The following is a 118,802-nucleotide window of genomic DNA, read 5'->3' as shown; positions in this document are numbered from 1 at the left end:
CTCCAATGTCCTCCCCTGACTACTGGTGAAGATGTCGCACCCCGTACAGTGAGATGGACAATCAGCTGATGGACGGGGGTCCCGAGCTGGGCACGCACGTCCATCCACTACTGATGACCTGTCTGGGGGATAAGTCATCGGTTAAAAAATACCCCTTTAAAACCACCTACCTAATACAGGGTTATTACAAATGATCCTCCAGATGTGAACTCTCATAAGTCGTTTAATGGCACTCAGATATCAATGTTTGGTATAAAGGGAAAGAGAAACTCAAAAAGTTTTATTGCAGAACATCAAAAATGTTCTCCCCATCAGAGGTGGTCAGTGCGGCCCCCTCCGTCACTGGACACACATGGAGCCTGCAGGTAGGTTCCTCCCATACATGTCGTAGGCATCACGACTGACTGATGCAATGGCTTCTGTGATGCCGCAGATCATACATGGCGGGTGGTGAGGGGGGCTTGTAGACTCTAACACTCCTCCCCCCACCCCCAAGAGAAAAACATCACAAGGCGTAAGGTCTGGAGAATATGGAGGCCAAGAAGGAAGGTCAGTATCACCACCACCGGCACGGCCAATCCATCTGTTTGGTGGTGCAATTTAAAGCATGTGGATGTGACTTTTTTCCTGGTGTGCAGATCGCATGCGCGGGAAGAAATTGCAGCATGCTCCGTTTTTCTGTGGATCCCGCGGGACAGCTTCTGTTGAAGTCAATGGAAGCCGTCCTATCCGCGGCACACCCGCAGCTGTTACTGCATCCATGCCACGTATCTGCAGGAAAGCAGGAGATTTAAAAATAAATTAAAAATGCACTGCGCATGCGTCCGGCACGTCGCTGGAGCGTACGGACGCATCCGCCATGCTGAAGAAGGGAGAGATAAGAAAATGTATTTTCCTGTCCGTCTCCGCAGGCGCAGCTGGATTCCACTGTGGGACTGCAAGTGGACATTGGGCCTTAAGACTCCATGAAACATTGCTTTCCATTACAGTTTGCATACTCTCAAAGGAAGAATGGCGCCGTGATTTGTTGTCCGGTTTCAGGGCCGGTAATAATTGCTGTTGGTGGGGATAACATTACAAACATTTGCGCAGAATCTACCGCACAGTCGGCTGCGGGACATCCAATTCTTGCTCACTTTGACGGTGGATATCGGAGGGCTTTGTGTGAAATGTACACGGACGCCTGCCGGGTGGAACTGTGTTCAAAGTTGATGTTGCACGCTAATAACAGACTGGTAGACGTGAAAATCAAGGACACAAAATTATCTTGTTACATGTGCTGCTGGGAAGTTTCCTAGCAGCACAGCCCTCACAGGGTTAATTGATTGAGCTGGCTGGGTGTGGTACTTCCTGCTAGCCAATCTCCTGGGTCTGTGCTTACATATAAACCCAGCTTCTGGTCAGTCTTTGTATGGTGGTCAGGGTGAGCAGTCATGAATCCTTGGCTGTTGAAGTTTGCTGTGTGACCTGCTATCTGTGTTTTGTTGCAGCTTGCTGTGTGATCTGTGCCTTGTGGTTCATGTCTGTTTGTATGTTTATTTTGTGTCAGTTTGGTCTGCTAAGTTTGTTTGCTATGTCTGTGCTTGGTTGGGCTCTAGGGCCCTCTAGTAGATGTGTCTTGCTAGTGTAGGGACTGCAGGATACGAGGGGCCTTGCCGGGGCTTGCAGCTTAAGTTCCTTGGCCAATGTATGAACTAACACCTCGCTTTTATATTCAGCTTATCATCTGTTACTAGTGTTTGCATTGTGGCTGCTGTATGCTGTGTATTCTGGCTCTGTGTGTCCTGTGGTTCAGTCTCTGTCATGTGGCATGTGAATGCATCCTGGTGCGTGGCTCCTAGGATCAGCTACGGCCCAAAGCCGAAGACCACTGGGCTGCCCTTATTGGCGCAATGTCCCCGCTCAGGTAGGGCCATGCCACCTCCTCGTGTAGAACAAGGTCAGTTGCTTGAAATCCGTGTGCATACTCAGTCCTCATTGGTCGTGATCGCGTGGGTCCCGCGCTTAGTTTGCCCACACGATCGTAACAGATCTCCTGTCTTTGTTGGCAGCCATTTTATCTCATATCCTCCTGGCAACGACTACAGCAGAATAAAACTATTTGGGCCTCAATTAGGAAAACTGACTACCAGTAAGATGTCCTTGTTGCCCGTAGCAGCCAATCATAGTGCAGCTTTCATTTTACCTCAGCAGTATGAGAAATGAAAGCTGCGCTGTGATTGGTTGCTCTGGGCAGCAAGGACCATCTTCCTGGTAGGCAGTTTTGCTAAATGAAAATGTTTTGAGTTTGTTTCCATTGATATCAAATTTTTGTATCTGAGGGTCATTAAACGAGTTATGAGGGTTTCCAATCGTGAAGATGATCTGTAATAACCCTGTATTATGTAGGTCACTTGTATGCAACTAAATCAGCTCTGACTATTGGAGTCATGAGCTCCACCAGATCTCGGAAGTTGTCCTATGGTGTCTGCCATTAGCAGCAGATCTATTAATCCCGTAAGGACTTGGCCTATTTTGGCCATAAGGATGGAACAATTTTGGTGGGATTTTCATCTCCACTTTTCAAAATCCATGACTTTTTTATTTTTCCGTCGACGCGGCCGTATGAGGGCTTGTTTCTTGTGTGGCGAGCTGTAGGTTTTATTAGTGCCATTTTTGGGTAGATAAGACTATATTGTAAAAGTTTCATTAATTTTTTTTATGATAGGGAGGCAAAATGAAAAAAATAGACATTTTGCCTGAGTTTTTTTTTTTAAAACACATTTTTTATACTAATAGGCATAAAAGAACAAAAGAGTTTTTCTTACAATTTGTTGACACTATATTTATCTTTTTTTTACACTTTTTATATCCCTGTAGGGACTTGTACCATAACAGCTATGATAAAGCATTGCAGGACTTCTGTCCTGCAATGCCTTATCGCTTGTAATAGCGATCATAGGCAATAGCAAAGTAGGAGACTTGTATATAGTGTCCTGTTGTCATAGCAACCCAATGGCCCGATCGCGGAGGCCCGATGACGTTTACATGCTGCATTCTGCATAGATCACAGCATGTAAGAGGTTAACAGTGGGCGTCGCTGCCCTTATGCACCCCTGCTGCTGCAGTGGGAGGCTGGCTATTGCGGGATTACTTCTGATCTTGCGCTATCCACAGGGCGTATGTTTACGCCCCGTTGCGTTAAGTGTCCCGCAGCCAGGATGTACACTTACGCCCTGTGGCGTTAAGAGGTTAACGGAGTTAAACAACCTTTAAGCCAAGTATGCTCCTTGGGCTGTGCTCTAGTAATAAAGAACAGCTAGAGAATGTGCTCAAGAGATGCTCCTGGCAGAGCCTGTTTCCTGTGCTCTGAGCATGCTCAAAATGTAAAAATGAACATGCATCTTGTCTGTAGCCAGGATCCTACCTGCAATCAGAACAGGTTCCTGTGTGTCCCAGGACGGGAATGAAACTACATACAGTATTTACAAAAAGTTTTGAAGGGGGATATTTAACAGGTTCTTCAAATTAATCCAGTAACAGCTAACTTTTATGACTCGCCCTGAAATATGTACTCTAGGATCAACCCAGCTTCTTGACAGCTGCAGTGAAATGCGGAGTCTAAGCTTCCGCTAAGAATGTTGTCTCATACTCATAAATCCTTTACTAGAAGACATGCCGTTACCAAGTATCACACAGAGGAGACATCTAGTGGTTAGAGAATAGTCTAAAAAAATATTACCGCATTGTGGAAGAATAAAAAATATGTTTCCATGGAGACTACCATTCTTGTTATTACGGTAGTATTGTTACTACTCTATTATGGTTAAATCAAACTTTAGTGTAGCACATACAAGGGGAAAGGGACTTGTTATTTGTATAGCGCCAACTTATTCCGCAGCGCTTTCAGTTAATTTATTTATTACCCTCTAGCAAGCTGGGCACTCATTTTACCGACCTCAGAAAGAGGTCAACCTTGAGCCGGCTACCTAAACCATGCGGGGATTGAACCTTCAGGTCGTGAGCCAGAGCTTAGGACTGCTGCCTTCACACTCTGCGCCACAAACACACAATAAATGATCAGCATTAGAGATGAGTGAACGTACTCGTTTAGGGCGATTTTGCAATTGATTAACTGACTACTCGGGCGAAAAGATTCGGGGGGCGCCGGGGGTGAGCGGGGGGTTGCAGAGGGGAGTGAGGGGGGAGGAGAGAGAGCCCCCACTGCTACCCCCTGCTCCATCACGCCACCCCCGGCGCCCCCCGAATCTTTTCGCCCGAGTAGTCAGTTACTCGAAAAAAGCAGTGCTCGATTGCGAAATCGCCCTAAACGAGTACGTTCGCTCATCTCTAATCAGCATGTCAGACCTTGATGGATATACCTAATCACATTTCGAGACATTGTATCAAATACTATGATAAATATAAGCGCCTATTTTGGTATATTGATAAATTGGTATAAACATCATATAGTATGAAAAATGACAAAATGAAAATAAAAATAAACTAATAGAAAACATGGGGAGAACATACACAGACAAGGACAGGTTTCATTTCTCCTTAAAGGGGTTGTCCCGCGGCAGCAAGTGGGTCTATACACTTCTGTATGGCCATATTAATGCACTTTGTAATGTACATTGTGCATTAATTATGAGCCATACAGAAGTTATAAAAAGTTTTATACTTACCTGCTCCGTTGCTGGCGTCCTCGTTCCCATGGAGCCGACTAATTTTCGCCCTCCGATGGCCAAATTAGCCGCGCTTGCGCAGTCCGGGTCTTCTTCTTTTCTGAATGGGGCTCCGTGTAGCTCCGCCCCGTCACGTGCCGATTCCAGCCAATCAGGAGGCTGGAATCGGCAATGGACCGCACAGAAGCCCTGCGGTCCATGGAGACAGAGGATCCCGGCGGCCATCTTCAGCAGGTGAGTATGAAGACGCCGGACCGCCGGGATTCAGGTAAGCGCTATGCGGGTTGTTTTTTTAACCCCTGCATCGGGGTTGTCTCGGGCCGAACGGGGGGGGGGGGGTTAAAAAAAAAAAAAAAACCCGTTTCGGCGCGGGACAACCCCTTTAAGGAGACCATGTAAAAGGTGTGTGAGGAGACTTATAAGGCTATCCATGCTCCTCTTGGAAATATGCAATGGATGAAATAGTACCTCTGCAATGCCACCTATTGGAAAGCAGCATTTCTGCAAGTCAATGTTAGAGGTTTTTTTTAAAGCCTTGTAACAATGACTGGGGATTGTGAGCCAAAAGCAGAATAACCATACACTAACAGCTGTATCAGGGTGATCACCCCTCATCAGTGTACAGCAGGTTTCTGGCTTGGTTAGTGAGAGGTCTATAGATATGTGTCAGGAAGGGTATCGTCTGTTCTAGCTTGGAAGAAATAGAAGGTGTCATTTGCCTGACCCTCCCTGAGAGGCTGGCTATAAGATGGGTCTATATGCAACCTCCAATTATTTAAATGTTGGGAACCAAAGATTTCACTTTATCACTGCCTATTGGCCTGTTCGAAATACATAGGCTTATTTTATAATTAAATAAATATATAATTCAAATATTAAGAACTCATGTTTTCATCACCTAACATCCAGTTCCTAGTACTGCCTCCAACGCTATACCGATATATAAAACATTATGATATCCCCAAGGAAACCCTCAGAATACTGCATGTTGTGGCGGCTGCAGCCTAAAAAGTTATTTTACAGGTTTGGAACTAACCGCTTCCACCCTCTCTTAAACTATTTTTAGACAAATTATCATTCATAATGAAGATGGATTGGGTGGAGGCAGCTCAACACAAGAAACAGGGTGAGGTGCTTCTTTTCAGTGTGGGGCAGGTCCATGGAGTTACTCCTGCTCACCTGTGTCACGGCTCACCTATCATGTTGAATCAGGACCAGAATGACATTAGGTCGTCAGCCCCTGCCCACGTAATCCACACACTGGAGTATGCTCGGTGGCATTCCAGCGTTGAACGCTGACATGAACACTTCTCTACTGGTGTATGGATAGATAGGCCGGCTGGGATACACACCTCCCAACCGACCAATCAAATTTATTCCGGCTCCTCCTCAGTGAGGACACTGGTTATACTTCTAGTCTGAAGGTATGCCTGGCCCTTTTTGCCTTCTTCTCTTGTTTGCACATGAAAGCTCGATTGGGGAGGGGGAATCCTCGTCAAAACCTGAAGGAAAAGGAGACCAGACGGCTTTTATTTATTTGAGTTTTGTTACATGTATCCTTAGTAATAAATGTTAACAAGACAATTTCTGGACACCCTCAGCACATCATAGCTTTGTCTACTCTCTAAATATACATATATTCCCTCTATACGTAAGTATTGACAAAAGCAATTTTTGGACATGATCATCGTGCTGATTGTATGCGTATTCTCTGAAGATGCTCATATTCCTTATTTTCACTGAACTACATGTTTCTGATAATTGTATTGCCTAGAAATTGTTGAAAATTCAACAAAAACAGTTTTAAAAATGTGTTTTCTTGGATTCAGCTTTAGTGAGATTTGGAACGCTCTATCCCAACATAATGTGGAATAAGAAGTGCTCGATTCCTTTTCCCAAGCTGATATGAATGAGGGGGAATGGTCGTCATTTCTTCCAACAACAGTCCATAAATCACAGAAAATAACTGAGAAGGAATGTTGGAAGCTACACTGAGATGCTCAACCGGTGTTAACTCCCAATGAACAGTATTCAAGGTTGCGATGAAATTAACAAAACTTTGAAGCTGATCATAATTGTACCACGCACCCCAGGAAGGACGATTGTTCCCACTCAAATCTACCAGAGATTTAAGGGAGGCTGTGAACAAAAGTTGAACTAGAGGGATTCCATTATTTCCCTCAAGTCCTAAAAACTACTGAGATCGGACATCTTGGTGGAAGTGAGGGGTCATAAAATGTGAAGCCATATGACCTATGGTTAGTTGTCACAGAATTTAAAGGGTTTTCACAGGCAAACACTATTGATGACCTATCCTCAGGATACGTCATCTGTAGTTAATTGCCAGGGACTTGCCACTCAATATCACCAGCAATCAGCTGATCACCTGGCCCACTGTGAGTGCAGCAGGGCCGGACGTTGTCATCGGTGTCGGAGACAGAAGCTCCAGAGAGAGCTTCACTTCCGTTGAAATCAATATGAGCTGAAGCGTTCCATTACATTTCCGGCACTTCTGCCTCCGACATTGAGGTTGTATACAGAAGGCAGCACTCCCAGCAGGACAAAATACATATAAACTGGCTCAGAAATGTTGACGGGGCCCCAGAGCCACTTGTTGCAAAGCTCTAGGGCCGTGTTCACGGGGCCCCTGAGCCACATTGCTGCAGAACTCTACACTAGATATATGTCACTAAATATATGCCACTTTATGACATTACATTGCTCAGTAAAGTACAAGGCACTAGATAATTATTATGACGTCATTTTATGATGTCATTATTAGACATGAGTAATACATTTTGCGTACTACAAGATTTGCAGTGAAAAGATGTTTTTTGCTGCATTTGGCTAATATAGAACATTTTAGATTCCAGAAACTGAACAGCCAAAAAGTAGTGTTGTATCATATCCGGTGATGCATGCTGTCTCGCTTCTTGGAAATTAAAGCTGCTAGCTCTGTTTTGACTGTGTTGACTTACTTAGGCAACATGACAAGCACAAACAATCCCTCATTCCCATACAAAATTTGGCATTCACCTACTGTAACCCTCCAACATTTTCTCCATCAAATCCAACATGTCTGAACGGGGTCGTAAGAGACGTATTTCCAAAATCGGCATTTATCACCAATCCACAAGATCAATGATGAACACTTGCTCACTGCAGGTACCACCAACCATGAGAACTGGAGTCCCTTGTCCATGTTTTCTCTCCCCACAGTGAGGACGTTGAATGGAACAGTGTTCAAGATGCATGTGGCTGCTTGATTCAATTTATATGGAATATAAGAAGATAAGTAGAACACTCAACTACCTCTGAAAGTCCCAAAGAGATTAATGAAGTGGCATCCTCACTACACGGGGGTTGCACTAAGGTGGAAAGGGGGACACAGGAGCTCACAACATCTAAGTAGGTTGTATGGACCATCATTAGAACATGCTGTTGTTTCCAGAAAAGTTACCTAGAAACTCAAACAGTGAAATGCTCCTCGACAGGGAAGACACTCCCCAGTACATGATGAGGCGCGCACGTCTCTCAAGAATCATAAATATACCAGGATGGAATCAATTGCGAATTCTCCTCTGTAGATCAAGACAGTTACAGAAAGTTACAGATGTGTGAGCACACTTCTAACTCCCTTCTTCCATTCTATACATAGTTAGTTGTGTTGTGTCGAACCAAAACAGTCAAACCCTGTTTCGGGTAATACTTTGCTAAAGGTTTGATGAGGACCAAACCCACTAAAATGTCTTCTCTTTCTTTCTATCTCTATTCTTACTTCCCTCCTTGTCTTACTTCTTACTCTTCTTCTTTCTCTTCTTCCGCTGTTATACAGGGTGTTTATGGCTCTTAGTGTTACATACCAGTTTTAGGAGTATTGGTGAAGTTGGGGTTCAGTTCAAACTAACTCAGACCAAACTGAACTTGTTGCTGAAATTCCTCAAACTGGCTGAACATTTGAAAACTTTGCTCATCACTAATACTGAATGGCTCTCTGCTCTGATTGATCAAGTTGGAGTCAGCCATTTAAGACATTATTATACCTTAATATGGACAGGGGTTGATTTACTTACAACCTTTTCAATGCTGTCTACACACATGTATACAAGGGATTATTCCTATATGTTCTTTGTTGCTGCTTCAGTTGGATTTCCGGATTATATAGCTCACATGCTCTTTGATCCTTTGTATGGCACTTAACGTGTTTATTGCACGATCTCAGCCTAGCTGTCCTTTGAACCCTTTGCTTTTCTGAATAGTTTCTTATCTACCGAGGTCACACGAATGTTACATGTGACAAATGTTCATCTAGGGGTCAGAAACACTCTTTTCTCCTTAGGGAGAGCAACTATATACTATAAATAAGTGAGGAGACTCAAATGGCCACGCACGCTCCTCTGGAGGAAATGTTCATCTAGGAATGCTAAATTAAAAATCCTACAGCAAAAGCCTATGGTAATGCAAACGTTCTCAGTATGTTACTACATGTACTGTCCAGATAGAACAATTCATCCTATGTTGATCAATAGCATTTCCAGGGTTACATGAGACACAGAGTACAAACTGTGGCAAAAGAGCAATAAATAAAATAAATCTTGTTAATTGTATAGCACCAACTTATTCCACAGTGTTTTCAGGTAATTTATTTATTACCACCCCCCCTCCCCACCAACAAACTGGGTACTCATTCTACCTACCTCAGAAGGATGGCAGCCTATGTCAACCTTGAGTCGGCTACCTGAACCATGCGGGGATTGAACTTGCAACCTTCAGGTCATGAGCAAGAGTTTAGGATTTCATTTTTGCTGCCTTAACACTCTGCACCACATAAAGCAATGGGGTCAGTTATATAACAACAAGGGTACAATTAGCAATTGCAACCAGCCCCCTACAGTATAAGGCTGCATTCCCACGAACGTATATCGGCTCGGTTTTTACGCCGAGCCGATATACATCGTCCTCATCTGCAGGGGGGGAGGATGGAAGAGCCAGGAGCAGGAACTGAGCTCCCGCCCCCTCTCTGCCTCCTCTCTGCCCCTCTGCACTATTTGCAATGAGGAGAGGCGGAACAAGGGTGGGGCTAATTCTCAGACCTTAGCCCCGCCCCCATCCCACCTCCTTTCATTGCAAATAGTGCAGAGGGGCAGAGAGGAGGCAGAGAGGGGGCGGGAGCTCAGTTCCTGCTCCTGGCTCTTCCATCCTACACCCCCCCCCTCCTGCAGATGTGGACGACGTATATCGGCTCGGCATGAAAACCGAGCCGATATACGCTCGTGGGAATGCAGACTAAGGGCTATTTCCCAACCAAGCTTCATCATCTCTTTCTAACCTGCAATTGACACATTTGCCATGCAACTGTTCCCAAAGCTGTCTATTCAAATGGGCCAGCTGACCTCACTGCTCAGCCAACCACATTTAGATAGTGTCATTAAAAAATACAATACAAGCTGTTGTATGGCGATATCAATGGAAAATTATAAAAAATGATGTCTCTTGTAACGTGAAAATGTAAAATTGAAAAGCAAAAAATTAAAATTGGTTGAATCTCCAAAAGGTTAATGTATAATGCTCCTTTTATACGGACGACAGTCGTCTAAACGACTGAATGAGTGCTGACGTCACTAAGGTCGTTAGCGTTCGTGCAGAGTGTTTAGACAGAAAGACTTATCACTGGATCGCGGGCTTATTGCTCGGCGCTTCATCTTTTATGTGAAGCACTGAGCGGTGAGCGTTTACACATAACTGGAAGCCAGCGATCCAGCGTTACTTTTTTTTTAACAACAAGGGAATGAATAGTGAAGGATTTTTTTGGCATTTTCACTGCACAAGTATCGCACAAATTTGTTTGTTTGAACGAATTTTGAATGATAATTGTTACGTGTAAATGGCCTATAAGCTGTATGCCATAAGCTTCCATTACTAGTAGATACAAATAGCTAATGTCGGAGGGGGCTGTCTAGAGGAATGGGTGCGGATAGACCCGAGACTCAGGGGAGCTTGCCGTGACGCTCAGATGACTCAAAACAGGTGATTTAACATATAAGGTGTGAAAACAAAGTAAGATTTTGGAGCTTAAGACTTGCTCATTTGTTTTGAACATAAGACATATCAGTAAAGCATCCAGCACATGGGAGGACACTGTGGTAATGGTTTAATACCCAAAAACGTGAGGACTAGAGATGCGTGAGCATACTCGTTAAGGCGATTTACTCGAGAGAGCATCGCCTTTTTCGAGTACCTGCTGGCTCGTCCCTGAAGATTCGGGGGGGGGGGGCACGGGAATGAGCGGGATCGGAAGGGAGAGGGAGATCTCTCTCTCTTCACCCCGCTCCCCTCTGCCGCCCCGCGCCGGCCCCCGCAGCCTCCCCGAATCTTCAGGGACGAGCCAGCAGGTAATTGAAAAAGACGAGTAAATTGCCTTAACGAGTATGCTCGCTCATCTCTAGTGAGGACCGATTTCCATCAAATGCTGGGACTTGGAGCTCGGTATCACAAAAACAGCTTCCACCACAATAACTATATTAAAACATGAATCCATACAGAATTTGCAGCCTATGAAAGAACAAGATGATGGTATAACGATGTAGGGGATTGGAGCTCTGTGACAAAAACCAGTGCTGCATAAACTCTTAGGCTTAAAACTAAGATGGTGCTAAAAGGTGCAGATTCACTTTAAAGTTTTCCTCAATGTTCTGTAATCCGCTGGCCCCGGTACTTTATAATACTTGCAGTCATCATGACGTTCACTGCTTGTCACCCATAGAGGGCGTATGCACAGACGTCCAATCATAAGACAATGTCGATGTCACTGCCGAGGGCTGAAGTCCCTGTTTGCCCAAGATATATGGGATCCTGCTGTAAGCAATGCATATCCGCTAGCAACAAAATATCAAATGTGGCACATCCTGAATTATTTGTCTCAGCATGATGTACTCCTCCATAAATGTTCTAATCTTGTATATGTAGGACGACGAAAGAAAAATAGGGGTGCACATACCGTAAACGATGCTGGAGGTGATGTAAATTTCACCCTGCCAAGGACACGTTTTAATAGGTATATCAAAAGTGGACAATACTTTTTTGCTCAAAGGGTTCCCCAATGATAAAATGATCACAGAGTTTTTCTATCCGCACCACCAGCGCTCAACTGTGATCTGTGGGGGATACCGGCAGCAAGTGTCCTGTTCTTCTGCAGCGCCCCCACAGGAAGAATCAGAATCTGTCTTCAAAGAATGTGAACTCCAGTGATCTTGTTGTAGGCTGTGCCCAGGCACTTGGGTTTATTTTTGGGGACATGTTTTGACTTTCAGGTTATGCAAGGATTCGCTCAGAGTGTGCTGAGCCAGGAGCAGTAGGCAGTGTGATAGACATGATGATTAGTCAGTGTAAAATGTCTATTGATTTGTACTAAACTAGATGTATTACGCAGCTGTAGTGACTTTAACTCTTAGAGGCTAATGACTGCATAATTTCATTATAGTAATTGCTGGACAATGGTGAAAAGATGTGTGTTTTGTGACTTCAGCCTAATGTGGAACTCTGCTGCATAAGGAAAGAGTTAAATCACAGTGTTATATGTTATTGCTTGTGTTCATCTTGAGTGTTTTCCCAGTCCTTCCCTATCCCCCCCCACAGAATCTTCTTCAACAAAGAGATATTTACTTTTAGTTTCAGGTTTGGCCACGTTGTTAAGACAAAGGCTCCTACTTGAGAGAGGTGGGGAGAGGGGGAGGCGGGGAATTCTATATAACCCAGCGAATAAGAATATATATATGTTACTGATGTAATCTGTTGCACGCCCATTAAAGGGCGGTTATCATGTGTTATAATAAAAGCCTGAGACTCTACACATTTGGGTAGAGACTCTCCCAGTTTTAGACCAGCATTTGTGTCTGATCTGTTCGATGATGTGTGCACACTATACAATTTGGAAGCTACAGAAATACCCCGAAGCCTGCTGGAGAAAATATGATCTAGCACAGGCAGCAGGGGTGTGCCCTACCATGAGGTGACCTGAGCCTGCCGTATGAGCTGGCAATCTGCAGGACCTCAGAGGGACAGTGCTAGGGTTGCCAGCTGGCTGGTAATTAAGGTCAATATATATTTTTTACTGGTCATATTAAAGGCCAGTAAAAAATAATTGCCAGCTATGTGGCGGCCGGGCAGCACCCTCAGTCATTTAACTTACTCTTTCCGTAGCACTAGTCTAGCAGCGCTGCTGTAATCAGTCTATGACCCCTGATCTCTCTCCCCGGCACCTGCGTTATACAGCATAGATTCCAGGGGGAGAGGTCAGGGGTTACAGCCTGATTACAGCAGTAGCCACCAGACTGGTATTACAGACGGAGTGAGTTAAATGACTGAAGTTGTCAGGTTGCCCTCCCCGAATGGAAGTCCATTACGGTAGAAACTGTAAATACAGGGTTAATATTCCTTCAGGGGCCACTAATGGGGTCACTATTACTACAGGGCTCACTATTACTACTGGACCCACTAACATAGGCACTATTACTATTGGGGCCACTAACAGGGTCAGTGTTATTATTGTGGGCACCAACAGGTTTACTATTACTACTGGGGCCAGTATGGGGGTCACTATTACTAATGGGACCTCTAACAGTGTCAGTATTACTATTGGGGCCACTAACAAGGTCAATATTAATTCTGGGGTCACTATTACTACTGGGGCCATTAAGGAGTCACTATTACTATTGGGACCACTAAGGGGGACACCTACTATTGGGGCCACTACTGGGAGAACTATTACCTTGTCACTTCTGACAAGTCTTAGTGATTCAAATATGCATTGGGTATCTTCTGTGTTGGCTCCTTCAATGCCTGTAAAATGAGTGGTGTGTTTTGCTGGGGTGGGGGGTATTTCACATTTCGCCTCAGGCAGCAGAAAGGGTTAAGGTATACCTGGTAGGCAGAGAGGCTCAACAGCGACACTGAGACCTGAGGAAGTAAAGTCAAGATACCGCCACTAATGAGCGCAGCAAAAACGCACAGTCAGAACAGAGGTGTGGCAAAGAATATGTGTGCAAGAAAGTCCAATACAAGGAAAACAGGAAACCACCACAGTCCATAAGTTGGCCATCTGTGTTTACCATACTGACGTGTTGTTGCAACCTTTAAGAATTGTACCCCCTTGTACGGACATTGAAAATTAAAATTTCTAATTTCTGAGAAGCTAGCATCAACCTTGCCGGAGTGAAAACAACAAACTGTTCCATTTTACATGTACAAATGTGACGAGATGATACATTTTTAGCAAAGTAGCAAAACATTAAATCATCTTTAATAGGTTGTTATGATTCATGACATTCACCTACCCCCGCTAAGGCCATGCTGCATTATCTGTATGCGGCAGACACCATGCACTGGCGTTCTGTCAGTCTCTCTCTGCTGCATAAAGGACATGCGTGAACACATGCCCGAGTGTCTTAAGGGCCAGCGTGCACCCTGTAATTCTGTTCCCCTCCAATCCTGAAGCACGTCTGGTCATATCTGTCATCTTTACCCTAGAAAACTTGCCTAAGCTGTTGGTCTTTTCGTCCAGTTGAAGGTGATTCTCGTTTGTACCGACTTCCTGGTTACTGATTCTGGGTGTACCCTGACTATACTGCATATACCACTCCTGACCTCGACTTATTCTCCTGTCTGCTGCCTGCCCCGATTCCTGACCTGTTTGTACTATGCTAAACCTACTTTGTGTGCCCTGATCTCTAGGATGTCTCTCCCCATGTTGAAGTTTACAATGCCTGCCTCAATCCTGGACTCCCCTGGCTATGTCTGTATTCACACGTTCCGGTACCGCACCTTGGACTGTTGTAACACCAGCTGCCACATAACTGGGATCACTTCTAATGTAACCGTCTGAGGACCCAGCAACGAAGCTCAGATCCTGACTGGTGTGGAGAAAGGGTATAGATCTGGGTTCCTCAGATGTCACCTCTAGATTTCGGGATCGGCAGTACCTTCACAAGGCATGATGACTGGTCAAAAGAATGTTCCAAGAGATGTTCTTCCCTGATCATAGACCTGTGTAAAAGGCCCTTTGGGAGTCTTTTTTATTGGTTCCATAGTAAACCCCTCTCCATGTTCTTTGCGGTGCCGTCAAGAAGGCCTTCAACACATACAGCTCTTTATCACAACTGTCTTATTCCTTTCTTTGGGACATGGTTTTGACCCCCTTTGAATGATTTTGCACAAGAGTAAGTACACTCCCTATAACCCCCTTTTATGCTATACTATTTCTTCAAACAACTGGAAACAATTACAAGCTACTGTCTCATTAGTATATGACACCATCAGCTCTATAGGGTCTGTATCCTGGATGCTCATAGATATGTTGGAGATGTAGGGAGGAGGAGGGCACTTTGTTCCCTATCTGCTGGAGAAGTGTTTTACACCTTTCTTGAAGGTTGTTAAAGACCTATACAATATTATCACTATGATGTTATCAGAAAGTATACGACTGACCACACCCTGACCTGATTGCCCTTTCTATGCATCATAATTGCTTTTCCTCTCTCAAAAAGGTCTCTTTAGGTTCTTTACGTGACTCATGAGGTCATATATAGAGAATGGAAATACATCTACACCTACTATTTCTCAATGGCATAGTCAATTTTCCTGGATATGTAGGATAGAGGAACTAGTTGCTGGCAATGCCGGTTTGGGTGATATGTATCTTATGGCTTCTATACAAGAAGTCCCCAGAATTTTTAATTTGGTTATCTGAGACTGTCACTTTAGGAGCATCATAGCATGTTGATCCAGACTCAGGCCATCCCTCTGTTTTTTATCTCACCCATCTTAACCTCCTTTTTCCATTATGTCCTTATCCTTGTCAATAAATCATTATAGCATTAGCGCCAATTTTCTTCAAATCGTTTAATAATTGCTTTGAAAGCTCAGCTACAGTACAGTGAGCTCATTTTCTATTCTCTCGAGTCATATAATGACATTACTGTGATTGTAGAGGGGGAAAGCCTCTTCTTCCCCAAGTGTTTTAAAGCTTTCTATTTCTGTGCCTGTGACTTTAAGAACATGTGATTGCAATGGGCGGTTCGATGAGGGTCGGAAGCATTTTCTGGTGCCAATGAGAGGTGCATTGTGGGTGGTCTCCAGCTACAGAATAGGCCTAAGTGCCAAAAAAGAAAGACATCATTGCCGGTATCCGAATCCTTCTTTGTCTTATTATTAAAGCCGTTCTGGCTTGGATATAAAAGATGCGGATACTTCGTGCAACTACCGCCTCACCCAGAATCGTCAACGCAACTTGTGTCAAACCAAGCAAAATGTCAAAATGTGATATTCACTCTTGCCTGCTGTTTTTATTGGAAGAAACAGTAAATAGTTGTACATTAAAATCTGGTTCTTAGCATTATTAGTTATTTGAATTTGCAGAGACCAAAAATGGTAAGTTTAGACTAGAGTTTCACACAGCAATAGTACCTAGTACTACAATGAGATGGGTAACACCATTCAATGCTTCCAATGCAGATAGCTTCTGCAAGATACTCAATCCGGACTAAGTGTTCCAAGACTCTCCCGATGGCAGGTGAGATTTCCGCCCAAACCCCCTCTATTAGCTTGAGCCCTGGAAATCCCTACTCTTTACTCCGGCCTCACTACATGATAAACATGGAATTCTCTTTGTTGTATTGAATGAACCATACAGAATGTATGAACTAACAGTGACATTCATACCTTTTTTGGCAATAATGGAGAGAATTTGATATCAATGATGCTCTGCAATAAGCATAACGTACTTCATTTATAGTGTGGGAAGTCTTTGAGGAGCAGCAAATGAGTTTGTAGCTGTTTTAGGCATTAGGTTGGAGTCTCAGGTGTAGCAGCCGCAGGTCTGGAGAGTAGTCAGGGAAGAGCGAGGGGGCAGCAATGAGAGGTTTCGTGATGCAGTACAAATGAAAAAGGCAGGTAGCGTTGTCAGAAGAGAAGCCAGAAGTCGGTATCAGGAGGTATCGTGTTGCGGTACAAATGGAGGAAGTGGCGGGTAGTATTATCAGAAGGGAAGACAGAAGTCGTTTTAGGAGGTCTTGTGTTACAATACAAATGGAAGAGGTGGGTAGTGTTGTCAGAAGGGAAACCAGAAATTGGTATCAGGCGGTCTCAGTTTAGATAGCAGAGGAGCAGGCAGCAGTGGAGCTTGATCAAGGCTTGCAGAGCACAATAATCACGCAAGAAAGGAGGGAACAGGACCAGGTTTATATAGGAGGCTTAATCAGGAACAGGGTGGAGCCAACACAGGGAAACGGAAGAGCATGGCTAGGTTTCAGCAGAGGAGCTGTCCAAGTCCTGGATGGCCTAGTGAGTGGGACAAATGTTGCCATAAGCAGACAGGGGAGGAAGTGATGGCGCCAGCTTCACTCACATTGAAATCAATGAGGGAGCTGGGCTACTACGGCACTTCCTGCTTCTCTGCTGGTCAGGATGTTACATCCATTCCAACCTTATAACAACCTTATGCCGTCACCACTAGTTGCCAGCTTTATGGAAATAGCCAAACTGGCTGTTCTACTCTATTTCTGTACCTCCCATAAAAGTGAATCGGAGTTATGTAAATGGCAAAGCTCACTGCACTGCCCTGTTTCTGTAACTCCCCTGCATTTCTATTTGGGTTATGAAAACAGTGAAGAATAACCAGATCTGCTGTTTCCATAATCTCAGGTACCTGGGCAGGAGGAAGTGAGCCCGGACGGAGTTGGGGGGAAGGTTACTTTTTTGACATAACTGTGATTAACTAGGGGTCGGACCTGCTGCTTCTATTAGACATTTATGGCATATCCTGTAGAAATGTTATAAGCATCCAAGATGGGAATACTGCTTTAATGCATTTTATTAAGAAGGTACATTTATGACTAGCAGTCATTGAAGCATCAAAGACTCAACCTGCTCAGCAGGTTTTAGATTATAGAGGAGAACACTGGAAAAACTATTGAAAGTAGACATGTAGCACAGCGTGCTTCCCTGAAAGACACTGGACCTTGTCATACGGTTTCCATTTATGTTTATCTATATATATATAAAAATGAATGTATGTCTGTCTGTTTGTCCTTTATGCGCTACTACACCATTCATCCGATCGCCATGAAACTTTGGGAAGTTGTTGAGTACACTTCTGGGGAGATTACTGGCATAGTAGATCTATTCTATGATAAATGGCGCGCGTGCGAGCGTCGTCGACAGTTACGCCCCCCACGTAGATCGTTCGATTTCCATCATTGCCACTAATTCTCTCACGTCCCGATGTCATAGAAACATGAAATTTGGCACGAGCATTGATTATGTCATAAATAGGAAAAGTTAATGGGTCCCAACTCGATTATTCAATTCTAAGCGCAAAAGAATTAGCGTCCAAATTTTATGTACGTAATCTAATTCTCTCACTTCCCGATGTCATAGAAACATGGAATTTGGCACGAGCATTGATTAATAATAATAATAATAATCTTTATTTGTATAGCGCCAACTTGTTTATGTCATAAATAGGAAAAGTTAATGGGTCCCAGCTCGATTATTCAATTCTAAGCGCAAAAGAATTAGCGTCCAAATTTTACGTACGGAATCTAATTCTCTCACTTCCAAATGTAATAGAAACTTAAAATTTGGCATGAGCATTGATTATGTCATAAATAGGAAAAGTAAATGGATCCCAACTCGATTATTCAATTCTAAGCGCAAAAGAATTAGCGTCCAAATTTTATGTATGTAATCTAATTCTCTCACTTCCCGATGTCATAGAAACATGGAATTTGGCACGAGCATTGATTATGTCATAAATAGGAAAAGTTAATGGGTCCCAACTCGATTATTCAATTCTAAGTGCAAAAGAATTAGCGTCCAAATTTTACGTACGGAATCTAATTCTCTCACTTCCTGATATATGTAAATGAATGTATGTCTGTCTGTCTCTCCTTTATGCATTACTACACCATTCATCCAATCGCCATGAAACTTTGGGAAGTTGTTGAGTACACTCCTGGGAAGATTACTGGCATAGTACATCTATCCTACTATAGGTGGCGCGTGTGCAAGCATCGTCGACAGTTATGCCCCCCAGACAAAGATCGTTTGATTTCCATCTCAAGCACGAAAGCAAAAGGCATTACAAGCAAGCGTGTTCAACTACAAAATGATGCATCCGCCGAACGTTTCGCAAGACAATTGCTGGATATTGAGAATGCTGAGGTAAAATGAAAGCTGTGCTGTGATTGGTTGCTATTCCTTATACTGCTGAGGTAACATGAAAGCTGCGCTGTGATTGGTTGCTACTTCTTATACTACTGAGGTTTCATGAAAGCTGTGCTGTGATTGGTTGCTTATATATTATACCGCTGAGGTAAAATGAATGCTGCGCTGTGATTGGTTGCTATTTTTTATATTGCTGAGGCAGAATAAAAGTTGCGCTGTGATTGGTTGTTATTTCTCTTACTGCTGAGGTAACATGAAAGCTGCGCTGTGATTGGGTGTTATATATTATAAAGCTGAGGTAACATGTAAGCTGCGCTGCGATTGGTTGTTATATATTATACCACTGAGGTAACATGAAAGCTGCGCTGTGATTGGTTGTTATTTATATATATAAAAACGAATGTATGTATGTCTGTCTTCCCATCAACGCGCGACGGGTAAGCTAGTTTATTATAAACTTTGATTTGACCTAGTACTGTGCAAACTTTGAGGAAACCCTTATAATGTTTCATTAAAAAAGGAATTTGTGTATCAAATGATCCTCTTGATTTGTATTTTTGCTGCTGTGAAAAACTTGTCAATAAAGTTTGCACAAAACGAATACAGTACTAGGTCGAATGTAAGTTAATAGCAAATACATTTAAATGGAAACCTTGTGACAAGGTCCAGTGTCTCTCAGGGAAGTACATTGTGCTACATGTCTACTTTAATACTTTTTCCATTTGTCACATTTGACAGCTGCTGAGCAGGTTAGGGTGGTATCATATCTGCGTTGGAACCTCTGATCGGAGGATGAACAAATGCAATGGCTGTGTTTGCACCTGGTCTCTAGAGAGGGGCTTAGTGCATCAGGTGTACACCACTATATGTCACAACCGAATGCACTGAGTCCCTGACAGTGCAATTGAATTCAACACGGAGTGAGTGCTGTGAGGGGAGAAGCCGTTTGCAGAATAGAACAGCTTCTTCTTCACAGCTTCCAGGGACGGAGGCACATGACTAGGACGAGAGAGCAGTAAAATACACGGGGAGTGGTAGGACAGATTGGCGGTACAGGGCTCTTGAAAATAAATTCTATATAATAGAGACACTTATTAATAAACTATTTTTATGGCAACAGAACAGTTTTGGCTGCAGCTGTTTAACAAAGGAGCGGTGCAAACACATCTGGAGCGACCTCTATTGTTATGCAGCTAGGTAAAGATGGATTTCACCAAAGCAGGTGAAATTGATTCACAATCACTTCTGCTTCCTAATTGAATTGATTGATATCCCTGAAGTTTTAAGTGATTTGGGGTTATACTGTGATGCTTAAATCGACCCTCCAGTTTCGGGACAAAATTCTGTCCCAGGACTGGGGTGTGGAGGGGGTACAGTATTTATAGTTGATTGTGACGGCCGTCCTTCATTTCTGCCAGTTCTTGGTGTTGTTTTTCGGGTGGCCAAGATGGCAGCCTCTCTTTTTTAATTATATTATGCTGTGCTCTCTGACTGATCACGTGATCAGTCTTTGTCAATCACAGAGCAGGTATGGTGCACTGGAAGTCCTAACATTACCAATACACTATGGACCTTTCACACATGCGGAATATTTCCGGAAGACGCACCTAAAGACACAGCTTAATCTGCTGCTACAGATTTCTACTCCATACCTCCCAGCTACACACAGACATTTTGGTGCAGAATTTTCTGTGTCTTTACGTGTGTTTTGTAGAAATACTCTGCACATGTGAAAGCTTCTTAAAGATGGAGGTGACCATCTTAGCCACCTGAAAACGGGACCCTGAAGCGGCGGAGCTGAATGATGGTCAACAAAATCAACCACAGGTAATGTGCCCCCTCCACCAGGGGCGTAAGGGGCCTGCGTGCAAAACTTCAGCTGGCTCCCCTCCATCTGTACCCATACCCAAAGGCCTAACTTGAAGATTTGGGGCCCCAAAACTTTATAAAAGTAATAACTGTGAAAACCCAATGCAAAACCTGTAACAGGGCCCTCCAACTATAAGGCTGGGTTCACACAGGGCAGCATTTCCGTGCAGACCTTCTGCATGGAAAATCCGCCTACGATTTTAATCCCGTGCGGATTAAGTAGCAAAGTGAATGATATTTGCAAAAATCTCATCCACACGCTGCGCCCGATCCGTTGCGGCCAAACTGCACTAAAACTGACACGCAGCGCAGAATTCAAAGCAACGGCATGTCAATTGTATCGCCGTTTCTGCTGCCGACTCTCTCCTCTCTATGGGGAGAGATGGCTGCAGCGGAATACAGGTGGCAGAGCCGCTTCAAAACCCGCGCTGGGTTGCAGAATTTCCGTGTGGTCCCGCTGCGGTCATTCTGCGAGATTTCCGCGGGAATGCCGTCCCCTGTAAACCCAGCCTTATGCTTTATTCCTAATACTGGGCTTACTATATGGAGAAGACAGGCCTTATGAGCCCCCTAAGGGCCCTGGTGCGACCACATCCCCTATAGTTACGCCCCTGCCTTCCACCCTCCAGTCCCAGGACAGAATGTTGGCCTGAACCTGGAGCGTCACTTGAAGGTTTTGCATGGGAGAATGCAGTTGAGAACCGTGAAAAATAAGACAGTTTTTCAAACGCTTTTGCTTTTTTCATGCCCGAGTGTCCTCCGAGCGACTTTCGCTTTTTGCAAAGGTGGCCCTTTTCTATGGTCTCCATAGTTACATTCATTAGAAACGGATTGCACTAGTATCACGCACCCATTGTCATCTGAGAATCGGTCCAAGATAGGACACGCTGCGTTTCCTTTTACTCGGACCATGTAAAAAAGCGCTCACGTAAGTAGAACAACTGAGATAAAAACGTTTCTGTGAATAAGCCCTAAGGGCTCATGTCCACGGGCAAAATGTGATTTAAAATCCGCAGCGGATCTCCCGCGCGCGGATCCGCACCCCATAGGGATGCATTGACCACCCGCGGGTACATAAATACCCGCGGATCGTCAATAAAAGTGATTTAAAAAAAAATGGAGCATGAAAAAATCTGGACCATGCTCCATTTTCATGCGGGTCTCCCGCGGGGACGGCTCTCGCGGGCTTCTATTGAAGCCTATGGAAGCCGTCCGGATCCGCGGGAGACCTAAAATAGGAATTTAAAGCATTTACTCACCCGCAGCGGGCCGCGAAGCTCTGCTCTTTCTCACGGCTGCATCTCCCTTGCTTCGGCTCGGCGGATGTGCCCGGCGCATGCGCGCGGCACGTCGACGACGTGCCGGCGATGTGCCGCCGGCGTCAGGAATTCATCCGCCGGCCGAAAATGAAGATCCGGCCGTGAGGAACAGCTGATCTTCGCCGTCCGCTACGGAAAGGTAAATGCTTTTAAATTGCTATTTTCAGCGCTCATGTCCGCGGGGCAGGAGGGACCCGCTGCAGATTCTCCATGTAGAATCTGCAGCGGATCTGATTTTCCCCGTGGACATGAGGCCTAAGGGCTCATGTCCACGGGCAAAATATGATTTAAGATCCGCAGCGGATCTCCCGCGCGCGGATCCGCACCCCATAGGGATGCATTGACCACCCGCGGGTAGATAAATACCCGCGGATCGTCAATAAAAGGGATTTTTAAAAAAATGGAGCATGAAAAAATCCGGACCATGCTCCATTTTCGTGCGGGTCTCCCGCGGGGACGGCTCCCGCGGGCTTCTATTGAAGCCTATGGAAGCCGTCCGGATCCGCGGGAGACCTAAAATAGGAATTTAAAGTATTTACCATCCGTAGCGGACCGGGAAGGTCTCCTCTTCCTCACGGCCGCATCTTCCTTGCTTCGGCTCGGCGGATGTGCCCGGCGCATGCGCGCGGCACGTCGACGTGCCGCCGGCGTCAGGAATTCATCCGCCGGCCGAAAATGAAGATCCGGCCGTGAGGAACAGCTGACCTTCGCCGCCCGCTACGGATAGGTAAATGCTTTTAAATTTCTATTTTCAGCGCTCATGTCCGCGGGGCAGGAGGGACCCGCTGCAGATTCTACATGTAGAATCTGCAGCGGATCTGATTTTCCCCGTGGACATGAGGCCTAAGGCCGGATTCACACAGGCATATTTGCGCACGCAAAACCTGTTGATTTCAATGAGTTCGTTCACATGGGTATCTTTCCTGCGTATTCCAGTCACAAAAGAAAAAGGCAGCACGCTGTATTTGCCTGCACATTTGCGCACCATAAGTCCCCCCAGAAGTCAATGGGGATGCACAGCTGCACGTTAAAAATGCGCTAGGAAATGTGTGAAACACTGCATAATTGCGCAGGAAAACGAACACATCTGGAACTCATTAATTAGCTATTTCAATCAGTGCGTATTTTTTACACAAATGCACATGCCCTGTGGTTGTAAAAAGTACAGTAAAATACGCTGATGCTTGCGCAAAAAAAGCATTGTTTGCTCCCCAAAAATGTTGTGCTCATGCGCGGGAGTTCAGTCTAAGCGGTTCCTTAATTTTTTTGTGCAGTACATGTTACATGTAGAAAAAGAAATGTTTTTTGACCAAGTGAGGGAAAATATGGACATTTTCAAGGACAAGAATAGCCAGAAACAAAACTTTACAACCCAGATAAATAAGTCCTCAAGCCTCTCCTCAGAAAAGTTAGTTGTTTGTCTGTCATTGTTAATAAAGCTTTCTTTTCTTGAATAAAAAACCCAAAGGCGTAAGGAGGCGTGGTCATGTACGTAACACTGCAGGGGCGGGGAAATAGACGTAATAGTCGTCAGGCCGTGTAGTTCTGCTCTCTGGCCGCGCCCTCCAGCTCTCCCTGCCATTCGTCGGGCGGGAGCCGGACGGAGCGGACGGCAGAGGCTGCATTCTGCAAGCCAAGGTAAGCTGGGCCTGCAATGCAGGGGTCATTAGTAGAGGCACCCATACAGGCAGGGAGCCCGAGACAACATGACGTCAGTGGCGGGGATTCGGGCGACCGCTTCATCAAACTCCCCGGCCGGTGTTATTCAGGTTTTGGAGCCAATGGAAAGAACCGTTACGGCCGGGGTGTAGTGACAGCGTCAGCCATTGGTTGGTAGAAAGGCCTGTGGGATGGGCTTGTACTGCAGAAGAGTAGAGATTGTGTGTCCAAGGCTGCAGCGAGGTCAAGTTAGGTGGGCCCGTGCAAGCATGCTTTTTAATAGGTCGTTACTTTATAGGCACTTTGTCCCTTAGTGAAGCTTCGGAAGTCGCTGGGCGTCTTGGAGGTGACTTCCTAGAAGGGCTTGCTTTTCTTGTAAGGCAAACTGGAACTTCCAGCCACTCGTGGTAGTTTCATAAGAAGCATCTACCCCTCCCAGATGGCTCTACTTTGGGTACATGGTGCCTTCTGATGGGCAGTGACATGTGACAGTGATGTCATGTGAGCGTTCCCTTATCATCAAATCTGGGGATGGTATAGCCTGGGTCTATAGGGGAGGACATGACACTATATGGATCCAACCTTAAAGGGGTTGTCTGGTTAGAACTAACTTTTTTGGAAATTGAAGCCAAAAGGGTTAAAAATAAAAATTTTAAAATTTCTCTGTGTATTTGCTGCGGTTTTACGTGATCCTATAGACTTCAGTGGGCAACTTTGGTCTGTAGATATAGACAAAAAGAGAACTGTTTTTTTGGGGGGGGGGGGGGCGGTCGGCAGGCGGAAGAAAATGGGAATACACCAATGCCAATCAATGAAAAACCTGTAAATACACCCGTGTGAATGGGCACTAATGACCTGTATTGGCTTCATGCCAAAAAGTCGTCCCATGAGTCCTTGAGGTCACATAAAGCCTATACACTAAGGGGATCCCCATACATTCGGGGAGTGCTTGGAGATGATGGGAACTACTTGACCACATGTAAAGGGGGGGGGGGGGTGTGACAAAAACTAGTGTGATGGAAGAGTAGATTGATTGTCCATACAGTCAGATTTAGGGCGTGTTCACACGTGGCGGGTTCTGACACTGGTCCGCAGCGGATTTCACACATTTAATGGAAGGAATGACGCATGGCGCGGGTTTTGGCGGTGGCAGTTCCGCCACGTGAGCACGCAGCCTTAAAGGGGTTTTCCCAGTTATTACTTTTATAAAGTTTTGGATACCCAAAACTATATAAAAGTAATACACCCCCACCATGGCACGGAGTGCAGCAGAATTTGCGAATCGACTGCATGGTGACGTCCCGTGGGCATCTAATGAGCAAGCCATGAGGTTGGTTTTGTCGTCCCTGCCTGCCTCCCATTGGCTGCAGTGGTCACCGCCGCAGCCGATGTGAACAGAAGGCTGGAGCAGCCGGAGGGGAGTATTTTTGAGTCTCACTAGAAAGGTTACGATGGCTTAGGTGACACACAAGGCCGGGCTCACACGACCATGCTGGTATAGCGTATTCCGCACGTGAAATATGCTGTACCAGACTCGTAGGTGGACATGTTGCCGCATTGCGCGAAGTGCGCGCACAAGTAAAATTGCAGCATGTCCTATCTGGACTCGCCTAAACGCTGGTATGTGGGGATTGCGGCACGCAGCAAGTATGCAATGTCAGGCGGCTATAATGGGCCTGTGTCCGGTGTTGAAATACACAGGCAGGATATACGCCTGAATGAATGAGCCTTAGGTCGCTTTCACACGGGTAATAAAATCACGTGACTTTTCTCGCGATGCAACATCGCTACAAATCACGTGTTTTTGTGCGATGCAACTTCTACAGTAGGAAGTCCTACAGTTTGTCCCTAAAATAAGCCCTAGCTGCATGAAAAAAAAATACATTACCTAACGGGCGCTATCGCCTCCGCTGCACTTCTCCTCCAGAAGCTCCACCACACTTGCCTGCAGTCTTCAGCCAGCGCTTCCTGGTCAGGGGGTTCAAAATTCCTGCCTCCGGGAAGTGCTTGCTCTGATTGGGTGAGCTGCGGCGCTCGAGAACCAATCACTGCAGCGCTTGATAAACCAATCACAGCCATTCAATGTGATGGCTGTGAGTGGTTCATCAAGCACTGCAATGATTGGTTCTTGAGCGCCACAGCTCAGCCAATCAGAGCCAGTGTTTCCTGAAAGCAGGATTTTTGAGCCTCCTGACCAGGAAGCGCCGGCTGAAGGCTGCAGACAAGTGCGGGGGAAATGCTGAGAAGTGTGGTGGAGCGGACAGTGTCTGTTAGGTAATGTATTGTTTTTTTTTTTATGTAGCTAGGGCTTATTTTCAGGGTAGGTGTAGATTTTGACACATTTTTTTAGTGTGCGGTTCACCTGCTCATTGAGAACAGGTGGATTTTGTCGTGTAAACGGCGATGGAAGTTACCTGCTGCAGACTTAAGTTCCGCGCCGCATGGGAATTTCCACACAGGTTTTGAACAGATTTTTTTTCCGCTGCATGCGGAGGAAATTTTGAAAATCGCATCCACTTTGCTGCTGCTGTAAATGCAGAGGATTTTCCGTGCGCAGGCTGCGCCCAGAGAATCTGCAGCAAGATGGAACCTTGAATGCAGAACCTGCAAGTGGAATCTATTGTTGCAGAATGTCACCGCTGCCACCAAAGTCCAGTCCCCTCCTCAGACGTGAGGCCATGTCACCGCTCGGCTGGTCCCCGTACAAATCCAATTAGAAGTTCTGTCCTTGGCTGGCACTACATGTGATATTCCCCTAATCCCTCCGCGTGCCAGTTCAGTAAGGACTACTGCCATAAAGGCAAAATCGTACAAAAGCGGCCATACTAAATATCCTGTGGACCGGAGGATGTTCCCTGGAGAGCGTTGCCTTAAGGCGCCTTCACACTGCAAGTGAAAACGCAGAATTATGAAATCAATGATTTTCAATGGTTTCCTGTACATTTGCAATGTTCTCACTAATTGTAGATATGCTGTAGCAGCAATAATGATGCAGAAGTTATGCCAAAATTGTCTTTATTCCTCTGTGCAACGTTTCGATCATTCAGTGATCTTTGTCAAGCTTGACAAAGATCACTGAATGATCGAAACGTTGCACAGAGGAATAAAGACAATTTTGGCATAACTTCTGCATCATTATTGCTGCTACAGCATATCTACAATTTGGATGACACTTTTGTGGAGTCTATTGATCCAGACTCCTGCTGTAGCTGGCAGCTCTGTATCTATGGGTCCTACCTTATTGGTTCTGTGGAGGAGTGCTGTTCCCATATTACTTGTATGCAATGTTCTCACTCATGCAATGTTGCGAGAGAGGAAAAAAACGTAGCATGCCTTATCTTTAAGCGTTTTGCACATAAGATCAGCGATCAGTTATCAGGAATTCACAGCGGGATACAGCTGATACTATTGTTTCAGCTGTATCCCGCTCCCTGATGGCAGCTGGGTATGAAGAACAGGGCGGTCCAGCTCTGTTCTCCATACCTGGCACGGAGCGCTCGGCTGTATAACAGCCAGGTGCTCGGAGCGGGGAACAGCAGGATGCAGAAGACAAGCGGGAATACCGTGCTTGTCATTTGCATCCTCCGTTCAAAGCGGCCAGCTGTATGATAGCCAGGCGCTCCGAGCAGCGAACTGCTGGATGCAGAGAACAAGCGGCCCCCTGCTTGTCTTCTGTGATCACCTTGCGCTGTAAGTGACACAATGATTGTCGCTCAAAAGACATCTTTGAGCGATAATCGTTGTTTCTAAGTGGACTTTAAGACGTTAGGCCACATGTAAAGTACTCTATTACTTCACCAGCTGACAGGATCCATATATCAGAATAGACCATACCAAAAAACTCTTTGCAGTAATAGAGTAAGGGCTGAGGGGTCTCAAGACATGCTGGAAGTTGTAGTTCCTCAGCAGTGCGCTGGATCTGGTGTAATGGTATTCCATGTACATATAGCATCATTGCTCCAAACTCTACGACTGAAGCGATTACTGTATCTCCTGCGTAGGTCCAACTGTGCAGCATATTGGCACAGCTGTCACTTTGTCTTTGGTGTCCTGCCATTGCGGAAGGTGGCAGCGCGCCCCTTGTAAGGTCTGGGTAGGGCAGGACGTGACCGGTTTGCACAGGCAGGTCTGGGATGTTCGGTTACAATGACTAATTGTTCTTCACCTTAGGATTTAGGTTTCTCATATGTATCATTAGACGTGTTACTTTATATAGATATAATGAATAGGGGCTGTGGTGTGTCAATATATGAGGATGGTGATAAGGGTGTGTTCACACGGGCGGGGGTGACGTAGGTCCCCTCACAGAGTAGACGTAGCTAAAACCTATATTTTCATTAATACAATTTAAAATTATTATGTAGATAGGGCTCAAGACACACAAGAAATCGTCACATTACCACAAAGATTGTTACTGGAGGTGTGGCGATAATTGGGAAAGAGAAGGGAATTACTGAGACTTCAAATGACCCCTGAGATGTGGGAGGTATGGTACCCCTACATTTAGTTTCCCAATGATTTTATAATAAGACTTTAGAATAAATGTAACGAGCACCACAATGAGCGCAAAAGAAGAAAGAATGCGTCTTCCTAATATTAGCTGTGTGTGTGATTTTTTTTATATATATATATATATATATATCTCCCCTTTACTAGGAGACTGATATTGATAATGGTACCCCGTAGAGATGGCTCAATTGGTATTTCAGTGCATGCAGAGAAGAGATGCTATAATCTGCTATGCAAAAAGCAACAGGAGAGCCAAAGTAGTTATCCCAAACAGAACTCTGACTCCTAACATAGGGAATCTCTATAACCACCTCTATGTAAAGTCAAAGGTACAAGACAAGATAATAAAGATAGTCTAGCTGTGTAACCTTGATGGTAGGTCACCAGCATTAAGGAGTCTGCAGTCAGAGCCCCCCTGACATAGTGGCTCAAATACTGCCCTAAGGGCGGTACTCTCTAATGCTGGTGACCTACCATCCAGGTTACACGGCTAGACTCTATCTTTATTATTTTGTTTATTATCTTGTCTTGTACTTTGGATAGGGAATCTCTATAGTCGCCTCTATCGAACCACGAACCAAGTATCCCCTAACTGTGACTCAAAAACACCATAGGAAGACGCATTCTTTCTTCTTTTGCGCTCATTGGGGTGCTTGTTAAAGTTATTCTAAAGTCTTTTTATTATAAAATCATTGGGAAACTAAATGTAGGGGTACCATACCTCCCACATCTTAGGGGCCATTTGAAGTCTCGGGGAGCACTGATTACATAGTCTCAGCTGTCAGCCCTGCGGCAGAACAAAGGAAACGTATTCAGAGAACAGCCGGTGGTGTGTTCCCTGAAAACAGCCCCTGGCGGCTCACACGCCACTAATTGGTACTAACAGGCATTAGTACCAAGTAGTAGTTTATGCTAAATGATCGCTCAAAAGCATCTTTTGATTGACCATTTTTGTGCCTAAATGCACCTTTAGGGTGCATTCAGATGACCGTATATCGGCCGGGTATTCACGCCGGCCGATATACTGCGTCTCTCTCTGCAGGGAGAGGAGGCTGGAAGAGCCAGGAGCAGTGCTCTGAGCTCCAGCGCCATCTCTGCCTCCTCTCACCCCTCTGCACTATTTGCAATGAGAGGAGGCAGGATGGGGGTGAAGCTCAGTGCCAGGAATTAGCAGTGAATCCTCCCACAATCCTCCTTAGGAGTCCTATAAAGGCATTCATTGGCTGCTGGTCTGCCTCTATATCCTCAGAGCAGACACCCCGCTGCAGCTCCACCAGTGCAGGTAAGTACAAACAAACATAATATATTTTACTCAGAACATTTGCCTTAGCTGTAGTATATGGTTCCCAGGAAAAGAAAGGGATAGATCAAGCATTAGGTGGCCAGCCGAATGAGAAGAGCAAAGAAGCATTCCCACCCATTCACACAAAAGTGTTGTATAAGTAAAGGAACGCATCCATCACAACTAAGGTTATATTGTACATGTAATGCTAATGACAAAACAAGGAAACCTTATACATCTTCACAAATAAGCTTTATTATAAAGTTATGTGTAAATAATGTTTTGAGAAATCCCGCGATTTCATAAGAGTTCTGGGTAGCACCTCAAGAGTTCTGAAGAAAGCTCTTAATGCTCGAAGCTCTAGAACCCATGTTTACAAAGTTCTCGCTGATTTAGTAATATCATTTTTGGAAGTTAGCACCCCAGTGATAAACTTATTTATTTTTTTTTTTTGCTTAATTCGCTATAACTATTTTTTAAAATTAATAGGGAACTCTAGAACTCTGTGGGGTGCATCCAGAACTTATGATAAAATTAACTTTTTCGAAAGATGGGGTGCTGACTTCACAGAGGTCGCTATACAAGTTACTGACCATTGATATGCACAGTGATCTGCAGTCACACAATGGGCCTCATACAATCTGCCCTAACAAAAAGTTTCTTTGTCGTCCATTGTAAACAATCAAAGACAGTAGGAGATGCCTCCATTGTGTGTGGATGAAGCTGAAGCACCACGGCACAGAAAACCCGCAGATCTCTATTCTTTACATGGAAGATGCAGAATGTCATAAGGATCCACTGTGGATTACACCCCATTAAAAAGGGCCAATTCCACTGTGAAAATCCACATTATAAACTGACATCTTACGGGTAGGGTCACACCGTGGAAAAATGCCACACGAATGCCACCTCTAACGTCTGTGTCTTTTTGATGCATGTCTTCACTTGGATCTGCGTGTGGAATATGCCCTGTTAATGGGCAGAATCTACCTGCGGAATTCTGATGTGGAAAATCTGCACCACAGGTCAATTTTGGGGCGGAATTGTAGATGACATTTCGTAAAACCTCTTCCACCATTGTAATTAATTGTAGATTTTACCTGTTCAAATCTGCATTGTTTGCGTCCCTTGTTGGCCGGCCTGAATGTTGTAGTGCCAAAGACTCATTGAGCATAGAGGGCGCCGCAGAAGGCTTGGACTACTGGCACATCTGAGTCAGTGGCTTCACAAAATTTACTGCGCTATTTCGTCTGAGGTGCCAAAAGCCAGACGGATCTCATTATAGTCAGTGGGGTGTTTTGTTTCCTCTACCCCCAAGAATGGAACCAAACAACAGTAATAGCCCGGAGGCCGTGGGTGCAGGTGTGAATGTGCCCTGACATAGCGGGCAGGTCTCTCACCTACCTTTATAAGGGATCTTTCACACTGGCGGACTTTGGCCACAGGACACACCGCAATATATGGAAAATTCTTCACACCGTTGTGCAGATCTTGATGTGAAATTGGACATGGCTTAATTCTGCAACAATATCCACATGTAGCCATGCGGATTGTTGGGGCAGATTTCCGCAGTGGCAGCTTTAGTTGCATGTCGTGGTGCATCCTGCAGCCGAATTCCGGCCCGTGTGACCTGTCCGGCGCCCGAGGACAGGACACGGACATGTTGTGGCTAGCACACCAGGAGAATGTTCATTATTACAGATTAGTAGGCCCCCTGTCCACGGGTGTTGCAGTATCCTGCAGCGGATCTCCGCCGTGGGAGCAGGAGCCGCAGACAAATCTCCGCCGGTCAGCCTATCTAATAGGCTGACCGGCCACATGCTGCAAATTGCCCACCGCAATGCTATGGGAAGCTTCAGACCGCGTGATTTGCCGGCGGTTTATCACTGGCGAAATCATGCCCGTGGACAGGCACCCGTAGGCTGCAGTGGTGGAGGTGACAGGAGCTCAGCAGTTTAGTGGCCACACTAGTGCCCAGGTGGAGGATAAATGTCATTGGGGCCTGGTCAGGTCACTAGAGGCAGGCGGCTGCACCGCGGCACCCAATGTCTCATCAGAACCTTGTATGCCGAGCTCTGATGTGGCAGGGGACCCGTGGACCTACTAGACTTTGGGGTCTGACACTGATGCAGGTCGTCCCACAAAAAGCTCCATCCCCACAAACTCCCTTTTACAGCCCACTTCACAGTTTTACTGTGTTTCGCTTGTGTCCTATATTACCATCACAACCAGACTGTAGTGAATACAACGTGGCACTACGGACACCAGCGTGTGAGCCGGGCCTTATACAGGAGGGCCACGGAAAAGTAGCCGGCACCACACTCTTATGAAAGCTGTGTAACAGAATAGCAACCAATCACAGCGCAGCTTTCATTTCTTATACTGTCGAGGTAATATGAAAGCTGCGCTGTGATTGGTTGCTATGGGCAACAAAGAGATTTTATTCTAACAGCTTCTATAAGTGTGGGGTTATCGCGCTGCGTTTTACGTCCGTCTGTCCTTCACCGTATTGAGGGCAGTCACTAAAACATCATCATGCCTGTTATGGTGTGCGCCACCCGCAACCCTTTATTTCTTGAAGCCTTGCATATGAGTTTTGAAGCAGCCATTGCCCCCCCCCCCCCCTTCCCCTCCCCCACGTCCCGCACACCTCCTATAGCAGGTATAGTTCCAGTTCCGGCCTGGTTTATGTCCTTCAGACTAATGTGTGTCCTTTCCTCAAGGTCGGACTATGTTCCTGTCCCAGCACAGTCCTGCCCAGCAAACAGGTTGTCGACTTGTTCAGCTTCCAGACACAATTACTGCTCATTAGGACGATGTTATAGAAATATATTAGGCAGCCTGGTGTAAACCTATTATGTACATGGGGGCCACAGAAAAGTATCCCGGGACCGCATGAGAGCTGTCTAAAAGACAATCTGCCTGTGTTGCCCATAGCAACCAATCACAGCGCAGCTTTCATTTTACCTCGGCAGGATAAGAAATGAAAGCTGCGCTGTGATTGGTTGCTATGGGCAACAGACAATTTCACTGTCCTCAAAGCAGTGGCATCCGCGTTGTTATTAAACCTGCCATTCATGATGGTAAAAACATACATATGGCCTAGGAGGAGCGCAACGTGACGACGGCGAGCGATAACTTAGGAATGTTCATTGGTTTGTTTTTTAAGGCAGTCGTAATTCGCAAAGAGCACAGATAAAATGTGCTGACGGAGGTCTGGGATGTGGCAAACCCAATGGAAATGAGACAGCAATCGTCCGGTCTCTCTCATTCACTTAGTCTGGGCTTACACGACCTGCGATCATTCACGGAAAGTAATTGCGAATGGTCGCAGAAGATGGCGGATGTGATTGTTTTTCTGCACGGATGTACGCAATGCACAGTGTATCGTGCAGAAGAAAGATCTCTCCTCACCTCCAACCGGCATTCCAACTTTTCGGTCTTATCTTCCTTTGAAGTTGCAAACTTGTCCGCCATTCATCCGCAATGTTAATTGCGTATGGGTTGCAGATCGCTCACATCCATAGACGTCTATTGAGGCTGTCCGCACGGAATCCGCACAAAAATACAACATGCGATTTTTATTTTTTTTTTTAAACTTTTTTGTCCTTTTAATTCCGTTCCCGCAAATCTCAATTCATATCCGCACGTGTGAGCGAAGCTGCGGAAGGTCATGCCTTCCAATGAGTGAGTACTACCGTGTATCATCTGCGCGGGTGACAATCGCAGATTCCGCACTTTAAATCCGCCTGTGTGAGACCGGCCTTATACAGGAACTGAACGAGCAACGATGCATTTGCCTGTCTAACCCGGCCGCACAAGTGCGAATGAGTTAGCGGTGACGTCACTCGCTCATTCAAACAAGCATTGGCTCGTCTAAAAGGACCCGCCATCCAACTTTTTTTCCCAATTGCAACAGGCATACTTGTTTATGGGGTGACATAAACATCCTGCGGCATATGCAAATTAGATTGAAATGCTCCAGACCATTCCAGCTATCCACAATATTCTGCTTGTCAATGATATGAATGACATTGGATATAGTCACGCTGCTAAACTCCCTCTGGCCATTCTCATGGGCTCCCAGAGGAGCCCATGCAGCGGCCGACGTATTCCGGCCCAAAAGATAGTTACAGAATTTTTTTGGGGCCCGTCGTAAAAACACCCGGTGCTATATATTGGCCGGCCGGGCGCTTTTACGTCACGAGAATACAGCCATGTGATCTGATGCATTGGAATCCAATGCATCAGATCACGGCGTATATCGGCCGGGCGTGAAAACAGCGGGTCGTTATACGCTCGTAGGAAAGCCTTAGGCTGCGTTTACGGGGGCGATGTGAGTTGCGACAGACATTCTCTGACATTCCGTCTGTGTGCGAGACGCCGTACATTACATTTCCCATTCTCTTGCAAGTCTTGGGTTAATAATTTCCAATGCTTCTGTCCGTGTCGCACACGGACAGAAGTCACGTGAGATTATCGCCCATGTGATATGGAGCATTAATCGCTCAATCATGTCAAGTTTGGTTGTAAAACACACCTTATAAACAGCATCGATCACACTGATTGGTTAGGTGAGCTGTGCCGGTCCGATGGATCTTATGGGCATGTGTGCAGAAAAGGACTACAGGTTTGACCTTCCACTAACATTTGTTGAGTTCATCACATCCTTAGTATAAAATGATGTATCCGCACAACACAGGATGTCTGATATCCTGCATCCTCAGGCCGTACCTCGCTGATATCCTCCTTCCTAAGGGCATTGCTATGGCCTTGTGATGGATAGTTCTCAGTACACGATTCGCTTACAATATGGTGACCATTGGTGCATAAATAGCAAATCCTTAATATGCTATAATTTGATTAGCAGAAAACTTTTATAATGAGATGTCTGGAAACGCCAAGTCTTCAAGTCGGTCCATTAACACTTCCTATTAGCTGATGATTTTGTGGACCGTCTGGGGTGTCTGTGATCATATAATACATGTGTATTAGGGAATTGCTGTTTGGGTCATTGCACAATAAGAGAAGAAGCAGCACTTGTGAATCTCTTCTTGGATGAATGCCGCCTCCTTGGGATTCAGAGATCTGCGGTTTATTACCTCTTATCTAGGGAAATGGTGATCTCTGTGGACTTACTGTTTGTTCAGCTCTAGTGCAAATTTCAGCGGGGTATAATATTACAGATGTGATGCTGCCTGTAGATAGACCCGGTACTTTGCATCGATGGCCGCCTTACAGTGACTTTACCTTGAATGGGGATCCTGTTCCTCTGTTACAGAAGATTAATTGATGCGTACAGAAGTTTCACAGCTGATGCAATTTGTACTCATTAGTGTTTCAGAAATGTTATTTAAATTTCTATACTTCATATACAATACGCAATGAAGTTTCATTTGATGTTTCTGTCAATTCAGGACCTTCATCAGATAATCTGTTAGTCAAGTGTGCTTATCTAACTGATATATGGGAGAATAGCAAATGAGCAATTATGGGCATCCCATGTAAACACAGGACCCAATAGGGCAAGTGAGTGAAAATGGCTCACTTGTTAGAATAGCTCGGTTTTCACCTAAAAACTGAGTGACTATTGAGCCATGTAAACAGGCAGTCGTTCATCTGTGATGACTGCCTGTTTACTCTGAATGGAGGAGGGCAGCCGAAAGAGATCTCTGCCATGCTCCACATCTGTTTAGTGAGCGATCATTGCTTCTACGTGAAAGCACAAGAGCGATAAATGCTGGGATGGCTGTCGGGCCCCTAAGCGTCCCACAGTCGTCCCGTGTAAAAGCACCCGAAGACTGATTAACTCTGGCTGTTTGGTTGGAGAAATATGCCATGTTGATGAATCTGCCAATCTTTGAGGTTCCATGGCGGTAGACTTTTACTGTGCTGAGTAAAAATGGTCAAGGATATGAAACTGAGGGTGGCCAACCCAACTTCAGTAGCTGTCGGTTGACTGCTATATTTCACAACTTAGCCAAACCGAGCAGTCATGTATATGGGGGAGTGTTCTCATTGGGCAGAGGAGGGTTAAGGCTGCTTTAGACACAACAATTATCCCTCAAAAAATCTTTTGAGCGAAAGTCATTGTGTTCTTTTTACAGCACAAGGCGATCACCTTGCACTCCGAGCGGAGGATGCAGAAGGTAAGTGGGGTGTCCCATGATGTCTTCAGCATCCAGCTGTTCTCCGCTCGGAGCGCCCGGCTCTTATACAGCCGAGCGCTCCGAGTTGGGTATGGAGAACACAGCTGGACCGCTGTGTTCTTCATACCCCGCCTGTTTTCAGGGAGCGGGATACAGCTGAAACAATAGTATCAGCTGTATCCTGCTGTGAATTCCTGATCGCTGATCTTTCAGCATGCTGAAAGATCAGCAATCAGCGACGCCGTAATGAAAACTACACAATGTCAGTGCAGTTAGAAACAACGATTATCGCTTAAAGGATGGCTTTCAGCGATTTTTGAGTGAAAAGGGCCTTAAACTGCTCTGGCAGGGCCTTATCTCCACAGAGAACAAAAGAATCTGATGTTAAATTCATTGTGCTCCATCCTCCCTTCACTGAACATTATCTGTTGGAGAAGCTCAGAAATAAGCAGGTTTGGGTGACTTTTCACTATAAATAAAGAGTATGGGAGGCCTAATTGCTATTGAGAGTTGCAATGAATAGCCTTATTCTCTAGAACAACGTTTCTCAACTCCAGACCTCAAGTAACTCATGTTTTATAGAGATAACATGTGAGGCAATTTATGAGGCACTGACAAATAATTATAATTACATTACCAGTGTTTTACTAAGGAAATCCTGAAAACGTTACCTGTTTGAGGTAGGTGCTTGCGGACTGGAGTTGAAAAAAGGGTGCCTTCACATGGGACTTAAATGCTGCAGGAAATCCGCAGCATTTACAGTATAAGCTATATGGATAGGATTTTTAAAAAATCTCAACCACATGGAATGGAAAAACTCAATGCGGAGTCCGCAGTGTATTCTAAATTCTAAGTCCCCCAGCATGTCAGTTTGTGCTGCACTTTTGAACCTTTGAAATGCAGGAGCCAGGTGGGACTTTCATAGACACCAGTAGAAGGCACCCCTGAAATATTAGTCACTGGCGTCCACCTGGAATGTATCCAGACTGGCATGTGATTCTTCTCTTACGTCCATATTGTTCTTCTCTGGCACCTTGTGGACTGCATTTCTATAATGTGGAGTGTAGCTACTGACCAATAGCAGTCCAGCTAGTCCGACATGTCGGAAGCTGAGCCCCTCATGAAGTAGGATCTTACTTTAGCACGACATATATATGATGTGTCAGCACGGACTTTCTTACATGTTCTATCCGTTGATGCTGAAGTTTTTCAGTTTCATCCAGTACTTTTAGCACCTTTTGTATCGTAAACCAGCAATCTAGTACATCCTGCTTTGTGGCCATTGTTCATACCCGGTTTCATTGCTTTTGTATAAAGTGCTGTGCACACTGTTGGCGAGCATCACGGCTTGAGAACAGCGAACATACAACGGTGCCCAGGATAACTTTACTGGTAAAGTAATTAGGATTTGTGATTTTAACCGTATGATACAACACTAACGCGTTTCTCCTCTTCTCCCAGGTTCTGGTCATCGGTCTCCCACAAGGACACAACCATGTATAGCTTAAGGACTTGTGCTGCTAAACTAAGGCCTTTGACGGCCTCTCAGACTGTTCGATCTCTGAAACACAGTCGGCCTGCGGCCCCAAGGACGTTTCAGCCATTAAGGTGCCTTAGTACACCTGGGGCCGCAGAGCCTTTTCTTAGTGGGACTAGTTCTAATTATGTGGAGGAAATGTACTATGCGTGGCTGGAGAACCCTAAGAGCGTCCACAAGGTAAGGACGGAGCCGGGTGGTCTTTGGATCGCTCCTCTGCATACGGCAATAACCTTGGGCTGCTGATGGAATATGTTCATAAGGAGTGACCAACCGGCAATAAGACGCCGGAGGAGGAGAATGTGTTTTCTGCACTGATGGGAGGTCATCGCCACTTGGAATATGGAATACCACCGCCTTTAATATCCTCATTCCTGGCATGTGATATGCATAATGAATTTATAGAAAGGTCTCCAAGGCTAGTCATCCCAGAGATTACATAAGAGGATGGCACTTCAAGGACGGAAGTCACAAGATGTAAAGTCTTCTCTGTACGTTACGTGTTTTTCTATGTCACCGTTGGTGACCGTAGGGATGTCTCCGTGGGACCATTGCTGATCATCAACCTTCTCCTGTTGTATCTCAAGTGAAAACAAATACTTAAACCAAATCCCTGTTGATATTGCTAAGACTGCTGCACACTGTACTTTGAGTTGCAAGAAAAAGTAAGTGAACCTCTTAGAATGATCTGGATTTTTGCATTGATTATTACTAATAAAATGTGGACTGGTTGTTTAATAAAAAACACAATCCAATAACACGCAGTTATACCGTTCGTGTCTTTTATTGGGCACATTGAGTAATCATCCACATTGTAGGATTGTAGGGAGAACTAGTAAGTGAACCCTTGAATTTAATAAGCTTTAGAGTCCCCTTTAACAGCAATCTTATCCACAAAATGTTTCCTGAACCTGCAAGTAAGATTTGGACCATTCCTCTCTGCAAATGTGTTTCAGTTCATTAATATTTCTAGGATGCCTTGCGTGCAAAGCTCTATTCTCATCATACCAAAGCTTTTCGATAGGGTTAAGGTCATTAATATGACTTGGACATTCCAAAACACAATCTTTTTCATCTATTGTTTAGTTGATTTACTTGTTTCTAGATAAGCAGGGATTCCAGGTGTCGGACCCCAACCAATTATTTTCTATCTTGGGGATGCGAGTAACTTGCTGTGGTGGGTATATGCCTTTAACAGGACGCCCACTACAAGTCAGAGTAGTAAAAGTACTGGATTTTTTTCTATTTGTAGATATGTCTAACTGTGGATTGATATACACCCAGGTCTTTAGTGATGCTTTTGCATCCTTTTCCACCTTCGTGTGTTCTTCTAGCGTCATGAGGCAGGGTTCATAAGTTCTTAGGACGTTGAGATGAACAGATTTGTCAGTGACCAGGCTTTGCATGCCTTTATTTAATGGGCAAAGCACATATGAAACATGCACTTTCATCTCATTTTCTTAAGTGCATCACCTTCTGCCAATTAGCTCTTGGAGAAATCATTAACACAGAGGTTCACTTACCTTTTTCTGCATTGTGGATGTTTACTGTAAGTGTTCGCAATGAAAGACATGAGTGGTACAACTGTTTGGGTGTAACAAGTTAGTTTATATTTGTCTATAACTGTGACTCCAGGCAACAATCTGACCACATTTTATTAGTAATTAATGCTGAAATTCGGGTAATTCCTAAGGGTTCATTTTTTTTTTTTTTTTTTGCAACTGTAGTATACAGCGGGTCTTGTCATCTCTGCTCTGCATTATTTTTCTGTAATCAGGTGGGCGGTCTTTGGAGATCATTGACCTCTATGTTCAGCATATGTCAATGAAAGGATCCGTTGAGTTGGACATCTAAGGTATGTTCACACGGCAGGATCTGTGCCGGATTTGTAATGCGTATTCCGCCTCTAAAACTGCGGCAGAAATCCGTGGCTAAAGCCGGATTTCCACTGGTGATCGCGATATTGGCCCGGGAAACTTGGCCTGATATTGTGCTTGCCAACGTGCGTTTTTCACGCCGGTGTGAGGTGTTTATCTTTCAAAAACGCCTGTTTAATGCTCGTCAGAGAATCAGAAGTGTTTCCTATTGATTTCAATGGGAAACATCACATCGCACTCGCATGTGCATCTCGTGGCATGCAACGTCTTTTAAGGTCCCATTGAAAATAATGGGCGAGGCGTTCTGAAGGAACGCCAAAAAATAGAACATGGTGCGTTTCGATCTTATTTTTTTCTCTCGTATCATCACTGTGAGGGTAAACTTTGCTCCTGTGAATAAGTCCATTTAAAAGAATGGAGTTCGTGCAAAACTTGCTTGAGATTTTCACTTGTGTGAATGTAATTTAGGTCGTGGATTTGTGCCACAGATTCACATTTTGCTTTTGTCTAGGGGCAAAATCAGAAATTTCTGTAGCAAATCCGTGTTAAGAAGGGACATGTCACTTTTTTTTTTCTGTGACGCATATTTTTCATCCGTGGTGTGAAGACGGCAACGAGGCATCTTATTCAAATGAATGGGAAGCCAATTGTAAGCGAATTGTCGCACAACTTCCGGGCCAAAATCTGCCGTGTGAACGCAGCCTTAGGCCCGATGTCCATGGGGAAAATAGATTTATTAAATTGCGAGTGCGATCCGCGCCCATAGGCAATCATTGGGTCCCGGTCCATGACATGGATGTCATTTTTCCCAGGCGTGTGGATGGCACGGGCTGGAAAACAACCACAGCATGCTCCAATTGTTGTGCGGTTTTCCCGCGTGGACGGCTCCCGCGTTTCCATTGAAGCCAATGGCATCCACCCGGGTCTGCGGCACAGGCACAGCTTTCCCTGCATCCGTGTCGTGGACGACGGGAAAGCATGAACTATTCGGCACAGTACATGCACCTGGCACACTGCCGGCGTCTCGAGTGCATTCGCCATGCAGAAGAAAGAAGATCTGGCCTGCACGGAGGAGAGCCCCGCAGCGTCCGGACAGGTGAGTATAATGTATTTTCTGGCCTCATGTCTGCGGGCCGGGTGGAGTCTGCTGAAGGATTCTACATGGGGAAGCCATGGATATGAGGCTTTAGGACAGAGTCCATCACGGAAACTTCCTCATGGAATCTGCCTGTAAAACCGTGGCAGAAATCTGCGACTATGCCACAAGTTTCTGCTGTGGATTTTTGCCACAAATTTAGCCCAGTCAGTTGGCAAAATCCACTGTGGAATTCCCATGGGGATCACATTCAAGAAGTCGGCTAAATTCGCATGCGGATCTACGGCAAGAACGGTGACAGAATAGCTCTGGATTTCTGGTGCCATATTGTCGGCGGGTTCTGTGCGGAACATTGCGCTGGGTGAACATGCCCTTACTGCTGCACATGCCTACATCACGTATATTCACGTCTAGTTGAGGTCACTTCTGGCGCCATGACCGGAGCCGACCCTTACCAGACTAACCCTTATTAGAGCAGTAATTGCTGGTTTTACAGGCACAGCTGGAGCAGATGCTTCATGGATGAATAACCCGGTGTGATATTATAAACTGGGAAGGGTTTCCTGCAGTTTTGTGCACGGATGGGATTTTCTGCATGAACTAGCACTCACTGCGCCCGATCGCCCTTCCTGGCCAGCAACCTTGGAACAAGTGTCAGTAACTAAAAACACAAATGCAGGAAAGGCGCCCCTCGCCGACCTCCTGGAAAAGGAAAGCTCCGTGTCTGCGCCGTAGCGTTCTGCGCATGGAGTCAGGTTGTCGCTCCTTGCTGGCAGCAGCTGGCATTCATTGGTTCCTGCTGATGCGCTAATGTATCCGTAAACGCCGTGGCGCTTTCTGATGTTAACCATTGGACAACAGAAGTGCGCTCCATCAGACAGCCCAGACGACATACTGTAGTGATATAGTTTTCAATTATTTATGCTATTTTAGCTTTTTTTGGGCAAAAATGCTTTTTATAATTCGCCAATACATTGTAATTAACATAGCAAATCCATTTGGTTGTTCTGACCTTACATTGGCATTATTTTGGTTTCCAAATGGCGCACAGGCTACTGCAGGAATGTCTCCATCGTTCTCTCCACTTTCTCTCATGCCATTCTTATGGAATTCCGTGAAGTGAATCTCGCTGCAAAGGGAAAAAATAACTCCAATATATACCTATATACTAATGTAAAGATATAGAAGCACTCCCCAGCAGAATGCAGACTGCTATATGGAGGAGCATTGCGCAAGTGCAAGATACTGATGAACAACCCGTCACACACCGACCACATATAGGGGGTAGCAGCTGCTTGGTATTATACTTGCATGTAGATCAGGCATACAAAGGGTGCCAGTCCCGCTGATACATGTAGTGCACCAGCTATTAGTGACGCCGTATACAATTTCAGCCAGGTGGGTTGCCCTGCATCTCAAAGTGAGCCACACAGGACCGACACCCCAGGTCCCCATATCATCTAACGCCAGACTGCTCACCGCACAAATCAATAAATACAAGGTATTAGTTAATGTTTTTGATATTATTCCTTGAAGGGAATCTGTCAGCTCCTATCAGCCTCATAAATATTGGCGTTCCTCCGCTGTCTGCTTGCAAAGCTGCAGCTGCATGTACGTATGCACGCACTACATAAGCACATGCTCAAAATGAAAGGACTAATTATTAGAGGACTACTTCTCTCATCATGTGTGCACGCACAAGTAGTCAACAGGATGCATGCAGCCGCAGCTTTGCAAGTGGGGGGTGGGGGTGATGGGAACGCCATGGAAGGCAAGTATGATAGTCACATCCGCTGATTCAGCTCCTATGAGAGCATCCTATATGAATAAGCCTCCATGCTTTTTCGTGCACCACACTTTGACCCCTTTGCTGTGACTTTGGTGGATGATGTTGGTGTCATTAGATGACACAGATGCTCACCGGTGCCGTAAAATCATCAAATGTGAGTTTAATACATTAAGGGACCTGTCAGACGGGTTTAAAGTTACAATGTTAAGTCTATGGGCGTGTGCTGCTGTGCTGGAATGAGTGAAGCGTTGCTAAGCAACACAGCATACACTGCCCAATCAAGAGCGATAGAGAGACAGAGAGAGAGAAACCGAGTCAGTGAGAGAAAGAGAGACAGAGTGAGAGGGATAGAGCGGACGGGAGAGAAAGCAATACAGAGACTGATAGCAATAGAGAGACACAGTGAGAGAGAGCAATAGACAGAGCGATAGACAGTGATAGACAGTGATAGAGAGAGTAATAGAGAGACAGAGCAATAGTGGGAGAAAGAGTGATAGAAAGAGAGAGATAGACAGACAGTGATAGAGAGACACAGAGCGCAATAGAGACAGACAAAAAGAGAGCAATAGAGACGGAGAACGATAGACAGAGATCACAATAGACAGAGCTAGTGATGGAGCGAAACAGAGCGAGCGATAGAGAGACAAAGGGAAGCAGAGAGAGAGAGAGTGATAGACAGACCGAGAGAGATAGAGACCCATAGAAAGCGATAGAGAGACAGAGAGCGAGCAAGAGACAGAGGGACAGAAAGAGAACCAGAGAGAGATAGACAGACAACAAAAGAGACAGACAAACAGAGAGAGACCTGTAGACTTTTCTATATTAGATATCTGCTCCAAATACAAAGTAACACTAAATAATCACCTAACCAAGTAGATGTAGGGGTTCACGACCACCACTTTCATGTTCGCATAGCGCACACCGGGTCAGTCTAGTAACTTTAATTTATGGAGATCTGCCTTTTTTCCGAGTCCTATATGTGTCCCATTCATGTCTATGGCGAGGGTGTGCATGGGACTCCGAAGAGTCAGATTTCTGTGCGGACCATAATTTTTGGTAGAAACTACGGAGCGGGCGAGTATTAAAAAAAAACCATCAGCCGTCTTCCTGTCAACTCCACTACTAGACAATAACTTATGGCGCGGTCGGGACGTGACGGGTTCCCTTATACCGTTATATGTCGCTGCTTCCCCAAGCATGTTTGTTAGATGTTGCGGTCGGCCATGTTGGTCGTTGCTAGAAGTTCCATCATTCTAACACTTCGTATTTTCTGGAGGTTGTTTTTCATATACCATGAGGCGACTTTGCCTTGTTTAGCTGAACATGTGACCCTATAGACCTTTGTCACTATATAGCGTGTTGGCGTGTGTATGGGTGACGGAGTTAGCAGTCATGAGGTAGGAGAGCAATTACTGATCAATAGTCCAAGGTTACACGTCGTCAGTGTGATATATGGAGTTAGAGCGCCTTGATCCGCAGTTGGTTCCTTAGGGGCGGATCTGCTGCGGGATCTCTTGTCGTGGACAATCCGCAGCTGAAAGTCTGAAACAAATGCTGCAGATTTTTACGGGGTTTTTAATGTGAATTTTGGTGCAGAACTCTCCCCCTCATTGAGAAGAGGTGGAAGCGGCGATAAAATTGACACGCTGTGGATATAAATGCGGCGCCGCGTGTCAGTTTCAACATGGATTTTGTGCAGGATTTTTTTTTCCGCAAGTGTGTGGACAAGATTTAGAAACTCTTGTACTCGGCTGCTACTGTAAATGACGCAGCTTTCTCATGTGGAAAATCTGCCCCGTGTGAACATGGTTTTATTGTTCTATGAATGTCCTTCTGTAGCGCTCTCTGGTGGAGAGGGATGAAGGTGTACATACTATCTGTCAGATGTGTTCACATTGAAATCTGTGTACTGTGAGTGATACCTCGGGATGCGAGTGCCTTGGATTGCGAGCAAGCTCTCTCCCGAATTTCTGCTCTGATTTAGGCCGCCTGCAGACGAGCGGGTCGGATCCGGCGGCGAGAATTCTCGCCGCGAGACCCGACCCGAGCGCCTGCAGAGACGAGCGCGTACTCACCCGCGCCCGGCGGCCCCGGCTCTTTCATGTGCCGGCTGCTGGGCAGCCGGCGCATGCGCATGCGCAGACCGGAGCCGGCGGCCGGGTGAGTGACGTTTCCGCACAAAAATAGGACATGCCGCGGTTTGTTTGCCGCGCGAGATTTCGCGCGGCCAAACCGCGGCCGTCTGCATAGGAGTGCGTATTGTAATGCACTCCTATGCAGGCTTTGAGCGGCGGAAATCCCGCCGCGGGATTTCCGCCCGTGTGCAGGCGGCCTTAGTAGGAATGTTTTCCCCATCGTGTGATGAGGTTTTAAAGGGAATCTTTCACCCTCCTACAGTTAGTGCTGTTAAGGGAGCTGGGTGTGAAGTATCTTATATACTCGCCCGCTGCCCACGGTGCCCACCCCTGAGTCCGTGTTTGGCACTGAACATGTATGGGAGAACACGCACATGAGCTGTAAACGGGGTTGGATGTTCAAATCTCATTCTCTTTGCCGTTAGTGCAAATGCTGGGTTTTTTGTTTTTTTGACATGGACCCCTGTGAACGTGGTCTAACAGCTTGCTAGTAACTACCGCATAAGGGCTCCTTCATGACTGCGTTTTTGCACGCGACTTCGATTAGCGCTGTGAGCGAGTTGTCTTTTGCGTGCATATTGGCATGTTTTACTGTACTTTTCTTGCACTTGTAGGGCATATTCATTTGCGCGCACAAGGCGATCACACCCCGATTTAAATGGGTATTTAGCCTGCTGGGTTCTAGATGCGTTCATTTTCCATCGGAATTGCGCTTCTCGTTGCCTATTTTGCGTGCGCATTCGCACACTCCCTGTAGAGTTCTATGGGGACCTTTGGTCCTCAGAAGTAGAATGTTCTGTTTGTGTATCAGCCTTTACTAGCGGGCTGAACTCTGGTACACACCAATATACTAACAAGAGACCCACGCTACTTTGTCATACATATACCGCCCAACCGTGCTGCGATCGGGGAACCAAACTATAAATTGACACCCAGTTTGGCAAAAGATCAGTTCTTCCTAGTAACCGGCACCAAGTGGTTGTATTGGCCCATCGCAACCCATGGCTGCAATCTTGCTTTTCACCAACACAAAGCTGCCGGCGGCACTTGTAATAAGGTCTAGTATGAAGTACACGGCGGCCCTACAGCTCCGGACGTTGTAGGCTCTCTACTGCTGTATTACACCTCTCTACGGCTATGGTGTAATACGCCATCCTATATTATCTACAGTTACATATGAATCAGTAAAGGCCTCTGTATGACAGTGAGACATTCCGTGATTTCCTCCACTAGTCCTCTTTACTAATGGCGGACATGCTGGACTCCGGACTTTGTTTTTGGGCCTTTTGTCCTCCGTACTATACATTAGCTTCATCTGTTGGTGCAGAGAGCTAGAAGTCACCCTGTTGCCGTGCAGGCCGGTTCTTGCCGGGATGAAGACCGCGTCATCCTCACTGGCGAGGCACCAGCATGCAGAGGGAACGCCACTTAAAAAGGGGTTGGGTCCGTTCATTGATATGCAGACGTTAACTCTTTGTTTTCCATGACTTCTGCTATGAGTTATTCCCCTCTTTATAGCTAATTTTCAGTGCTGTCACGTATCTCAGCGCCGGTCTCGGAGCTCCTAGTTGTTGTTTGATAAAGTTGATATTTTCAGCACTTAAGGTTTTTTTTTTTTTTATGTGGAGCAATTAATCATTTAATCGTTAATTTTGGCATGATGCAACCATTTACTCGCCCATGTGAAACCGGCCTTATACTTCCCTTTCCTCACGGTTCTCCCTCTGTTAGCTGTCAAACCCGCCGCTGCAGTGCCTGCTGTGGACTACATTGGCGCAGTGTGTAGTCAGTCCTCTCATTCTACGTACGCGACTGCGCAGCGTTCAACAGCGGGGTTGGCAGCTGACACCGAGGGAACGTTGGGTAAGGTAAGTATTACACTTACATCCCCGGACTCAGCATGTCGGCTACCGTGACCCCATAAACTTAGCTCATGGGGCCCAAAGTAGCTGGCAGATTTCTTTGGATGCCCACTTACACAGGACCATAATCTGCACCTAACTAGCCCCAAGTCGTTACAGCATGGCGATCGCTGCTCGTTAAACTCCCATTTGCATGTGGCACTGATCAGTACTATGATTGTTCGTCCCCATGTATTTTGCATAATGGGCGACAATAGAGGCGGGATGCGCTGCCCGCAAACAATGGTCCTCACGCTCGTATGAAAGATGGGATCTGGTAACAAACAAGAGTTTCCTGGTTTGCCGGCTGATCGCTGCATGCCTACAGGGGACAGGAATCGGGAATGGACGTTCATAGGGACATTTGTTTGACCGATCAACATCCCGGGTTAATTGGCCTTAACAGTGGCGCTTGTAAGATGTTAAGGTGTCCGTTTTTTTAATAGGAAAACATAGCACAGCACGATGCGCTATTTTCCTTGCCAAATATATGGAGGGTCACAGAGAAGTAGCCCAGCACCACACTCTTATGAAAGCAGTTTTAAAGAAAATCAGTCTTTGTTGCCCATAGCAACCAATCACAGCGCAGCTTTCATTTACCTCAGCAGTATAACAACAAATCACAGCGCAGCTTTTATTTACCTCAGCAGTATAAGACATGAAAGCTGCGCTGTGATTGGTTGCTATGGGCAACACAGCTTGGCTCTCATTCCTCATTGCGCTGAGGTAAAACAAAAGCTGCGCTGTGATTGGTTACTGTGGGCAACAGAGACAGATTTTCTTTTAGACAGCTTTCATAAGTGTGGTGCCGAGTCATTTTTCCGTGGCCCTTCATGTATTAGAGAGTTGGCCATTGAGCTTATGACACCGATATGAACGGAGCTTAAGGCTGGGTTCACACAGGGCGGATTTGCCGCGAAAATTCTGTCTGGAATTTCGCCGCGACAAATCTGCCTGCGGCCGCTAATCCCGTATTTGGCTAGCCAGCCAGTCGACAGATTCGCCCACATGGGACGGCAAATCCGTCGCGGCAAAGCCATTTTTCTTCCCCCCAGAAAAGTGTGCGGCCAAGCCGCTCCAAGACCTGAGGTTAAGTGCCGCGGGTTTTGAAGCAGTGCTTTCCCGGCGGAAATCTCGTGGTTTTTCGCTACGGCCAAACCGTGAGATTTCCGCGGGGAATACACCGTGTGGGATCCCAGCCTCAGAGTCCTGAACATGGGAAGCTTGTCGGCCGCAGCTGCGCCCAGCAGTCGTCCCATTGATGATCGCTCCGGTGCTTTTACACAGGAGCGCTCTTCGTTCAGTGAATAGAGACTAAGCGGGCCGGGGATTGATCCCTCCAATTCTTGGATAATCTTGCAGAAATGTCTCTCTATAAAGCTGCGTTCACACCTCGCTGGATTTCTGCTGTTCTTGTTACGGTTTTGGTGCAGATCTGCAAGTTATTTCACCCCTTCAGTTTTAATTCACAGGGCGAAATATGCTGCATATCTGCCCCAGAATCCATAGAGAATGGGCTAGGAGCGAACGCAGCCTAAGGAGTGCATCATGTAGCTTATTCTATAGTACCTTCAGGTTACTCCGGGTCATCAGTGACGTGAGGGAAAGTCAGTAACAAGGGTGGAGGAATTCACGCAGTAGGTGGAGGACACAATGTCCCCGAGACTTAACCCCTTAGAGGCTGCAGGACGCCTTTCTACTGACCTCACTAATGGGACTTAAAGCTGCACTTACATCTTTATAAGGGCTCCCACACATTTTAACGTGAATGTCAATGGGACTTTCTAATCTTTAAAACGCATCCCCAGTTTGTGCGATCCGTTTTTAGCATTAGAAAGTCCCATTGAGATTTGCGTTAAAAAAACGCAAGTGTGTGGGAACCCTAAGGGCTCCTTTCCACTGGCGATAGCGATATCGCTGCGAGGAAATCGCAATGTTAAAATCGCAACGCTGCAAAATCGCAAGGTTTTGTGTTGCGATGCGAGAATCTGTTTTGCCATCGCACTATATGGGCGACAGAAAAATGTAAAACGCTGAAACAATCCCCCTGCTGCGATTTTTAATCCTCGCATCGCAGCTTGCCCTTAAACATCGCAAGTGGAAAGGCTGTCATAGAACAACATGGGGGGGACTTTCCTGCGAGAGCTCGCACTCTTGCATCGCACTGAAAACGTGCGATTTCCTCGCCAGTGGAAAGGAGCCCTGAGGGTGCGCTCAAACAACAATTTTTGTGTTCAGTTTTTGTGAGCCAAAACCAGGAGTGGGTCCAAAATACGGAAGAACTGCGAATCTTTCCATTATACTTTCTCTCCACTCCTGGTTTTGGCTCACAAAAAACTGAACACAAAAACTGTCGCATGAAAGCGACAGCCAGGTTCCTGATCTAATAGTCATTAGTGAAGAAACATCAGATCATGGCAGTTTAACCTCTTACATGCCACAATCAATAGCAACTGAAGCATGTAAGCAGGAGGGGGGGGGGGGGGGGGGAGGGGCTCCTTTTGTCACCCATCGGCACCCCACAATGCAATCGCAAAGTGCCAGTGGGTTCTTATGGCAGATTCCTGACCATGTCTGCCATGTAACTTAGCCTATTAGGACCTGTCTTCTGCAGAGTTTAATAGGCTGCTGTCATAGGCCTAGTAAAATGCGCTACATAAGTAATGCAGTGTACTTATTGTAGCAATGACATCTTCAAGTCCCCTTTAGGGCTCCTGCACACTTGCGTTTTTCTTGCAGGTTTTTTCTCACGCAATTGTCAATGGCACTTTCTAGTGTTAAAAACGCTTTGCAATTTTTGTGCGATGCGTTTTTAACGTTAGCAAGTCCCATTGACAGTCTCGTGAAAAAAAAGTGCAAGAAAAAGGCAAGTGTGCAGGAGCCCTTAGGGACTAAAAAAAATGTGTCCAAAAATTCAATGAAGCTTCATTTAAAGAAAAAAATCCAGTTTAAAAAAAAAAAAATATATGCATTTTTTTTCCCACAAGAAAAAAACTTTAAATGGATAAAACACCCCCCAAAGTTTTAAAAAGCAACACCTAAGACTGCCTGTTCACAGGCCTAGCGATATTCCGCGGCTGGTCTCCGCCACAAGAGCCGCCCCTGGGGAGCAGGAGACAGCTGACGGTTCTCCGCACTGAGCCTATCTGACAGATGGGCTCACCGCAGAGAATCGTGGCAAATCGCAGCATGCTGCGATTTGAATCCCGCGAGCGAAGCATCACTATGATTCTCTGCTCGTGGAGATCGGGCTGAACCTTCCATAGGAACGCTATGGAAAGCTTCAGACAGCGTGATTCGCCGGCGGAATCATGCCGGTGGACATGCAGCCTAATAGGTATTACCGCGCTCGTAACGACCCAGACAATGAAAATATTTAGTTATTGATTGAGTTCCGGCATGTCTCTTGATGATGAAAATCACTCAGTCCCTATGGCACAAATTGGGCTTGTCTCTAAGGGGTTAATGCCACGGAATAGTTCCACAATACAAGCGGAAGTCTTTATTTAACCCTTGCTAGCTCACAGCCTAGGACAGCGTCCACATATCCAGCAGCACTTTGCTACATGGCATGTAGTAGAAGGATTTGCATGGGACTGCTTTGCATTGCAGTTTATACCTGTGAGTGAAGCGCTTTAATTACTCTCGCTGTATGTCTGCCTCGTCCAACGCTCAGCGCCGCCTCCTCCTCGCTTTCTCGTGACTTACCCAGAGTCTTAAAATAGTGCCAACAACGCAGGGTGGGGACGAGGGAATTCACCCTTTACTCGACCTCTGCTCTTGTGCCTGACTTTGTGTTCAGAGTTTAACTATTATTTATCGACCGTCCGTAATAAAACCTAACGATCCCCGTCCCACCGGAGACCCGTTTGTCTTTGTATTCGGCCAGGGTCACTCAACCGTACGGTAGGTAATACGCTGCATAAATATCGCAGCGTATTACCTGCGTATGTGATCTCGCCGGCACACAACATGCAGGCTGTCCTAAAACTGTTCTCTTCTGTATGGAAACTGACGGCTGGCTGAGGATTCCTATATACCGCTATATTAGTTTAGTTCCCTAATATACAACGCCGGGTTTACGTATAAATCGCCATATCGGAGCCCGAAGAGATGGCGGTAACAGGTATATACAAATGACATGAGGCAATATTTGCACACTAGACTAGTCCGTAGTAAAGAGCTGTTTTGGATTAGCTGGTACTTGGCGCTGGTTTCCCTTTAACCGGCTCCCCGGGGAGGTTACCTCATGGATGCACTAGGACATTTTGTTCCCAAAGAGCAGGAAATGGTATTTTGCTGACAGATTCGTCTGCAGACAAAGTCCTATCTTAAGGTCTCCGTGCTGAATGTACAGAAAACAAGGGAGTTGCTATTTATTACTGGCGGTAGTGCGGTGTATTATAGCCATGTGCAGCAGGTAGCCACGAAGAAGCACTGAGCTGTCATCAGTCCCTGGAAGGACTAGCGGCCCTTCTCGGCTACACGAGTTGTACGGGGAAACATCCGTCACTTTCCACTGAACCATAAAACGTGGTGATGATTCAGTAGGTCGCTATAAAACGGCCGAGTATTCCCTGCACTTTGATATCTGAATCCCATTTGTCATAAAACAATTAGTGAGGTTGCCGGTCACGTGAGGATGAAGGTCAACTCCAACTTGTAGCCACCTACAAAGATTAGATTAAAGGAGATGTCAAACTTAGAAAACACACTTTTTTTTATGTACCCCTATTAAATAGGGTTCTCCTAGGATTGACTTTTATTACCCGTCCATAGGCTGATCAGTGGGGTCTCACAATCCCAAGAATGAGGGTCCCATATGCCCCTCTTCTCCTCACTGCCACCTCCGTAGTGAGGAGGAGATGGAATAGAGCATTGTTTGATCACCGCATGGTGCCGCTCAGTTGGAGATAGCTGAGTGCTTGTTCTTGACTATTTCTGTCAGCCCTATTGAATCGAATGGCGCGGCACCCCATAAACTCAGCCACTGCTCTGTTCGATCTCCATGTCACTGCGAGGAGTGCAATAAGCCTGCAGTGAGGAGAAGAGGGGGACACTGGACCCTGAATCTCACGATTGGAGGGGATCTCAGCTGTAAGATTTTATCACTTCTCTTATGGATTGATGATAAAAGTCAACTTTGGGAATACCTCTTTAGGGAACGGTGAGGTAATAGAAGGAGAACCTCTATTGTTATTGGTCAAAGTGGAGAGGGGTTGCAAACAACCTCTCACTCTGGAGGACCCGTTCTGTATTACACAGACATCATATTAATTTAAATGGGCTCTGTGTAATACTTTATTTTCCCTGCGGAGGCGCTGCAAGGAAATTAAACACTTAACTAACCAGGTTTCCTCATGGATCACAGCTGAAGTCCGAGCAGGGGAACACTCTGTAATTACCTTATTGTAGAAGGACCTTGTAAAGGCCCATTTAGACAGAACGATTACCTCTCAAAATTCGCTTAAAAGCCATCATTTTGTGTCTAAATGTGCCCATCTTTCAGTTTTCTGCCAAACGACGGTTTTCAGTTCTGCTTGAAAACCATCGTTCAGCAGAACAGCTGATAAGTAGGACCGCACGCTGTGCTCTGCCCATGGAGAGCTGATTACAGCTGATAACTTTATCAGCTGTGCGCAGCTATCAGCCCCGCAGCAGAACAGCCGATAAGCAGGACTGCACACTGTGCTGTGCCCACTGAGAGCTGATTACAGCTGATAACATTGTATCATCTGCCAGCCCCACTGGCAGATCAAAGCAAAAGTAGTCAGGAAACAGCGGGAGGTCTGTTTCCTGAGTACAGCTTCCGGTGGCTCACACCCTACTAGTTGGTACTAATAGGCATTAATGCCAAATAGTAGTTTATGCAAAATGATCGCTCAAAAGCCATCTTTTGAGCGATCATCTTTGCAATGTTAATGCACCCTAACACTAGCGGATAATCCAAAGTGAATAACAATTACATGATGTGATATGTATGTGGGCTCAGTATATTACAGCCTGCGTATATGATCAGTGCAATGCGTCTGTTGTGACGTAATGGACATCAGGTGCCTTCGTTGCACAAACAGTAAGGCGAGGGCTAAACAGCAACTTTGGCGGTGTATTGTTGCAGTATCCTAATCGTACAGCGCAACCTAACAAGTGCGAATGTGGTTGAGCTGCGACGCAGCGGCTGCAAGAGGTCCAGCAGGTTTGGATATTCTTGTGACTGTCGCCATTATGGCAACTTGGAAGTCACCCCCCCCCCCCCACATGCTGTTTTATTAGGTTGTGATGTACCATCAGAATACTGCGATGTAATGTGACTAAAGTCGCCATGTAGCCTCAGATTTGGGCTCTGTTCACATCTATGTCACGGCTTTCATTTATAGCAAAAGTCTCAATGGCTAATAATGGGGTGTTTTGGGGTTCTGTCAAATTTCTGCTGTTTTTGCAGAAAAGTGAGAGTCGAGGACTTAACCCTTTCCAATCCACTGTCTAACCTGTGAAGCCATTATGATTTAAGGCTATACAGCTCTGATGTTGGAAGACGTCCGTCTGGGTTCTCTTATTGTATATTGCCAGCCTCTGCTGTCGGAGCCTATCCAACATGTCACTTCATGCAGTACTGGCTTTAGCCAGCAGATAGCGCCGTTGTATAACGGCAGAAAAAAAGTAAGCCCCCTAGGAAAACCAGGCTACAAATTGGATTGGAAAGGGTTAATGCCTCCTACCCCTCATGTCGAAAATGCAGTCCAATCTGCAGGTCACAAGGTTTAGAGCAAATGAGCTGAGTAGATTGATAGATATATTTGTGGGAAAATATCCAGTGGAATGAGTAATTTTATTTATTTAACCCTCTGCTCATTCTGAGCTTGGGAGTCCAGTGGGCGGTACTATCAGTGATTGACAGCTTTCCGTCTCGCAGTAGCATGGTATGTAAGGCTAAAAAAACACATATGTTCATCCAGTTCAGCCTATCATCCTGCAGCGTTGAGCGTACATACCGATATGACTGTCAATTACTGATGGGACCGCCCACTGGACTCCTAAGCTCAGAATGGGTAGAGGGCTAAATGAATAAATTACTCATTCTACTGGATATTTTCCCCCAAAGCTATATATCAATCTGCTCGGCTCCTTCTACTCTACCCCATGCTGCCCGCAGATTGGACCTCATTTTCAATGGCTGCAGTAATGTATATCTTCATCTCTGTTGGCACAGTGTGTTCACAATTTGTCCTTTCTCCTCTTTCTCCAGTCATGGGACATCTTCTTCCGGAATGCCAATGCGGGTGCAGTGCCCGGAACAGCTTACCAGAGCCCTCCGCCCCTAGGTAGCAGTCTGCCTGCCTTTACCCAAGCACAGTCACTAGTGCAGGCACAACCAAATATAGAAAAACTGGTGGAAGATCATCTTGCTGTGCAGTCCCTCATCCGGGCATATCAGGTATGTTCAATCCTGTCCTCACCTTCTTTTTAGGATTGTGTTCACATTTCCGTTAAGAACAGAAAATAAACCGACGGCGCCTGACAGAAACATTGACTATAATAATGAGTTAGATACCCTTTTCCTGCAGTTGATCTTGTAGGTATACAACACTATTATCTGATGACGCCTGCTAATATAGGGAGCTTTTCAACAAATAAATGTGCAAGAGAGTTATTTTAAATTCTGTTCCTTATTATACAGGTTTAGGTTCACCAAAGATGCATTAAGGAAGGCTTAAAGGGGATGTCCAATTGTAAACTACTGATGGCCCATCTTGCTGCTTCCGCCCAGAACCCTCACTGATCAGCTTTTTGTTGGGCCGGTGCGTTCATTCACTGAGCTGATTCCTGCAGGAAGCTGACAGCTCTGTTCCCACTGCAGTGGCCAGGCTTGGTATTACAAGTAACATTTTCATCTAAGTAAATGGCCTGTAATACCAAACCTGGCCACTGCAGTGGGAACAGAGCTGTTTGCAGAAATCAGCTCGGTACACAAGCTCAATGACCTGGCGAACACCTGATCAGTGGGGTGCTGGGTGGTGGAGCCCCACTAATCTCTAATTGGTGGCCTATGCTAAGTGTATACCGGCCGATCTTGGTTAGGTTTTTATGTATGCAGAAATTGAATGATGGACGGTAAGTGAACTAATTATCATTTGTCGTTCAGTTGCTGTGAGCATTTACACTGAACGATTATCATTCAGATTCATGCGATTCAGCGAGAATCTGAACAATTATCGTTACGTGTCAAAGGGCTATGGGTTTCATTGGTAAATATCATTGGAAAGAGAAATTGAACCTAAACCTGGTCAAAGACATGAGACTATACCACCTTCAGGAACTTGGGTGAACTGAGGTGCCGTGACCCCATTATGTAAAAGCCGCTAGGCGAAAGAGAAAACACGCCTCCCCATTCCAAGAAGATACAGAAATAGTGAAGCCTGCATGGCCAACTCTTTCCTGAATCTCCAACTTTATGACAATCAATGCTGTTCTGCATTACAGGACATGGCACCCAGTTCACACAAAGGTGGGAGCCCCAGAGGTTGAATGCCCCTTTAGTTACGTTGTCAGAATACCCTTATATGTGCCGTTTTAACCAAAATATCACCAGAAAACCCCACGGCTTCATCTTGGCTGTTAAAACAAAATGAAATAATAAAGGCATTGTAACCCAGCTTTCTCAGAACCCTGAATGTGATCTCTGCCTAGACATGCAGTCGTACCTGGGCAGAGCAGGCAAGTTTACCATTCAGGACCCTGCAGCTTAGCAGAGGAGGACACTTCAAGGACAGATTTACTGCTAAGTTCTCTTTCTCTTTGAGGAGGAAACGCTCTTTAACCACAGCATGAGACTTCCGACTTAACATGTTGCTGAGGCAGTCACTTCTATTAATTGCACAGTGGCCGCCCGTGGGGGTATACGAGGTGTCATTAACCAGTTTTGTCATTGCTTCTAGGTAAGGGGTCACCACATTGCAAAACTCGACCCCCTCGGAATTAGCACTGTTAATTTTGATGACGCTCCAGTATTTTTCGGTCAGCCGTTTGTCGGTGAGGATTATGTACTAAACTTATTATAACTGTTCTCTTTGCTTTTCCTCTTTTCCCTTTTGTTTTTTTTATTTTACGTGGTGCCTGTTCTACCCCACCCCCACCTTTTCCATTGTTCCCCAATTACCTTGTTCCCTGTCTCCTTTTCATCCACTCTGTTTTTCTTTACTGTTCTCTCCTACCCCGGCACCTTTCCTTTTATATAGATCCGTGGGCACCATGTTGCCCAGCTTGACCCACTGGGCATCCTGGATGCAGATCTGGATTCCTGTGTGCCAGCTGACATTGTCACATCCTCAGACAAACTCGGTGAGGGCCAATAGCTCTACTAGAATGGTCACCGCTTATCGCCCCCTCTCAAACCCCAAGATGTATGATTATCCCCTGCTCGCTATGATGTAGGTTCAGAGCTCACAACTAACAGCTTCTCTGTGGTGGGACCATTCTAGACATGGCAGCACGTCTGGCATCGCACGCTGTGGATACAGAAAGATGGAAGAGTATAAAGAATGGACAAATACTTCTCCTCTCTTCTACCAACTACCCGTTTGATGCCGGCCTCAGGGCTCCTTTACACATACAGATTTTGCAACCTTTTTTAAAGGTTTGCAGGAAAACATTGCTGTATACTTAAAGCGTTTTTCATAGCGTTTTTTGCAAGTGTTTTTGGTGGTGGTTTTTACTTTGTAACATTTGTAGCATGCCTTTAGTTTTCTTGCCTTATAGAGAAGCCTATGGGATGAATTGCTGGAAAAGCATAAAACATACCTAGAGCATGCTGCTTTAAGAAAAAAGTGACAAAAAAAAAACTAAAGAAAAAACGCCATGAGAAACACTGCAAAATGCTGTGTGTGAAAGCTGCCAAATGCTGGTACTTAAAGGGAACCTTCCACTGGGGACGGGTATTGCACTGTGCCGCAGCGTTTCAGAATAAACCCACTCGGAAGTGTGCTCTGAGCCCCGGAGGCCGCATCACGCTGGCCTCTCCCGGCTTGCATCCTCTAGAGTGACAGATCTTTCCCTATACACAAACTGGGAGAGAGCTGCCACTCTAGGGGATTGGGGTGGGGACAGGCAGCCGCTGCCAGCCCCTATGAGTATGTTTATTCTGCAAGTTTACATACCTGTCCCGGATTCATGCTGGCCGTGGTGGGCTGCATGAACCCAGTGACTGCTCCCCTTTAAACAGGTTATCTGGAATTCAGATATTGGTAACCTATCCTCAGGATACGCCATCAGATCAGTGGCTTTTTCTTCAGTCTTTGGCATCACGGTCATCGGTAACGTTGCCTTTCTGCAGCTTGTTCCCATTCAAGAGAATAGGATTGAGTTGCAACACCAAGCACTGCCACTAGACAATGTACAGCGCTGTGCCTGGTATATAATGAAGAGTCCGAAGCCTTTGTTTTGAGCAGTGCGGTACCATCAAACATCTGATTGGCGGGGTTTAAGATTCGCATCTGGATGGATCATCAATATTTAAAGGGGTTTTCCAGTCTGGAAACATTCTAAGGAACTCATAGAGGTGATACTCTCTTCTCCCTGCTCGTCTCCAGTCTCCACTGCTGGCGCCATCTTTGCAGACTGCAGTCAGATTGACCCGTCTCCAGACAAGCTGCTGCAGCCAATGACGGCGCTCGGTGATCGACGCTGAGCGCTGTCTTTGGCCGCAGCGGCAGGTTTACGGGACGTCACAGGCTGACTGCGACCTGTAAGCAAGCAAAGCAGCTGGCAGGACGGGAGCGGGGAAGCTCTCAATGTTTCCATACTTGGGGACCACTGTTTGTTTTCTTGGGTAACCCCTTTAAGTGCTGGATAATCCCTTTAATTCCATGAGCTTGCATACAGGGCCAACAAGACCAAACAAAGGCCATAGTGGGCACCAGAGATGACCTGAATGGTCTCCTCCTAAGAATCAGAAGCTGTTGGTTGGAGCTCTGAGTATAGACGGGTAATAGATTATTAGGCTACAAAGGCTTTTGCTGCTCTCACGCCGGAACCCACTAATATAGACTAGTGCAAGTAGTAAGTACTAACTAACCACACGGGGCATGAGCTGGGGATGTGCTTGGGATATGGAGCATGTGGTGGGCATGAGTACATGTTTGTTTGTGGACCGATCCGAGATCGAACATGTAAGTATTTTGTGATTTCTCTCTTTTCGGTAAATCTATTGTCTGAACTCTTCCATTGATTGTTTCTCTCTTTCTCTGCCAAGCGGGCGGCCCTAACCCCTTGGCCTGATCTGCTCTATGACGTTACTACAGTCTTGTATTCCCAACATGGTCAGATCTGTTTACTCTCCTGTGTTTTTAAGCATTTTCTCAAATTACTATTTAAAAGACATCTATTTAGAAGTTGCCAGAATCTTCTAGAAGTCAATGGAGTGAGATGTACTTTAAAGGAGCGTGTTGGAAAGATATTAAATGACCCTATGAATGTGATTTGTATGGAGATCTCCGTGATGAACGCTTGGGGACCAAGTTTTGGGAAATAGTTGACTGCTTTCCTTCAAAAACAGCGCCACAATCTGGCCGTGGTTTGTGTTGGGTGGTAGAGCTCTGTTCCATAGAAGTGGGTGGGTCTGAGCTGCAATGCCACACGCAACCTGTGGACAGGTGTGGTGCTGTTTTTGGAAGAAAGGAACCTTATTTTTCTAACCCCTTTACTCCAGGATAATGAGTCCAATGGTCCTAAATTACGACAATATCCCTGAAGCGCTCACCGAATAGCACAGGAAGTACATTTTAGGCAGTAAACTGGTTTCACTCCTTCAGATTACTTTGCTTTAGTAACTTTTCTTGAGTTTTGTCCAAGATCATGTGGACCCTTGAGGTGGTAGATGAAGGATTTAGATGCATTTTTAAGAGATGAGCTAAGTAGAACATGACTTTGGATCTAGGCTCCATCACAGGTGAGTCTCGCCTCCGTGGGTTTATCTTCCGAAACCGCTGGAGTAAAGCTTCACTGATGGGAAACAATGGATTGACCTCATGTATCTGAACCCTAAGCATTTATAGACTCCGCCATCATGTAGTTATAGCATAAAGAGTGTTACCTGTGATCAAGGAGATAAGCTGCTGTTTTCGGAGATTCGGTGACCCTGACATCTCAGACAACATAAAGTAGTAGCAGCTAAGTGACATTGATGTGAAATACTGAGGTGAATACACAGGCAAAGCCCGATGTATATCTCTTGCACTGAGGAACAATAGTTCTGTAATACATGTGATGGAACGTCGCGGATTCGATTTTTTTTATTTTTATTTTTTAACATATGCAATCAATGGGAAAAAATTCCTGTGTATGAAAGCAAAGCCACATGGCGGTACAATATAGACTCGTAGATTCCACAGCCGCTGTGGTACAGAACTGTGTAATGGCAAGTCGTTAGGATGGTGACATATGAGCGTATGGGCTACATTTATGTGTATGTAGCATGGATAAGTGTCCTGACTGCCAACTCTGAACGTCAGAGGAATGTATGCTGCTCGGAGTTCGGGTCAGGGGACCTGCAGTCGGGTCGGGACAGTTCTCTGTCTTATGGACACATGAATGCTGGTCTGTCACCAGCCTAAGGTTGCCGGCTCAGCTATCTGTGTGCTGTCCTGTTTATGCACTGGCAGCACATTGACAGGAATCAGCATGTTCTATTGTCTGTGATAAGGACAGGTATAAGACATGCAATGAGTCAGTCAGCGGTTCATGTCCTTGTAGCCCTATAATGGGGCCGTGTGGACAGCACACATCCCCAAATACGCTAGTGTGCCCTGGGCCTAAGTGAGCTAATATACTAAAGTCTACCTCCCGTTATACTGCTGAAAGTCAAAGTTTAAGGCCACAACAGAAACCTTGATTCCTCGCAGGTCTTGGCGTGTTTAGTACGTACATAACCGGTTCTCTCCAGATCTGTGGAGTCTCTGCCAAAATGTTCTCAGAAAACTGTGCAAGAAAGGGATTCCATACTTCAACTTTGTCTTTCAGCATCTCTTTATTTATCCTTTTTTTAGAGGAAGGGAGGGGGGAACAAACCGGATACACTGGGGCTTATTTACTAGTGAACATTTGGCAGTTTTCTGATTTTAAAAATTGCGCCAGAGAACTGTCAGATATACTCTGTGCCACACTTACTGTGTGTTTCAGACACGATTTTTGCTGTGTTCGACAAAGGGGCGTTCCTTTGGTAAAAAGGGGAATGTGGCCTAACTTGCAATTAATTGCACCAAAGTTTTTGCACAATTTTTGCTATAAACGAAGCCAACTAAAGTGTGGGTTAAATTTAGACTAGATCATTTTAACATTCACAGGATGTATCACTCATCATATCTGTTGGAAATGCTGCAAATTTTGTTTTGTGTTGCATTTTCTTGCTGAAATACAACTGATTTGCCCCAGATTTCACTCCTTTTTAACTCTGCGGTGAAAATCTGCAGCATAATGTTCAATTCTAGCCGAATTGACCAGTTTTGTAAGGGTGCCAAGCGGATCCCCTTGACTCTGATGGGGTTTGTTCGGTCTCCGTTCAGCTTTCCAGTTTTTTTTGGACAAAACATTCCTCCGTGCCGGACTTTTTCGTCTGGTATTTCGTGACAGATCTCTGAATGACTACTCTAAACGCAGATGTGAACAGCGCCGTAGTTGGTAATTTATGCTTCAGGTTTAATATCCGCACCACATATCCATTTCTGCTCAGATTTTGTGCGGATTTTTTTCTAAGCATGTAAATGAGATTTCTTTAAATCTCCATCACTTTGCTGCCATTCTTCTGCATGGAAAATCTCCAGAGACTCGCCCCGTGCGGCCGCACCCTAAAACTAGACCGTTTACTCATGTGTCCATACAACTGCAGAGCCCTTTTTGGCAAAGGGACTTTGCAAAAGACACATCCAGCCCTGTATGCCTGCTTAGGCATCTAGACCGCCTGCTTGACAGCTCGGGGCTCTCGTTTTTGAACTTTGACCTTTGTTGGCTAGATACGGGACAGCAGTGTATGGGGAGGTACCCTTCAAGCTACTGATCCTCTACTACTCTCTTTATACATGGTGGGCCATGGGAAAGTAGCCCGGCACCACACTGTTAAGAAAGCTCTCTAAAAGATGATCTGTCTCTGTTGCCCCTAACAACCAATCACAGCGCAGCTTTCATTTTACCTCGGCAGTATGAGCGTGGTGCCGGCCTACATTTCCGTGGCCCACCCTGTAGTTCTCCACATTATATTAAGATACGATTCATAATTAGGTCCATTGTTGCCATAAAGCCATACGCATTGCAACTACATATAGGGAGAAAGGAGTCGGCACAGAGCAGGTGCTTTACATATACGTGTGGCCACAACCAGTCAGGCCACGGGGAACCACTGATTCTTTGCTGTTATGTCTATATTCTCTATGACCATATGTGTAGGTGACTGGTGCATTATAACAATGGCGCAGTCCTGGATGACATTCACTTCTATTACTGTAGGCTTTTCCCCTCAGTGTTTCATATCTGTGTCATTTATTTTGGTAGGCAGAGCTGCGTCAGTCACTGTATGTCTGAATTATATCCAGATCCGTGCGCCTACAGGAATATCAGACTATATAATGGCCATGATCCTTAGTGGACCTACATTATAATGCTCTGCTCTGACAGACCTTGCTGTGTAAGATGGTTAACATGGATTTGTTTCTTGCTGGGCCGGCTGTGTTCCCATTTCAGTGCTATATCTCTGCATGTAAATACTGAACTCAGACCACCGGCCCCCTCACCTCTGTGTCATGAGGATAATGGGGACTTGTAAAGGTGCTTTCACACTGCACTTGTATAGGCATGCAGCCTTCCATCTAGCCTTCCATCTAGCCTTCCATCTAGCCTTCCATCTAGCCTTCCATCTAGCCTTCCATCTAGCCTTCCATCTAGCCTTCCATCTAGCCTTCCATCCAGCCTTCCATCCAGCCTTCCATCCAGCCTTCCATCCAGCCTTCCATCCAGCCTTCCATCCAGCCTTCCATCCAGCCTTCCATCCAGCCTTCCATCCAGCCTTCCATCCAGCCTTCCATCCAGCCTTCCATCCAGCCTTCCATCCAGCCTTCCATCCAGCCTCCCATCCAGCCTCCCATCCAGCCTCCCATCCTTCCATCTCATAGAGTATATGTAGATGCTTCTGTATGGAATAGTGTAGCAGACGTCTATATTCCATACAGCAGAAAATATATATATTATAATATATATGAACAAGCCTGACGGAGACCAGAAAGACACTCTTGGCCTCCATTGGGTTTTGATGTATGCACCATGATAGCTACCGAGACACGACAAGTGCAGTGTGAATCCATACTTACTGTATTATTTATGTGTGTGTGTAGTGCGAGTGTTTTGACTGAGGCTGTCTTACTATAACATAAGTACGGAGCTGGACACACAGACCTCTACGGATCCACGAGCGCCTGTGATTATTACACTGCAGTGTGCATGTTACACGCTGGAAGCTTGTTTTATTTTCTCTCCTAATTACGTTGCAGAGATGGCTTGCGACTTGTATGAGTCCGTGCGTGTGCCGTTGAGACGTTACATTTAAAGATTCCTCTCTTTTCCCCATGCTGCGCTCTTCCTCTCTCTAACCCCAACCCCCTTGTGCTGCACTCTCCTAACACACTCAGACCTGTCAGCATTCCTGGATCGGCTTCGAGTTCTCACAGTGGGAGGTACGGAATATATGGTTTATCTAACAGCCCTCCTCCCCTCTCCCCTTCATACCTTCTTCACACCCTCTTCTCCTCCCTAGTACGTCTGTGTTCTAGAACTCCCACCTGTAACGGCTTCAGGTAGGCAGGAATACTAATTAGATGTAGAGAGTTCATCGTAGGCAGTTTACCTAATATTTCATAATCTGGATCACTCCCTTTACAGGAAAATATGATAGCAGACGGGATAGGGAAATTGGTTCCTACTGTCCTAGCAGTGTTATTTACAGCAGCCTGTGGTCTGCAAACTCAGACAGGATCTTAAGGTCCTTTTACATGGGCCGATGATCAAGGACAGACTTCAGCAATCAGCTGACAAACGTGCAAATGTTCATTTGTTAAGGCCCATTTAGACCCAAAGATTCTCGCTCAAAAATCGCTGAAAGACGTCTTTTGAGCAAGAATCGTTGGGTCTAACTGCACCGACGTCGTGCAGTTTTCGTTAACGAGTCGTTCATCGTTCTCTTTCAGCAGGCTGAAAGAGAACGATGAGCCTTATCAGTGCAGTGGGTTGAGTTCACAGCAGGATGTAGCTGATACTATTGTTTCAGCTGGTTTCCTGCTCGGAAAACACAGCCGGAGTATGAAGAATACAGCGCTCCAGCTGTGTTCTGCATACTCCGCTCGGAGCGCTCAGCTGTATACCAGCTGAGCGCTCCGAGAAGACAACAGCTGTATGCAGAAGACAGCGGTCCCGCTTGCCTTCTGCATACAGCGTGAGCCTTCATTTACACACTTATGCAAATTGAATGCTCAAAACTGTCACTCAAACTACCTTTTGAGCGATCATCTTGCCGTGTCAATGCACACAATGATTATCGCTCAAAAGATGTCTTTTGAGCGACTTTTGAGCAAGAACCGTTGTGTCTAAAGCAGGCATTACCTGATCGCACCACTTATGCAAGCAAAAATGAAGGTTACTCATCTGCAGCACATTTCCCCATGTAAACAGGGATGTGCTGCCATCCAACTGTATGGGGATGAGCGATATGTGCGATCTGCTGCAAGTAAACAGCAGTAATGAGCGCCGATCGACTTGCTGTATTCTTGATCAGCACTCGTTAACGGGCATCAGCTGATCATTCTGTTTCAGCAAGCCTAAAAAAGGTCAATAATCGGTGATGCATCTTCCCGTGTGAAATGTGAGCTGTACAGCCGGCCTATGGGGATGAACGATCCTACAAGCCATTGTTCACCCCCATAAGCCCCTTCTCAGCCTGTGTAGAAATAAATGAAACAAGCACATCGGTCGGCGCTCATTGCATTGGGCCCAGAACGGACCTTTACACAAACCGATCATTGGGCAAATAATCTCATATTTTCGACTGCTCGTTCCAGATCAGTGTCCCGTGTAGAAGTGCCCAATGCTGGAACAACAAACATAAAATACTCATTATTTGTTTGTCGGATCTTTTATGTGGGCGCAAAAATGAGCGCTTGTCTGTGGTAATAGCGATTATCACTAAGATGACTCACGGGCGCTGAAGCGTGTATAAGGACCTGGATTGTTAAAACGATTACTCGTACGGGGCAAACAAATGGTCGTCAGTTTCATTCCATCTATAATTGACTCCATTTGTACAGAAGAGTCTACATGGGTGTGCGGTGTGGGCTGTGATGTGGTTCGCTGTATGAGAAGGCTTCTTGGTGAATGACCCGGACCTGGATAACTCTTCTATATACCATAAGCGAATGGCGTTGTAGTGTAATACTGAGCAGGTAACGTATGTGGACCCATGCCAAGCACTGGTTGTGTGCCCGCCGGTGTCTTGGGTGACTTCTCATTTACATTGTATTATGTGGGGTTCAATACAAAGTAAACTTTGCGGGCGGCAGAGACGAGGCGTTCCTATGTGAAATCTGTAGGAGGTTCTCTCCAGATCTGTGAAGTCTCTTCTATGCCAAAATGTTGTCAGAAAATAGTGCCAGAAAGGGATTCTATACTTCACCCTAGTCCTTGAGCATCGCTTTATTTTTATTTTTGGGGGGAGTAAGGTGGGGGCGGGGGGCGGGACAAAACAAATACCCTGGGGCTTATTTGCGAGTGAAAATGTTACCGTTTTCTGATTTTAAAAAAATTGCACCAGAGAACTGTCAAATATACTTTGTGCCACACTTACTATGTGTTTTAGACACTGTCGGACACTATTTTTGCTGTGTTCAACAAAGCGGTTTCCCTTTTATTAAAAAAGGGGGTATGGCCTAACTTGCATAGATAAGCCCAAAGTCTTGGTGCAGTATTTCTTATAAAGTGGGCTAAACTTAGAGTATATAATCTTAAGGTTCACAGGATGCATCATTCAGCAGATGGGTGGACATTCTGCGGCGGGATTTACTGCAAAATTTCCACCTGTGGCTGCCGCCATAGGATGCAAACAGCTGCAATTTGTCCGCATAAAATCGTGCGCGGAAAACAAATCACGGCATGCTCTATTTCTGTGCGGGGCTCGCAGAGGTCCGCACAGAAATCTCACTCCCTGGCCGACGGCTCCGCTCTCCGCATGTGCTGGCTAGCCGGCACATCAAAGAGCCAGAGCCGCAGGAGAGGTGAGTCTCGCGCAGGTCCCTGCAGGGGCTCGGGTCAGGTCCCGCTGCAAGAATTCTCGCAGCGGGATTCGACCCGGCCGTCTGCAGGCGGCCTTACTGTAATACATCTGGTGCATTTTAAGACTTTCTGGTAGAAATCTTTTTAGATACTTTTAGGCGGAAGGATTATTGTTCAAAAAAATCGTTCAAAGGAATGAAAGTGAACAATATAATCGCTCAGCCTAAACGCGAGCAACGACTGAATGAGGAACGAGAAGTGAATGATGAGTCGTTGACTTCTCATTCATTGTTCAGTTTCTGCAGGACTAGAAATCCTGGGGCAGCTCTCACAACAACGGGCAGAGAGAGCTTGACCGCCCATCAGACTGCTAACGGCTTGTTTACATATGCCGCGGGACAAACATAAGGAGCCATATCTGGGTAATGGAGACACACTGAAAACAAATAAGGGTAACAATGCATTCCACAAAACCTCTCCCATTTGATAGTATATTCTGTTTGTAGCCAAAAAAAAAAAGGTGACACACTTCCTTTAGAGGGGTTGTCCAGTTGTAAACTATTGATGGCCTATTGTCATGACATAGGTCATCAGTAGTAGATCAGTGGGGGGTCTGCTCAGGATCCCTGACGATCAGCTCTTCGCCTGGCCAATGCACTCATGCATGGAGCCGATTTCTGCAGGAGGCAGCCAGCGCCATTCCTACTGCAGTGGCCAGGCTTGGTAATACAGGCAAAGTTCTCATTAAAATGAACGGTAATTTAGCCTGCAATAACAAACCTGGCCACTGCAATGGCAGCTGAGCTGTCTGTTTCCTGCAGAAATCAGCTCAGTGCATGAGTGCAGCAGGCCTGCAAACAGCTGATCGGTGGGGGTCCTGGGAGACAGGACACAACCCATGGACACAGGTGGAACTGCTTTGGGAATAAAGCTGCTATGTCTTCCTTAATCCTGAACAACCCCTTTCATACTAGGGTTTGCACACTTGGTTATACAGTGTGCAGCTGATGAATTAGTTGACTGATTATCTTGCATTGTATGTTTAGCAGCACATGATAACTTTTGCGCTGCGGCAGTCGGTCAGTATGCGTGTGTATGAAGCTTGTGGTTATACCGATTCTGCTCTGAAATCTGCCTGTAATAGAGTTTGACATGATACGAGCGTGCTCTCAGGACACTTGTAGATTAACGTCTCTCTTCTACTCCCCACCTACCATTCTGCTTTCCCCCTCATCTGTCCACTGCCCAAACTATGTGCCATCATCTGTCCTGCAAACCTCTACCACATCTTATAAACGGCAATGACGCCATATTCATGGACCCTCCTGTGCACCTTTTACGGGTTATCTGTATCTCCTGGGTCTTTCCACATCCACCTGAATGTATCACACCACTGTTAACACCATCACACTCTTCCTCTAATGCTCATTGCACGGCTGGCTACATTGTGTTTCTCCTTCTGTAACGCTTCCTTCGTCTGTCTGTCTCTGACCACCGCCCTCCGCAGGGTTTTACGGACTAGTGGAATCCGACCTGGACAAAGTCTTCCACTTGCCAACCACTACGTTTATCGGAGGGAATGAGACCGCGTTGCCCCTTCGAGAGATCATTAAAAGACTGGAGGTGAGAGCTGACAACCCGCTGAGCGTGTTAGTGACCCCTCTGCAGTAAAACCGCACTATCGCTTGCTCCTCTGGTTGTTCCACCTGTCGTTTCTGTTTGCAGACCTCCTATTGCCAGCACATTGGAGTCGAGTTCATGTTTATCAATGACTTGGAACAATGTCAATGGATCCGGCAGAAGTTTGAGACTCCTGGAATTATGCAGTTCACCAATGAGGAGAAACGCACTCTGCTTGCAAGACTGGTTAGATCTACCAGGTACTGTGAGGTTCTCATACATCCGGGTCACGATATACGGGGTGATTAAAAAAAGAAGGGTGCAAAGGTAGAATACACGAGTGACATACAACAGCCAGAACGACATGAAAGGATAAATTCCTCTTCAAGTCCTTGATGCACCTTACAGATGTTCCATGTGGGCGCCATTGGTGACTCGGCAGATGCCAAGTCGATAGTCCACTTCTGCCCAGATATCCTGTGATATCATTTCCACTGCAGCAGAGATGTGGTGTTTGAGATCGTCTAGTGTCACCAACGGCGCCCACATTGAATGTCTTTAAGATGCATTAAAGACTTGAAGAGTTCTTCGATCTCTGATCACTTCCGCATCCCTTGAGCAGCGGCACTGCGCTCAGTACAGACCATGGGGTGAAGGAAGCACTGACAGCTGAAGACTTCAGAGGCGAGCGCTGTATCTTCTGAAATCAGCTGATGTTACGCAGTGTCAGAATCCGCAACAACTGAGCGGATTTTGACTGTTTTGGATGCGGAAATGCCGCAGCATTTCCGCTATATGTACACATTCCATTAAAATGTATACAGTAATTACTTATCCTAGATGATGAACATACAAATGGGGGGGGGGGGGGGCGTAGTACCAGAATTATGTTTTTTGTGCCACCCTTCTACTAAAAATGATCGAATGACAAGTGATCAAAAAGTTGTGTGTACCCCAAAATGGTACCAAGCTGCCCCGCAAAAAAAAACAAGCATTCGTACAGGCCCAGCGAAAGCAAGATAAAAAAAGAATTGTGGTCAGAATATGGCAACAGTTTTTTTAAAATCTTTTAAAGTTTTTTATAAGTAATAATTAGAGATGAGCGAGCCTACTCGGCCACGCCCCTTTTTCGCCCGAGTACCGCGATTTTCGAGTACTTCCGTACTCGGGTGAAAAGATTCGGGGGGCACCGTGGGTGAGTGGGGGGTTGCAGCGTGGAGTGGGGGGGAGAGGGAGAGAGAGAGGGCTCCCCCCTGTTCCCCGCTGCTACCCCCCGCTCCGCAACGCCTCCCCCTGGCGCCCCACGAATCTTTTCACCCGAGTACGGAAGTACTCGAAAATCGCGGTGCTCGATCGAGTAATTACTCGAAACGACTACATTCGCTCATCTCTAGTAATAATACATTTAAAAAAACCCTGTATAAACTTGGTATCACCTCGTTTGTACTGATCCGCAAAATAAATGGAATGTCATTTTTGCTACTGCGCCATGAACAAGACCGAAAAAACTATGGCGCTTTTTTTTATCTTTCACCCCACTTTTTTAAAGTTTTTCAATACATTATATGGTATATTAGATAGAGCTATTAAAAAATACAGAAAAAAAAATGAGCCCTCTTATGGCCATACAGAGAATGTAAAAAGTTATACCTCTCGAAAAGTGGGGATGAAGAGATGACATTTTAGGAATTTCTGCTTTTTAACCCTTTATGAAGGGTTGTTTCCATGAGAGAGTTCTTTCATAGCGTGCCTTGGATGGATGACAACCTGTTACCGACTGATGTGTCGTCTTTACTAGTTTTTCCCATGTGATGAAGGTTATTACAATTAACGTCCTCATGTACAGATTTGAAGAGTTCCTCCACCGTAAGTGGTCATCTGAGAAGCGCTTTGGATTGGAGGGATGTGAAGTGTTAATTCCCGCCCTGAAAACCATCATCGATAAATCCAGCGAGAATGGCGTGGATTATGCCATCTTGGGGATGCCACACAGGTACCCGCAGGAACGGTTTTCTCACTTGTTACCAGTGCTGTATAACTTGTGCGTCTCGTCACATTGAGGATATTTGACCGATATTTATTTTTTTCTTTTCATCACCTACTGGGTCGGCTCCGCAGAGGTCGCCTTAATGTTTTGGCCAATGTGATCAGGAAAGAGTTGGAGCAGATATTTTGTCAGTTCGACTCTAAGCTGGAAGCTGCAGATGAGGTGAGTTTAGTTATTTTCAGCTAGTTATCATGATACACAGTAAGGATACTTGATGATTCACGATTCCTCCTCCTTCAGGGTTCTGGAGACGTGAAGTACCACTTGGGAATGTATCACAGACGGATAAACAGGGTAACTGATAGGAACATCACCCTCTCGTTGGTCGCCAACCCTTCCCATCTTGAAGCCTGCGACCCTGTTGTCCAGGGCAAAACCAAAGCAGAGCAGTTCTATGGTGGGGATAGTGAAGGCAAGAAGGTAATGAGTAGGAGATGGGGGTGTCCGAGGCGAGATGCATTGTTGTTTATGGTTCTAACACCTTCTTCTCTCAGGTGATGTCCATCCTCATACACGGTGATGCTGCATTTGCTGGACAAGGCATCGTGTATGAGACTTTCCATTTGAGTGATCTTCCATCATACACTACACATGGCACCGTCCATGTAGTAGTCAACAACCAGGTATGTGGCTTGGCTTGATTTTGGACATGCGATGGATGCTCAGTGTTCTGTTTAACATCTTCACATCCCCAGGACATACATGTACATGTGATGTGTGTGGGGTTAATATGGCATGGGTTCACAAGCTGAGCCTGCTCCATACACTGCCGGTGTCGGCTGTCTCTTAAGAGCTGACACTCCGCTGCAATCGCAGTTCTCTCTGATCGTGGATGTTAACCCAATAAATGATGCTGTCAGTTCTGGCAGTAACATTTAAATGGTCCAATCCCAGAGCTATTGGGTTCTAGTGAACCTAATAGCTCAATATTCACACTGTGGAATTCCGTAGCGTGGAAGAAACCGAGACATGCTCTAATTGCCGCAGAAAAACGTACAGTTGGCTTCAACGGTAGTCAATGGAAGCTGGCTGTCACACTATACTTCCACTGTGAGCACAGCGGAAGTATCGCATGATTACGCGCCACTGCCGGTGCATCACGCGCTGTACTGCGCATGTGCGCCAGCTCGCCAGACAGGATGCCCACGCTGGATCTGGAGATGTGACTATGGGGTCTTTGGGGGTGCCGTGACTGACTGCGCTGCGATATTCCGCTGGCGGAGTCCGTCACAGCCATGGGTATGAGGCCTAAAAAGCAATCGCTGAGTTCACATTCACCAGCCCTGGACGACCAAAGATAGAGCGAAGGCCAAAAAAATGTAAACGATTATCTACAGGTGTAAACTGACAGCATTTTAGAGCAGACAACTCTGTCATCGGTCGCTCCTTCGAACGATGTTTGGTGCATGCAAAAGAACTCCACATAAAAAATGTTAAAAGTTTTTCCAATACATTATACGACACGTTAAATGGTAGCATTGACAAATACAATTCATCCCGCCAACATTAAGCCTTCAGGCGGCTCCGTCAGTGGGAAAATAAGAGTTAGGATTTTTCTAAAAGTGGGAAAGAGAAACCAGAAGTAAGGAAGCAAAAAATGTCCACTTCCTTTTAGGAGTTGATTGGTTCACAGAAGGAAGTAAAAGCACAATCCTATCAATCCCTAGAATGAATGAAACTTTTTTTCTTTTTATCCTTTTAAACTTTTTGTTAGTTTCTTAATTTTTCAGCAGTAAATGAGATGTCTTTAATAGTGTTAGCACTTCGGGCCCCTGTGCCATACGCTGTACGGTGCAAGCTGGGCTGCAGGTGTCGGCTGTTACTTACACTGACACCCGCTGAAACAGCCTGGATCTATGCTGGCTCTGGTCCCTGCCATTTCCCTAAGGGAGGTCATGGTCAATCGCTGGTTGTCAAAGGGTTTCCGTGGCCTACCGAAGGACTGCCGTTTCTGTACTCCTATTAGGCCCAGAGAAAATGGAGATTTGAGCTTTTCCTGTTCATGCGATGAGGAAAATTTTCAACTTTCATTTTTTTGGGGATAACTTGTAACGCAAACTTGATTTTTCTTCTTTCCACATCAGATTGGTTTCACCACTGATCCTCGTATGGCCCGCTCCTCCCCATACCCAACAGACGTGGCTAGAGTTGTCAACGCCCCAATCTTCCATGTCAACGCCGATGACCCCGAGGCTGTGATGTATGTGTGCAACGTGGCTGCAGAATGGAGGAGCACCTTCCACAAGGACGTGGTGGTGGATCTGGTAGGTGGTCTCTGCTACCTCCTATGCCTTACAGGCTCACTTCTTGCTAAACTGTAATGCGTTTTTCATTTTTTTGTCAGATTCCTATTTAACAGATCCGAGTTTGCTTTCAGTTTTTTCAGTTTCCCATCGACTATAATGTACAAAAAAAATGTGTTTTTGCTTTCTTTTTTTGAACTGGAAGCAAACAGGCAGCAGTCTTTACAGTGTAAAAACCACAATGGAGATGGAGAATTGAGGAACAGATTGAAAATTTACATCTTCAATTGAAATACATTTCTATGGGCAGGGAAACTGAAATGTTTTCTTTCCGTTTTGCTGCTCCCACAACGGATCAGCTAGTCGTAAAGCAGAGATGCGAGTGTAAAATGGCCCTAATTTGGTGTCATGGCAACTGGAGGTGTAATTCTGTATCTGAACGCACAGTGTGTTCTGTGAGGTGCTGCTCATTGACTTGCAGCTTTAGGTTACTAATGTCATTAATGTTAATGATTATGTATGTTCTTTTTTTAGTAATGTAAGTCATGTACTACTTGCTGTATCACATGTTCTTTAACCTTTCTGTTCTCGGAACAACAAGGAATGCATATCTAAGAAACCTGATGGCATTCCCACATTCTCCCGTCAGGGAAACCTGATGGCGTTCCCACATGCTCCCGGTCGGGGAAACCTGATGGCGTTCCCCCAGTGTCCCGGTCAGGGAAACCTGATGGCGTTCCCACACTCTCCCGGTCAGGGAAACCTGATGGCGGTCCCCCAGTGTCCCGGTCAGGGAAACCTGATGGCGTTCCCCCAGTGTCCCGGTCAGGGAAACCTGATGGCGGTCCCCCAGTGTCCCGGTCAGGGAAACCTGATGGCGTTCCCACAGTGTCCCGGTCAGGGAAACCTGATGGCGGTCCCCTAGTGTCCCGGTCAGGGAAACCTGATGGCGGTCCCCTAGTGTCCCGGTCAGGGAAACCTGATGGCGGTCCCCCAGTGTCCCGGTCAGGGAAACCTGATGGCGGTCCCCCAGTGTCCCGGTCAGGGAAACCTGATGGCGGTCCCCCAGTGTCCCGGTCAGGGAAACCTGATGGCGGTCCCCTAGTGTCCCGGTCAGGGAAACCTGATGGCGGTCCCCCAGTGTCCCGGTCAGGGAAACCTGATGGCGGTCCCCCAGTGTCCCGGTCAGGGAAACCTGATGGCGGTCCCCCAGTGTCCCGGTCAGGGAAACCTGATGGCGGTCCCCCAGTGTCCCGGTCAGGGAAACCTGATGGCGGTCCCCCAGTGTCCCGGTCAGGGAAACCTGATGGCGGTCCCCCAGTGTCCCGGTCAGGGAAACCTGATGGCGGTCCCCCAGTGTCCCGGTCAGGGAAACCTGATGGCGGTCCCCCAGTGTCCCGGTCAGGGAAACCTGATGGCGGTCCCCCAGTGTCCCGGTCAGGGAAACCTGATGGCGGTCCCCCAGTGTCCCGGTCAGGGAAACCTGATGGCGTTCCCACACTCTCCCGGTCTGGGAAACCTGATGGCGTTCCCACACTCTCCCGGTCTGGGAAACCTGATGGCGTTCCCACACTCTCCCGGTCTGGGAAACCTGATGGCGTTCCCACACTCTCCCGGTCAGGGAAACCTGATGGCGTTCCCACACTCTCCCGGTCACGGAAACCTGATGGCGTTCCCACAGTGTCCTGGTCACAACGATCATTAGTTGCTTACAGTGAAGCGGACTCGAAAGCTTCACTTAAGGGTGCTTTTAGACAGAACGATTATGTTTGAAAGATTATCGCTCACTTTTATGCCCTATGAATGATTTTTTTCAGTCTTTAAAACAAGCCAATGACTGAATGACTAACGAGAATTGTTTGCTTCTCGCTAGTCGTTCATTTTATGCAGGCATAAAAATCATTGTTGGCTCGTTCCCTTTAAACAGTAATCGTTCAGTGTTTCACACTAATGTGAGAGACTGAACACTTCTCATTGAACAGGTCAACAATGAATCTGCCTGTCTAAACAGGCTGCACGAGAATCGGCCCATCTAATAGGAGCCCAAGTCCTATAATGCAACTTTATGATGCGGTCACCGAGCTTTCATAGAGATTGCAACACCTAATGTGTCCTTTGACCCAGCACCCTTATCACTGTATAAGTAGTGATGCTTTCTATCCTCAGCACTAGGACAACTTGATCAGGATCCCTTTTAGGGACTGTAAAGCCAGTACTACTTTGTCCCACGACTCTCCAATATACAAGTATAAGAAATGTTCATATTCACATTTGCGGACTGGAAGGAGCTGTGAATACTTTTACTTGCCAATTACAGCCTGCCAGCTAAGCAGAACTCGATGCCCTCACCTCAGTAAAAAACATTTTACCTACTCTCCTGCCAACCGGAGAGTAACTGGAAACAAGAAAATGTAGGGCATATCTATGATAAGAAACTGATAATGATCTTGAGGTGGGGGAGAAGAAATAGATATAGTAATCAGCTTTAGTTAGATGGCATCCTGTGTGGAATTCCTCCAGTCATAAAAAGAAAATAATATACATTGCTCTGCTAGACAGTATGCCTGTATTCTACTTGTGCAGATAGCAGTAAGATAATAGCTCAGTGAGTAAATAATGTACCAGAACCGAGCTCATTACACAGAGCGTCAGAACCGAGCTCGTTACACAGAGCGCCAGAACCGAGCTCGTTACACAGAGCGCCAGAACCGGGCTCGTTACACAGAGCGCCAGAACCGGGCTCGTTACACAGAGCGCCAGAACCGGGCTCGTTACACAGAGCGCCAGAACCGGGCTCGTTACACAGAGCGCCAGAACCGGGCTCGTTACACAGAGCGCCAGAACCGGGCTCGTTACACAGAGCGCCAGAACCGGGCTCGTTACACAGAGCGCCAGAACCGGGCTCGTTACACAGAGCGCCAGAACCGGGCTCGTTACACAGAGCGCCAGAACCGGGCTCGTTACACAGAGCGCCAGAACCGGGCCCGTTACACAGAGCGCCAGAACCGGGCCCGTTACACAGAGCGCTAGAACCGGGCCCGTTACACAGAGCGCCAGAACCGGGCCCGTTACACAGAGCGCCAGAACCGGGCCCGTTACACAGAGCGCCAGAACCGGGCCCGTTACACAGAGCGCCAGAACCGGGCCCGTTACACAGAGCGCCAGAACCGGGCCCGTTACACAGAGCGCCAGAACCGGGCCCGTTACACAGAGCGCCAGAACCGGGCCCGTTACACAGAGCGCCAGAACCGGGCCCGTTACACAGAGCGCCTGAACCGGGCCCGTTACACAGAGAGCCTGAACCGGGCCCGTTACACAGAGCGCCTGAACCGGGCCCGTTACACAGAGCGCCTGAACCGGGCCCGTTACACAGAGCGCCTGAACCGGGCCCGTTACACAGAGCGCCTGAACCGGGCCCGTTACACAGAGCGCCTGAACCGGGCCCGTTACACAGAGCGCCTGAACCGGGCCCGTTACACAGAGCGCCTGAACCGGGCCCGTTACACAGAGCGCCTGAACCGGGCCCGTTACACAGAGGGCCAGAACCAATCTTCTTAGTACATAGATATAATACTAGAATCAAACTCGTAACAAATAGCAGAAACCAAAGTCAGTACATTGATACAATACCAGAACCAAGCTTGTAACCTAAATACAGCACAAACTAACCTCAGTACATAACTACAATACCAGAACTAAGCTTAGAACATAATTACAGCCCCAGAAAAACTTAAATATAGTAGCAGAACTGAAGGCTTGTGTGAACTTGGAACGTCAGGGGGAAGGATACAGAGGCAAGAGGGTGTTTCATGTAGCTTCACAAGACACTGCCGCACAGAGGAAGTGGATCATCCGGCCAGGGAGGCCCAAGAGATTGCCCCCAGCCTACATCTGCCAGGTGCGCCCTTTACAATGGCAATGTGTGTCCTATGTAGCCGTTGCCAAGTATCTAGTGACTAAATTAAGTGTTCACTAACTAAGTTGTTACTGATCGCACAATTTTAGTCAAACCGCGCGGCCATTAAGAACTTACAGCTAGAAAACACTTTAATTCATGTACGTACCTACATCACATGTGGGGGTGTTGGTTGTAGCGTACGGCGACTGCTATGTGGGACTGTAACCTGAAGGACTGTGGAGCTGTCATCTGTAAAATGTGTAGTCCTTGTGACTGCAGTGATTACGTCTCCCTTAGGTTTAAAGGGATCGTCCACTCCCATACACTTTAGCATTGTTTTAACTAGTGTTACTTGTCATGATCAGCCGGGAGATAAAATGGATCTGATTTTTATAAATTCGGATCGGGCCATCCCAACCCGATTTTTAGCACAAATCGACAAAAAATAATTTTACAAAGTAAGAACGTGTGTGTTTTTGTGTGTGCGTTCTATAGATACGGCTCAGTTTTTGGCACTGTCGCCATTCAGCACTGGGGTCCCAGGTTCAAATTCCATCAAGGATTACATCTGCATGGACTTCGATAAACTCCATCCAGATGTTGCGCTTGGTTAGATTTGGACCTACATCTCCAGCACTGCAAAGCAGCGGTGCTAACAGCTGAGTCACCACACTTGGCCTTTCTGCTCCAGAGGAGGAGAAGAACAAGAATAAACACAAAGCTTGAATAAAGTAAACATCCAGATGTTGCCCTGGGTCAGATGGAAACCTAGAATTGCAGCTCTGCAAAGCAGCGGTGCCTAAAACTGAGCCACAAGACTTCTTACTTCTTCTCCTGTGCAGAATAAGAATACTAAGCACAAAGAGAACATACAAGTTCCCTTATCACAGTTTATGGGACTCAAGAGTGACAGGTTCCATGTAAAGCAATGCAAAGCCATCAGCAAATACAAACTGATATATTGTAGTTGAGTACTGGGTGTATTTGTGTGCCTAGTTGTACTTTTTTTCATTGATGGCAAGTTTTCTGAATAAGCCCTTCTCCTCCGTAGGTGTGCTATCGCCGCAATGGGCACAATGAGATGGATGAACCCATGTTTACACAGCCCCTCATGTACAAGCAGATCCGCAAACAGAAGGCAGTACTCCAGAAATACGCGGAGACCCTTGTATCACAAGGAGTGGTCAACCAGCTGGAATACGAGGTATGGCGGGCACAAGAGGCAGCCAGGAGTGGTGCGCAACTAAGATTAGGCAGTACTTTGTCTTCTATTTCTTACATTAAGCTGTTTTGTGAATGTTCTCTTTAGGAGGAGATCGCTAAGTATGACAAAATCTGTGAGGAGGCGCTGACCCGCTCCAAAGATGAGAAAATCCTTCATATCAAACACTGGCTGGACTCCCCATGGCCCGGTATGTCATCACTTCAATGCGTGTCCATAGATGCAGTATGCATGGTTATTAAAGCCTTCGTCCAGACCACAGGGCACCCGTTTTGGGTAATATGTATTTAAAAAAAGGATTCTTAAGGACCTTTTACACCAGCCAATCATCAGGCGCAAATGCTTGCACCAGTGATCGATCCCTCTAAATTGTGCCATCAATCATGAGCAAGCACTCTTTCATCAAGTGATTGCATTTTTGATGTGCAACAAAAAATCATTATTGTTAGCAGCAAATTCCCCCATGTAAATAGGGAACACACTGCTGACAATGACTCTATGGTGATGAACCATCATTCATACCTTAATAGAGTCTGAATTAGCCTGTACAATGGCCAAGCATATGAGAGTCGATCTTATCGATCGATCAGCACTTGTCTACGAGAGCAAATTGCTCCATATGAAAAGACACTTCCCTAGAGTACTTGCGAGGTGTCTGTCATCACTACTGCAGCAGTCACACTGGGGATTTTTATGTTTAAGGGACTCCCCAACGGGACAGTCATTTTAATGGCATGGCCCAAGTTAGACAGCCCCTTTTCAAATGCAACTTTCAACCTATTCCATACTAAACTTTCCCTATATTGTATACTAGCTGATATACCCGGCTTCGCCCAAGTTAATTTGGTAGAGGTGTTTTCGTGTTCTTGGCACGGAAAATCTTATGAAGTCGTGGTTACTTCCAAGACACCGAGGAATAAAATATGTATACACATAGAGGAGCTTTAGATTCTCCTCAGACTGCATATTCTGATGTCCCTCTGCAGAATGTGCCTCCCTTGCCACTCTCCTCACTTAGGACCTAAAGAATGTTCACGCCAAATTTCACGCTTGTATGACATTGGGAAGCTACATTACATAGGGGTGCACTTACTTTTGAAATTCCCATTGAATAATAAAGTTGTAACCCCTTTCCTTTTCCTATTTAGGACCTAAAGAATGGTCGGGCCAAATTTCACGTTTGTACGGCATCGGGAAGTTAGTGAATTAAAAACGAGTCAGTCAGTGAGGGCTTTCACCTTTTTATATATATAGAGCGCCCATGTAGTAAATCGGTGTAATATTACATTTCTTTTTGAGTTGAATAGGTAATTTTTTCATCCACTGTCTTGCAGGTTTCTTTACTCTGGATGGACAGCCCCGCAGTATGTCTTGCCCTTCTACTGGCCTCAGTGAAGAAGACTTGAATTATATAGGAAATGCGGCCAGCTCCGTTCCTGTGGAGGACTTTACTATCCACGGAGGTAAAGTTTTTTTTTTTTCTGCTGTCTCTTCCGCTGCAGGGACATCTAACTCCTTGCATGTTCTTGGCCTTACACGTTAATCTTTTGCCTTCCCCAGGTCTTAGCCGCATACTGAAGGCCCGAGGGGAGATGGTGAAGAACAGGACTGTTGACTGGGCCCTGGCTGAGTATATGGCATTCGGGTCACTCCTAAAGGATGGCATCCATATTCGTCTGAGTGGACAAGATGTAGAGAGAGGCACATTCAGGTATTATCACAATGAGCTGGCCCTTAAACATAAACTATTGAGGACACACAGGCTTATGTCATGTACACTAAAGTGTCTTGTGTATAAAATTTTTTTTTTTTTTAATAAAAGCATTGAGAAACCTTAAAGTGGTCGTGCCAAGACTTATGTTTTATCTACAGGATAGGGGTAGGTATGTGATTGGTGGGATTCTGACCTCTGCAGCCCCCAGCAATCATAAGAACGAGGACCCCATGCCCCATTGTTTGAATGAAGCCACGGTCATGTATATCTGCTGCCGCTCCATTCATCTATATAGGACTGCCAAAGATTGGTAAACACTGTACCCGGAAATAAATGGACCAGCAGCAGACATGCAAGACCACATCTCCATTCATATGGATAAACATGGGATCCATCATCTCGTGATTGGCGGGAGTCCTACCATAGAATAAGTTAGAATATTGGCACAACCTCCTTCAATAAATAACATTATTTCACTATGACTGATCACTGTAAATAGAAGTATCCAGTATTAAAAGGGTTACTAAACCATAAAGACTTCATAGAGTGGGTCCTAGACTTGACACCCCATCTATGACCCACAGCGTTGCTCTTGCAGACTCGTTTCTGATTGGCCATCTAGTAGTTCTACGTCTTTACGACCGCGCCAGCTACAGGGCAAGTGTGCAAAGGGCAGATCTTCATAGTCTCCTCAGGTTGCCTGTGCTACATCTTGAGTCTCTAGTTGTCAGTGCTAAGAGAACATCATATATCTGGTAGTACTTGACGCCAGAGTCTGGTTATTCCAGTCATGTATTTGGTTGGATGGGTGCTGGTGATATTAGGTAAGCGCAGTGATACGGCGCTCTTCTAGTAACCCTGGATAGAACCGCTCCGCAGGATTGTTTAGATGCAATTAAAGGCGTTAATTCCCTTTCCCAAGAGGAATTCAAACATGTAGCTACATTTCACACTTTGTACAAGCTTGAAAGAGGACTGCTAAGTTCGAAACCTCGCTACAACATGTTGGCATTCATGATGCTGCTGCGAAACGGAATAATTGCATTTAATTGCATCTATCAAAATCCCGGGATGCCATTTTATCTGGAGTTAGTAGTTTTTTTTCAATAGCTGGGCAGTAGAGAGGAACACAGGCGGAAAAATAGCAGCAGATGGGTGCAATTAATGTGTTTTAGATTTGTATGCAGTGTTGGGCTACACATGTGGTTATATTACGATGTTCTTTCTCCATCAGCCACCGTCATCATGTGTTACATGACCAAAATGTGGACAAAAGAACTTGTATCCCCATGAACCATCTGTGGCCCAACCAAGCTCCATATACAGTGTGCAACAGCTCCCTCTCAGAGTATGGAGTATTGGGTAAGTCTGTGGTATAATACTGAGGGAATCCAAACTCTCAAGGTTGTAGGTTCTTAGTAGTGATGAGCGAGCATACTCTCTAAGGGCAATTGCTCGAGCGAGCATTGCCCTTAGCGAGTACCTGCCCGCTCGAGAGAAAAGGTTCGGCTGCCAGCGGCCGGCAGGGAGAGCAGGGAGGAACGGAGGGGAGATCTCTCTCTCCCCCCCGCTCCCCCATGCTGACTGCTGCAACTCACCTGTCACCCGTGCCAGCAGCCGAACCTTTGCTCCCGAGCGGGCAGGTATTCACTAAGGGCAATGCTCGCTCGAGCAATTTCCCTTAGCGAGTATGCTCGCTCATCTCTAGTTCTTAGTTCTTATAGGGTGGTCCACAGAAAAGTAGCCTATCTCTGATCCCAGCACCACACTCTTCGAATGTGTCCTCAGTATCTGGTTCCACACAGTGTCCTAGTAGTAGGGACTCTCGCAAAAAGATATATGCTGAGGGACATGCTGCAAGAACAGAGGTGTTTAGAACTGGACAGCCCTATAATAAACACATTAAGTATTGCGTTGCAGTGGGTAATGTTCATTTTTCCTCTCAGGTAAAATTACACTTTTTGTCTCTTCCAGGATTCGAACTCGGGTTTGCAATGGCCAGCCCCAATGCACTGGTCCTCTGGGAAGCCCAGTTCGGAGATTTTCACAACACCGCTCAGTGTATCATTGATCAGTTTATCTGCCCAGGGCAGGCTAAGTGGGTGCGACAGAATGGAATAGTCCTGTTACTACCCCATGGCATGGAGGGCATGGTAAGAGAGCAATAAGGTCCAGGTTTAGCTAAGTTAAGGAATGTGTGCTTTGTGAAAAACAGCTAGCAGCATAATAGCTGTGTATAGCGAGAATCGTGAATATAGGAACTCGCGGCTGCTGCTCTTCTCGGTCATTGTATGCAGCTATTCTGGTTCTGTAAGCTTAGATTTCATTAGATGCCAGAGGATAATCCTGATTACTAGACCGGACGCAGTAATATAGTTCTCATCTCTGGAACACTTACACACCACCTTATAGTTCTTTAATTATCTGTAGCATGTCTACATTTCTGACTGAGACCTCCAGCACCCTAATGCACATATAATTACAATTTTGGCCCAAGCAGTGCCCCTATGCAGCGTATATTTAACAGGGTCTTCCAGGAGCAAACTATTGATGACGTATCCTCAGGATGGGTCAACAGTAGTTGATCAGTAGGGGTCCGCTGCTCGAGATCCCTGACGATCAGCTGATTGAAGTGACAGTGGTGTTTGGGTGAGCACTGCTGTCAGTTCAGACCATACCAGGCACAGCGCCATACATTGCATAGTGGCTGTGCCTGCTATTGCAGCTTACTTCCATTCAGTTGAGTAGCACTGAGCTGTTCTCAGCCATGTGACCAATGAATGTGATGCCACAAGCTTGAGTAGAGGCCACAACGCTAACCTTAGCGCCGCATCCTCTTCAGTTGGACAAACGGCCAGGATCCAAATGGTAAAACCCCACTTATCATCCATTGATGACCTGTCCTGAGGATAGGGTTGTCAGTAGTTTAGTCTCCTAAAACCTCTTTAACTTATCCCCCTATCCACCAGATAAGTGAGAAATGTCTGTCGGAAATTACCAAGCGCTGTCCTCTGCTATCTTTGGCAGTCCTTTAGCGATGACGGCAGTATACTGTATCATCGCTACATTCATATAGGGTGAAACGGGATTCCTGTTCAGTGGGAGTCCCAATAGTCAGATCCCCGCTGATCATGTATGTGTAGGAAGCAGAGGTTGGTGCACAGGTAGGATCCACTCCTCATAACACTAGTAATAGAAAAACCCAACACTTCTAAGTTGTCGGCTCAAAAGAAATATGATTTATTGAAGACAATCCACAGAAAGTGTACATTTTGGTCGGCTCATGGACCTTTTTCAAACTATTGGATTGCAGGTATATCGCAGAAGCTGTGTAAATAGCACAAAGTATTGTGACCGCTGTCGCTGAGGAGGAGTATCTATTTCTCAGTGACAGTCGTCGCCATACTTTATGGTGTTTGCACAGCTTCTATGATACGTGTCCTTTTCTACCTCCAATCTGTTTGAAAAAGGTCCATTATAGAATGTGCAGTTTCTATGGAATTTCCTTCAATTAAATCCTATCCTTTTGAACAGAAAATTTGCAAGTGCCAGGTTACTTCTATTACTGCAACTACTCTGATAAGACACTAGGGGGGAGGGGGGGTAAGTTAATATCTTGGGATAGCCTCTTTACATGTTACATGTAGTTTGGATTAGTTTTGCTTGGTGTGCCCTATGGAGGTCATATTGTATATATCTGTTTGTACATTAGGGTCCTGAACATTCCTCTGCGAGACCCGAACGCTTCCTGCAGATGTGCAATGATGACCCAGATGTGTGGCCTGTAAGTCATCCTCTTATCTCGTTCACTTTTCTTTAGGTCTGATTTTCTGCATAGCTTTATTCCCATTACATTGATTCCCAGCAGGAAAGAGGGTTTTAAGGGAGCATTTCCTCACTGAATGGAGGAGATGTCCAGTTGGATTATCCCGTACGAGTTCTGTCCGATTGCGATATAGATGGAGCTCGTACGGGGAAATAACACATTGATCTAAATTCGTTAACTTACAGAGTGATTTTCTTCTGCTGCATCGTTAGTGCGAGGTCAACAAAATCACAGCATGTCCTATTTTTGGGTGATATCACATTGCACTCCAATGTAGATGCGATTTTCATGTGAATGCAATGTGATTTCCCCCCCCATTGAAACAACATGCAATTTTGTTAAGCAATTCGATGTGTTTTTTTCACAATACGCATCGCATTTGCAGGCAAAATCGCAGGTTTGCAAATACAATATTGAGTTTCTCGGACAGATTTTGTGCTCGCCCTTGTAAATACGGACTAAGTTCCTCTTTAATCAAAACCTCCCATTCCTATATCCCAAGTCTTTTCCCGAGCTGCACCAGTTCTCTGGAATGCGCTTCCCCAGACAATCGGGTTAATCCCCAATATCCACATTTTTAAGCGTGCCCTAAAAACACATCTCTTTCCGGAGGCCTATCACATTCCCTAATCTAAATCTTTCCCATTTACCCCTCTTGTATGTTTTCTTTCAGAACCTGATCACAGTATCCTCCATACACCCTAATGTGCTTCATAGTTGTACTCACCGATAGCAGCTCATACATCTTTATGTATGCTACCCTATCTATATAAAAGATGACCAGACCATTGCACAGAGCAAGCACTTGTACCTCCTGTGTCACCCCTCATAGATTGTAAGCTCTTGGAAGCAGGGCCCTCACTCCTATTGTTCCAACACTATTGTATGTAATGGAGGACTTTGTACATGTTTCTTCTGATGTGTAAAGTCCTGCAGAATATGTTGGCGCCATATAAATATAGATTATTAGTGCAATATAACAATTAGGTGGAAGTCATTTAACAAATTGACGTATACTGCTGTGCGGAGAAGCACCGGATCCTGTACCCATCATGAGGGGAGTGGGTAGAGCTGCTTTGCTGGAGTGATATGATCTTTTTTTCCTTTTCTTTTCTTAACAGAAAATTTCTGAAGACTTTGCTGTTCGCCAGCTCTATGACTGTAACTGGATCGTTGTCAATTGCTCCACTCCAGGCAACTTCTTCCATGTGCTCCGCAGACAGATCCTGCTACCCTTCCGCAAACCGGTATGTATACTTTTGGAAACATTTTTGCTACAATGAACTTTTAATGCATTTATTGAGTTGTCTCATCAAAGCAACCTGCACATATACCCTATGTACATCATATGGACATCAGAATGGGGGTGCCCTACTTGGGACCTTCCATTATAAGCAACAGCAGAGAGCTGCTAAGTAGTTCTGGCAAACTGTCACTTAGTCCTCTATTGATTTGAATAGGTGCCATATGATACTACAGCGTTTCATGGCGATTACACCGGGTTGCTGGTGGTTCCTTATGTCAGACCGACAGTGATCATCTGAACACTAAGCGTTTTGTTTTATAAAGGGGATGTTTTTTAGAAGTCCAAAATTTTGGACACACTTATTCTACGTCTTTAAAAGGGTTTTGTGACATTTAAAAATTTGACAGAGAACAGAAGAGTGTACAAAAGAAATAAAAATATTACTCGCCACTCCAGTGTCACCACTCCGGTCTCAGATGCTCCTGCAGCACTCATGGTGTTCATCATTCATGTGACCGCTGCAGCCAGTCACACATATCCACGAATGATCACGGACCCCACTGATTGGCTGCAGGAGCATCCAGGTTCGGAGCTGTGGGACATTTAAAAGATGAGTAATGTATATTTTTTTTCCTGTTACCCACTTGTTTGCTCTCTGGACATTTATGAAGTCTTAGAAAACCCCCTTAGTGCATGTTCACATTTTTCAGCAGTGCTGTGGATTTTCTGCATATTTCACCGCCTCATTTGAAGGGTTGAAATCCACTGTGAAAAACTTCAGCATAAACTGACATGTTGTAAATATAAAATCCACAGCACAGATTTTCTCCGCAGTATGTGGATGAGATGTCTTGAAATCAGATCTGCAATTCTTATAGTGTAAATACTGTGGATTTTCTTTTGCGTTTCTGACCAGCGTGAACATATCTTTAAGTGCAATGTAAATTAGTAAAATGTGGAGGTGACCTAAAAGTCCCGTGAAGAATAAAATCATAGCAAATTGTAGAGCTGGAAGGGACCTCCAGGGTCATCGGGTCCAACCCCCTGCTCACTGCAGGATTTACTAAATCATCCCAGACAGATGTCTGTCCAGCCTCTGTTTGAGCATTTCCATTGAAGGAGAACTCACCACCTCCCGTGGTAAACTGTTCCACTCATTGATCACCCTCACTGTCAGAAAGTTTTTCCTAATATCTAATTTGTTTCTTCTCCCTTTCAGTTTCATTCCATTTAGCGTTGCTCATCTTTATCAGACAGGCAATAAAATCGTCCCAATTTTTGCTAAATCGTATCTAGTTTGTCCGAACTGATTTTTGGCTTAAATTGCGGGAAAATAGAATTTTCTATAATGCTTTCCGCAGAGGTTAACATGCAGCCAATCAGCAGTCAGGGCGCCTCGCTGATGGCAGCAAACGTGTCCTCCATCTTGCATCTGGGCAGCAGCTTCATTAAACACCTGAATCACATGAGCTAGCCATATATAACATAGGCACAGTGTGATCAGCGACCATTTTACAGTTGAGCGCAGGACAGAGAAGCTGCATCACATTTACATGCCTAAATCATCCGTGCGGACCATCCGCAGTACAGAGGAGAGAAAAAGAAAGCAGGCACACACGGTTGCCGCTGCTGCCAGGGTCGGATTCCGCATGTGAAATCTAACCCGCAGACAGCCACAACCAAACAGGGAAACCACAAATACACGTAGTGTGTGTCAGCAGCCTCAGACGTCGTTCAAATTTGCCAGTCCGGCCACAACTTATTATTTGCAGGCCATGCACTGCTAGCAGTGGTTTTCTGCACATTACAAGATTAGCTGACAAGTTGCATAAAACTACACAAAAAAGTAAACAAACCAAAAACCCCCTAAAAATATAAATAAATAAAAATGAAACATGAAAGTAAGCAAGAGGTAAGGGACGTGTAATAGGTGGAGGTGGTAGAGGATGGGCCAAGTTGTCACTTCAAGCGGCTCCCACTGAAGCAACAGCTGCACGTTCTGCAAGTGGCCAGGCAAGCCAACTGCCATTCCTTACAATTTGGTCTGCCCATTAGTTAGATCCACTGCATGCAGAACAGATCATAGCGTGGATGACAAAGCATGCCTCAAGTGCCACCACCTTCTCTTCCTCCCAGTCGCAGGCACACGGCAGTCAGTATGTACCACTAACAGCTATTCTACATGGATGGTGGGACCATTCTTAGGCCATCACCCTTATGCACTTTGGGGCATATGAGGGCTTTTATGCTACAGTGTTTGCAGAAGGACCGTCTCATAGCCCACATTAAAATATCAGATCCTTACTTATTTCCTCATCTCATTTCATTATTGTTCACTATTGTGTTCTGATTTGCCTTTAATCTCTTCCTCACAGCTAATCATCTTCACTCCAAAGTCTCTTCTACGTCACCCTGAAGCCAGGTCAAGTTTCGATGACATGCTGTCAGGTAAGGGCGATTGCCATAGATTTTAAACTTTTTGTCTGATACACGCAGTTCCCAACTCTGCGACCCTTACCTATCAATAGAACAGGGGTCCGGTGTCTGCCATGCTCTCCATAGACTCCAGTGGACATGTGGCATGTGTGGTCCATTTAGGTCTATGGGAATTACAAGAAGTCACTAGATTGCCTTTCTTCTGATATTTGAGAGTCTCAAAGGTGGGACTCATACATATCAGGTAATTCTGAAATACCTTGTGGATACGCCATAAATGTTTATGCTGGGAATACCTAGTCAGATATAAATTTTCTTTACCCTCTGACATATTGTAGATACTATCTGATCATCGCTTTTTGTTATAATGGATACTAGTCACCCTTATGTTGTTCTAGGCACACACTTTAAAAGAATCATCCCAGATGCTGGGCCTGCGTCCGAGAACCCTGCTGGAGTGAAGCGCTTAATCTTCTGTACTGGAAAAGTGTACTATGACCTGACCAAAGAACGCAGCACCCGAGGAATGGAAGCTGATGTGGCAATCACTCGTGTGGAGCAGGTAGGAGGGGGACAATATAGTATAACTCCTGTGTATCTCAAGCATCCAGCATATCTTTGATGTTTATTTGAACGATGTGCAAAGCCTGACATGTTAGAGGCTAGAATGACTGTTCCCCTAAATCCAATATGGTTTTCTCTCATGTCTCTAGCTGTCTCCATTCCCATTTGACCTTCTGGAGAAAGAAGTGAATAAGTACCCCAACGCAGAGATTGCTTGGTGCCAAGAGGAACACAAAAACCAGGGTTATTACGATTATGTGAAGCCAAGATTACGCACCACAATATACCGCACTAAACCTGTCTGGTGAGTAGGAGCCACAAGTGGCTACATCCGTCATGGCTATTCACTTTCTTTACTGGAATTTGTTCTACTAGAACATTGTATTCACTAGTCCTCCTATCTAATATGTCCCATCTTTGTTAAAGGGGTTGTACCAAGATTGAAAGTTATGTCCTATCGATAGGATAGGGGATAACTTGCTGATTGGTGGAGGTGTTGCCACTGAGACCCACGCCGATCTCAAGATCGAATGTCCCGTGGTCGCCATCTTCCTCGCTGCAGGGTTACTGCATCCTCTGAAGTGAGGAGGAGACTGAATGGAGCGTTGGTCGTGCAATCGCACCAGCACCCACTCAGGTATTTCCATCCGCTCCGTTGAAATGAATGGAGTACGTACTGCACATGCTAGACCATTGCTCCCTTCATGCTGACAGCAGAATAGGACACGAGAGTCGCGTTCTGGAGATCGGTGGGTGTCTCGGCAAGTTAGCCCCTTTGTGTGGATAGGGTATAACTTGCAGTCTTGGTACAATCCCTTTAACTTTCCATACCACTGCTTTATTGTTCCACATCTAGTACTGTATGGTTATATAAGTAACACTCTATTCAGAATTTGTTTTACTCTACATTCAGTGTATATGGCAAGAAAATCCCTCATCAGCCAAGTCATATAGAATAGCATAGGCGCTAGCATAGCATCCTACAAATGCCCACTGATAGAAGGGCACATGACATCACCCTGTCCATTAGCACCACCTATGCCGTGTCAGTTTCCTTCCGGGATGTAGGTACGAATAAGCAGGAAACTGTTGCAGAGCATGGCAGGCGCTGAGGGACGGGATTGTGTGATGTGCCCCATCTTGTGTAGGACAGGGTGGCTGCACCGTTCTGCCAGCAGACTTTCATGGTGAAGGGGCTTAGGAAAGTTGGTGAAATATAGTGTCTTGTACTTATTGTATATAAGGTGGCCAACCCCTTTTAGAGGGGTTCTCATGAGCATAGGTCATCAACAGCTGATCGTCAGGCCCGCTGTCAGTGTGGAAGCCAGTAGTGCTGTTAACATTGCAGCAGCCAGGTTTGGTAATGCAGGCGGAGCTCCTATTGAATTTAGTGGGAGCTTTTCCTAAAGTGTTAAGCCAAGTCTCTGCAGCACAGACAGTGCTATCTGCTTCCAGCGCTGTCCTCACTAACAGCAGGCCCGCCGATCAGCTGATTGGTGAATAATAATAATAGTAATAATTTTTATATAGCGCCAAACATATTCTGAGCGGCAGACTCCCACTGATCAGCTATGGATGACCTATCCTGAGTATAGGTCATTGTTAGTAAAAGTCCCAGAGAACCCCTCTAATTCATTTTCTCAATTGGAAATATACTCCACCTTCAGACTCCCCATTGACTCCCTTTCGGTGTGGCAAGAGAGCGTTGCTTCCTGTCAGAGACTCTTATTCTAGTACAACTTTCCTTCCTGTCCCGCAGGTACGCCGGCCGAGAACCCGCAGCAGCCCCAGCCACCGGCAATAAGAAGACCCACATGACAGAACTGAAGCGATTCCTGGATACGGCTTTCAATCTGGATGCATACAAGGGCCTCTCCTAGAGCAGCACACATTTCCTCCCTCCTTCTGCACTCCCCATCTTCCATCCATACACTCACTGGGGGCTTCCTCTCCTCTGCGTGTTTTTGCTTTTTATCTAGCCAGAGAAACGTTACAGCCGGCAGCTCATTGCTGCCATGCAACCACTCACCATTAAATGGTCTTAATGGGGTAAAATGAACAGGAGTTTAGTTTCTTACAAAGGGAGAAAATATGGAGGTCTGGCTGAATATATATTGTGTATATGGATACGATGTGTACAGGGGGCGCTCATGCTATTATGTAAACATGAGAACGATGGAATAATTACTGTGTATTACTCGTTTAATCCTAACACATGAAGTCCCATACACCAGGGACGCGGTTTGGGCGGTCATGCAATATTTTTTAACGCCACATTTTATATAAGTAAATACGTTTTATCCCCCCTTCTATGGTAAACCCCTTGTAATCCGATATCAACGCAGCTTCTTCCTGTGTTTCACAACTGGCTGTTAAAGGGGTTGCACACTAACCCGCAATACCCAAACTGCTGCATATCACCTGCATATGAACATAATGGTGATGTGGGCGCTGCCTGAGAGACCTGCAATGGAGGTAAATGGGGAGCCCTATTAACGGTCTACAATGGAGGGTTTACACACATAAAACCAACACTGGAGTTTTTGAGCTAAAGCCAAAAGTGGATTCAAAGGGAATGGGAAATGTAAAGGACGTCCGCTTCCTGCTGCATCCACTGGTTTTGGCACAAAAAACTGCATCAAAAATGCTTTCTTTGAAACCACCTAAAGAGACAGGCAGTATATCTGTTAGAGGGGACTCGTCATCACCTGCATACTAAACAAAGCATGCTACTAGAATACATCAGTTGTCCACTTTCGAAAACTTAGTTTGTTATGGTCCCTCATAAAAGTATAACTGCACAAACAATGTTTATAAATTTCCTTTGCAGCATGCCGGACCATCTCTGCTGGCTGGAGGTTCTCCAATAAACCCGCCCCTCCATGGAGTGATATTATTAATTCATGATCAGTGCATGGACATGCTGAATCTGTCCACTAAAGGGACAGATGATCTGTTCTTGCAGCTCTTCATAACATCCAGTATACCATCCCCATCATAGCAGCAGAAAGGGGCGGGTTTATTGGAGAACCTCCAGCCAGCAGAGACGGTCCAGCTCCTCTGTATGCATCATTTGGGAAATTTATAAATGCGGTTTGTGCAGGTTTGATTTTGTGGGAACCATAACAAACTAAGGCTGCTTTCATACCTGAGTCAGGGTCAGTTCAGGGGTTGCATCTCTCAGATCCGTTTTTGGAGGAAACTGAAATAAAACGGGTCTGTTGTTTTCCCTATCGATTGCAGTAGAGTTTCAAAAAAATGGAAAGGCTTCCGATTATTTCCATCCCTCCTGTCAGGTTTCTGGATTTTTTTTTTACCCTTCGGAGTAATAATGCTGCAAATTGCGTAATTTTCCCGTCCAAAAACACCAGAAATCTAACCGAAGCGAACTGAAGCCTTTCTATTTTTTCAGTTCTTTTGAAACCCCATTGAAATCAGTAGAGACAAAGACTGTTTGATTTCACTTTCTTCTCTCCAGACATGGAGCAGAGAGACGGAAACCCCGAACAGAGTCCTACAAGTGTTGGAAACGGATGTGGGTCTAGTGCTGTGCTTGGTTTATTATGCAGGGAAGTCATGACTGGTTCCCTTTAATTAACAGAACCCAAAAATGGCGAGACGGTCCTGCCCGGCCCCCCGGACACCTGCTGCCCGCTCTGTTTATTGACTGGGAAGAGTCTGCAGATTTTTCTCTCTCTTGTTAAGAAAGAACACCTGGAGACACGTTGCAGACACGTTCTTCATGTCGTCGTAGGTGTTAGAGCGCTCTCTGGAGAGACGAACGTGACAGCTTGTATAGTGAGCTGCTCATTGTGTACAGCACTACACCGGGTATATGTTTAAGCAGACTGCTGCACATTACTCAGACGGCGTTTATCTTTTATTTAGGAAGAATCGGGGGGAATTATTATACTTCCTGCTGTCTTCTTAAAGGAAAACTCCTAATATCTATATTTAAAGCGACTCTGTGGGTCTGGATAAACAAAGATGGCCGCATCAGCTTCTCTTGACTGCCTGTTGCACCCTGTTCACTAGTAAGCATCATTAGTCTAAGAGACTGCATGTTGCTCTGATTGGCCAGTGCTCATGTGAGCAGCAGTAACCAATCAGAGCAGCATGTAGTGTCGTAGGGCGCTTTTACATTGATTCTCGCTGCCTGCGAATGAACGGCGAATGATGATTCATTCGCTTATCTTCAGTTTCTTCATGCATAAAAATCAATGACAATTTGCCCGTTTACCAGGCGGTTGTTCATTCATGAACGACTGCTTGTTCACTGTGAATGGGGATGAGCGGCTAGAGCGATCTCCGGACCGCTCTGCCTCCAATCCCTGAGTGACCCTCACTCCCATGTGAGAGAGCAGCAGCGACTATCGCCGTGTGAAAGGGTTCTTAGCCTACCGATGTATACTAATACAGAGTGCATCAGGTAGTCGCTGAGCCCGTGTGGCTGTCTGTTTGTCCAGAACTGGAGGGTTGCTTTTAAAGGGGGTTTGTGAGTAGGGAAAAAAAAATGAAAACTGCTCAAGAGTATTGCACAAACCTAAAAGACAATAACTCTTGCTGCTTCTGCATCAGCAGTGCCTACCCCCCCCCCCCCCCCCCCTGCTGCTGCAGCAATGACATCCCTATGCAGTCACAAGTGACTGCTGCAGCTAATCACCCCTCATGGAGTCTGCAATTGGCAGTAGCCCTCACATGTCCCTGGTGTTGGTGGTGTCATTGCTACAACAGGAGGTGGAGAGCAGTGGGGCACCATTGAAAAAGAGGTGGCTGGAGTTATGTTTATACAACATTCACAGCTATTCTACTATTCCTTTTTTCTGTGTGGATGATTCCTTTTAAGCCTTAAAGCGGTTGTTACACGTCTAGCTGTTTTGCTGAAGGAAGCAGACAGCGCTGTACATTGCCAAGTGGCCAGAGTCGGTACTGCAGGCTGACTCCTATTGAAGTGAATAGGACTAAGCCTGCAGTACTAACTTGGGCCACTTTTAAATGTACAGAGCTGTGTGCTAGAGGTGCAACAAACCCTTTTAAAGGGGTTGTCCCGAGTTTTTTTTCTAGCAACAGCGCCACACCTGTCAAAGGACCATTTCTGGTATTGCAGCTCTTCCTGATTCAACTGAATGGGGATAATTGCTATAGCAGACACAGGTAAGGGACAGGGTGCGGGGACTGTTTCTATGAGGGTACCCTTTTCCTAATCCTGTACGACCCCTTCTGATAAGGTTTTAAAATGCTTAATTATTTCTTACTGTGTAAAGTTAGCAGCATTTGGAGTTAAGAAAAACTTCTCTGCCTGCGGACCGGCATCTCAGGATGGGGGACCTCAAGTGGCTGCTTTAGGTTTCCTGAAAGATTCTGTTTGGTTAATATTCTGCCTAGGGTCCTCTTGACACTCAGGTACTGCTAGAACACACTGCCAGGAAGTGTTATCTTGGGGACGCAGGTAAAGAAGCTATCACAGCTGTCTTTCAAGTGATGATAACTTAGCACAAGAGTGAGAGGTTTAGGTCATTTGGGGATTTTAAATCAATAAAGGGGTGTTCCTACAGATTTTGGTAGTTCTCCTTTCTGGCTGTGGCATTAGTAACCTACTTTTAAGCTATGCGCATGATTGGCTGTTCTGCAGTAATCCCCCGTTACTCCTCCTGTCCAGAACCACAATAACATGTAAGCTTGTGTTTTGCAGAAACGAGTGAGCCTTTGTAATAAACATGAAAACACACAGATATTAAAAACACCCAGCATCCTTTGCAACATTTTACAGCTTCATTTTCCGCAATGAGGCAAAGATGTTCTTTCGGTTGGATTGAAACTATTAACACATTGTAGTTGCATGTGCCAAATTCTGACACACGGCGGAGAGAGAGGGCAGTGATTGTCGGAACCCAATGGGAGACTCCATCCTGAAGAGGCCACCGACACAAAGCAATCTTATTTATTTTGTTAAAATAAACAGAAATCTGTATACCGCCTGTGTTGTGGGACGTCTTTAAGGAGCGCCTATACGCTAGATTGTGGGAACGGACCAAAATGACTACTAGCCAACACCATGTTTCCTTTAGTCTAAAAGGGTCCAAAGTTCTTGCAGATTCATTTCAAACTATCTACAACTGTTGGGAGTTTAGTTTTTTTTTTTTGGGGGGGGGGGGGGGAACACGACACCCTACAGATATTGTAGAATGAAACAAAATTCTTGCTGCCCTCCGCCTCCACTAGAGGACGCTCACTACTTACTCCTATACATGCAACTCAGTCCAATATAATATAATTTACCTCTGCGGCTTAAGCTGCTTTCACTGCGTTTGGGTCGCGTCGGGGTTTTCGTTTACCTGCACTGTTTTTGGAGGAGAGAAACTAAAAATAAAATAAGGGGGAAAAAATGATCCATTTTTTTTCTCCATTGATTTTTAATGGGGTTTAAAGAAAGGTTTGTTTTTTTTTTTATAAATGAGGGTAAAAATGGAGTTTTTTTTTTTTGTAAATTTCAGTTTCCCTCCTCTAATAATGGAGCAGAGAAACTGACCCCAACGCAGCTTTAAAAGCAGCCTTAGGGCTTATTCACACGTCCGTATATCAGCCGGCTTTTCACGCCAAGCCGATATACAGTGTCCCTTTCTGCAGGGGGAGGCGGCGGGACAGGCTGGGAGCAGTGCACTGAGCTCCCACCCCTCGCCACTATTTGCAATGGGAGGGGGCGGGGTGGAACCTAGCTCTGCGCCCGTCCCAACCTCCCATTCCAAACAGTGGAGAGGGGGCAGGAGCTCAGTGCACTGCTCCCAGCCTGTCCCGCCGCCTCCCCCTGCAGAAAGGGACACCGTATATCGGCTGGGCGTGAAAACCCGACCAATATACGGATGTGTGAATAAGCCCTTATACAGGGGGTTTGGAACTGTTGTTGGCTCCAACCCCTATATTAAAAAATAGAAAAAAATTAATCGGAACAGAATTTTGAACCAAAAAACAAATGGCGTTAAAAGGTGGAGATTCACGTGGACTTTTGCTGTGTTGTTTTAACCCTGTCAGCTGCTTTTTAGCTTTGCTCTAGCACGGCCCAGTTATGGTCAGTGATGTCGTTGGAAATCCATCTCCTGTCTCTTCATAAGCTTGAGATGCATTATCCATCCCTTGTGCTTTACACTACAGTTCAGCTTCCTCAGATAAAACTGGTATTTACATAAGCTGGCAAACGGGTTACAGAAAGGACAGAATTAAAAGCTACAAGCAATAAACAAGTTGTGAGAAAAAGGAAAATTTTCAGGTAGCTAACTGCACCTGAACCTCAGGGGAGAGAGAGGGAGAGGGAGAGAGAGAACGAACACGGGGGAAAGAAAAAAAAGTTCGGCAACCGGCGGGTCCCATAAAAAAAATGCTTGAGTCTTCCATTGAAGTCAATGGGGTTCGTTACTCGAATAGAGCTCTCGAATATTACAAAAAGCTCGACTCGAATAGTGAGGACCCGAGCATTTTGGTGCTCACTCATCTCTATTAGAGACCCCTATCTACTGGGCCATTGGACCTTCTTCGTTCCTCACAACTGTAGCTATTAGTTGTGACATACATTACATTAGATGTTGAAATCGCTCTGTAGTAATATTGGCCCATGTGGACAAAAAGATTCTTGTAGTTGTCCCAAATTAGATGGATGTGCTCTGTACCGCTGACAGGAAGGGTTCATCGATTCAGGCTGCTTGTGCTAAATTCAAACCCTCCCATCAGCAAGAAATCTGGACTCTTCTGACTAGGTGATGCTTTTCCACTACTCAGTGATCCAATTTGTTCTCCCTTGCCCACTGGCGTCTTGTCTGTGTGTCTCCTAGACAACAATGGCGCTGGAACGCTGATGTTATAGTCCATCCATGCTAAGGAATGACAAGTTGTGTATTAGTGGCATAGTTGGGTGCAACACACTACCAATCTAGCATTTATCACCCATGCGGGGGGTGGGGGAGGGTAAGTGAACATTCTTCAGGCAGGAATACCACTTTAAAGATTAAAGACAGCAGGTGGTCAGGACCGTGCCTCTGTCGATGTAGATACAGATAAAGGAGGTGCTGGCGGTGGTGGACACCAGGTCCCAAGTGGACATCAAAGGAGAGCATGCAAGGAGAAATTCTGGGGTGTCGGAATACCCCAGAATGAAAGTAGTGCAGACAGTAAGAAAGCTGTAATAAGGCTCCTGCACTCGGTACCAAAGAACACCATCTACACCAAGTAATAGCAATATAGAGGAACTACGTTGTAGAGAGACCTCTTATGTAATCAATGAGATATTTAATGTGATTTGATCCTATTAGAGAGGTTTCCCCACTTCCTTGTGATGATCAATATCTCATTGATTACATAAGAGGTCTCTACAATGTAGTTTCTCTATATTGCTATTACTTGGTGCAGATGGGGTTCTTTGGTACCCCAAGCACAGGAGGCTTTTTATTTCTGACTTGAAAGATTGATTGTCACCTACTTTGAGCCCTATAAATTATGCTGATGGGCTCAAAGTAGCGGACCGGCTGAGTCTGGAGATGTAAGTTTTATACTTCCTTTCCCCACTGTTCCCTCGGTGTCAGCGGTGAAAGCCGCCGTTGAATATATTGAGCCGCAAGCAAAGTAGTCTTCCCATTCCAAGCTTAGAATCGGAGGACTACAGAGCACGCCATTCAGTGCACTGCATTGGCTGATTGGAGCATTGGGGGAACAGAGGAAAAGGTAAACATAAGGCCTGTTTCACATGGGCTACAAAATCGTACAATTTTGTAGCAATGCAACATCGCTACAAAGCGCATATATGTGAAGCCCATGCTTTCCTATGGGTTCTTTCAGGCTACAAAACATCTGATGTGAAGGACCCCTTTGGACACCCTGGGCTTCACATACATGCATTGCATTGCATCGTGTGAAAGAGGCCTAACACTTACACCCCCAGACTCAGCAGGTCGGCTACTTTCAGCATATAAACTCAATGATCAAAGTAGCTGACAGATTCCCTTTAAGGCAGTAGTCACACTACATTAACCCTTTCCAATCCACTGTCTGACCTCTGAAGACATTATGATTTAAGGCTGTACAGCCCCACTGTTGGAAGACGTCCGTCGGGGTTCTCTTACTGTATATTGCCAGCCTCTCTGCTGTTGAAACCTATCCAACGTGTCACCTCATGCAGTACTGGCTTTAACCAGCATATAGCGCCATTGTATAACAGCTGAAAAAGAGTAAGCCCCCTAGGAAAACCAGGATACAAATTGGATTGGAAAGGGTTAACAATCTCTGTGAGGAACATATTATACATACATGTCTACCACTCCTAAAAGTCGGTTCATGGGGATAGGACTTAAATTTATACATTTTGCCTTTGCAGATGTTGGCAGGTATGAGTGGAAATTGTCACAGATCTTAATAGGGAACAGGTAGAGTTGCGCCTTTGTCACAAAAAAAATACTGGCCAAGGTAAAAGGGGCTGTGGTTAGGGGGTATGACTAATTACAATATATGCTTTTACCTCCATTATTCTAGCGGCTGCAACTAGTAATTGTGCCCACCCCCCCCCCCCTAAGTGGCCCCAATAGTATTAAGTCCACTAGTTATGGCTCCAATAGTAATAGTGACTCACTTGGTGGCCTCAATAATAATAGGGCCCCCTCTTTGCCCTCCACATCCTGAACCTTAGGCTATGTAGCGACTGCACAGCAAGTAGTATGCCACTCACTCGCTCTGTCTGTTTAGCTCCCGTTTGGCTGCTGTAATCAGAGCTATGACCCCTGACCTCTCCTCCCGGCATATGCAATGCATACAATACCGGCAGGAACACAGACACCAGGAGGAGAAGTCAGGGGGTCACACCTTTAATTATGATGGCCAGACCGGGGATAGAGATATGAAATATGTGATGGTGTTGGGTTGCTGTCCGGCCGTCCTCTCAACTGATAATTACTTTTTACCGACCATTGATATAGCTGGTAAAAAAAATAAATATCGGCACCAGCCTTTGGACTTATCGGGGTTATCCAGGAAACAAGCGCTGGGATACTCCGGGGTTGGAGCGGAAGTCCTGCTCTGACTCCTGTGTAGTGAGTGGCCTGCGCTCATAATTGCAAGTGCAGCTGAGATCAATGAGCGTAACTGGAGACAGGGAAGCCTTCCGATTCTACTTCGTCCAGAAAACTATTACTTCATGTAGCTGGCCATTGTGGGAGTGAGGGAATTGACAAAACACCTTCTGCTTAGTGTCTGCTCCAGGCGAGGCCTAAACAATAGAGATCAAAAACATGTGCGGAGGAAAGGTCAGAAGACTTGCAAAACTGCACCAAGCTTTGATCATCCATGCAATATCCCATGGAAGTGGAAAGTCAAAAAGCCTGTAAGCAGCAGACATTCATTTTTAGTAGACGGTCTTTTTCAGGATCACATAAGTGTAATAGGAACTTAAAATGGCCCTGGAAAAAAAAAATCTGTAAAAGTGCCCATGTTGTAGGGGGTCCAAATAACTAGTAGAGGGGACAACAGAAGTATTACCTGATCCTCTGTGCTTTGACATGTCATTCGTTTGTGCTTGTTTCTCTGGGCCTGGATGGACTTACAGTAATATAATAATCTTTATTTATATAGCGCCAGCATATTCCGCAGCGTAGTGCACAATTGTACCAGCCCAACTCTTCATCACGCCAAAATTTAGCTGCAGTGGGGCCAGGTATAAGGCCTAGCTGCAGTCAACCAGACCGGCCCGTGACCTGACCGGCCTACCGGAATTTCTCCCTCTGACCAATCCACCTATCGGCTTACTTTGGCATCATTAAAGTCATAGTATCCATGCACAGTGTAGCTCATAAGTCAAAATCGTCATCAAATATGAACAGACGCAGTGAATCGGGACCGCTGGACTTTTTGGAAACTTTTTCCCCCTTCTTTTAAATAAAATCTTAAGCTTCGCACTGCAAACAGGAGAAAAATTCCAGATCCTTGGAGTTCGGCCAAGGCCTTTCCTAGTTGTGTCGTATCATTGTGTTTATTCGCTCTAGCATTGACTTACTTTGCCTGGATTATCTGACCACAAGGTGGCACTAACACATAACGAAGTGCATATGCTGTTGGTCAAAGCTCAGTTACCGCAGTGATGGCAGGAGGGGAGGGCAAGCGCTTTCTGAGGGCGCCGCAGACTATTTTATGCCAGTACTTAAAAGCATCGAGACCACACGCACTTTAAAGAGCAAACAACCTGAACTATTGCTAACTGCGTAGGGAAGGCGGTAGCAGTAATAACCTTTATATAGCGCCAACATATTCCATAACACTTTACAATTGCAGCAAACATCCGAAAAACGCTAAATCAAACAGAATTGATACTGAAAGCCCCAAGCCATGAGACGGCGAATCACGTGCCCACGTATTCTATTGCTGCGCAGTGAATCGTGAAGGAAAACAATAACTAGCGCTAGGTAATTGGGTACAAATGTAAGCGCTGTTTGAGAAGAGAGCTATTAGCGAATTACTGTATAATAAGTGGAAGTGACAGGCTGGATCAGAGTCGTGTCTGTTCTTTTCCTGTCCCACCCTCCGGGGAAATGCTCTGTATTAGGTCTCAGGTTAATTGTTTCTGTGCTCTGGTAGTAACTTGGGTAACGGAGCGTTACTTTGTAGACCCCATATAGGTGAAGCAGGAGGGGAAGGGTTAAAATGTACCCTGCTGACGGTTTCTATGGAAACAGCTGGCATTGTAGAACGCCAAAAGGAAGGGCAGGTGACGCAGTGTGTCTGGCACATGGTGCCCCTTCTTCTGTACCTATCAACGTTTTTCCTCCATTTCTCATTGTTCTTGAGCTCTGCTCTTCTCCTCCCTTCCCCTTCCTCGTTTCTCTCCCTCTCCACCCTTCCTCTCCATTCCAGGTTCTGCAACTCCCACCGCCCCATTGTTTGCACTTTTTCCTCCTGTCTCTTATTATCTTCTCCCCAAGTTTCGCCCCCTCCTTACCACCCTGCGAGTTACTCCGCCACCACCCTCGGCATCCTCCTCTGTCACTAACAGTCTCACCCTAGAATGGCGAAGGCTGGTTTTCGATTGGCAAGTTATCTCATTTATTAACCACTTTATTGCCACAAACTAGCAGGTCCATCAGGTTCAACCAATCCATGACTAATATGTGTGTGTATATATATATATATATATATATATATATATATATAACCTGATCAGCCTCTGCTATACACCTGATGCCCCTCGCGCACACTAGTTAACTCCTTCTATAACGGCGTTCTTCAATATACATTTACGCTAGTTAACTCCTTCTATAAGGGCGATCCTCAATCCACATTTATTAACCCCCTCCTAGACCCCACCCTTGTAATCGCCACCGTCCATTAATCCTTTCCCCTTCTACATAATTGGCATGTATCTGACTAGTGCCTCTCGGTAACGTTGCCAGCGCCCTTTATTTTCTTTCTACCCTTCCGTACATTAAGGAGGGCACGATGACATTAACATTGTGATTACACGGTGCGCGACATCACACTACGTTACATTTTAATTACTGATCCATTTGAGATGCCGGCAGGTAAACCAGTCATTACATTGTAAATCGGTGCAGGCAGACTCCATTACATGGTAATTATAAGATGCCCAGACAATGGGGCCCCTTAAACTGGCATCAGTCAGACTGCTCCTATTTAGCGGCTCCCTCCCATTAAGAAGCTGCATTACCGTCTGTATCCATGGCAACCCAAGTCTGTCAAGGCATTGGGGGGGGGGGGGGTGAGGGGGCGAGAGACAGAACTGGCAATGACTCTTCATTAGCTCTCTGTAATCCCATGCTTCTCTCATCTCCCTTCTCTCACCTCCCCAGCCATTTATCCGATATAGCGCCCGCATGCCGTACATCTTACCTCCTTCACTACGTCACCTAAAGCAAACATTGTAGCGAGAGGTTACGGCCGTACGATGATTACGGGCGTGCTTCAAAAATGTGGGCATCATGCCAAGGAAAGAGGGCGAACCTCTTTAAACGATAATCCTTATTTACAGAGCGCCAACATATTCCACATCGTTTTACAAATCAGACATAGTAACAGCCCAATTAACAACCCATATAAGAGGCGTGAAGAACCTGCCCACAAGAGCTTACAATCTAGGAGAAGCCCTATAATACAAAGCTAATTGCACCCACTAAATCCTCATTTCCCCCCAAAGCGGTGAGTGTAGAGCCGGCATGCACCTCGCCATAAATGCTAATGTTCTCTCAGCACTGGTTGTATTATATATGCGCTGGGAGAAGTTGGCGGAGGTAGCCCGAAGCGCACGTCTACAGAAAATCACAAGTCTACCATCAGGTTGTTAAATATTCTCTTCAGCTTGGATATATCAGTCTCTGACAAAGCGGGAGAAGAGCCAGGATAACATTACAGTTCACGTCGGCTTACACTCAGCTTTCCCAGACTCCTGAGTGGTCAGTGCTAGTTATGAGTTATACAGGAGCAGGGGCGCTGTTGGTACCATTGAGGGTTGGTCATGGCGGCCATGTGATTGTCACCAGCTTCTTCTGAAACTGACATAAGGGCTTATTAACATCAGCGTTTTCATTTTCTACCTGGCTGTTCCGTTGTGGGAGCAGCTAAACATAAAGAAAATGACCAGTTTTTGTGCCCATAGGGGTCAATTGAAACAGAAGACCTTCAATTTAAAACCATTTGCATGTTTTCTGGTTTTATTCCATCTTTTAAACTAGAAGATAAGCGTAGACGGCTGCACCTTTGTTTCCAGTTTAAAAAACGGAACCAGAATGGTTGCTTTCCGGTTTTCTTGTAACGTTATGGTCATTGGGGGACAGATACAAATGGAAAGGAGCCCGTTTGTTATGGTTTTTCCACTCTGTTTTTCTATCCATATGTGTTTCAGAGCATGCGCGGAGGCTGAATAATGGAATTCTCAAAAACGGATGTTTAAATGGATTAAAAACGGAAATCAAATAGAAACTAACAGAAGGCATTCCGTTCAGTTTTTTTGGCTGATCTTGTAGAATGATCCGGGAACAGTTCTTCAACCAGAATGTCCTCCCAATAAGAGTGCCCCATGCAGAAAGGTATCCCTTTAACAGTAACCCATCCAAAGTCCTCCTATTAACAGTGCCCCATCCAGAGAGCCATCCATCAACAGTGCCCAATCCAGAGAGCACATCCATCAACAGTGCCCCATCCAAAGAGTGCACATATTAACAGAGCCCTATCTATAGAGCCCATCCAGAGAGCCCATCCATCAACAGAGCCCCATCCAGAGAGTCCACAAATTAAGAGAGCCCATCCATCAACAGTGCCCCATCCAGAGAGTGCACATATTAACAGAGCCCCATCCATAGAGCCCATCCATCAACAGAGCCCCATCCAGAGAGCCTATCCATCAACAGAGCCCCATCCAGAGAGTCCACAAATTAAGAGACCCATCCAGAGAGCCCATCCATCAACAGTGCCCCATCCAGAGAGTGCACATATTAACAAAGCCCCATCCATAGAGCCCATCCATCAACAGAGCCTCATCCATAGAGCCCATCCATCAACAGAGCCCCATTCAGAGAGTTGACAAATTAACAGAGACCAATCCACAGAGCCCATCCATCAACAGAGCCCCATCCAGAGGGCCCATCCATCAACAGAGCCCCATCCACAGAGTCCACAAATTAACAGAGACCCATCCAGAGTGCCCATCCATCAACAGAGCCCCATCCAGAGAGTCCACACATTAACAGTGCCCTATCCAGAGAGCCCATCCATCAACAGTGCCCCACCCAGAGAGTCCATCCTTCAACAGTACACCATCCAGAGAGTGCACACATTAACACAGCCCCATCCATAGAGCCCATCTATCAACATAGCCCAATCCAGAGAGTCTACAAATTAACAGTGCCCCATCCAGAGAGCCCATCCATCAACAGTGCCCCATGCAGAGAGCCCATCCATCAACAGTACCTCATCCAGAGAGTGCAAACATTAACAGCCCCATCCATAGAGCCCATCCATCCAGAGAGCCCCATCCATAGAGCCCATCCATCAACAGAGCCCCATCCAGAGAGTCCACCCATCAACAGTGCCCCATTCAGATAGTCCACACATTAACATTGCCCCATCCAGAGAGTCCACCCATCAACAATGCCTCATCCAGAGTCCACACATTAACAGTGCCCCATTCAGAGAGCCCAACCATTAACAATTTCCCATTCAGAGAGCCCAACCATTAACAATTCCCCATTTAGAGAGTCCACACATTAACAGTGCCCCATCCAGAGAGTCCATCCATCAACAGTGCCCCATTCAGAGAGTCCACCCATCAACAGTGCCCCATTCAGAGAGTCCACACATTAACATCGCCCCATTCAGAGAGTCCACCCATCAACAGTGCCCCATCCAGAGAGTCCACCTATCAACAGTGCCCCATCCAGAGTCCACACATTAACAGTGCCCCATTCAGAGAGCCCAACCATTAACAATTCCCCATTCAGAGAGTCCACCCATAAACAGAGTCCCATCCAGAGAGACCACACGTTAACAGTGCCCCATCCAGAGAGTCCACTCATCAACAGTGCCCCATCCAGAGAGTCCACTCATCAACAGTGCCCCATCCAAAGAGTCCACCCATCAATAGTTCCCCATCTAGAGAGCCCAACCATTAACAATTCCTCATTCATGACTGAACAGCCAGTTCACCCATAAACAGAGCCCCATCTAGGGTATCTTCCTATTAGCTGTGCCCCATCCACACAGTCCTTCCATTAACAGTGCGCCTCTCAGAGAGTCCGCTCATTAACAGAACCGCACCCAGAGAATCCTCCCATTAACAGTACCCCATCCAGGGGGTCTTACCATTTACAGTGCTCCATCCAGAAATTCATGGCTGTGAATCCTGCACAAATTTGAACCCCATTATTTTGAATGGAGTCATATACACAAACAATGTGGAAAAATCGTGGCATGCTCTGTCTTATCACGTTCCTCGAAATGCTTCGCCCATTGATTTCAATGGGACCTTGAATACATTGCATAGCTCTCACATGCTGTGCGATGTGAAAGCGAGTGCAATGTGAGTTTTCCCATCGAAATCAATGGGTAACACTTCCAATCCTCTATCACACGTAAAACTTGTGCGAGGATCGGAAATTCACAGATGCGATGCGGTTTTGCCACATCCATCGGTAAATCGCATGTTCACGAGGGTGATATTGGGCCAAGTTTCACGACCTGATATCGCGCTCACCTCTGTGTAGGTGGCCTAACAGTAAGGTATTCTATTACACAGCTATTAGAGATGAGCGAGCGTACTCGGTTCGGGTGTTTTTGCACTCGAGCACAGCTTTTTCTGAGTAAATGACTACTCGGACGAAAAGATTCGGGGGGCGGCGTGGTGGAACGGGGGGTAGCAGATGAGCATGAAGAAAGTGAACTCTGACGCTCGTGTTGCAACGAAGCAGTTTATAGGATACCAACATCTCGTCGACTAAAATGGTGTAATTTGCAGCCTTCATGTTCCCCAAAATGTTTTGTAGCAAAATTCTGAATGCAGTCCGTGCTCGCAATTCGCACTCAATCATGATTTTCTTGAATATGTTGTCCGCCATTAATTTTCGCAGTGCTACATCCAGAGAATCCTCCCATTAACAGTGCCCATTCAGAAAAGCCTTTCATTAGTAATTCCTCGGCCTTAAGACTATACCCAGTCACAGTGCCCAAGCCAGAGAGATCATCTATTAACAAGGCTCCATTCAGGGAATCCTCCCATTAACAGTGCCCCATCCAGAGTCCACACATTATCAGTACCACAGCCAGAAAGTCCACCCATTTACAGTGCTCCATCCAGGGACTCTACACAACCACAGTGCCCCATCCAGAGAGTCCACCCATTAAGTGTGCCATCCAGAAAGACCTCCCATTAGTAGCACACCAGCTAGAGAATGCAAATTTTAGTGTATGCTAAGCCAACTAATAGGTGGTCTAAACTCTGACTAGACAGTCTTAAAATTTGACAGATTTATCATTCAGTGACGGTATTAGTAAATAAGCCCCATTATATGTAAATCCCGGAACCAGTTTTTCTAGAAGAGACTGTATTAAAGTGTTAACTCCGAAGGGGAAGCTGTGTTGCTGTACCATATATTCCATAGCCCCGACTTGTGTGAAATGCTGCTGATAGTAGTCGAGTTTTATTGATATTGTTCTTCCAGAATTATTTCACATTCTGCACGAACTATCATCCTTAGGCCTCCCTCACACATGCATTTCTGAAAGCATCGCACTAATCACAGTACAAAATGTTTGTGTGAGGGAGGCCTTAGGATCTAGTCAGGTGTAGTTAGCGACAGGTGATTCGAAGTAAAAAGGTTAAATTGAGTAACAATTATTACTATGCTATTATAATCTATTTCTAGATTTATCAATTAATATTGTGAACTTTAGTTACTCCATCTGCTGCATCGTATCCAGAATCCTGCTTCGCACCACCACCACCCTCGAGATTTCGACCCTTAGCTATCCAAGAGGAAATGTGATTGTCCACTTAGCAGGTTCTGTTATTATGCTGCCCCCCCTGAGGGAAAGCATGGGGCTGACCCAATGACAGATTGCTGCAGGCAAACAATGCCCCACACTCATCCCTGTGTGTACTCGCTCCCGTGCCGCTGCACAGGAGCGAGTATCACTGGCTCTCTGACAGAGAGGCTACCAGGGGGCCGGGACGGCTCTCGGAGATTTCAGTCCCCACTCTCCCCCGCCCCTCTCCATTCACTTTAGCAGAGGCCGTTTAGTACTGAATGGCTGCTGTTTACACAGAACGATCATCATTCAGGATTTTAAGCTGCATAAAATCCTGAACGGCCGCTGTGTTAAGTGAATGGAGAGGGGCGGGGGACTGAAATCTCCTCCAGCCACCCAGGCCCCCTGCTGGCCACTCTGTGAGTGTGCCAGCGATACTCGCTCCTGTGTGACAGCACGGGAGCGAGTACACACAGGGATGGGTGTCAGGCATCGTTTGCCCAACATTTGTCCAGTGTAAATGGGGTTTAAGGCAGCTTTCACATCGGAAGCAGGGGTTCCGTTTTCTTGCTCCATTTGGGGAGTTAGAAAGGGGAATTCCCTAGCCAAACAGATCATCTTAAGAAGAACCAAACAGCGCCAAATGGACCCCATTGACTATAATGAGGTAAGTTCGGTTTCCGCTAAGCTGACCGACACTGCATGCAGCGCCATTTCTTCCAGCATTTTGTGCCGAATTAGTGACTGAGGTTTCAACGCAGATGTGAACTCGGCCTTAGCCAGTGTTTTCCAACTCCAGTCCTCACGGACCCCAACAGGTCATGTTTTCAGGATTTCCTCCGTGTTGCACAGGTGATGTAATTATTGTCAGTGCCTCAGACATTGCCACAGGTGTTGTTACCATAGGAGATCCTGAAAACATGACCTGTTGGGGGTACAGAGGACTGGACTGAACTAAGGAAGTAGATGCAGCTGAAAGCACTGGTGGATGGCTAGCACAAACATATCTCTGGCTACAGGCATCTTGGTTTAGAGAGAGTGGCGGCCACAAATACAGGAAGGCACTGACATCTGCCGAGCAGGAGGCATCAGAATATGCAGAAGGGAGTAGAGTAGTAGATGCCCCGGGGGCGGTGGGGCAGAGGTATATATTGTTAGTGGATTACAGAATAGTAGTCTTATAAGTGTGCGAGGCTTAAGAGTCTCACAATGAAGGTTTTCTCATAAATGAAAATGTGCTGGATCGTTTGAGGAAAAAAAACAGCAGCACATTGGAAACTTTCCAGTGGGCGAGAGTCAGAGGGGACTGAAAATGTGCACGTAAATGGCAAATGGATGAGTCACTGCAATGATTCCTTCTACGCAGGTGGAGACACAGAGTGTAGATTACATCAGAAATCTCTGTGCCTGGAAGCCCACGTGATACTGGAAAAATGAAGGCGGCCATAGCCGCGAATGTAACTCTACTGATAACCTCAGTGCTCAGGCCGCTCCTTACTAACCATTTAATAATCTGCTTAACTCATTTAGACACTGCTTTATGTTCTGTATACGCAGAGCAATCAGAAAGTATTCACACCCCTTCACTTCTGTGACATTATAACCTTATTCTTGGATGGTGAGTATTCCTAATCAATCTTCTACCCTGTTTCCCCATAATAAGACCCTGTTTTATCTTTAGGGGATGTCTTATACTTACCTAGCAGCAATGTTATGTGTCCTGCCACTGGTCTCGCTCGCTTGCAGTCCTCAGCCGCCAACAGAAGATCGCTTCCTGTGATTGCTTCATCGAGCGCTGCATTAATTGGCTGAGCAACGCTTTAAGAACCAATTAACAGCCATCGCGTTGTGGAGGCGGGATTTTTGAATTGTCTGAGCCCCGGTCGTCTCAGCAGAGTCTCCGCATCTCCGATGGCGGCTTCTGCTCACTCCGCAGCAGACATCGTTATCATTACTGGAGATGCAGAGACAAGCTCCGCTCAGCCAATTCATAAATCCCGCCTTTATAACGCGATGGCTGTGATTGGTTCTTTATGCGCTGCTCAGCCAATCAATGCAGCACTCGATGAACCAATCACAGCCATCGCATTGTAACATCGAGCGTTGCATTGATTGGCTGGCAGCGCTCGAGAACCAATCAGAGCCAATGCTTCCTGGAGGTGGGATTTATGAATCCTGGAACCAGGAAGTGATCTTCTGTAGGTGGCCAAGGACTGCAAGCAAGCGCTGGAGCTCTGTAGATTAGTGGGAGGGCACAGACCGTGGCTGCTAGGTAATGTATTGTTTTTTGTTTTTTTTTATGTAATTCAGCTTGGGCTTATTTTCAGGGTATGGCTTATATTTCAAGCCCCCCTACCCCCTCAGGCTAGGTTTTTTTTGGGGGGGAAGCAGGGTAGGTTATGTCACTACAACCCTATATTTGGGGATTTCTGTTATTTTTTCTCTGCAGAGAAGTCCAACTTCACACGGGTTTATTTCTATGCAGCATGCTCTATTTTCCTGCGCATTTGTGCACCAAAAGACCCCATGGAAGTCAATGAGGTGCGCAAATGCATGCACAATACGCCAAGAGATGCATGAAACACTGTGTAATTGCATACGAAAAAGAACACATCTTGAACTCATTAGACTAATAAGCCATTTCAGTGGCTGGGAGCGCCGGTGCTTTTTTTTTTAGTGCATGCCTTGTGCGTGGAAAAAACTGCAAAATACATGCCGATGCGTGAGCAAAAAAAGTGTAATTCATTCCACAAATACACGGCGCTTGTGCGCACGCAAATACACTTACACTTGTGTGAAGCCGGCCTAAGTTCTATCAGGTTGGACGAGGAGGAGTGTTGAAGTGCAGCTATTTTCAGGTCCTGTTTGATCAAGTTCAAGTCCAGTCTCTAGCCGGCCACTTAAGGACATTTGTGATGGTGCTGGAAGGTCGCAGGAATCAGCCACAGGGCACAACTCTGTTTGAGGACAGCGTCTAATACTCATTCAGGAGGCGAAAACGTAGTCGTTCTCTGAAGAGGTATACGTCTTAAAGGGATAAAACGTATTGACCTGGTTGGACCTGGGAGGTCACTGGAGGTCTCTCTGCCTTGACCGTTTCCTGATTGCTTGAATTATACTCACAACTTCTGCCCATCCACAATACAGTATTCTACAAAAGTAATTGGACACCTGAGAAAGAATCAAGTAGTATTTTTTCCATATGTTAATACTTAGTGGGTCTCCTTTGATCCTAATGACATCGGATACTCTCCATAGCATACTTTCCACTAACATCTAGTACACTTCAACTGGTATTTCCCTTCATTCCTCCTGTAAACATCTGTCGAGTTCTCTAAAAGAAGATGCCCGTCTACAATGGTGGAAGACGTGTCATCATTGGACAGCTGAGCAATGGAAGAACATTCAACAGTGTCAGCACTATGTGTGATATACTTGGATGTGTGGGGTAGCCCGCTTTATCTAATACTATGGGGGAAACTAATCATGCTGCAAGCCTGCATGGTGCACTACATGTGCGCACACTCTCCTATAGACTTGTATGGGAGAGTGCATGCCCGCAATATCAGGAAAGAGACAGATTTTTGTGCGCTGCGTGGTCTTTAGAGGAGGATGCCGTGGGAACCAGGTAGTGGGTGAGTATAAAAAATACATCACCCGGCTCCCTGTCGCATCCCCTAAGAGCACCATAACTTAGTTTATGATGCCAGGTTTCCTTTAAGTTAGTCGTTCATAGCCTAATATTGTACACAGTGTCAATCTGATGAGAACAAGAGTATTTAGAAGGAAGACATTAAACACGTCCAAAGGTTGGAATTACTATTTGTCATACACAGCAACCTGCTGGAAATCTCTTTGCTATGTATGACCTCTTCCTTGGGATGACTAGGTGCTAAGTGTTGTCACCTAAGAAGTCGGCTTGGTTTAGTGGGAGTTAGACCTGGTCGTGGAACATGTACATTCATATGGACAAAGCTAAGGCTGCTTTCACATCTGCGTCTGGGATTCCGTTTTCTTGCTCCATTCGGAGAACATTGGTACATGCTGTGGGGGTCCCAACTGCTGGGAACCATCAATTATTATAATCATGTAGCAGCAGAGCTAGAACATTTGCTGCACTTCTTTTAGATCTGCTCAAATTCTTGGAGGACCTTTATAGTCAGTGGCACTTTCCTAACACCACTGCCACTGTGGTATACTAGCAACATACATGTAACTACCAGTAGCAGCTGTTATGGGGCCCAATAACTTAGGAGGCCCGTTTCCAGTTAGTGATGACTTTAGAAGGGCGCCGTGTAATTGAATGCACACCCATTCTAAGTAATACACTCTTTGTAAAAAAAAAAAATCCAGCCCCTAGATGAGTTATCATTTTGCTGCAAAAGTCGGCATGCAGTTCCATCTCAGGCAGCTATAAGAATGATTAGAGTTGTGGTGATTAGATGAACGGTCTTGCCACCTGAGGACCTAAAGTGGTTCCCCCTTGGCCTATAAAAAGGCTCTCGGAGGCTCCTTGTGTTTAGTGGATCTCTTCTTCTGCTTGTGTAGAGCTTGTCAACCAATCAAAGAGATTTCGAGTTTGAGAGGGGGCACATGATTGGATGTAAGAAGCTGAATGGTGGTATTAATGAATTGCCCGCCACCTGGGCCGTTCTGACCAGATTGTTAGGAGGTGTTGGGACCAGTGGATGTGTGAGGGCACACAAGGCAACCGGGCTCAGGACGTCCCCTACAGACCACCAGTAGGGAGGAGCTTCTGATTGTCCGACAAGCATGAGCAGCTCCAACTGTTTTGTTGTCTGCCATTCAGACAACGGCAGGAGTGCAGGGTTGCAGCGCTGGGGACGGGAATGTACCGCTGGTTTATTTTTAAATATGCGCACCTGCCATTAAAAGAAACATATTGTAACCAGACAACCCCTTTTAGGCCAGGCACACACTAGCCATGTGTGCAAATTGCCCCCAAGAGGTACGGACGCAACTCACTCAGACACCACACGGACACGTGTCTGATACATTCACATACATTTGCATGTCTTAATTCTCATCCGTGAAGATCTTTCATTGAAATAATGTTTTCAGAAAGATCTTTTGTTCGTCGTCCCGTCATTAAATATTTATGGCCAGTTTGAAGGACTATGATGGCCAATGAGGAGACAGGGGGTTTGTATCTCTGAACCAATGATGATTCAGGGAGTGTGTCTCAGACTACCTTACTCCCCTGCAGTTAGCCCACAGTAAGGAGGACACGGGTCCTCATTCTCGGGATTGGTGAGTGTTGCAGTGTGGGCCATCACCAATCAGACTTTTATCACCTATCCAATGAATAGGTGACAAAAGTTAATTCTGACTCAACCCCTTTAAGACTGAATATCTGCTTTAATACAGGATTTCTATATTTTTATATTGGAATCAATGAACAGCAACTAATAGCTGGTATAACTCCACCACTCCTATTTGGCTAAATGTGTTTGTGGTTTACTGTTGGCATATTTGCTGGGAAAATCTGACATAAATGCCCATAGAGTTTAGTGGGAAACCTATGCCAAAAATGTGCCCTTTTAGCAAACCTTTGCCTAGGAAACAGTTTGAAATGGTCCTGTTGGGTGTAAATACCAAATGTGATGAGAGTTTAGCTATACTGGAGGACCCCTCTTCTATGTGATTTCTATATAGCTCTCCCCCTCCCCCACTGCATAACATATGTTTTTGTACATTTATACATGGTTACTCACTGATAATTTAGGAGACATTTAAAAACACAAAAGATATGTCTGAACTGCCTGCAACTTTGTGATAATCTACCCCTCTGCGAATGTCTACACTCTTTAGACCTCCTTCACGCGGGCGACAAAGTCGTGCGATTTTGTAGCGTTGCTACAATGCCACAAATCGCATGTATGTGAAGCCCATGCTTTCCTATGGGTTAACTTACTTCACACATGCGATATTTTGGCGCATGCGACAACCCGACACAAAAACCTTGCAGGCTCGGCAATATGCACGCGACTCGTGACGTTTTGTAGTCCATGTTTCTCTATGGAGCCTTCCTCTCTTTTGCATCGCATCACATGAAAACGTGATTTTCGTGCTGTGTGATGCAACTTTGACAGTAGGAAATCCTACTGTCATGGCAATAACTAAAGTCCTAACTGCAGGCAAAAATTTTAAAAAATACGCATACATCACCCTAGACACGCTGTCAGCCCAGCCGCATCTTCTCCCCAGGTCCTTAGCACTGATCATCTTCTTCTCTTCTGACCAGGGATTCAAAAATCCCCGCCTCCTGGAAGCGCTGGCTGTGATTGGCTGACAGTTAGCCAACCACAGCCAGTAGTCGATGAATGTCTGTGATTGAAGCGCGACTTTGTAGCGAGAAGACGCAGCGATATCGCACGGACCAGTGATGCGATATCGCTGTGATTTTTTCCGCGCTGATTCAGTGTCGCCCGTGTGAAGGAGACATTAATGTTAAGATGTGACTGGCAAAAGACCGCTGTGACTACTTAGGGCGCTTTCACACACATTGGAGTGTTTTGCTGTCACAATCCGCACCAAAATTCACATCTAAGCATATGTTCACACGGCAGAATTCACCACAGAATTTTCAGCATGAGTTTCGCCTCAAAAAAAGGGGCAAAATCCGCGTCTTTTTGATGAGGTTCACATGCGGAATTCCGATGCAGAAAATCACGTTTCCACAAGTTTCCATGTCAGGAAGTGACATGTCCCATGTTGATGTGTAAATGCGATATTCCATGTCGGAATTCAGAACACTTTTTTATGCAGAAGTTGACACGGAATTCAGCAGCTCCATTGATGAAGTTTTTGGGGTTTTTTTATGAAGTGGGTCTTGAAGTGTTTTTGATGACCCCTCCCCTTGTTATTCGCAACTTGAAGCTAGAGAGAGAAAATACTACTATTTCTAAACATTAGGCATTTACTGGAGTTGTATCCACTGAGCACAACCCCACCAGGTGAGAGGTGTTAATATCTCTTGTAGCGCTCATGGTTTTTGGTTACTACATTTAGATATGCGTCCCTGTCTTCCCTTTTGTTCTTCCATTTTATGGAGTCCCAAGATACAAAGTAATTAGAGAAGGATGGAAGAGTGTATGCTTGTAAGATCAGACTACACAGGGTTTGTTTGTTGTCTGTTACCATGGAGACATATAAGACTGCATAAGAACTGCATGTACAAAACAACAAGAAATTTTTAAAAAAGACTTTGCAGTTTTTTACTATTTTAGATGCATTGAGATAAAAAAATAACCGGGAAGGCAGACATAGCTTTTGAAGGGGTTGTCCAGTGAAGCTAAATACTTACATGGAGCGGCCATGCTGAAATCACCAGTTCAGGCTCGCTTCTGACACCAGGTCATGTGTTATTGCCTTTGTACCCATTGTGTTATCAAGGGAGCTAGTTGTTCGGCTCATCTTAATATCCAAGCCAGGCCCTTCTCTGTTATGACTAATACAGAGACAGAGGAAGGGGGTTGGCTTGGTTATTAAAATAAACTGAATATGCCAGTTCCCCCTGATAAAATGACAGACAGAGAGGGAAAATCCATATCACATGACCCAGTGTCGGATCTAGGCCGGAAGTAGAGGTTCCATTACTGCAAGTTACTGTAAGTATTTAGCCTCCCTGGACAACCCCTTTATGTCTCAAATAACTTTATTGGGTTTTTAAGCATAACGAAATAGACTGCAGAGCCAATTCTTTCTCCTTGCAGGGGGTATATTATCATATAACAGAAAATGAACTTGACATGGAACATCCACACATTGTCAGGTAGTATTTTTGGAAAGAAGAGCATCATCCTTGATACTCATACCTGGATTGGGCCAATCTGGAGAGGCAATGTAAATTCTGGCTGCCATGAAAATGTACTGTGAAAGTTTGTGTTGCTGGTTGTTGTAACCAGGCAGCTGATCAGCCAAGAGGCAAGTCGATGGGGATAGGGTAAAGGTTTCACCAATGACTCTAGATATAAGATTAGCCACCTGCCTCCACAAGGACCTCATCTTTGTGCATGACCACCAAATATGTGATGTTCCAAGTGAAACACATCTTCTTAAGCAGTTTGGGGAGGAACCTGGGGAGAATTTGTGGATTATCGTGTGGACATAATAGGTTCTTTGTAAGATTTTAAATGATGTTTCAGCTAAAGTTACCAGATGGCTACCTTTTGATATAAAAGTGCAGTAATGTTGCCATTGAGACAGTGAGAAATCATGTCCTATGAGGAACGGTTAAAGGATCTGGGAATGTTTAGCTTGCAAAAAAGAAGGCTGAGAGGAGACTTAATAGCGGTCTACAAATATCTGAAGGGCAGTCACAGTGCAGAGGGATCAGCTCTATTCTCATTTGTACAAGGAAAGACTAGAAGCAATGGGATGAAACTGAAAGGGGGGAGACACAGATTAGATATTATAAGACACTTTCTGACAGTGAGGGTGTTCAATGAGTGGAACAGGTTACCACGGGAGGGGGTGAATTCTCCTTCAATGGAAGTGTTCAAACAGAGGCTGAACAGGGATGACTTAGTGAATCCTGCACTAAGCAGGGGGTTGGACCCGATGACCCTGGAGTTCCTATCCAACTCTACCATTCTATGTATATTTAGATCTAAATCCCATTGTTTCAACCTAACTCCCATGGCTGGTTAATTAATAGTAGCGTAGAGGAGGCAGAGTACTCCTGGATGGAGGGGTGACCATAACATTATTTTCTCAAAGGCAGTGGAGGAGTGATTAGGGGCTACCAGGGATCTAAGGAAACTACGTATCTGGGACAGTTCCATCCAGAGGTGTTCTGGGATGGAGTATTTTACTGTTTGTTGTTATAGGGAGAGGAGCTTATAATGATGCATAAAGTGGTATAATGAAGTCAAACCTCTGTTTCTCCACCAAAGGAACTCGTGTCATTGACAACTTGGAGAAAAAGCCTAGTTGGGGATAATAGGTAGTAAAGGGGAAGGAGTACATCAGTGTATATTTAAATCTATTTTTTTTCTCCAGATTAGGAAAAGGTGGTTGGTTAAAGGTGAGAGATGTTGTAGGGTTGTAGGCTTCAGGTTTTTGTCCCAAAAACGAGTATTACGTTAAACTGGGGCAAGGAGGGATGCTTTTAGTTTTACCCATTAATTACCCCTGAATCCTGCGCTGGACAACCCCTTAAGTGGGTTTTCTGGGCAAATACTATTGATGACCTATTCTCAATAGCTAATCGCTAGGAACCCATCCGTCAGTACTGCAGGGCCGGATGATCACCTGATTTCCAGGGGGTCCCGAGTCATTGGGCTTGGAGTCAGAAGAGTCATAGAGGGCTTCACTCCCACTGAAATCAATGGGAGCACTGCCTTCTATTACACTTCCAACACATTCATCTTCAACACCGATGTGGGACATGGAAGTGTAATAGAAAACCGTGCTCCATTGATTTCAGTGGGAGTGAAGCCGTCTATGACATTTCCACCTATGATCGCAATGATGACGTCTGGCCCCACTGTACTGCCAGCAGGTCAGACAATCAGCTGATCGCCGTGGATCCCGACTGGCGATTAACTATGGCTGATCTGAGGATAGGTCATCAATAGAATTTGCCTAGAATAACCCTTTAAGCTTTATTTTCATAAATCTAGAAAACCCCTTAGAGCTCCCAGGTATTAAACATTCTTTTAACACATTTCTTCTATCTGTTTCTGGTCAAAGTGGATGACAACGTATTTAGCCACTTGCACAGATCCCACAAGGACTGTCACCCAGCTTTTCCATACTCCTGAATGTGAAAACACTCCTGTGCCAATGCACAGATAGACATATTTCAGGGTCAGGATTCCAGAAAAGTGAGTGACAACTGCTGTAATGGTGACCCTATTGGTTTGCCATAGGAATCTACTAGCAGAAACCTACTCTATGTACAGGGTGTATAGACTGCAGGCAGTAATAGTTAACAATGTCACAGCTGAATTGATAATGCAGAAGTCTTGCAGGGAAGTGACGCCTTTGATTAGGTCAAGAAGGATTTTTTGTCTGTAGGAGGTTTTTGGCCGCTCCCCTCCCACGGCGAAGGACCAGACACAAAATGTGACATTCCTGGCTGGTGAACGGGTTCAGGGCAGGACACGACTGCCACTCGCATCCAGATCGAGTCTGGATCCACCCTTATAAAAGTGCAGCAAGCAGATCTCGGTATTGGAATGTTGTCTCATGTGTACGTGACCTTATTTATGACAGATGCAGCCGGGTCCGTATATGCAGGTCTCATCGTGCTTCATGGACATTCGCAATCTGATTGAATGCTACAGTACCATATAAAGAAGTGCAGTAGGGCCCCATAGACTTCTGTAAGTGCCATGTTATATCTCTGTGCAACTTAGAGGCTATAAGGCATCATAATACATCATAAGTCCGGCATCATACAAGCGTATTCGCCAACGCAAAAGTTGTGCACACAATACGCAGTGAATAGAACACGTTGGTTCAATGGGTTCATTCAAATATGCGTATTTTCCTGCGCATTTGCACACCCAAAATCCGTACAGGTCAATGAGATTACACATGGAATACGCTAGGAGATGCGTGAAGCACGACATAATTTCGCAGGAAAAAGAAGCCATCTGGAACTCATTAAGACTAATTAGCCACTTCAATCACTGCGTCTTTGTTTGCCGCGCATATACGCTGATGCACACGTAAATATGTATCCGCTCATGTTACGCCGGCCGAATACCATAGTGTACAAGAGGACATGGTCTGTTCTCATTCCTAGTTTAGGTTGGGTCTGTGCACTCACAACTCTTGCTTTTCTGCACACTGTAGTCAGAGCTGAGGTGGTGTGACTGTGTTCTAGCCCCAGGCCATAGGAATATATTAACTAGTGTTACTTCCCTAGGCACTTTGTATGCAGAGGTAGCTATAGCAATAGTGGCAGCAGATGTTGAAGACATATTCGGTATCATACACCTAGTATGCCCATTGGCTTCTGTATAACTGCACTAGAAATAGCCAGTGTGGACCTACTCAGGGCCTGAGTGCAACTGCTATCTCTGCTCCCCCTATAGCTAAGCCCCTGAATAGGGCTCAAGTGCCTAAAGCTATAGCTAGGGGTTCGTAGGAAATGAAGGATGGCAGAAGAGTAAAAAGGTCAGACACGGATGCTTTACCATATTGCTACACGCTACAAGCATCTCGTAAGAGGGAAGGCATGTAACAATTGGTGCAGTTCACCTTACTCGCAATCCTGCTTCCGCCTGCTTCCTAGCATTGGCCAATGGAGCTTGCGTCCCACCCATGCCAAAGCAGCTGGGCCTGTTCACGGGACTACTTAGCTTTCACTCTCTTCCTAGTCTTCAGTGGGTTGCCGAAGGTGCACCCAACACTATCCCCATCTGGAATCACACCAATTTGGCGGTATGTTAAATATATAGCCCTGGGTTTCTCTTGCCTTATGCACACGTTGCATCGTCACGCTACTCATGGGCTAAACTATACCCAATAATGTTGAGAACAGCATATACCACACCAAGTATTGAACACCATAACAAAGTTAAAGGAACATAACACAAAAGTTACATATTTCAGGACAGTTGGGTATGCTGGGTGTAACAACCGTCACCTAGGGACGATCCCCAACTGCTCTCTAGCACTAAGCATAAACCAAAATTGGCAGGAGAAGTAACAACACCTGCCTGCAAAGAATACATGCAAAGTGCAACACAATCCAACTTTAACCTGGTCTGTCGGCTTACTTCAGTGGCATATGATGGCTCTCCTCCACCTTCCAGGTACATGAAAAGACCCTCCGTTAGTCATCTCGTCCCCAATAGGCTTTAGCCCATTAGACTCTGTTCACTCAGGTTTATACATGTCCCAGATTTTATATATGTCCCTTCATGTCACAGCTGTGCATTAAATTCAAGCATGTGAGTTTGGTCCACAGTGACATCAGCCCTGAACCATGTGATGAACCAAGCTGTGCATGCATAGTGTTAGTTTTGCGCTAGACGTTAACGGAGTAACATTCCCCTCCAGTGCCAGTGCTGATAGGCTGGTTGAGTTGTCTTTCAGCCCAGTCAGCCTATCAGCTTCCATGTTTAGGTATTTGAACTGGCTCTATTGTGTACTGCCAGTAAGTTCTGAATGTCAGTCCTTAGAGGTCATGTATTCCGAGGTTATTCTAGTAAAAGCCAAGTACTTTATCTTCTGTAAGAGTCCATAGTTCAGGAGTTAATGTTAGGAGTTACAAGAGCACCTCAGTCTGGTTTCTAGTCTCTCTCTCAGTGGGGTTGTCCTTTTCGGGGCGGATACTCCACTTGGGATTCTGAAAGGATAGCTTGGTCAGCACTTCAATTTATCTCCCCGCTTTGCGAAAGTCCTCTAAGCAATTGGAGTGTGGATTTGGGTCTTGTCATATTCAGTTTTACTACTTGTACAACATGTAACACTTCATTAAAGTATCCATGATGGATCACTATTGTTATGGATCCTAGATCTTAGAGTTGTAATTGCTATTTGCTTTATTTTTTAAGGGGCATGATACCTGGGAAAAGTGCAGTTCACTTTATCTACAATGACATTTTTGTGCTGAAAAATCCCGGTGGCGTGCATGTTCACCACTGCTAATCCTTTGGGATACGCCAGGAATGAAATCTCAGGAGGTCCCAATGGTTGGACCCCTTATCAGTGAGCCAGTTATCCTGAAAGTGTATTACAAAAGATTCTAGAAAATAATTGGCATTAAACACTCAAGTGCCCACAGATTGTAGTAACTATGGTCCCGAGGGCACATCTGGTGGACCACCAATTTTGATTGCCTTTTGCCACATGAGGTTGCTTCCCCTTCTTCTGGATCAACGCAGGAGAATAGCTTGAACTTGATGGATTAATGTCTTTTCCCATCAATAATATATTATTATTATTATATGGGTGCAAAAGCAGAGGGCGAGGAATAATATTGTGTTTGAGGGGCTGCAGATATTTATGGAGGACTTTAAAGTCTCAGTTACATTCTGCAGAATCTTGCCTAGGTACTAGAAGCATCCAACACTCCTGGACTAATAGTCCTTTACTATTAATATATATCGCTGTGACTGCCTTAGATTCTTTCTCATGGGAAAGCATTTCATATGAGTTCTGCCTTCCTTTAATGGAAAATGCAGCGAGGTTGTTGTGATTTCCATTTTGTAGCTCCTGCCTTGTGTGTCCACGCCGCTTTCCTCCGTAGATGAGGGAAGGAGTTAATCTTTGCCTCCTCCTTTTAATATGCAGTTTGTGCCAGAAAGAAGTACGAGAACACAGTGTTCTGAGCTCTTACATTGACGCGGCCCCCCTATACTCACACACACACTGCTTCTAAACACACAGGGCCCCCTGCAAAACAAGCAGATCATGGAGGCACTTACTTCCTGACGGCAGGGTCTTACAGTGATGGAGTCTCCAAGGATATATTGCTTACAAGAAGGGGATAGAGTCCTAATCAAGTACCGTGTACACTAATGTTTCTATTTAGGGTGGTCTATAGCGTCCACTAGCCTCACAGATGAACCCCACTGTCACTAGATGGTTGGGGATTTTCACGTTCCTGGGTCATTTTCTGTCTGTATTATGTTAGATAGCATAGAACACCATTGATTTACCTCGGTGTTCAGTGTTTTTTTCACAGACCGATCGTTTGCATAAAAAAGCAGCATGTCCTATTTTTGTCCATATTTACAGACTGAAATTGCCTATTATAGTCCATGGGATAAAAACGTAGCAAATATGCAGTTGCGTACGTATTCACTGCTTTTTTATACATGCTGCCAGGAGACAGTAAAAAACAAAAGTGAGATCAATCGGGGCATTCTTGCGGAGGGTGGGGGGTGGTTTGAGCGCATGAAAAACGCAGTGAATATGAATGCAATACAGACGTTAAAAAAATGCACAATGTGATTGTTTTAGTAAGAGAATCCAAGTGATCTTGTAGATGTGATACCTTTTAATGGCTAACAAGATTACATGATGTTATAGAGAGCTCTCGAACCTACTTAGGTTCTTCCTCGGGTTAATGCAATAGATCTGAAGAGGTATATATATATATATATATATATATATATATATATATACACACATACATAATCGGTTTCTACAAAATAAGACCTACCCTGAAAATAAACCCTAGCCGAATTTTCAAGGAGGCTTAAAATATATGCCCTGCCCTGAAAATAAGCCCTAGTTACACTACATTAAAAAAAAGGAATACATTATCTAGCAGGCTCGGTCCAGGTACAGCGCACGCGTTTACGATAGTCCTCCGCGCTCATACAACATCACTTCCTGGTTACGGGATTCATAAATCCTGCCTCCAGGAAGCAATGGCTGTGATTGCTTCATCGACCACTGCTCAGCCAATCAATGCAGCGTTGGATGAACCAATGTGATGGCTGTAATTGGTTCATCCAACGCTGCTCAGCCAATCAATGCAGCACTGGATGAACCAATCTGATGGCTGTGATTGGTTCATCCAGCGCTGCATTGATTGGCTGAGCAGTGGTCGAAGAACCAATCATCAGTGATCTCATTGTGGAAGCAGAATTATGAATTGACTGGCCACAGCTCACAGCCAATTAATAAATACCGCCTCCACAATGTGATGGCTGTTAATTGGCTGAGCAGCGGTCAAAAAACCAATCAATGCAGCGCTCGATGAACCAATGTGATGATAGCCATCGATCGCGTTGTGGAGGTGGAATTTAGGAATCCTATAACCAGGAAGTGATGTTGTACGAGCACCAAGGACTGTAGGAAGCGTGCACTGGAGGGAAATGGACCTGGACCGAGCCTGCCAGGTAAGTATAATAAGACATCTCCTGAAAATAAGACACTGTGCCTCTTTTGGGGCAAAAAATAGTATAAGACGGGGTCTTATTTTTGGGGGAACACGGTGCATATATACATATGAAAAGGCATAGACATGGTGTGATTAATTTGCACTTAAAACAATACCAGAACAGGATGAGTAGAGGAGTAAATACTTAATTATTCCACTGATAAGGGATGTGCAAGTTTTATGGTCTCTAAATTGGTGTTAGGGGGTCACCAGGCCAGCATGTTATTTCAGCTCCAGATTTTCCATATTCTCCGCTGATGCAAAAAGCCCCCTCCACGGTTCATTCCAGTCTTGACATTGTCAAAGATTGCTGTAAACTTGTACAAAATCTTCTGTGACGCTGAGATTTGACATAGCCTTTTAGTATAGTAACTTTCATATGTTCCATGTTGTGTCCGTGACTAGAAAAATGCTCGGCCGCAGGGGATTCTGTCGTTCTTTGTTTAATTCTGTGGCAATGAGATCTCATCCTTTTGTCCTGTTTCAAACGCATGCAACATTTAGTAAAAATAATGCGCTTTTTAGGGACAAAAATTGCATACACCCATGTCAGTGAGCAATGAGGCTAATTTCACACAGGCGAGTTTCGCGGTTCGATATCGCGCTCGCCAACGTGAGATTTGCCTGCGCATATGAGGCCTTTTTTTGTGTCAAAAATGCTTCGCATCACCTTGGGTAAGTAGCAATCCTACCAGAGGATCGCATGCACCTCACACGCTGTACGGTGCTTTTGCTATCCCCATTGAAAACAATGGGCATAGCTGTGCCCACGGCAGTGTGTTTAAGCCCTACAATGCATTGCTAACATGAGAGTTACATGCAAATCACATAGCAAGTGATTGCAATGCATTTTTTAACAATTCCATAGAAAATAATGGGAGAATACGCAGAGAATAGAACCTATTGATTTCTTTGGGTTCTTTCACATTGTGTGATTTTAGGCGTGCAAAAAAATCGCAACATGCTGCATTTTAGTATGCATTTACGCACTGAAGATCCCCAAAGGAGTCTATAGGGGTGCGCAAAATGCTTCCCCCGCCCATGTGAACAAACGGTGCCTGCGCAAATACGCACAGTATTTGCACAGGCACATGCGCAAAATAAACTCCTTCATGGCGCAAAAATGTTGCACTTACGCCCGTATGAAGCCGCCCTCTGTTCAAGAGAAGAATCACTTGTGTGAATTAATCCATTGAAATGATGGGTTCTTTTTTCCATGCGAGTTCTATCTCAGAATTGAACAGAACTCGCTTAGGAAAGTTGTGTGAATGCCCCCTCAGGGCTGCCATACAGGAAGAGACGCTTT

General features: G+C 45.6%; 1 protein-coding gene across 2 annotated transcripts; it reads left to right on the top strand.

Moving 5' to 3' along the window:
• The first annotated feature begins 23,643 nt into the window (after positions 1 to 23,643).
• Positions 23,644 to 91,096, top strand: OGDH (oxoglutarate dehydrogenase). Of its 2 annotated transcripts, none has more exons than XM_066593157.1 (23): positions 23,644 to 23,713; positions 37,136 to 37,391; positions 53,256 to 53,444; positions 55,246 to 55,348; positions 65,814 to 65,929; positions 66,032 to 66,186; positions 67,773 to 67,919; positions 68,045 to 68,135; positions 68,214 to 68,393; positions 68,468 to 68,596; positions 70,058 to 70,237; positions 75,166 to 75,318; positions 75,424 to 75,526; positions 76,671 to 76,799; positions 76,897 to 77,047; positions 78,285 to 78,412; positions 79,025 to 79,203; positions 80,763 to 80,834; positions 81,998 to 82,123; positions 84,498 to 84,570; positions 84,957 to 85,120; positions 85,272 to 85,426; positions 86,882 to 91,096. In XM_066593157.1, the coding sequence occupies exons 2-23, from the start codon at positions 37,170 to 37,172 to the stop codon at positions 87,000 to 87,002; spliced, it is 3,066 nt and encodes a 1,021-aa protein (XP_066449254.1). In that variant the 5' UTR covers positions 23,644 to 23,713; positions 37,136 to 37,169; the 3' UTR covers positions 87,003 to 91,096. The 2 variants fall into 2 exon arrangements, with proteins under 2 accessions (XP_066449254.1, XP_066449255.1); XM_066593158.1 differs by lacking the exon at positions 55,246 to 55,348 and adding an exon at positions 54,946 to 55,039.
• The last annotated feature ends 27,706 nt before the right edge of the window (positions 91,097 to 118,802 follow it).

The sequence above is a fragment of the Eleutherodactylus coqui genome, chromosome 2 (assembly GCF_035609145.1).
Source record: "Eleutherodactylus coqui strain aEleCoq1 chromosome 2, aEleCoq1.hap1, whole genome shotgun sequence".
NCBI classification, from domain to species: Eukaryota; Metazoa; Chordata; class Amphibia; order Anura; family Eleutherodactylidae; genus Eleutherodactylus; species Eleutherodactylus coqui.
The sequence above is the reverse complement of the archived record's forward strand: the minus strand, read 5'-3'. Positions and strand labels throughout refer to the sequence as shown.

Bases quoted from the DNA above. Each gene is read 5' to 3' on its own strand.
- OGDH (XM_066593157.1), top strand. From the start codon at position 37,170: ATGTATAGCTTAAGGACTTGTGCTGCTAAACTAAGGCCTTTGACGGCC. The intron at 82,124-84,497 runs GTATGTATACTT...TCTTCCTCACAG, and splicing joins TGCTACCCTTCCGCAAACCG to CTAATCATCTTCACTCCAAA. The intron at 84,571-84,956 runs GTAAGGGCGATT...ATGTTGTTCTAG, and splicing joins TTTCGATGACATGCTGTCAG to GCACACACTTTAAAAGAATC.